The sequence below is a fragment of the Lachnellula hyalina genome (genome assembly GCF_007821495.1).
Source record: "Lachnellula hyalina strain CBS 185.66 chromosome Unknown contig00031, whole genome shotgun sequence".
NCBI classification, from domain to species: Eukaryota; Fungi; Ascomycota; class Leotiomycetes; order Helotiales; family Lachnaceae; genus Lachnellula; species Lachnellula hyalina.
In genome coordinates this window covers 370-137226 of record NW_022157145.1, presented here as the reverse complement: position 1 = coordinate 137226, position 136857 = coordinate 370, and the positions used below count along the sequence as shown (strand labels likewise).

Genomic DNA, 136857 nt, shown 5'->3' with positions numbered 1-136857 from the left:
CCCCAGACTGAACATTGTCCAATGAGAGAGGGGCGCGGGAGGGGATGCTTGCACTTACACCCCTTCCCCGCATAACGAAGCGTGCGGTGAGACTGTGGGTTGTCTGTGCATCGCTCGTGCTTTCGTGGCCTTTGAGACACAAAGCTTGTTTAGAGCGAGCTTGATACATTCGGGCCTTCTTTCGCTTTGTCTCTCCCATCACGTGGCATATTATTGGTCCACCAATATTTTGGCGAGAGATTTTGCATTAGGGAAGGAAGGGCGTTCGCTAGCCTGAGTGCTACGTCCATGGGGTGGTCCCCGTCGGCATTTTGGCGTTTGTCGGCCCGCTACAGTAGGAAAAGAGGGGGAGTTGTGCTCGGTTCTGTGGGCTAAATTCATGTAGGCTTTGGATAATTATCTAAAATATAGGATGATATTAGGATAAGGGCTGTATCCCGATCTTTCCAGTCATGTGATTTGGCGTAGTTTAGTCAGTGAAGAGGTCATCACCTCTTCGCTTCCTACACTCCCACTTTGAATAGACGCGAACGAACATCAACCGATTTTAACCACCTTTTACTAGCTAGTACGAAGTGATTTACCCGGGTATCTTGTGATACCACAGATAATGATATAATGTCAAAGGGAGGTAAAAAAAAGGCCTCTACTATATGCCTCCACGTACACCCTATAGGAACTAGTCTGATATCTCGTGATTTCGTAAAGGTTGCTCACCAACTTCTAACTTCAAAACAAGTGTGTATTTGAAGAGTCTAGATTCAATAGAAGTGACCATCCGCTATTTTAAAGCCGACCTTATCCAATTTCATTTTATTATAAGCCTCTAATCCAAACTTCTATCCCAGCCAAATGTTCTGCAAGTTTTCTATTGTTCTTATTCGAGCTATATTTGCTCAGACTTGAATGTTTTGTTTAGATAGGTATATAAGAGGTGGAATGTAAACCGGACCTTGATATAAGTATTGTATTCAAGTGCATCATAGTACAAGTGGCAAATTCAAAGCGGGGTAAACTTACTATATTTTAGAGTCGCTTAAAAGTACGCGAGGTGATTATTTAGCAAGTGTGTATTATCTCATGCTATAAGGAGATTTGGAATATTTACTCTATACACTTGCATTCATCAAGTTAACTAAATCTTTCAGCTTGTCTGCCTTCTCTAGTACATAGAATACCTGTATACTAGAAGAATATCATTCTCTTTCTTTTCTATTAAGAACATTTATTGCAGGTATATATTTATATCCTTCTTGTAATTTTAGGAGAAAGTACAATTCTGACACTTGCATATAAAAAGTCGGTCTGCACAGTCACTGTATTGTCAGCTGTAACATTTTACAGTTAGACGGTCAATATTTGAAGTAGGTCTAATATTTATATCCAAACCGCAGGTGATACTTAGTTATCAAATTATAAGAGGACAGAAATAAAGGCATCAGTTTCTCAACTTGTGCCTTTTAAAAGCTATAGCAAGGTTGGCATTAATGCGGCTGCTAGATTATATTAATAATGAACCCTTTAGCTGCTATATTCTATTCTTCGTTTTGAAGTTTGATAAAACTATTATACATCTTAGCTTGACCTGGAATGTGAAAGGTCAATCACTCTAGCTTTGATTCCTTGAAAGCAACCATTTGCTAAATTGGGACTGGCAATAAATGAATAGAACAAACAGTCAAACATTACCATTGAAGTCATTCCGGAATTCTATATATCCCCAGCTATCCTAATTCACACAGGTAGTAAGGGCCGCAATGACTTCCAGGAACTCCAATTCACAGCGCTAGCAGCCCTGCTGCTGGTCTTCTTCCACCATCTGTTTATGTGAATTCTAATCCTTGCTATATTTATATCTATAAACGAAAGGTTAGCTGTGATGTTCTTAGATATCAAACTTTATAACAAAACACCACACATTTGGCACAGTCTATTTGAACTTGCACATATAGAACCAATTTTTATCAAATACTTCTAGGACTGGTCCTATCGGTTACATAACATCATTACTTCTACTACAATCGCCGATATAAGACCTTGCTATAGCAGTATGGTCCTTAAACAGACGTTAAGTGGATGGAACTTCGAATCACACAAGAAGGATGCAGTAGAAAAATACCCTAACGAAGACCCCGACAAAGCCCTAGAAAGACACGCCAAAGAAGAAGGTATTGAGGGTATTTTCTTCTTAAACCAAGCTGGAGAGCGTTGCCGTTGGGGACCTGGTAAATAACCCAATATTTCTTGAAACACGTTTGTATCTAACGCTCGACAGTCATCGACACTTCAAAATACACAGGATTTAGTAAGGATTATGTCGATGTGTGTGATAATGATAATCGGACATATCTTGCCAGAGAATATCAGCCTCTCTTAGCTGAGATCGATCGGCCGAAGCACTATAAGATTCGCCAGCTTGTTGCTCATCGCAGCGAAAGAGAATGGAACCATCCTCAGTGCCATCCTCATCACTTGATGAGCTTTCCACCAGGTAAGTCTTATTCTGTATTCTTATCTGCAATTACTAATATCATTGGGGTTCCAGAGATCAGGAACTCGATCTTTGCTATGGCTCTTAAGGTTTTCGCCCCGGCAGTCGTTTTACCCCATGTCATTTCATGCAATTGGAAAAGACAGTGGTCTGTGGTAAACCTTTCTATCGACTGGGGCAATTCAAAAGATGACAAGACCACATCATCAAAGTTTTGGGCAGCCATTGAACGCAGCGACACCAATGGTGCATTCAAAGAGCTGCGTCTCATCCAACAGCGGGCAATTGATGCCTCTTTCTTGCGATCATCGAGCACAATATACAAGGAAGGCCTGGGCATTCTGTACAGCAATACCTTTAGATTCAGGATGACTGATCCGCGATACAATGCCAGTCCCCCATCAATGTTCATGAGAGGGAACAAAATGAGGAAGCACCGACCCAGTGCCCACAAACCCCTCCTCGTTGATGGATGGTTACATAAAGTGCAGAGGGTGATAAACCAGATCCGAGGTCAGATCAAAGTTTACGACCTCCCTGGTTGGGTCTATTTCGACGAGTTCCTCCGATTCACCTATACCATTGGCCCAACAAATGCCGCTTTACTCGAGAAACTTGAGTTTTCTGGAATCGTTCGCCTTCACGAGTGCGAAACAAATATCTGTGGTCATCACTGTCGGGACGATATTGTTCACTCTTTGCGTCTCTACATACCCATCATCATCGCCGTCTGCCCAGGTCTAAAACACCTTACCATATACGCAGACGAGGATGACTTCTTTCACGATGAAGACGCAGAGAACTCATCCAACAGGAGCGAAGACGAGAATGAAGACGATGCGCTGGAGATTTCTAGACCAACACCTACAGAAAGAACATTAAGGCCTCTTCTTGAGAAAGAACTTCGTCAGATAGAGTCTCTGAGGACGCTAGAGGTATTTCGTAGCATCAAAGACCATGATCTCTACGAATGGGTAGTATCAGCCATGCATTGGTTCGATGATAGAACCAAGCAGAGCGCCCGAAAGATCCTTCAAAGCAACGTTGTCGAGGAACTATCCGTGGAAGATACCGGACCTGTTGACCTTCGATGTGGATTCTGTGGGGAAGGACATACCTGGAATAAGTGCTACAATCTGTGTCCTTTTTGTGGTCAACACGGCCATTTTAAGAAGTCTTGCCCTGACCATCTGCGAAAAAAGGCGCTAAAAGCAAAGAAGGAAAAGAAAGGCACGAAGGCAAAAAAAGCGAAGAAAACAAATCATCATAATACTGAGTCGGGGGAAGTATAGCATATACAGTAGTTGTGCCGCTGATGAGTGTGCATACCACCGTATGAGGTTTTGGATTCTATATCTGCTGGGATGTTCTAAAGCGTTAACACTTTAAGTTTCTTGAATAAATACTAAATCTTTAATCGATTATTAATTTACATACATACATCCTTTAAAAAGCACTTGGTACCAGTCTCTGAATAGGGGGACGTAACGGCAACGAAAATCTATATCCAATGTCTGATATACGACGGTCTTAATATAATACGACTTAATTCCACACCAGTATTTAAAAGTCGATGATATAAAGAGTAACAAAGTTGTTTTAAACTAGCTCTCATTGGTCTTTTTCTGGAGAATAGATAGGGAGACTACTTAAGGAACGAGGCTGTTTTTCTTACCAGTTGTGTTGCTTAGGGAATTTTATCCACTGCCCGGTATATTACGTCAATCTATATGATATATGAAGCATAACTTATAAGCACCACTATGTTGTGAATTGCTGGTGGTTGTTCTGGGGACGAATGAATGTTAGCCTATATCGACCGTTTACCGGCTATCATATACTATTTTGCGTCCTACAAACCTTTGTCCCACCTAACTTTCCAGTCAACACTGGACTATCTCTAACAACCACTTAGGACTAGCATTTCGTTCTTCCTTAACAACTGCATATCGGCAATCAAGCACATCACAATGAGTCTTAGGCAGACTCTCCGACCCCTCGAGGATCTGGAACGGCACAGACAGCACGCTTTGGAAGAATACCCTGACCAGACACCATCGCAGGCACTTGAAAAACTACGCGAGGAAAAACAAAATTGTTGGATTGTTCTTTCGTGATGAAGATGGCCATCGCTGCACTTGGGGTGAAGGTGTTTACATATCCTCCATTATTTATACTAGAAGAAGCTAAACATGATTCAGATATCGAGGACACGTATAGGAGGTTCTCTCGAGTAAACTTTCTGAACAAGTGCGTGCTGACGATAGACACTACATTATCAGAACCAAGCCGGAAACCTTACAGCTGATCGATAAACCACGATCAGTGGGATATAAGGCACTTACTGCGCATCCAAGCGAAGATGGATGGAACTTGCCCACAGATGATCGTCACCATTTCAGCAAATTCCCACAGGAAATCCAAGACACTATCTTTGGCTACGCTCTTACGGTTGCGCCTGATATAACGCCGCTTACTGTTAGAACGAACTGGAAAACCAACTTTTGCGAACCGCATTATGAACTGTTGGGTGAATGTAGCCGTTACTATTCTTCGATTGCATGGATTGTAAGTGGACACTTCGACCGGGCTCAAGCTTTTTATGGATCTCTTATTAAATTCAAGCTCTATACAAGAGACGCATGAATGACTTCACTACTTTATATAGCGACGACATGACCAAAACGGCAGATTCTTCGAAATGCGCAAGATCCAGGGGTCCAAAATTGATGCTACACTTCTACGAAGTGGCAAGGAATTTTATAACAACGGGACCGCTCTCTTATATAGAAAGAATACTTTCAAGTTCTCCATGAGCAATATGTCCTACAAAGGGAGTCCATTAACCTTGTTCGGAAACAATATTCAGGTTCGCCCCTGGCCAGGAAAGCCAGTGACTTGGGATAACTGGAACGCCGAGATAGCAGATGGAATGCGTCAAATCCAGCTTCATCGGCCCATCAAAAGGTCTACTTCGACCCATTCTTACGCTTCCTTCACACCATAGAAAAGAAAGCAGCCTTGCTGAAGCACTTGACTTTCGTTGGGCTGAGAGCTAGCAGAGAGGTACCTCGGTAAGCTTGATAGACTTTTGAATCGAATAAAACTTCATTTATAGGCAGAATGAGAAAGAGCATTAGTTTACTAGTAAATGATATGGTCAAAAGATTATATGACGTGACTCAGGCAAGCCAGATCGCGATAGTTCGAGCAGCGAAAAAACCTTCCTACCCTTCCCCAAAATTGACCACTGGAGTGGAGGTCAGGCCTTAATTCTATGGAAGGATAGGAGTGGAAAGTTGAAGATAGTACCGGGCAAGTTAGGATGTGCTATGTATAACTTCAGATCCTTTCCCGATTTGGCTAGTGCAAGTCGACTTAAAGAAGCCTAATAAAAGACATCACTATGACATAAGTCTTTCGCAAAACAACTTTACTATGAATTTATAATCATGCTTTGTCAGCCCCACTAAAATCCGCAAACACGTATAAAGGTAGGTTATTATCCAACCCTTTTTGTAAGATAAAATATATTGAACTTGATTGCAGAATGGCGAAAACAATTGCTGTTCTAGGAGCTACAGGAAACCAAGGCGGTGCTGTAGCATCCTTCTTCAACGCGCAAGGCTGGATTGTCCAAGGCATATCTCGCTCGGCCAGCAGCGCTTCCTCCAAAGCTTTGATCTCGAAGGGGATTTCCGTGATCGAAGCTGATGTAGACGACTTCACGACCCTTGTCTCAGCGTTCAAAGGCGCGCATGTGATCTTCGCTGTAACGGACTTTTGGTATGTGTCATATGGGTGATTTGAAAGTATCGTATTAATATCAATATAACAATAGGGCACCTTTCTTCGAAGCATATCCTGAACTTTCTAAAGTCTCGGACCGAGCAACGGGCGAACATGCGCTTACTATCGAAGTCCGTCGAGGCAAAACCATCGTCGATGCTGCCACGAAAGTGCTGGAAGAAGAAGGTATTCTCGAGAGATTTATATTTAGTACTCTGCCAAGTTTCAAAGAGCAGAGCAGAGGGAAGTATACATATGCGTATCACTTTGATGCCAAAGCCATTGTATCAGAGTATCTGAAGGAACAAAAAGCTCTGTGGGAGAAAAGTAGTTTGTTGAACATGGGATTTTATACAACGAATCTGGTTAAAATGGGCAGTCTTATGGGTGCAAACAAGGTGAGAGACTAGGTTAAAAATGAAATTTCGCTAACTATAGATAGGATACTAACGGAAGTAAAATTATCTGGCGTCGGACTGGGACCAATGAAGCTGTGCATCCTTTTGTCGTCCCTGATGATGCCGGAATCTTTGCAGATCTGTTGGTTAGATCGCCCCCCAAGCAAGACCTTTTGGGCGTGAGTGAAATGGCTAGTTATGCCACATTTATGAATATTTGGAGTGAGGTCACTGGTGTACCAAGTGAGGTTGAGCAAGGCACAGAGGATGAGGCAGACAAAGCTATACCAGGTGGGCTTGGAAGAGAGGCTGCCGAGAGTACTAGCACGAGTGCTGAGTTCGGATGGGGCAAGCATTTGGTTTTGCCTAAGGATGTAAGTACTCCATTTGATCTCTTTGAATTGAGGCTAATGTCATAAAAGCTTGACCCAAAGGTGAAGACGACAAGCTTGAGGAGCTACTTCGAGAACGAGGACTGGAAACCCTTTCTGGAGAATGCTTAAAAAACAAATCGCAATTCATTAAACCATATTAGCATTAGGATGTTTCCTCTTATATTCATAAACTGTGAAATAAATGATATATAAACCCAGTATTTAATGAAGGCGAGTTCTGTTGGGATAATGGGCTGTATCCCGACCTTGGTAATCATGTGATCTAGACTAGTCATCCGCTTAGTCAGCAAAAGACGCGTATTGTCTTTTGCCCACAACACCACGAATACTAAGCATCATCCACCAGAATACCAGTATCATACTAACTACGCGTAGTAGCAACGTGATCACGTATTAACCTGTGATACCAACAAGTTCTCTACGGTTGCAACTAGTATTATAATATATTTAATCATATATTATAATATATATATTGTTGGTATCACAGGATACCGCGGTAAATCACTTCGTACCAGCTAGTGAAAGGTGGCCATAATCGGTTGGTGTTCTTCTAAGTGATTGATGTCTAAAAGTGGAAGTGGGAGCTACGTTAAATCACATGACTAGAGATACAGCGGTGTGTTTTATGGGGCCATCCAACTAATACTAACTAAGCTAAGCTAAATAAACTAGTGATCGTTAGTGACAGCTCTAGGACTGCGCATAGGGGCTTTTACAGCTGAGACGAACACCCTTTCTTTCAGGTCATCTCCATATCGCGAGCAGTAAGTGTTCCATATAAAGTGCTACAGGTACATCTATGTTATTGCTGCATATTGCGTAAAGGGATGTCTCCACCGAAGCAGCCTAGGCGTCGAGCTTCGAAGCCGAAAACCAGAACGGGCTGTAAAACTTGCCGGTAATTGACCTTTGTTCCTTTTTTTACCTTCTTTAAAAAGGAGAATGATCGAGCTAACAAGTATTTAGGACACGCAGAGTCAAATGTGATGAGGGGAGGCCCCATTGTACGAGATGTCTAGGATATGGAGCAGATTGTGAAGGCTATGAATACGCCGTGCGAAAAGCTGCCCCCACTCGATCCAGTCTGAAGGAACTCCTTCCCCAAACAAGTCATCATCAAGCGTTTCTTTTGCCTTCACAAGGAAAAAGTCCTTACACCGCCATCGTTCATGACGATCGAGAATATTCATACTTTCTATATTTTCAAGAGGAAGCAGCGCCTAATATTTCAGGTTCATTCGATCGAGATTTGTGGAATCATGTGATTATCCAGGCTTCCTGGAAAGAGCCATCCTTGAGTGGGCTTGTTGCGTCGCTGGGAGCTTTATACAAGGCTAGGAACTCGACTATGGCTCTCTCCGAGGGAAAGACAGAGCCACACGAGCAATATGCGTTTCAGAATTATGGGCGAGCTCTGAGAGAACTCCAAGCAAGGATTTCCGCTAATCCATATCGAGACACGACGAGGATCGCCTTGATTGCTTCGCTCCTCATATACTGCTTTGAAAATATCTACGGGGAGATTGATTCGGCACTTGGGCACTTGGAAGGCGCGTTTCGTTTGATGCAGAAACAGCTCAAAAATGCTAATCGTCCTTATAAACATTCGGATAATGTGTCTCCTATTTCCTCCTTAGACGACGATCTTGTGGGTGCGTTTTTCCGTCTCGACAGCGGGGTGTTGTCTAGAGATCACATTTGCGAAGCCGAACATATTGGCAGCAGATTGGGTATAAAGTACCTAGAAGACAACTGTGACGTCCCTGAAAGATTCGCTACCATATCGGAAGCAAGAAATTACCTCGAACATATTCAGTTCCCTAATATACCAACTCTTTCTCGCGATTTGCTATCCCGGCTAAATACGCTTCCCTTGTCTAGCATCGATGAAAAGGCTCGATGCATGTATAAAATCATGTGTTTTCATCTGCGTCGATGGGATGTAGCATTTACACCATTATACGAAAAGGCTCTCACACAGAATTCAAAGGAAACTTTCGCAGCCGCAGCTATACTTCGAGTCCGGGCACGCTCAACAGAACTTGCCTCAAAACGAGTTTGTGCACAGGATTTGAGCCCCCCTGATCTCTTCATTGCTGAATCTCGCGAGATTGTAAATCTGAGTAAACTCGTGGCTTCTGACCCAAGTTTTCGGAAATCGTTTGTGTGGGACTGTGGAATTGTTCCTGGTCTGTCTATTGTTGTTGCTGCCTGTCTCGATATGAGCATACAGAAAGAGGCTCTTGAGGTTTTGAAGCAAATTGTGCCGAGGCGAGAAGGCGCCTGGGATTCTTTGACGGCTGTAAAGTTTGGAGAAAGATTTTTGCGAATGGATGGAGGGGACTAGTGGGCGATTAATTTTGTAAGTTGCGTTCAAATCGACTTTGGTAGGAGCGGGAAACTCGACAAAGAGCTGCAGCGAGCCGGCCACTCATCTAATGATGTATATTCGCCATCTCTTTCCACTGTAGATATACAAGTTTGACTTATAACCCTTACAAATTAAGGTTCCATCATTAACTATCTGAAGAATACTAATTTATAATCATTCAGGGCTTGAATAGTGGTCTGGGTTCAACCCTTCTTCGATCGCCTTGATTTGTAAAGCTAAGGGCCTCGAGAAAGTTCGAGACCAAAGAAAACTGCCTGTCATATACCAGAAGCCGGGGGCAGCAGGTGAAGGTCGCCACCACTGATCACAGTTAGTCAGCAAAGAACTTAAGACATCGCAAGAGGTGACACTTACCGCAACTCTCTCATCTTCCTCGTCCAAGGATCCGACTTCGCCAACCTTCGCACTGAATTCTTTACCCATGATCCTTTCAGTCAAGTCAGCGGCAGGATGGAAGCCAGTAGCTAAAACCACAACATCGGCTTCAATTCGGGTTCCATTTCCCAAAACCACAGACTTCTGATCAAAGCCTTTAACCCCCCCTTGAGATTGTTGAACCTTAATCTTGCCATCTGCAATCATCTTACATGCGCCCTGATCGATGTAAAAATGGCCCCCTTTAAGAAGCTGGTGGTGCAAAAGTCCAATACCATCTTCTCCTCTCTTTATAACCATCCCAGCCTTCTCCATTTCAGACAGCAGTGCTGCATCATGTTGTGCCATCTTTTGAGTCACCCCAAGCATTAATGTCAGAGCTATTGCTTGTGGGAAACTAGTGCCAATTAAATCTGCATCTCTGGTGGACAGCATCTTCCAGCCCGCCAAGATGAAGCTGTCCTGTGATTTTGTGCTCAGGACGAAATGAGGACTCCTCTGGATCATCGTCACTACCTTGGCACCGCAGGTGACAAAGTCTTGCGCTATATCGTGAGCACTTGTGCTCGACCCGACTATCACGATTTTCTTCCCTTCGAGGTTTGGAATTTGACTGGCCGACTGGTGACTAGAAGAGTGGTAGATTTGACCATCGAACGAACCTTCATTCTCGAACTCGGGGCGAACAGGGGTGTCGCTCAACAATCCAGTCGCGAGAACTACGTGGCGGGGTGTTACGACGCGTTTGGTTCCATCTTGTGATTCGATTTCCACGGTATAGTGTCGAAGTAAGTTGTCATAATCAATTTTACCAACAGTAACGCCCAATTCTAGGTTGAGACCCATGACCTTTTGGTAGTGATCCATCCAGCTAATGATCTTATCTCGTGCCAAATACTCTGGAAAGTCGGTTGGAAAATCGAGGTATGGGTAGTGATCCGTATACCGAGACGTATGCAATTTCAGGGACTTTCAAAAAATTTCAGCACCAGAAACGATACTTGATTGCAAAAAGAAATACCGACCTTGTATCGATTTTTCCAGGAATCACCTAATTGAAGCTCCTTATCCACTGTCAGTGTTTTGACATCCAGTCCCTTCAACCGGGCTGCAAGAGCTAGTCCCGATTGCCCTGAGCAAGAGTTAGCACATGCGAACTTCCTCCGATAGAATCTATCCGGAATGCATGCCTGCTCCAATGATCAAGACTTGAATATCCTTCGTTTCATGGCCAGTTGATTTCTCTTGAGGCGGCTCTTCTGGAAACCCCTTGAGCTCTTCTAAGGTCGTATGAACAATCCAAGCCTTCCACTGCTTTGGTCCAGTGTTGGATAATCGAAGAATACCTCGACCAGTACCAGCTATCGTTTCAAAAATTAATCCAGATTCGATCCAGACTCCCCCACCGAAATTCGATAATCTAGGTTGTAAGACACCTTCATGAATGACATCGAACTTGCCAAAGCCGCTCTTGGGAGCCTGCGATTGGAGGTATTGACTAATTTTACTCGTCCCACGCTTAGTCGTGATGTTCCAGGAGAGCCCAACGATATCCCTCCACCAGGAATCGTCAATGAAGAGGTCGGAGATATCGTCTAGCTGGCCTTGAGAGATTTTGGTTTGCAAGCTTTCAAGCCAGGTTTTGGCAATCCTTCTAGGGTCTATCTCGTCCCGAGTATCGTGAAGCACGAGCTCGGGAAGTGGTGCTGCTGCTGATTCCATGTCTACTTAGGTGTTGCTACAAATCCGATAATGAGTAATGTGGCAGGAAGTAGAGATAGGCATATACTGAGCAGTATATTGGAACTATATATACATATGCTTTTCTCCTGTCTCCGGAAGTACCGTAGTATCTCACCACCGTGCTATTTTTTACACCATCTCGGTCAAATAGCTGCTGAGGGAGGCATCTGATTAGTCCACATAGAGTGGAGTAAGTCAAATGAGTCTTACACCGTAGCACCCAATCGCCTAGTGCTATAGCCTTAAGCGAGACCATGGCCATGTAAAAAAGTACCATAGTGGTGAAATAGTACGGTATTCTTTCAAGTTATTTGCTGATATACGACAAGCGACTATACGACACTTAGTTCTATCCGTTATTCATTGCAATTTCTATGATATTCGCTAGGAATATTTATGCATAATACTATCTGTCCCTGATGGCTTCTATTCTAGTTATTGGCTACTGAACGGCAAGCGAAGGTAAGCGTATAATATTAGAGGGTCCTCTACGTAGAAGAAAAAGGTGGCGGAATAGAGATTAAACGTACTGAAAAATACACTTAATATCGCGCACATGCTAAAAAATACCGCAAGCTTATTCCGATACGTTTTTCTCCTACGTAGAGGCGTCGGCGTCAGTAGCGAACCGGATAAAGCGGCGGGTGCTAGGGTGCGGGAACTTAACCACAACGCTCAGACTTGTTAGACCTTTCTCCTTTGCCACTAAAAAAAGATATATATATATCTTTAAGGGTTATAACTTGGGAAGTTCGGGATATATTAATCAGACTCTTTAAACATTGATCTCCTGGTATTCAAACCATTCTTTCCCCTTCCAAAACTTCTGGCCCCCTTTAAAGGAATGCTCGATGTTGTCCTTCGCTCTCTTCTCCATTCGAGCTTCGAATTCCCGGATAATCTCTGAGGTGGTTAATCCATACTGGCTAATAGTTTCTACTAAATCCACTGCATTCAAAATTGCAGTATTTCCACCAGCGCCCCCCATGGGACTCATCGCATGAGCCGAATCACCTATAAGAGTGACTTTAGCGTTCTGGCTTGATGAATGGATTTCGATATCTGGTTTGCTAGAAAGGACAGGGATGCAGGCTGAAAGCTCGTAAGAGGCTTCATCAAACACCAATCTGAGAGCTGGATGCCATGCTTTTGTTACTGTCCCTATAAGTTCTTTCCTTTCTTGAGCTGTCTTTGGTAAATGTCGACCTGGTGCTAGACATAAAGCGAAGTATAGATAGTCCTGAGGGTTTGGAAGCATGTTTCCTAACTTCTCCTTTGCACTCTTTGTCCATGTCATAGGCTCAACGACAACTTGGACATTAGCCTCTTTATCAAGCGCCATGAACCATGACAATTGGTCCTCAGTCAATTGTCCACGAAGACGTTCCGTTAGCAGCGTCCTGCCCCACACGATCCAGCGCTCTAGGTCAAGAAGCCTAAGATTTGGTTGAAGTACTCTCCTAACACGGCTCTTGATACCATCCGCGCCTACAAGTAACCGACCCTGTGCCGAAGAGCCATCCGCAAAGGTTACGTGAACGTCATTTTCCGAAACTTCATACGAAGCAAAGTCCTTTTCGTACTCAATCGTATCTTCAATTCCTACCATCATCAAGCGCCGTAGCCTCGTCCGGTCCACGGGCATACTCTGCGGATGTGAGTCCGGCGTTGGTTTCTCAAATTCAAACCCCTTGGCGTCCACATATCGCGGTTGGAATCGTCCTCCCTGAGCGGCAGTAGATGCGAATAGGTCTTTGCATTGGGGTAGAAGGACGCTAGTAAGCGCTGCTACGCTGTCAGAGGAAATGCGCAAGCGGTGGCCTTGGGAGCTGTGGGACTGAGCATGGCGTTCGAAGAGTCGGAATGGGATAGATCGGCGACGAAGCCCTTGGGCGAGGGTGAGTCCAGAGATACCAGCACCTACAATTAAAACGGGACTTGTATAGTGCGCGTATGCTGCCATCCTCAAATGAATCTGAATTGATAGAAGGTAAAGTGCATGATCTGTAGATCTGAGAATGGCTTCCTTATTATAGTAATGGACGCCCTGACTAATATATGACCAATACACGTGACTGACATACCTCTCCTCTTCCTGTTTTTTTGCTATCTTTGTTTACATTTGGATTTCCAGAAACTTTAATGGTTCACTTAATAGTATTCAAGCCTGGGACTCCTAATGGCTGGAGAAGATATAGCACGGGGCTAAACATATAAAACTACAACGAATATTTTCTTAGTCCAGTTCTACTCGAGTAGATGTTCTTAATAAGACTAGATAAATTTAGTAGCGGAATGTATGCAAGGCAGCTTTCATGTATCTACCTACCTACCTAGGTATGCCTTGACTTTGATATCCCCGCTACGTAGATTGGTGATTGATAGAGGCTCTTCGGGGGGCTGTCACTGCCCAACGCCACTAGTAACAGTCTTTGCCATGCTTGTACTCAGCCTTCATTCCAGGTATACACAGAGAAGAACCCGATCTGCGCCCGTGTATAAAAGGTAGATTTGATTAGTTATGAAATAGATTACCTTGATCCCTTGGAGCGAACTCAGAAGATCAGCTTGAGTTTTCGTCACTGTTCGTATCCGTAACTTGGCGATAGTATCCTTGAGAGAAAGACACAGCCACAAGAGAAGAACCCCTGAAGACCAATCAACGTCATTTTCCACAGGGATTACGGCCAATGGGCTGCAAGGCAACATCCATCTTCGACCGCGTACTCCGGATCGGTTCTCAGGCGACTCGAGATAGAGATCAGCCGGTTAATATTACTACGACAGGAGGATATGTAACCTCGTCAGCAAAGCTGAATCGAAGCTCATCCTCCTAAAAACTTGCAAAAAGAAAGAGCTTGAGGGGATTCCATTATGGTAGATATCTGTTTTAGTCAAAAATAGTGGAATTAGTGAAACGAATGCCGCGTAGTGGGGTTGAAAGTGGAGGACAGCCCACTAGAGGCGCAGTAAAAGCCCCCTGTCGATGACTTCGTTTCCCCCCATCATGTTTGCGCCCGACGAGGAAACAACAAGATTGAACTTCCGCGCCATTATTCACCCAAACACATATAATCTTCCAACCTGTTCGCCGCTGACATCTACGCTCCGACTTGAACCGCGAATACAGTCATCATCTTCATAAACTAAGAACAAGACGGCGGGCCTAAAATTCCTGGGTGTTGGAGGAGCAGACAAAAGAAGGTCCAGACACCGCATCACCCTTCCTTCTCTGCCGGAAGACAACGTACAGACAACTTTCGCGACTATGGAGAGCAGCAACAATGGCGCCTTGAGGCGCAAAGATACTACGAAAGGTCCTCCTCTAAGGATCCTTTCTCTAGGTACGTAGAGCTTTCCTGGCTGCTCGAACCCCGCGGCTAATGTCAGACAGACGGAGGTGGCGTGCGAGGCTATTCCATGTTCATAATCATCCAAGAGCTCATGCACAGAACATATGTCGAGATTGAAGGAAAAGCGCCCAAACGAGACCAGATACCAAAGCCATGCGACCACTTTGACCTCATCGTTGGAACGGGAACGGGCGGTTTGATAGCGATCATGTTGGGAAGGCTGCGACTAGATTTGGAAACCTGCAAAGAGGTGTACGTGCGGATGACGAGGAAAGTTTTCGAAACCGATAAAACGATTGCTGGCATACCATACCGATCAACGTTGTTCAAGGCATCGAAGCTAGAGGAGGCCATCAAGGAGTGCGTACGGGAGCATAGCATTTTTGAGAATGAGGGCAATGATGGCGACGAGCCAGAGGGCGCCCGTAACACGCCGGTAAATCCGATGAGCAGAACGCCTCAGCGGCATACCAGCAATGCCAGTGTGACGAGCTTCAGCGCGAGGAGTCCTTCCAGCTACCAGAGTCGGCCTTACATGACAGCGAGATGGGGAAACCCGAACGCTTTGTTATACGATAATAGAGAGACCAGAACCAAGACGTAAGCATACCTCTGATATTGGAAAGCCTCGCAGCTAACAATAGTAGTGCTGTTACTGCGGTCTACAAAGGAACAGCGAAAGGTGGTCAGCCTGCTGTACTACGATCCTACGATTCTCGAAAAGAACCTTCTCCAGAATTTGATTGCAAGATCTGGGAGGCTGGACGTGCGACATCAGCAATTGGATTGGCATTCAAGCCTGTTCAAGTTGGACAATCAGTATTCATCGATGAAGGAGCTGGCAAATTCAATCCTACACCAGTAGCATTGGACGAGGCCTGCGTCAACGAGTGGCCTGGCCGTGATGTCGGTGTGATTGTAAGCATAGGGACTGGTAAACGGCCATCTGGCAACGACCAAAATTCACATCTTTGGTACGAAGGGTTTTTGGGCGACTTTGCAGAGGCCAGGAGACGGTTGATATCTAAGATTGAGGGATGTGAAGAGACACATCAGTACGTCAAGAATGAAATGCTCACCAAACGAGGGGTCAATATCGAAAATTACTACCGCTTCAACGTTGAAATTGGGGTTGGAGAATTCGGAATGAATGAGTGGAACCGACTTGCAGATGTCAGTACGAATACGAGGAGGTATCTCGGGAAAGGGGATATCCAGAACATGACATCGACTGCAGCAGTAAAGATGGCCAAGATACACAGAGCGAAAGCCAGGGCTGAAGGTACCGGGGAGGGCTCGAGTCGGCATGAGGGTGGGAACTACAAAAGTTTACCTGATGTTCCAGAGGCCTATCCAGGAGCAATTGAACTTCCAGCTGAGATGCCCTTCACTCAGCCTCAGAGAAGTCCGCCCCCACGGCCCTCATACGAGTCCGGCCATCACGACACCTTGGCGGTTCCAGGACAGCAGAAAACACCCTCACCTCGCTCCTCCTCGGAAAGCCACGCACGATATCAATCACCCAAAACATCATCGCCCAGACTCTCAGCAGATATGACTGACAAGTTCATGGTGCATAGTCCTACACCTAGCGAGTACATGACTTCGGCAGGTGCCGACAAGATCGCCATCATGAGCGCAGACGAAGCACCAAAACCACCAGTCGTCAAACAACTCCAGAATCAAGGCAGAGTAGAGCCTCCGCCTCTGCCACCGAAGACCCCTATACCGGGAGACTCCGGATTACCAATGGGGAGAAATAGACCGAGTGTTCCGTACCCTTTGGAGGATGGGCCACCGCCTGTGGTCAACATGGCCAGGAAACCCGAATACAAGGGGAGGTAGATAATCATGATAATGAAGTGCATTTGATAGGCGTTGGGATTGGTATGGCTTGCTTACGGGATATGATGAAATGGAGTTGGAGATACCTTGGGATATGATATGCCTGGAATAGGAAATTGGGATACTTCCGTATTTTACTACAGTGGGCAATGAATCTATTTTTTTTCTGGGCTCGCTCGCAGTCGATGTTCGAGCGACTTTCTTGCCATTCATCGTTCTGGCCATCTAAGAAGTTTATCTACCTAGTAATTCTCCTGTGCTTTTATTTGCGTGTATAAAAAGCTTGTCGGCCACCCTTTCGTCACCGCCTTGTCTTTTCTCTTGCACCTTCTCACTTTAAGGGTTACTTGTACGCTTCGTGTTTTCTCAGTACTACTAATTGGGATTCTGACAGCACATATTGAGCTTGAGTTATTTAGTAACTGACATATGGCCGTCAAGTTCAGCACTTGGAGGATTGAAAATGAACATCGACTTGAAGATATAATATACCCTAAAGTTGTGTACGATTCGACCTTTACTTTATTCTCGAAGAGAACTTGCATTTGCTTGACTATCAGGTGACGTATATTCATACTTGCAATGCATGAGCCCCTCCCTCCTTGGCACATATGCCAGATTTTGCTGTAGCAGACTGGAATTTAGCCTAGTCCTAGCTGTCTCGATAAATTGATGAATTTGTTGGTATCACAGGTGTTGATACATAGAACGTGATCACTTCTCTACTACGTAGTATAGACTTGATGCTGGTTGATTGATGCTTAGCATTTAGGTGGTATTAGGCTGCAACATGGCTTTAAATACTGGCGAAGCCAGGATCATATGCTTGGAAGATACGAGGAATCGAATCTCTTTCTTCGACGGACTGGGAGTTGGTGCGTCGGTACCTGAGCCATTTGGCTCTGTTTTCGTGCCATCTGAGGCTCGAGCGACCTGACCAGTAGTGTCATCAGTACGCCCTGCTGTTTGGTTGGCCGCATCGCTTGTGGGTGTTGGTGCTGACGCCGTTTCTAGGGAATCGATGCTTTGCTCTTCAACAGTCGTCAGGATCAATTGCAGGTCCGAATCAGGGTCGAATGAAACGACCTCTGTCTCCATTTTATGGGCCCTACTCTTCTCGCACAATACAATCATCAATCGTACAATTCGTAATTCAGCTCGAGAATCTAGCTGGCCGTCCGCAGATATTGTAGCGATCTGGATACGACGTTCTGTATTGAGACAACTAAAGAGCTAAGGTCCACCGTAGCAGACAGCGCTAGCTACCGGTCACGTGTGATAGTGGTAGGCACTAGGATTACAAAGACACCACCCTTTGGCCTCTGCTGCTCTACCTGATCACGACACGCATCTCTCGGTCTCTTAATATAGCACGACAATCCTTGAATGAAATATGTCCGCGAAAAGGTTCGGTCAACTCTTTCAAGATTCAAACCACTTGAACAGCATTTAATTCCGTCTATCTCCTAGTCAATCGACCATTTAACTCAATGGAATAGAGCTGGCCGCTCCTTGGACGTGAAGTCATGCAGGGCCACAATGATATGGATATACTCAAGCGCAGATTGCGGAGGACTAGATTGCTGCAACAAGAATGGAAAAGCATTTCTCTGTCCATCAGTTAAAATGATTTTCTTGAGACAAGCTCGCGGAGGCCTCGCGACCCAGTCACTTTAAAATAGAGTTAGTCTTCGTCGTATTCCCCGCGCAATGGAAGGGATGAATTACCGTGCTGCCGGCTATAAACGAGTAGCCTTCGCGTGCATCCAGCAAGAATATTCAGTCCCCCGCCCTTCTCCAAAAGTCACTATCATTGTCAATGTCATAAGAGTCATTGTCATCATCATCATAGCCATAATCACGATCCCAGTCATCTGCGTCGTCGCTGAAAGATCTGCCTGCGGGGTCCCACTCCTCGACAAATGTTGCACTAACTGTCCATCCGAGATTTTCCATTTTGCTTTTTATATCTTCGCTTGGGCCGTATTTATACACCTCGACATTAATATCTCGTAGGGACAAAATGGCTCTAAAGCGAGTATTGACGAGCGTTAACGCCTCGGTAGCGATTTTGGGGTCGTCTAGAGCGTCGAGCTTCATTACTGTGTCATTTGTGCTGTATACATGTGTCGTGAGCGTGCTTAAATTGGTGCAGATATTCTGGATGTTCGCAAAGACGCCCATGCTACCCTCCTCGAGGGTGATATTGCCTGATTCTAGATCGCGGAAAATCGGAAAGTCGACATGAATATGTTGGATATAGTTTGCGTTGTTAGAGCCAATCGTCCCGAGGAATGAGGCTACCTGCTCAGGGGTGGCCAGGGTAAAATCGAAGCGATTGTGAGCGTAGAACAACGGGCTGGCTTCGCGGTGGACTGTCTTGTTTACACGGAGGAGCCCAGGTGTAAGCCCCTCTCGTGGACTCCAATGAGAATAAGGATCAATAGGTTCTTGCTCTAATAAACATAGCTGATAAATCCGGTTGCGAAGTTCGCTGGGAAGGTCGCGAAAGTTGGTCATATCTTCCGTGATCGTAAGGGTATTGATACTTTGTTCGCTGTGAAGTTCAGTCAAAGTCTCTTGATAAAACTGTGAACTGCAGACATTTCATTCGGAGGATCGAACAAAATATCTGGATACCTTATGTAAGGGATCCTTGGGAGTTTATGTGTCACTGGGTCATTGGACGATAGTGGGGATTTTCAGTTACACAACATTCCTGCCTATGCCACAATCCGTTTATACAGCCACACAAATTAAATTAATAGTCAGGACCGTCCACTATGCGACTATTAGACTTTTTTATAATAAGTTCCTGTTATGTTCCCTGCGATCAACCCTCTAGCATCGAAGAAACGTTACATTAGCACCTGCGGGACTCTCCCAATCACTAATAGGATACAGAGACCTCTTTAGATGTCTTAGTTCGCTCTGTCCCAACATTTAATAACGAATTTCCTCTACCACCAGCTACTTCATGGGCATACTTGCGGAGACACGAAGGGTGGCGCCGTGGTAGTACGGCGTCAGATAATGCATAAAATAGATACCAAGATGCGGTTTACGCAAAATGCACAGGTGTAGCATAGTGCAGAGAATGATTGCTGCGTGAGATTGGCTTTATCGCGCAACTAAAATCGTACCGCTTCTGAGGATGTCTGAGCAATGCGAGGTTAAAAGCTGGGCAACGAAATTTGGTAGATTAGGCTGGTTTCTGTAAGTCAAGGAGGCAATCAATAATGAACAAGGGGTTGTGTTGCCGCTTTTCGAGGGAGAAATATTAAACTATTATATATTCAACCTCAAAAGAACAGTCCTGTCATTCTTGTAAGACAGAAAGTAGTAGAATAAATAAAAATATGACAAAATTGCTTTCAGTATTTCCAATTTCAAGTACCAGCTAGACGAGGCATATATCTTGCGGCATGTTTGCACTCATGACCAACGTAGTATAAGGCTGATAACTATCTAGGATTTTTGAGGTCATTTCCATCCAACATTCATTTAAGAAACAAGAGCTAAACTTAAAAGGTAAACCAAAAGGACACAAAGCCCAATTCGTAAATGCCATGGACTATGTTGCAAGAACTCAAATGTAGATAAATTAACCACTGTGGAATAGTGGAGTACTCATTTGAATTCCTCTAGAAGGAAGCCACACAGGCTACCACCAATTGCCTTTATCTTGGCATCAATATATTTCTGGACGCCATGATTAGGAGCTGGTCTGTCCTGAACTTTAGTGTAAAGATACAAATCGGAAGTTTTCAGCGGGAATTCGGCGTGGTCGCATAATGAAACTATATTGAGACATTGAGCCTTAGCTTCAACCTCACTCCAAGTAAGGCCGGTATATGGTCTCTTGGGACCAGGCCATAGCCTTTTTGCTGCAGCAGACTTCTGAAGAGATCCTAGTACAGTGCTATCGCAAGCATATTGCTTTTGCTTTATATTAAACTTCCCGGTCACATCGGCCTTGAAATTGGTCGTTGTACATTGGTTTGGAGGCTTTTCATATCTGTAAATAGTCAAGCGAATAAGTTGTATAGCTTTTTCGATTGAGTTCTGCCGCTTTTCCTCAATTTTTTCTATAATAATATTAGCTACGCTGGCAAATTCTGAAAGATCTAGGCGAGATACCGAAGACACGAGTTGGAATTGGGAGATCTGGGAGGTTCCATCGAGGAAAATGTTCACTTTGGAGATTACCAAGGCTTTGCATCTGCGCAATCTTCGTGAGATAATGAAATTCATTCGTCAGACCAAAAATCTAAGGTATGCAAAGCCACCGCGCTAGTTCTGCAGTGAGCTTGTCGGGTAAGGGGGAAGTCCTCAGTTCTTTGGTCCAAATCACTACATACAGAATCACAACATCATGAATCTGGTACTTGTCGACAAGTATAGCTATATTCGTGGCTGCGTAAAGATCAAGCTTCCTGGGAACCCGGTTGACATTATGGTGGATGATGTCAAGAATGATTTGGAATGCAGAAGCGTCATCATCAGGTAATGGTAGTTCGGACATTCCGTTTGCAAGGTCGTGCCCCTCCTTGAAGGTCTCATGCCTTAACATCGCTTTGAACACTGGAGATACAAGTGTCATGGCCTTCGAAGACACAAGCATACATGTCTTTTTGGAAGACTCGTCTCTCGGGGTTGCTCTATTGGTTGTCCTGGAGCTAGAAAGCCTCACCGCAGCGGTTGCTGGGAGAACGAGGATGAGATCTCCATCTACATCAAACTCGACAAGTGTACTTCCGTTGTGCACCAACGAGGGTCTTTTGTTAGGCTCTGATAGCAGCCCGTTTGTTTTGCTTTTTGGTGGCATTTTGTATCAGCTGTCACAGCTCGCAATAAGGAACCAAAGAAAAGTCAAAGGAGGTGGAAGAATGCTAGTAATAAGCTCTTCAATGACGAGGATACTAAACTAAGGAGAGAAGAAGTGAGTAAAAGGCCATCCTGTCTTACACTAACTAATTAATATAGGTAGGGAAGGGATTAGGTGTGAGTCATTACCCCACCTGTATTCACACAGGGTTGGGAGGGTCAGAAGGCATTCACACTTGGAAGTGGGAAATTACCCCACCTATACTCACACAGAAGTGTGAATAACCTCAATGACGTAGGCCAGGTGAATTCAGGAAGTTGAAGGCACGTACTCACGGCACGTGATGCAGCAGCATGTCACTGGCCTGTGCCATCAGCCGCTCTACTTTTTGCAGAGCTAAAGTCTTTAAGCTGTATTGCAGACGTGAACATTGCAGACGTGAACACGAGTTGTCGTCTTGAGGCGGTATACGCTAAACCATATACAGTAGGTGGGATACAAACACTTTAAAAGGCACCATCAAGATCTTCATCAAAGTATCCTATGTATTTTTGACCAGTTTACCTCTCTAGTCTTACTTCTTCCTCAACTATCAATTCTTATCCTTCTGCTCCTTTGAATTGGATGTAGACATTGCCTCAAGGTCTGTAGCTGCTGTTAAAACCGGAAGTATGTTCACAACCGGGGTTGTATAATGTTTCCGTGCAAACAAAAGCCAGTATCCTAATTTGGAAATTAGTCACGCAGACGCCCACCAATATAGTAGAAAGCTAACCAGTTGCAAATAGAAAAAGAACAAAAACAGCAACGACAGCATAGTTCATAGTGTCACCCGTAGGATTCGAGTAAGACGGGAATAGGAATAGTACATTGCTATTATTTCAGATTAGTTCTCTTCTGTCTTGTTTCTGTAAGAAATCAGGGGAGACTTACGTAACAATCAGGAATAGAAAAGAAAAGAGATTTACTACATATCCCCATCTCCCCAAGTCCATCTGTCCCTTAGGAAGGATCTTTCTGCCCCGGAACACAAGCAAGCCAATAGGAATTGCATAGCTGAAGTTCAGACCTACGACGGTGGCACTTACTATAGCATTAAACGCACTATGTGAGATGTTAGCTTCTAGACTAGGTATATGTATATGTATAACAGTCGATATTTACCTTGCAGTGCCTAAGTATACTAATCCGAAGATAATAACCATAGCATTTGTAAGAAACATAGCATTTAAGGGCAAGTCTAACCGGTGGTTGACCCGCGCAAAGCTATGTAAGTTAGTAACACATAGTTCATACGGTTCCGAAAAAGATACTCACGTCTTACCAAAAGGCAGGCCACCCTGCCTGGCAAAGGCAGCTGTCAATCTCGCCGATGCTGTAACAACCTCAGCTGCAGAGAACCAAACAATGGCCAAAATGACGACGGTCATTCCGACAGCTCCCCAATTAGAGCCAGTAGCTTGGTAGAAAATAGTGATGATAGGTCTAATCTCTTCTCAGCACAATATTAATTCGCTATAATGAACGAACATACCCAGAGGTTGCGTTAATAACCGCATCAATATCCTGAATCGAGAATAAAACACATATCACAAATATTAACGCGCTATTTGGTTTGTCAGCCATATTTCCTCATGTCGAGGGGATATGAATTTGCTAAACATACGTTCCGGTACCCATTATAACGGCAAGAATCATTATCCTCGGAGCATCTCTTCTAGGATGAGGCATTTCTTCGACCAAGTGCGCGACTCTAAATACCAATTATATCAGTGCTACGTGACTTTAAGGAATGGGATTCCCTTACGCATCAAAGGCAGTAAGCGAGAAACAGCTCTGAAGTAGGCCAAGCATCCATGCAGTTCCATCAGACCAACCGGTTTCGTTGATAAAGCCAGTGAAAACGAATCTGAAGATGGTCAGTACTAAATGACTTCCATTGGACTTTTACTTCAATCGGATTCTTACTTTGCCGGTTGATGTCTGCCAGAGGTGCATGCTAACAGAGCAATAGAAATCGAAACAAAGCCTGCCATAGACAGATAGACTACAGGCACATCAGCGTTGTGCTTCTGAACGAAAATAGTAGTTAAACGTACAAGCGAGCTTGCTGAGAATGGGGAGAGCGGCCGTTGCACACGCATTGATGAACAGAGCGCAGGCCTCGACGGCCACATATATGAGGAATTCATGCCATCTCTGGAATACGTAGTCGGGGTTGAAGGTCTGGATGAAAGCGACGGTAAGTGTGCCAAAGAGACTTGGCCCAGTAGCTGCAAGAGCCCACCAGGCTGCCATTACAATCCAACCACAAACATAACTGAGATATCTGGCATGATTGGTGGGCGCCAAAACTGCAGTCCACTCATACTGTGCCCCATTCGTAGGATAGACAGAGCATATTTCTGCGAGACTGACAGCTACTGCCAGTGAGCCAACTCCTGACGCGATGAGGCCATATATCACAGCTACTGGCCCGCCAGATGGAAGAGCAATGTTCATTGAGGAGGCCATCGATGTCCAGGTACTAGGCATTATTAGTAGGAGTTTCGGAGTCGTATGATATGGATATGGTGGGACATACGTTAGGATGACGAAAGCAAGACCAAGCATGGACATAAATCCAAACTTCTTCTTCAGCACCTCCTCGTGTCCGAAGGGGTTGTCGATGGTGGCCCGTAATACTGCACTGTTGGAGTCCATAATAGGTGACTGGATTTCTGATGGTTGTATTTCTAGTGACTGCATTTTTATGGTATGCAAGGATGTGCAAAGATGTGCTCAAGACTTAAGAAAAAAGCTGAAAGCAAGATGTCCAATCTCAAATCGGTGGACATCTTCATCACGTTATATGTATACCTGAACGTCAGCGACTTTGCGGGTGACATCGCAGTGGCCTTGCTTTATCTAGGTAGGTCATTAATCAACCAAACTTAGCCGAACCCCTTTTTTCTTATCTGACTCGGCCTGGTTGCTGACTCAGTAGGCCGCTGGCTAGTGCCGTTACAGTCCTATGCAACAAGTTTGAATCCCCCCTACTAAAATCAATCCTGGCACTTAATAGACCTCAAGCTTGATCGGGCTCTTATCTTCATGCTGCTTTTAAAGCTTTTAATACATTTTTCACTACGCCTTTAGCCTTAATAACTACTACTACCCGGTTGGGCACTAATACTAATTGGTTATATTGAATAGACTTATCAATCGCATGATCGGCATCCTTTACTGTCGCAATTAAAGCCTTTAAAGTAGTCTCCGTGTCGTCTGCAAATAAAATAATCATAGAAAAGAGAAATTCTCTTTAAAAGCAGCAATATAACAAGAGCCTCATCAGGCCCAAGTGTCTATTAACCGTCAAAGTTGATTTTAGTAGGTATTAAAATTTGTTGTATAGGACTGTACCCCGTATGACACTACGAACCTTACTGGTGGCAACACCATTCAGGTCTAGGCTGAGACCTCAAGCCGAATCTGGAATGGGTGGCAACCGTAACTCGCATCCGCTACGCCTACAATGTTGGGCCGAGTTTGGGGAAGATGAACAGTCCTTCAAATAATACGCACTTCCTAGATATGGAGTTCAGCTCAAGATACCTAACTATAGAAAATATGTCTTCTTTGATCACTGCTTACTACCCCCCACATACGAATCTTGGCGAGAGTCCTCTGTACAGAGCGCATGATAACACATTACACTACATTGATGTTTTGGGCAAGAAAATCCACATCCTTGAGCTTCATAAACCACATAACCTCCGGACTATTCTGTGCCCAGAGCCGATTTCATTCTTGTGTTTCTCTGAGCCAGGAGGCTATCTCGTGTGCTACTTCCAAGGCATCGCAACGGTCAGCGAGAATGGGGAGTGGAAAGTCCTGAGAGAGATTATTCCTGATGACGAAAAACATCTTGTTCGGCTGAATGATGGAGGAATAGATTCGAGTGGCAGATTATGGTTTGGTTCTATTGATATCAGATCGTGAGTCCCGAATCTATGTTCCAAGTCAAGTACTAACCTCTTAGGGAATTGGAGGAGTTAACTACCATATTTGATCCATCCTCTTACGTTGGATGTCTATATAGTTATAACGCAGACGGAGATTTATCTATCCATGAGCCAGGCGGGATCATTTGCGCCAATGGAATAGGGTGGACAGCCGATGACAAAACAATGTATTTCACAGACTCAGTCCTTAAAGTCAGTATTGGAAAAATCCTAAAATAAGATGTTGCTGACCGTGATACTCCCATAGAGAATCTGGGCCTACGATTTTGATGCAGTCACTGGACATGTTTCTAACAAGCGAACTTTTGTTGATCGCAGCGGAAGGCAAGGAGAGCCTGACGGCCTTCTTGTCGACACATCAGGATGTGTTTACACCTTCTTGTGGGACGGCGCAGGAGTGGCGAAGTACGACTCCACTGGCAAACTGTGTAGGGAGTGGAGAGTAAACGCGTCCAGGGTTACGCATGGGGCTTGGGTGGGTAAGGATCTTGACCAGTTGATCCTGACGAGTGCCCAATCTGACGATGGTTCTTGTCCTTGGGTAGGTGAAGAAGGCGGGGCTCTTTTTTGGATTGATGATGCTGAGGGAATGGGGGTACCTAAGTACAAGTTTCGTGGAAGAGTGACCGCACCATCTGAAATTCATTAGATGCGTAATGGGATATCATTAAAAGACCACGCGTGATCTCACCCCAGGTGTAAAGATTCCACAATAAAAATGACAGTAGTAGATCTGAATTGAGAGAATCTAGCTAGCAAGTAACAGAAAGCTATGATCATATGATTCTGCGAAGTATTGGGAAGGTTAAAAGTCCGTGTTCATTTATGCACAAGGAGGTCTTGCACTTATTTCGGCGTTTTGTTATACCATTTTGATATTGACTACATGCAGAACAAGAAGCAAAGATTTAATGATTATTGAGAAGGACTATGATATACATGGTGTTGATAGTGGTGATGGTGGTGATGATGTATTACATGATGTTTGACGATGATTTGGTACGAAGGTGAGGAGATAGCAGGTGCTAAGGAAGCACTGTGCTCATCAACGTAGGAGAACATGTCCATATTAGGGGAATTGCTGTGTGCATCGTTGGACTGCAAAGAGGCATGAGCCCTGGGTGGGGTGTACATGACCGGTTCCTCAAAGTCATCCATATTTAGTGTTCCGGCTATATGGTCGGGGGGAAGCCAAGAATGATCCGGAGTAAGATGATGTGATTGTGCCGACTGCGTCGAGTCGAGTGGTGCGGGAAATGGTGTCGATATGAAGGGTTTGAGAGGGCTTAGGTGGCTGATGAAGTTTCTTGATGGACTGGGTAAGCAATCATCAATCTGGAAGTCAGCGTCAGTTGGCGAATAATTATAGTTGATATCTGATTCTGTAGAAGCGTCGTCTTGGAGTTGTGTATGACTTCCCGTAGGCCAAGTATGGACTTGAGAAATCACAGGGGGAAGAGACAGCTGAATGGGATTTTGCTGCGTGTAAGTACTCAATGGTGCCGGTGCCGAAATCATTTGCTGTGATTTACGGCCATGGTGCGTGTGGGAGATGCGCAGCTGTGCATTTCTAGGAGCACTGTGGGGCGAGGATGAGCAGGATGATGGAGTTGCTAACATGCAGTCATCTTCATCTAATTCTAATCGAGCGGCTCCAGGGCTCTCGTCGCTAGTTTCGGTGCAAGATGTCAACATCTGATGCAGAGATGTGAAAGGGTATCGGCGAGGAGCCTTGTGGTTTCTCTTCGTTGAAGCAGCTTCTATCGTTCGGGCTTTCTTGCTTATTGCACGCCAACGATTACGGCACGTTAGTGCTGGCCTCCCATTCATCTGGGTTGCAATTGTAGTCCATGATGAGCCCAAAGTGCCAACGAGCGCGGTGAGCTGTGAATCCTCGGAGGCCGACCAGTCTCGTAAGCGATCTTGTGCGAGGGGATCCAAGATCTCGCAGTAACGTTTCGAGCACTGGTCGTCTTTCCTTCCCGGAATCGCGAATGCGATGTCTTTCCATGCCGGGCCCAATTTGTTGTAGTGATACAGCAAGATGGCATCCTCCTCTTTGGTCCAGCGTCCTTTGCGGACGAACGGATCGAGGGAATGAAACCACCTCTTTCGACAATCCTTCTTGGTCCGGCCAGGAATGGCTTTTGAGATTTCATCCCATCGTCCCTGCGGTCCTCGCCTCGCTCCATATCGGGCCACTAATTCTTTCAGGGTGGAATCTTCCCACGACGTCCATCGGCGGGGGATGGCCATTTGAGAGTAGAGTGATATTTAGGGCAGCATAAGTGATGGTGGTGATGGTGGTGATGATGAACAACTGAGATTGGGACTGGGTGGACGTTTGGTTTGGCAGTGGAGAAAACCAGTTGGCCGAAGCGTGACCAGAGTGGAGAGAGTTACAATACGCTTATTTCAGGGGGGTGGGGTGCATTGGTGAGGCCACCAGGGCTTTGATTGTGTCTGACTCGCCTCGCTACCCCACTGATTACCTCCGTACATATTGTTATCTTTGACTCGGCCCTGCACTACCGCCACTGTAGGTAGCTATAGCTAGGCATGTGAGTACGACCTGGTCTTGTTTTGTTCCGCTTCAGGCCCGTGTCCTTCTCAACTCGGTCCATATATCATCGTTTAAACCTACTAGCAAGGCAGGCCCAGTTGACTTTTCACAGCCGCTCTGTATCCCGAAAAAAACTCACCCCATTCGTAAGCTTCTCAGGAATGTCTCTGCTTAGGTATCTGGTACAACAGGTAGTTCCCCGTCGGGAGGGGGGGAGGGGAGGGGGAGGGGGGAGGCATCATTGCCATTTCCCCTAGACTCGACTCGGCTCTACGACTGTATATATAAACCTCTGTATAGATCCAAAACTCACTCCAACCATCTCACCTGTCCAGTCAATTACCACCGCGTTCACAATGGCTATCAAATACACGCACCCCTTAGACCCAGCAACAGCTGGTGAGCTACAGCTTGCTGTAAATATCATCAAGAATGCCTACCAGGACATCACTCTCCACTTCAAAGCCGCGGGCTTAGAGGAGCCACCAAAGAAGCTCATGATAGAGTACCTGGCAGCGGAACATGCTGGCCTCGAGATGCCGACTGTTCCCAGAGCTATCTTCCTGATGTGGTACATCAAACACACACCCCGTCTCTTCGAAGCCATTGTCGATGTCAACACTCAGGCCATCCTTCACCACAAGGAGCTTCCCCGCGATTTCCATGGTCCTTGTGACCGCACAGAGCTAAATCAAGCAGCGGAGGTTGTCCTCGCTGATGAGGGCGTGAAGAAGGAAATTGCTCGCCTCCAAATCGGCAACAACACTGTGGTCTTAGATCCCTGGGACTATGGCGTAGACGGGAAGGAGACACAGGAGAGGCATACCCAGGTCTTCATGTACATGCGAAACCCAAAGAACAACAGCCCGGATTCTAATCATTATTCCTTTCCGCTAGATTTCATGGTTATTGTCGACCTTGTTGCCATGAAAGTCAAGCGTATTGTGCGGCTGCCACTAGGTGCAGACCATTCAACAACCGAAGTTGGTTCTGCCGTGCCGATGCAACAAACCGATCCTGTTGAGCCGGAGTATGACCACAATCTTACAAAAGCTGCTACACGTACTACAACCAAGCCGTACAATGTTGTTCAGCCCGATGGCCCCTCGTTCAAAGTCGAAGGGCATCTAGTCGAGTGGGAGAAACATCGTTTCCGTGTTGGTTTCAACTGGCGAGAGGGTATGTCATACATCCATCCAGTGTTCCGCATTATTAGTAGTCTACTAACAATTTAGGAATGACTTTACATGATCTTTCGTTTGATGGCAAGAGTAATTTCTACCGCTTATCGCTCTCCGAAATGTTCGTCCCCTATGGTGACCCGCGGGACCCCATTCATCGCAAGGGCGCTTTCGACCTTGGAAACGTTGGCGCTGGTGTCACCGCAAATAATCTTCAGCGTAATGGCCCCCGAACTCCCTTAATTTTGGTTTGCTAACGATAAACTTTTGAAGTTGGATGTGACTGCTTGGGCTCGATAAAGTACATAGACGGTTGCGTTATCAGTGCTGATGGAACTCCAGCGTTGCGGCCAAATGCCATCTGTATTCATGAACAGGACAATGGTATTCAATGGAAACATACCAACCATCGCACGGGAAAGGCCGTTGTGGTACGAAAGCGAGAATTGGTTCTGCAACAGATTATTACCGTCGCCAACTACGAGTATATTTTTGCATGGATCTTCGATCAATCCGGCTCTATCACGTTTCAAACTCGAGCCACTGGGATCCTGTCAACTCAGCCCATTGCCAAAGGTGTCAAAGTCCCGTGGGGAACTCTGGTCGCCGATGGAGTTATGGCTCCTTATCATCAACACATTTTCAATTTGCGCATTGATCCTGCCATTGGCGGTCACAAGAACAGTCTCACCATCACGGATTCTGAAGCGATGCCATGGGATGAAGAACTGAACCCCTATGGCACCGGTTATGTTACAAAAGAAGAAATTGTACGACGCGCTGGCTTCTTCGACAACGATGTCTCCAAGAATAGGGCATTTAAGATTGTCAACGAGAATATCGAGAATCCAGTCTCGTTGACGTCGATCGGATATAAACTAGTCCCAATTGCTAGCCAGGTGAGTCCTTCCAATAAATTATACTTCTTTATGCTAAAAAAGACGCAGTTACTCCTAGCTCACCCTGGAACCTTCCACTCTCGCCGCTCAGAATTTGCTGACCATCCTATTTGGGTAACTCCCTATGAAGACAGGCGGTTATTTCCCGCGGGTGATTATACCAACCAGTCCCTTGGTGGCACCGGAATTGCTTCCTGGAAAGGAACCACCTGTCATGCGCCGGTTCGAAACGACGATATAGTCATCTGGCACACATACGGGTTCACTCACAACCCACGCGTGGAGGACTTCCCTATCATGCCAGTTGAGATTGCAGAAGTTCATCTGAAACCGTACAACTTCGCTCTTTTTAATCCAGCTCTCGACGTCCCTCAAAGTACACAAGCAGTAAACAAGAGCACTCTAGTTGTCTCCACTAGTAATAACAATGGGAGTGGGGTTGATGAAGGTGCTATAGTCGGCGGAGAAGGAAAGGTGTGCAATGGTTGCGTAGAATAGCTTAGTGGAAAATAATTCTCACCTCTTTTGAATGCATCCACTTATTTCGATTAACAGTTGATCAGTTGGATAATTCGGATGTTTAGATTTGAAGGGATATTACAAACGAGATGCCAAAGAGATACGTTTATCCTCCATTTGGCGTCAATCTAGGCTTTTTAGATAAACAGTGATTTGAATTTGGCTGTTGTAGTTCTGTAAGATTTTGACGCTGTGGCATTCTCCTATGTTTAAAAGACATGGCAACTTAGACCTTTCTGCTGCCTTTAAAATCAAAGCCTTCTTTTATTATTATGTCATTCACTTAGTTCAAATTGAGGCTCAAGAATATTCTTAAATAGTCAAGACTTTAAATGATGGGTTAAATTTCTCGATCTAAAGTATCCTATGTAATCCAGCACAAGCTTCACTCATGATCACTGACAGCTTTCGCTACCATCCAGGAACCGTTCAAAGTCCGGGCTTTAGCCCCTCCCGGAACAAGACAATTGGAAGAAAGGATGCACTATGAAATTGTAACAAAACGGCCGACGTGAACGTGTTCTGAAACCTAGTGTTGTCAACTGGGGGTTGGTGCATATGTTATGATAATTATAAGATTACCAAAGCTCATTGTGTTTATAATGAGGATAGATATGATCGTTGGCTGCTTAATTTGTTCATAAAGCTGTACAGAGATCAATTACGAAGTTATATAAGATGCGAGAGGCGGTTTCCAATGGTAATTGCTACCTATGGTGCATCAAATGGCGAGGGCTCGTTCTTGCGTTCCGCAAGGAAGCGCTTTCCGCGCTTCTGACTGAGATAGGCCACCGAGTCCGGATCCCCTTTAGTCGGACCGGCCCGGTAGGCTTGATATCAGAATTAAATATCTCGACAGGCAAGAAATTTGACTTTGTTGTTTGTTTACTGGTTCATGATGATACTGTGATGCAGGTTCTTGGTGATTGCTATAGGTTGCAGGACATGATATGCGCTAAGCCGAATCAGGTCCAGCTAGACCTCCTCTGTCTCTGTGATTACTAAGCATAATCTGGACATCACATATACTCGAGTATTCTACTCTGTAGTTTAGTTATTACCTTCTTACTTTAGTTCAATAGCAATAAAATGGATTGCACCTAGAACTACGTCTACTATGCTCTGTACTGGAGCTCCTCCATTCCGCATACCTCTAATAGTATTATTTCAAACTCCGGGGTCGTTGTGCTGGGCTGAAATGCTGGTCCTTCCTTGCTAGTTCAGTTTTATAATTGTATTTTGCTCTACTGCATCTTATTTCAAGACGGCTTTTTGATTGTTTTCTTGTGCGGGATTTGCGCTACCAAAGTCGGGTCTCCAGATATTATATAAACTTTACACAAGTATTTTCGAGGTGATTCCCGTACTTCCATACTGTACTCCAGGTACAAATATACAGAACTTATCCATCACTTAACGCCAATAACCAAAACAACATTCAAGCATCCCATCAAACCACACTCCCCGGTTCCAATGCCGGCTCCCTCGCCTTCCTCCCAACCTTCTCCACCAACCCCTCCCTCCCACGATGCGCCCCACTTCCCTCCAAGCCCCGCAACTGCATCTCCCTCCCATGCCTCCTCTTAATCCTCCCCAGCACCCAAAACTCATACACCCCAAACAGCACCCCCATAATGACCATACACGCGCCCGTCACAGCCGCCGTAACCCTCGCCGTCACACTCCAATCGCCCCCTTGCTGCGAATACACATTGACCAGCGTGCTGATGAACCCTGCGAACGAGTTCAGGCAGCCGGGCAGGAAGATGCGGTTTAGGAGCCAGACGGGGTTGTCTTTATGTGCGAACCATAGGTACAGCATGCCCAGCGCGCCGAGGATGGAGGATGTGGATGCGATGACGAGGAGGGGGATGTGTTTGGTGGATGATAGGATGTGGGAGGCGGTGCTGGAGGTCAGGGCCGGGGAGGTGGGGGAGAGGGTTTGCAGGGAGGTAAATGTCCCGGGGAATATGACGAAGCCTGCTAGGAGGATCCACTGATGTATGCCAGTTAGGTAACAAAGAAATAACAACGTTACTAGGTTAAATCACATGAAGGGAAAGAAGAATGGAATGCAATGCAATGGGATCTGAGACGCACAGTAAAAAACGAAGCAAGGATATTATGAAGCCTCGGTATGGTATCAAGAGCTAGCAGCATAGTCATATACCGTGTCTGCACGCTATTCTGACGATTCGGCAATCCGTTCAACTCTGGGCGAGGAGCATCTGAAGCCCTCGAAGCAGACGTATTGTCATGGACATGGAACGGCATCTCAGACCCATGAACACGATGCGCAGGTTCCGGTTTGCGTACTTGCGACATGACTCTATATCCCAGAGTCCTCTCTTCAGTATGGGTATTGAAAGACGAGGTAGAAGAAAGTGTGCTATAAGGACCCATCATATGCCAGATATATACGGGTATCAAGAAAGAAGGAATAGAAAGAAAGAACCGTGTACGAATGGATAATAATGCAACGCAAATTAATTAACTGCAGGAGAAAGAAAGAAACTTGAAAGGAAGAAAAAATAAGATATTTAGAAGCCAGTCAATCGTAAACTCGCGGCGGATAAATAGCACGACGGATATATTTGCTCGGATGCTCGGAAGTGTTGTTTCGCTGATCTCAAGCGAGGGCCAATGAAGTGCAGTTAGGAGAGAGAGTTGCAGACTCGCTTGTTCGCTTCGGGTTTCAACCCCTGGCGCTTGGAAGCGATGCGCGATGACCTTATCAAGCTCAGAACAAGAACAAAAAAGATTCCTTGTTGGAACAGCCAGCCACCCACAAGAGGAACTGGTACTGGGAAGCCGGGATGCGATGAGTTTCGTGGGGTAGATGTAAGCTTACCGAGTGGGTGTTTGTTGGTTTGGGGAGGAGCCGAGGATCTGGTGCATGTGAGATTGGAAGGAAGCTTCAAACGCTACCTATATACGATAATCCAGCACCTGCGGAGTATGGCTTTGATGAAGACAAGAGCAGATTCTTCATTCCTTGAACACCAATAGTCTAACCTTATTTTTAAAACGCCAACGCTATGCATCTGGTATAACAGTCAACAACTCCCTCTATCCATTATGGCATCCCAGTCATCAACATCTCCAACATCCCACTCGTCTGACACGCCTGCTGTGATCTCTCTACCTCAGTCCGCACTCGCCGATGCAAGATCTTGAAGTTATGTTCCAGCTCTGGAGATCCGCCAACGTGCTCAGAGTAAATGTCCAGCAGTAGTAGAGCTGAATCGACGCAGATTCCAACGTATCGAGGATCCGTAATGTGCTTGACAACCCATTTGAGAATAGGCTGAACGGTGTTCTCGTCCCGGCCTTGAAATGCTACTCTCATAGCACTTCTATGTCGTAGTGCTGTGAGCAAAGTGAGGACTGTAACAGCGGGTAATCCCCGATTCAGAACAGTATCCAGTGCTTGTGCATATTTGCCTTGCCGAAGATCTCTTTCCCAGAACGATTCCGGCTTCCTCTCCTTCCTGTCGTTACCCTCGATGATAACATCCACGCCTTCCCCAACGAAGTCTAACCCCCTGAGCTTCTTCTCAATACCTCTGGTCCGCTTCTTATTCTTGTTCTTCTTGTCGTAGTCGTCCAGTGTGCCTGCAATAAGCGCCTGCATCTCCTTTTCTCTCTCTCGCTCCTTGACCTTCTGCTGTCCGGAAAGCCTTGTTCGAATAGACAAGACACCAGACTGCATGCCAACAACCAAATGCTTGTCCTCGCGATTCGCACCCGCTGAAACAACGTTAACAGCCAACACAGGCGCTGGGTATTTCGATCCAGCAACAACATTCCACCCCGCCGTCTCAAATACCTTCACATGCCCATCCAAGCCCCCACTGACAAGCCTCGTCCCATTTGACGCAAGACACAGCGAAGTAACAGTCTTCTGGTGATTCTTGATCAAATGTAGCGGTTTTCCAGCCACGAGATCCAGCACCGAAATCTGGTTATCAGCCGCAGCAAGCACGGTCGTCCCCGACGGCATGGGTAGCACCGTCTCCACAGGCGCGGCATGCTTGAACACCATCGCAGCCTTACTCGGCACCCTAGGATCCCACAGTCTAACCGTGCCATCGTAACTCCCGCTCACGATCAAATTCGACATGGTGCCGGGCATAAAACTGCCACTGCGTACATAATCCTCATGCCCAACAAACGTCGTTGTGCTTTCCTGGGTCGGCAAATCCCACAACCGCACTGTCCGGTCGTCGCTTGCGCTCATCACGGTAGTGAGCTCCGTGGGCGAGAACTTCGTCGTCCATACCGGCTGCTTGTGTTCTTCCCACGTCTTCAAGATTGCGCGCGAGTTCACATCGAACACCTGTATCTTGCCCGTCTCGTCACCGGCCACCATAACGCGTCCATCTCGTCGAATCTCAGCGCTGTGCGCAATGTCCGAGAAGCGTGTGATTGTCTTGATTAGTTTGCGCGTCCGTATCGAGAAGATCTGCACTCGTGTACCGGTGGTGACGGCGAAGTAGTCATTGGTGGAAGGGAGCAGGGGATTGCTTGGGGGTGGTGGGAAGGAGATGTGCGTTATAGGCGATTGCGAGGGGATATTTTGAGAAGATTTAAAGCCTTTCCAGTATTGTTGTTCGGGCGTCAGAGGTGCAGGGCCAGTGGGCAGCTTCACCTGCTGGAGCTTTGTTATGGGAGCTGCCATCTTCAGAGGCGTATTGGCAGACGTGGATGTCTACTGTGAAGATGGTCGTTGCTGCGATCAAATTCGAGCATAAAAAAAAAGTCGATAACCTTTGAAAGGTTATTTTTCGCGGGGGTGGGGTGGCTAAGCCTGACATGGCTAGTACTGAGTAGCGTAGACTTTCCCATTCCAGCTTTCACCTCACAGGCTCACAGCTACAGCTTCACCTCGAAGTATCGGATTCGATCTGATTTGAATTCATGTGTACCAACAAGCCATAACCTCAATTAAGTAGGTACCTGGTACAAGTAAGTACCGAGAGACAAAACTGATTTTGATTTATTCTCTGCAAAACCTTGGAAATCAGGGTTCACTCCCGCGCATGTGATAACAGGTTTCTACGGAGTAAGATTCAGATCATCCCCTATCCAAGCCCAAGACCAGGACCAAAACCAGGACTACTCAGTCCAGTTCCTTGATTTCGAAATCTGCGAAGTGCAACAGAATCCTCCTACTGTGTTATTTTAGTAAAAATACAAATTATTATATGGAGAACATCAGCCACTTAGTTGCAAATCCTATCCTATCCTAGATATCCCATCCGTTGATAAAAGCCTATAGAGTAGAAGATGGAATTGCTTCCTACCATGTTGGGATAAGGGCTGTATCCCGACCTTTTCTAGTCAGGTGATTTACCGTAGCTTAGTCAGCGAAGAGGCCACTACCTCTACTGTACCTCTTGTCCCCAGCAAGCGAGAAAGACGCTCCTAAATCGAGCGACGGAGCAGTGGATATAGGAATCGTGATGCTATTAACGCAGCATCCCATAGAACATCTTAGGGCGATTCAGATCCACCATTCGAGACAATCTAAGGATGCATTTGTTATTAGTTCCTTGTCAGTTTTTTATTCATTTTAATGCATGCTGATTGGTTGATCCGATCTTTAGCCGCATCGTTACTCTACACATTCATTTTCAGCCGCATCGACACACTTATTTTAGTCACGACTTGTGTCGACAGCGACATATGCACTTGGAAGGCGAGATTATTGCAACGGCAATAGCAGATGAGGAGGATCGTAGATCACAGTGGAAGGTCACGCTATGTTAGATTGGAGGAAGCAATCTAACCTGTGTTGGGGTAAGGGCTGTGTCCCAACCTGTCTACTGAGTAGTCATGTGATTTAGTATAGCTTCGCGTCCCACACTTCCACTTTTAAATATAAATCAATAAAGGACAGCCAAACTAACGAGATCACTTTATACTAGCTAGTACTCACGTAAACCAATCGGTACACCTGTGCTACCAACACATACCTTATTATTATTAGCCCTTGTCTTATTACCGAACCAGAATGTTTAGAGCTGCCCTTGAAATCCCATACCATATATATTGGAACAGCAAATTGTATATCAAAAACATCCTTCTTTGATGGTCTAACGGTCATGATTTCCGCTTGTCATCACAGACAAAGCGCGGGAGATCGGGGTTCGACTGTAAGTTATCTCCACATTCGCTTGGATCAACCAGCAACTAATACATGAATCAGCCCCGTCAGAGAGATCGTCTCATGAGTTCATTACCCTGAGCTAAGCTCAGTTCTTTTTTTTTTTTTTTTTTCTTTTCTTTCTTTCATTAGGTATCTATCGGTGGGGCTTGACTTTTGATCTAGAATCGTAGATAGGAGGAAGTGGCACTTTTTATAATGTGCTACGCAGTGTGGGACATTAAATGATGATGGTAACTGCTGCTTTTTTTCTCATGCTATCTAGCTACTTTGTTCCGCTACTGATAAACATGGTTTTGAAATCTGCATTGCTCTTCACCTTCCCTCCCGCATTGACATTGCCATTAGTCTCTCCTTCCTTTGCCGCACCAGCTGCTTTTGGCGCAAATCCCAGACCCTTTTTTACACCCAAACCGCCCCTTCCACCGGGACCTGGTCTCTTGACCGGTGCACTCGGTTGCATAAAGGTAGGCGGCGCCTTCTTCTTCTCCTTTCCGATCAAGATTCTATCAGTCCTGATCTCATCCGTCTGCGCAAATAGATCCCCCACGCTGCCTGTACGTAACTTGCGCCCAGGAGCTATCTCATGGTTTTCTAGTGCGAGGGATGCTCGGCCGGCCGCTGCCACATCTATGTATTCGATGATGGCACCTTGATGTTCGGGTCGGAGAACGAGCTTGACGATTTCGCCATGTTGCTCAGCAATGGCACGGATACGTGCATCGTTCACAGTGTCCGGGATGTTCATAAGGGTGACAGTTCGATTGCTAATGTCGGCCTTAGATGGGCCGTGTGTGTTGGGGTGGCCCTCCGGTCCAGGAGAAGCAGAAGCAATAGAGTGACCATCTCCGTCAGGAGCAGGAGATGCGGATGATCCCTTGGTAGTTGCAGTTGTTTTGAAGTTGCTGCCTGTTGACATCTCAACTGTCATAATCCTAGACTTCACCTTCGTCTTGTCCAGCTCCAGAGCGGCAGCGGCTTCTTCTTTGTTCTCAAAGGAGACGAAACCTGCTCCTTTACTCTCACCGTTCGTCTTCTTCAAGATCCTGGCTCTTTCGACCTTGCCATACTTGCCAAATACTTCTTTCAGATCATCTTCGCTAAGACTGAAGTCAAGCCCCGTGATATGGACTTCTCTACCCTCAGCCATGGCACCCTCCCGGTCCTTTTTGTTCGATGGATCTGAGTACTTGGCAAGCAATTTATAGACACCACCCAACGAGTGGCCATCCATCTGGGTAGCTGCAGCAGCCGCTTGTCGTGTCCGGAAAGAAATGTAGCAAAATCGGCGGGTTGTATTGTATTTCAAACTAGGCCATCGAATGCTAAAAATCTCCCCACAGTCCTTGAACAGCTTTCGCAAATAGTTGTCGTCAGCGGTAGGTGGGAAGTTCGTGACATAGAGCGTCAAACCAGCACCAGCCTCCACATGAATCTGTTTATCAACAAAGTATTTGCCATCCCGCAACAAAGCAGACTGTACATCTTCTGGAGACCGGAACTCAATCATCGCTGTGGACGAAAGCTTGTCAACTTCAGTTCTCAGTGTAATCTGATTGATGTGACCGTAGTCCTTGAAGTATTGCCGTAGTTTCGTCTGCGTGAGCTCTGCTGGAAGACCTGTGACGATGACGGTGGTATTCTCCCGATCCCGCTTCAGGCTTTGTTCTCGCAGTGCCTCACTCTCTTCGGCACTTTTGGCCTTCTTTTTGGCATTGCCCTCTCCATCCCCTGGTGTTTCTTCGCGCTTTCGCTTCGATGCACCAGATGGTGATTCCTCGACTGCGGATTGTTCCACCTGTGGTTGGGCATACAGAGTTGCTGCCTCTTGTGCTTCTCTTGCCCGCCGCTTTGCTACACCCTTGGAGAACCGATATACAATAGCCCTTGCCTTCACCAGAGTATCGACATCTTCGTGGAGGTTGCAATGGCGAATGTACATTTCCATTATTTTTTCAGGCCAGTCCAAGTTATGGCGGTGTATAGCCTGGACAAGAACCCTGGTAGCTTGTTCGGGGGCTGCCGAAGTCGGATCTTGGGTTGTCATTTCCCACATGTAATAAGATTGCCAGAACTCATAGTTGTCACCGTGGGTCGGAACTAGGCGTCTCCAGTACCCGCGAGCTTCTTCGTGGGATCCACGCTGGGTTAGATACTGTATAAATATTCTCTCGATGCGAAACAGTGGGTCACCCTTCCATTCAGCAGCGCCATATCGTCTTTGGCCCCACTCTTGGATACTTTCTAACGCAGTAGGTAGGCCCATTTCGGCGACATCAATGTCCTCTTCAGCAACGTTTGTACCCATTGTCCGTCGCTTTAGATACCCAGCCCACGCAACATAGAATTCGATCACTCCTTCCATACCATCACGATCGATTTCTCGGGTATTCGTAGCGGCGTGCTTAATCCGTTCCATATCTTCAAATGAAAGATTGGCCAATTCAGCGGTAAGAATGTACCGTGCCCAAAGGTTTCCTGACCAAGAACAATGTGCCACGGCGCGCTGAACTACCGACAAAGCAGAGGGTAACGAAGCGGCCTGGTCGGAATCAGCGCCTGATAGAAACGTGAGATAATCTTCCCAAGTAGCAGCATCCAGGCCTAGAGGCGTAGAACATAGCGCTCGCTCAAATAAGGCCACGCAGAGGATCAGTGGAGACCCTGGTTGGCCCTTTTTTGGCTTCTTATATGTCTGGTTGATCTCCCAATCCAAGTAAGTTCTCATAGCCGCAACCAAGTTCTCACTGTCGCCCACTTGTCGAAGCTTCGTTTCGTGATCTTCCCGTTTACTATACAAGTCCTTGGCCTTCTGTGCCAGCTTCACAACCTGCACCATAATGGACTCCCAAGCTGGCTCATCGTACTTTGTAATGAACATTGAAAATGCCGAAGAGGTTTCCTCCCACGTAGTATGCGGTACCTGCAGACGGTCCAAGAAAAGCTTTCGAATACGCTCAATCCTCTCTGGGGTCTTGGAAATCGCAAGTTGTTCCTGCTCAACCGAGATCCATCTGTTCCAGAGTTCATGGCTGTCATTCAGGCGGTATTGTGTAGCTTGGGCTCCTTCTTGCCATATATCCAACGCCGTCTCGAGTGAAAAGGCCTCTTGTCCAAAAAGTTGCTCTTCTTCCGGCCAGCCTGCATCGCCGTTCTGGCAATCCGTATGAAGCGACCATACCCATTCGCAGTAGGCCAACCACAGTTTATTCGACCACGGCTCAGCAGAAATCGCGCGTTTGTAAAGCTCTACAACTTCGACCCGCTGTACTAGATCTCCCGCAGTTCGAGAGGCCTCATCCACCAAGGCCAGCCAGGCGTCTTCGCCGACCGGATCTGCCATCATTGTTCGGAGGCTTTACGTGGTAGAAAGGGCTTCTGGGGATTCCTGAGACAATATGTTCCGGATGACCATCTCAAAGCTAGTAGGCCTCAAAAGATGTGTAGATTTGTTCGTGGTATAATAGTTGGAAATTGTCAGGAACAATTCCATGGGAGCGGAGCCTTGAACAGCTTTTGGTCCCGAGTTCACAGCCTTACAGCCTGACACGTGACTGGGTCCAAAATTACTCTATTCTCGCGTCCATCGACCTCGATATTATCTCTTCTGAACAACAAAACCAACCACAATGAGTCTACATCTACCATCGCGGCGGGCGCTCAGGTCCGGTATGTAGCAAGCTGCAAGCTTCAAAGCAATTGTCACTTTGTCGAGAATGATCAAGCTAATTATTCACACCAGCCGCCTCTCTGACCTCGTCCTCCTTCCTCATCCCACGCACTCACCACCGAACCCTCTTTAACAACTTCAACGTCAAGGGCTGGGGAACCGGCAAAAGGGACGTCCAAGACGCCAGCGCGAAGCCCAGCAACCCATTAACCGAAGACTACCTGAAGCGAAAGCCCAAGCCGCAAAACTCGCTCCTGCGAGGAGGACTCTCTTCGTCCTCCATCCTGGAAGACGAAGAAGTAGCAGGACCGAAGCCAGCAGCTGGGAGAGCTGCGGATCAACAACCTTTGAGTAGGGATCCAGATACTATGGCCGCAGCTACAGATCCGGATCCCAACTCGAGGAAACGCTGGGAGAGGAAGATGGTTATCAGGGATATACATAAACGGGGACGGTTGACGCGGACTCAATTGTTGAAGAAGCAAGAACGGGTGCTGTTGAGCAAGAGTCATGATTTCAAAACCTCGGTAAAGAAGTTGAATCCGCTTGCGAGACAGATAGTAGGGAAGACCGTCGAGGATGCTATTATTCAGATGCGATTCTCAGTGAAGAAGGCAGCGAAAGACGTGAAGGAGCATTTGGAGCATGCGAAGAACGAGGCGATTGTGAGGAGGGGGATGGGGTTGGGAAAGGCCAAGGGGGAGGATTTCACGCCGGTGAAGATTGCGACGAAGGTTAAGAAGAGTGTAAGAGTTGATGATCCAACGAGGTTATATGTTGACCAGGCATGGGTTGGCAAGGGGTTGTATGGAAAAAGTTTGGATTCGAGGGCGAGAGGCAGGGTTTACATTCTGAAAAATCCTACAACGAGTAAGTTCCTACCTTGCATCGGGCCACGCAATTTATCTTTCTAACCAAGAGTAGGCTTGACATTGGTTTTGAAGGAAGAGAAGACTCGGATTCGCCTGCACGAGGAGAAGCAGGAGAAGCTCAGGAGACGCAAGGTGTGGACGCAGCTGCCCAACAGACCTATAACTGCTCAGAGACAGTATTATTCATGGTAGAAGTTGGCGCAGAGCATGTGGACGAGAACTTGTATATTTAAACTGTCTGTAAAATGTAGATTCCCTCCAACCATACTTTACTTGAGACTTGACTACCGAGCCCTCCACTCTCACAATACGTCGTACACTATTCAACAATCGTTATAAAATTGTGGCTTGGCGCACCCACCAATTTCTGATCTACACGCATAATTCAGTGCGATCTGGAATAATATAGGGGCAGATTCTATTTTCAGATTGTATTTACCAGTATGGTCCTAAATTACTGGGTGAATGCAACATCTTGGAACACTCTGGCAGCGGGTGAAGCAAAGAATGTCCGCTACAATATATTATTACCATAATAAGTTATGCGCACTTGTCTTTTAGCTATCCATGAAGTTTATTCTCACACATCTCTATGTTGACAGACAGCCGTGCGGATTTGGTACTTGACTACCATGGAAGATAAATTGTGAGAACGACAAGTCACGGCATACAACAATCACTTAAAGAGAGCAATGATCTCCAGGAAATCAATCATTCATTTCGTATCCTAGACAGCCCAATTCGTCATACCCAACCCTCTAGGCACTCGAATCCAATATCCCAAACTCCCTGCCCCAACGCCTAATACCAGACTTATTCACGACTCCTTCCTACTACCTCACTCAAATTTTCCACCCCCAAATAACCCACCCACGACCTTCCTCCTCCCCTCCGCGCCCTTAACCCTCTTCTGTTGCCTCCTCTTCTCAGTCTTAACAACATTAGCCCTCCTCTCCGTCTCCCGTGCAAAATAATTCACCCCGCTAGTCCGCCCACCACCCCTCTTTACCCCTTCACTCCCAGCACCACCAGCCATGCGCTCTGTAGCGCTCATCCCACCGCTAACACTCGACGTTGTGGAAGAAGCAATGCTACTATTGGTGGTAGCGCGTCTAAGCAAGGGCGGGACTTTGAACTGAGCTACAGAAGAAGAGGTTGCGAATGCGAGGCGTGTGTTGGTTGAGATGCTGCTGGAGGAGGCGCGTTTCAGTGATATGCGGTCGATGACTGCCACTTTGCCTCTTCGAAGCGCAAATGGATCTCTATTTTCTTTTTGGGCTTGGATTTTAGGCTCTCCTTCAATTTCTAGCTCGTCTTCCGACTCGGAGCCCGAATCGGCAGGTGCGATAATGGCGTTTGGTTCCTCAATCAGACTCGAGAGTGATTCTCGGATTTCCGTGAGGTTTGAAGGCTTCTTTCCATTCTTTGTACGGCGGAGGTTTGGTGGAGGTCTGTTCTCCGCTTCTGTGGAGTCCTCAGAATATTTCCGCTTGGGAGGTCCCATTGAAGTTGGTTGACTGTCGGGAACCACTTGTTGAGATTGAGAATCTCCTGCTTGAGATTGGGACTGAGAGTCGGTTCCTTCCCCTTGTTCGGCGAAGTCTTCAAGGAAGTCCATCTCATCCTCACTACCGCGGTCCTCAAGTGCGCGGAGGAAAGCTTGTCGCTTTGGATTCTCGGCAATCTTTCCAATACGCTCATCAGCCAGAAGAGCTTTCCGCATCTTGGCGAAATCTGCCCGCTTCCGGCGTCTCTTTGCTTCGCCCCCATCATCGGAATCCGAGAGGTCGTAGTCTGCACCTCGTTTGCGACGGAGCATGCCGTTCGTGATGTCCTTGTAAAGTTTCTCAACTTGCTTCTCGTCGCTTGCTCTTTCACGGTCACTATATCATATTAGTCAAGCAGTTAAATCGTTGTTAGAAGAACTTACGCAAAGAATGCAGCCAGCTTTCTCTCATCCACTTTCTCCCCTCCTTCATCATCAACCATTGCCTTGATCAAGGCATCCTCTTCTCCACCACTCTCGTCATCACTTGCACCACCCAGTCCGGCGTATTCATCCTCAGATTCCTCAGCTTGCTCATTCACCATCTCTTTGGCTTTACTGTTCTTCTTGTCGAACTCATCAACAACGATAGGCTTCTTCTTGGAGGCTTTACGCATAACATCAAACGCATCAGCTGTAATCTCAAAATCCTCGTCCTCAACGACCTTCTCCTGCGGTTCAACGAGGTCCTCTTCATCTGAAAACGCAACAGCTGGAGCTCTTCGGCGAAGCTTGCCTTTCTTCTTGGCGATAGGTGTTTCATCCATGGTTTCTGGTACGGCTGTGGGGTCCAGGATAACAGTTTCCACAGTAGAAGGGGGTGCATCAACGAATCGACCTCGGATGGGTGTCATGTGTTGAAATCCGACATCTTGGGTGGCGGGAAAAGGAGACATTTGAGTGCTCTCTGCTAGAGTGCCAAAGTCATGCAGTTGTGACTGTGAGAACTGCAATTGAATCTGCTGTGACTCGAGATCCATTGCTTGAGATTCAGGTAGAATGGGTTGACTGTCCATGATCACACCTTGGTCCTGTGTCTGTGTGTCCTCTGACATTGTGGGTACAAAAGGTGGCAATTCTGGGGCGTTAAATCTCTTCAAAAAGGCCATGGAGTCATCCTGGGTCTCCATCTGTTGTGAATCTCCATTGGGTTCTGTAAAGGGTGGTTCCTGGCTCTCATCCATGGTGCCGGCGAAAATTTGCGTCAAACCCAAGCCAACTGGTCCAGTGACGGTCAGTCCCGGAATGAATGTCTTTGTAGCGGAGCGTAGTACTGAATTTGGTGCAGCTGGAGACTTTTTCTGTTGCATGGGCGAATCGGTTTGAGGAGCCGCGAGTGTAATATTCTTGGTATCTCCATCTTCAGATTCGTCATCAGAAATGACATTGGTGTTTCTGTTGCGCCGGCGCTTCTGCTTGACAGGTAATTGCTGCTCCTCGTCTTCATCGATGTCACCATCTTCAGCCATTTCCTCGTCAATAAATGGATCCGGATCTGCTTCGTCGTCCTCCGTGTCAGAAGCTTCATTGTCAAATAACGGGTTTGAAATTTTGCTTTCTGATGCCTCGTCCCCATCCAAATCCATTTCATCCTCCTCTTCACCACTAGCGTCTCCCTCCTCACTTCCAGAAAATTCGATTTCCTCCCCATCAGAGCCAGAATCAGAACCAACTTTGCCTGTCTTGCCCTTCTCCTCTTCCCAGTCCTCGTCATCACTACTATCATCGCCAAGAGGATCAACCTCACCCTTTTCCTTTCGCTCTTTCTTCGCAGCTGCCTTCTCTCTCTTCTGGATCTCCTCCCCTTCCTGTCGAGCTCTCTCAACAAGATCCTCGACCTCGGCATTTTCCTTCTCTCGTTCTTCAGCTGTCTGAACAATAACACCTTTGTCTCTAAGGGCTTGCAAACGTTCTTCGCGCTCACGCGTTGCCTGTTGTCTAGCACGTTGTTGAAGTGAGACTTGGAGTTCAGAAGTTGTCATTCCTGGCTTCCTATTCTTGCCAAAATTCTTCTTCCCAGGCGACGTTAGATGTGCTAACATGCGTAAGGCGTGAAGGGAATGCGATTCCTTTGCTTGTTTCTCGGGAATGCGGTTGAATATAGAATCAAGCTTCTTGTTTCTCGCATTAGGTGTCTTCACACTGACAATCTCAAGATCGCTGTCCGAGTCGCCCGCCATAATTGATTGCTTGCCGGCCATTTTCGGTTGCCGAATCTTCGGCTGGGTAAACATAAACTTCTTTTGCTGGGTTTTGGATTCCTGTGTTGGCTCCTCGACAGCTCTTCCTTTGCCTTTGTCTAATTTCACTGGGGGTGATGAGGGTAACCGGGTCAAGGCATCTTCCAGAGTAGGTAAATCATCGTCATTTTCCTCGGCTTCGATAATAGCAGGAGGGAGAGAAGCAATCCTTATAGGCTTTTCCAAATTAGGAGACGATGGAGAAGTCGGTGGCGTATCTTTCATCTCAACATCCGAGTGGGGTGCAGCAGAGCTAGAGCTCGTGGGTCGAGCGGTCTCAGCATCGGCCTTGCCATCCTGCCTGTAGTTCATTCGTGCAAAGAAATCCTTCTTGGAGAACTTCTTTTTCGTTGTTGCATTGTGAGCTAATTGTTGATTTCGACTCATCCGTTGTGTCTCTCTTCGAATTTCCTCCTGGGCCTTCTTACCCGCCTTCCGAATTGGTTGCGTGAGACGCCGTCTTCCATCCTCATCACTGAGCTCAAGTTCATCCTCCTCAAGAATTTGGGCGTGCCTCTTTCGTTCAGCCAACTTCTTGGCCTTCTCAGCTGCAGCCTCTTTCTGCTTTTCTTGAAGCTCCTTGCGTTTCCTTTCCACGAGCGCCTTGAATTTATCATCGCCGAGGGCTGGTAGCTCATCAGAATCGGATGCGTTGCTTCCTGGGCCGGCAGACTTCGGTCGTGAAGGCGAGACAAAAAGACCCGGAGAAGCAGCAGCTTTCGGTTTGCTGGACTTTGGCGTTTCTTGACGCGTTGTTCGAATCTTGCGTTTCCGAGATACCACAGGGACATCGCTCTCGGCACTTCCATCGCTGCCTTCATTGTTGGTAGAAGGCTTTGGCGATTTGCTCTTTGCCAGGAGCAACGTCTTGACTCGTTCTCGCGCGTTCTCGGGTTGTACCTCCTCTTCTGAACTCTCTCCAGCAACCTGCATACGAGCAGCCATTCGTCCTTTAGGTCGCACAATTTCTTCTTCGTCTTCCTCATCCTCACTATCCTTCTCGGGCTCTGCAGAGTCTTTGTTGCTGGCCGACTTCGTTGGTGATTCGACGCGTTGAGGACCTGGTGATTTCGAAGTACCACGCTTCGTGAACTTGGATATTAGATTTGCTCTCGCAGAGCTGCTAACGCTTTCATCTTCCGAATCGTCGTCCAAAGCTGCCAGCATGGCCTTGACCTTCGAATTCGGCGTCAATTGAGTTGGTGAGCTTGGGTTAGAGCTCCTCGCTGGGGAGGATTCTCGTGAGGAAGCCATTGTAATTGTCAAACAATGATATATTTGAAAGACCTATTCCTAATATAACAGACTTTCGTAATTATGTGGGTGAACAATGCATGTTGTTGAATCTCTGGTGTTGAGGAGGAAGATAAGGAGTAAAGAGGTTGGTATTGATTAAAACGCGTGAAGCTCTACGCGTAAAACTACGCGACAGTAAGAAGTGCCCGTGCGCACCCCACCCCACCTACAGTACTACGGACACCTCCTGAAGATCTTATCAAATCTAAAGTTGCGCATCCATCTCATCCCATGACCCCGCCACATGTACATGTAAAACATTCTCACCTGTTCCCTTATCCTTCTCTCATTATTTCAAAACTGTTACAGTTGCTAACCAGATCGCAACATCTCTGAAATCAGATCGAATGGCCCTCCCAATCACAACTACACTTTGCTTAGAAAACTATTGATAGATCGGATACTATTTCCTCGACATTCATCACCGATCCTACTGTCAGAGTCTTAGGGACTAGAAAAATCAGCTATCATGTTCACCAATATCCGTCGATTGCACATCAACAATGTCAACACCTTTCGAAGCTCTCCCCTGGCTGAGATCTCGGGCTCCTTGGGTGACCTGGGAACTCTCCTCCCACTGATGATAGCTCTCGCAGTTAACAACTCCATTTCCCTATCCACAACTCTCGTATTTTCCGGGCTGTGGAACATACTCACGGGAGTAGCCTTTGGGATTCCTCTCCCTGTCCAGCCTATGAAGGTACACGCTTCTCCTCCGACCACTTATACCACGTGATTTGACTCTTCATAGGCAATCGCAGCAGTAGCAATAGCAAGAAAGTTCACTATTGAAGAAACAGTCTCTGCAGGCTTCACCACCGCAGGCATTGTTTTCATCTTCAGCATCACGGGTCTCCTCCGTTGGTTCACGCACGTGATTCCCACTCCAGTTGTAAAAGGGATACAAGTCGGAGCTGGACTCTCTCTGGTCATCTCTGCAGGAACTTCCCTGTTGCAGCCACTGGGATGGATAACGCCAAATGCAGGCGACAATCTCATATGGGCCATCTTCGCATTCCTCGCCCTTCTGGCAACACAAAAACTCCCTAAAGTCCCTTATGCACTCCTCATATTCGTTCTGGGCCTCGTTATTTCAGCTATACTCGCAGGGTCGCGGAACGCTCCTTCATTTGCCGTATGGCATCCACGCACCTTCATCCCCTCCTGGGTAGACTTCCGGACCGGTGCTTTGGACGCAGGACTGGGTCAGATTCCTTTGACAACACTCAACTCCATCATAGCAGTCTCCTATCTGGCCGCCGATCTGCTTCCACACCTTCCCACTCCAGGTGTCACACAGATAGGTATCAGTGTTGCGCTTATGAACTTAATTGGAGGTTGGTTTGGCGCCATGCCCGTATGTCACGGCTCTGGGGGACTTGCTGCACAATACCGCTTCGGCGCTCGCAGCGGAGCCAGCATCATTCTCCTTGGCCTATGCAAGATTATTCTGGGTCTTGTCTTTGGTGAAACGCTTGTGGGACTTCTCAAAGAGTATCCCAAGTCCCTTCTCGGCATCATGGTCCTTGCGGCAGGCTTGGAACTCGCGAAAGTAGGTGAGAGCTTGAATTACGGCGCAAGGGATTTGTGGGAGGCTTCTGAATCCACCGAGGCTTCACCTGCTGGAGAGACGCCAAAGCGACAACGGCAACTCTCAGATGATGAGAGAAGGGAGAGGTGGACTGTGATGTTCATGACTATTGGCGGTTTGCTCGCGTTCAAGAACGATGGCGTAGGGTTCCTGGCTGGCATGTTATGTCATTTGGCGTATCGATCTCCCGATCTATGGGAGGCTAGGAGTGGGTTACCATTTATGAAGAAGAGCAATAGCAGAAGGCGACGAGCCACCACAGTGGAGGAGGAAGAGGAGCAGTTACTTTTGGACACAGAGCATCGAACGTAGGAATCATAGTGTAGTCCGGACACATCCAGTCATTGAGAATTATAATATCTGAATCTTTGCAAGGTTTTGCAGCAATACTATCAGGTTTGATTCGACCAATATCGTTTATCTTCCGTTTCCTAGTACCACAAGTACGCATATACAACAATTGCTCAAAGCTCATACCCACTCAGAGTTGAGAGGACGCTTATGCGTGGTAAAAGGATCTAAAAATCTATTACTAATTTCCAGCTAAATATAGATCCGCCATATGATTTACATGATGTTAGCAACATGCCGTCTATCTAGCCATAAACCATAGACAAGACACCGACCCAAATAGTTAATCTCCCAATCCCAGACAGACTCCAACACCAGCCTAAAAAGCAAAAGCAAATCAAAACTATCACGCCTACCACGTAAACATCATCAAATTCTGGATTAAGTGCAATCGGCACAACAAAATGCGAAACCACAATCGCAGCCAAGGGGTAAATAGCCTGAAAAGTCCCAATCTCCCAATTCCACGGGAAGGCGAACTTCCCAGCGATCATGAGCGCGGAACAGGCGATGGAAAATATAAACGTGAACTTAAAGCGCTTAAGTAGCCGCGGCACTTCTTCGAAGAATGATGTGTTTTCCGCCTCTTTGGCCGTCGCTTCCCAGCTCATCTCGATTTCAAAGAAGTGGGACAGGAGCGCTTGCGATAAATGGAGAGAAATACCACCTAGGAAAACGCTAAGGAGGGGCACCCATTTGAAGTTTTCCCACACTGAACTTTCTGTCAGTAACTTAAAATGGTGAGGAAACAGGTTACTAACAAGCTCCTAGCAAAATTTTCTCTGAAAGCCTATATCGAAGAACTGCCAATGCGACGTTTCCCAGCCCACTAAAGACGAGGATCAGGGAGAAGTAGACCCTGAAAGAATCAAGGAGGTAATGATCTAGGTTTCCGTTGAACCAGCCAATTAGGAAGTAGTTGAACAAAGTGAGGATCCAAGCCGCACCAATAGCGTAGTAGGTTCCGATGTACGACATGATAGTGATTTTAGACGTCAGAGGGATGTTCGAAGTCAATAATTTCCGGAATAGAGGCGTAAATGGCCCACGAGTTACCCATAATCTAAAGGGGTGAAACAGAAGCTCATTACACCTAAAGTTGGTGTTAGCACAATGTTCAATGCCCAGAGGGACACCACAAATCAAGTTTGGGGGGACCCAAAGTCATGAGATAAGGAAAGATACCTTACCCAAAAGCATATTTCTCCCATCGGGCTATTTCATCATATACCGTGAGCGAGACACCCTCTTTGAAGCCATCCCCAGTATATGCTGCTAAGCGAATAATATAACCAGAAATCTGCAAGCGAAGTGACATGTCGAAGTCTTCAGAGACGTGGGACTCTGACCAGAACTTATCATATCCGTCCTCATCTTCATACGAGACGCTTGGAGAGCAGACCAGCGAATGATAGCATTGTGACTAACAAAAGGGGACACATCACCGTTCGCAACACCGTATCGAATAGCCGTGTAAATGAGATTCGTGAAAAAAGTGACCCTATGAATTTTTTCAGTATCATTATTCTTTCGGGGCTGTTTTGGTTACTTACCCATTCTCAAAGAAATTGTTAGTAACTTGCATGACACCTGAAGAGTATTGCAAGATTCCGATTTCGGGAGATTTCTCCATCTCACTTCCGGCGTCCAGTAAGCAATCGGCTGGGACTCGAGTGTCGGAATTTATCAACAAGATGTAGTCTCCAACGCGGATGTTGCCATCAGCCCAAGCGCGGCCGTCTTCTTCGTGTAGAGCCTCTGCTAGACACCTTTCGTACGCAGCGTATTCATGATCTTGAGTCCAACCTTGAAAGCGCTCCAAGAGCAGGAGCTTATCCTCAACCTTGTTGCTAATCATCAAAGCATAATTCATGTTTGATGCCTTCTTGAACTTTCCTCTCCTTACGAAAGCATTATCGTCGCCTTCTGGCTTGGGGTTGTGTTTAGGTCTCGCTACCCATCCAATATTATGTTCCTCATAGAAATCCCGGCGTTGCTGGGCCTCATCTTGAGAAAGAAGCTGTAATCCGTCGTCGTTGACAAAGATGTTAGCTGTCCCTCCCTGCAGCTCGTAAGTTGAAATTGCCGCTTTGAGAGACATTATAGTTGGCTTGATGACTGCGGTCAAACGCTCCTTGTAGACAGGCATCTGGATTGTGACGTGAGGAAGGAGTGTCAAGTTGCGATCGAGCCGAAGAGGGCCCTTGCCAGAGTAGAATCTGGAATTACAGGTCAATTGAGAGATAGGGCCAAATATTTGAGCCAGGCTACCAATAATGACCCCTGGAAAAAAAAGAGCGAGGCGAATATTTGGCACGGAGTGACAACGAGTAGTGCCAAATGGGTGTAATTTCCATCAATCGCAATTTGTTGTGCCAACTTCCTCCACCCTAAACCCAGAGCAGTCATCAGTAAAGCTAAAGTAAGGCCAACCGTTATGGGAGTAATGAGCACAGTAGGACGGTCTACTGCTGTCAGAGCTTCCTCTAGCTGACTTGGGATTATCTTTACGTTTGATAGCTCCGTTGTTGAGACCTGAATACTTGTTTTCTTTTCGTCATATACGTGATTCGAACCTTCCCAAATCATATGTATGAGCGAGTTTTCAATCTTCTCCGCTCGGTTGAAGATATTCTGAGGTTCGTCATCCCAGACAACAAGTATCTTTTGGTCGGCGATAAAGGCCCCAAAATGATGTTTCTGACATCGGTGAAGATGTTCCGCTGAAGGTAGTACCTGAAGACGAAGTCTATCACCAAGTGGTACGTAATTCTCGGTGTTTTTTGAAAGGAAGATTCTGATGATCCGTGTGTTGACTGTCATAGCACACTGTCCAAACTCTGTTAATACATATCAGAATCGAAGCAGAATTTGTGCTTACCTGGACATTCATAGCTACAACTTGATCCAAGAAGGATGAAACACTTCTCAAATTTTTGGGCGCGCACGTGAAGTCATTTCGTCCCTTTTTCAATACGACTCCTTCTCCCGGACTCCCTGTGGACCATAGCATTTCATGTTGTATTTGTTCCTTTGACCATAACATCCGCTTTCATATCAAGAATGCTGTGTCTTGGTGTATTTCGAAAGTCGCCGTAGGAAAATTTCGCGGAGGGTCGAGATGCAAAAGAGCTGCTTCCGGGGCTTGAACCACCTGATTTGGAAGGGGTGAAAGTCATTTCGACTGGAGCAGTAGGATTCTCGACATTTCCTTTTTTCGAAACAGTTGAAGGGTTTCTGACTTTGGGTTTAGTATTCTTCGAGACAGGCTGGAAATATTCCTCTGAAGCGTTCATCTTGACGATATTTTATTGAAAAGCTTGAGAGGACAGAGGATATGTTCGTCAGACAAGAGAAGAGGGGTAGAAAAAGAACGTAATCCCTAACAAGGAGGAGAGGTAAGCAAAACAAAAGTAAATAAAGGATAGCGCAGAGCGTGAATAGATCTAGCGGAAAGAGCGGCCCTGCTAGGTTATACAAACAAGTTTTCTACACCACGCATGAACTGCTTGGGAAGAACCACCCACGATTCCTACCATCAAGATACCAATTACTACAGTACCGCGCGAAACGAATGTATGCACTACTATAGCACCAGCACTTCAATCAGGTAGGACTTTCCAGTCAACTCCAACTCCCCATTTCTCGCCCTCGAGCAGCACCTCCCAAACCGGTCCTTTAACTCCAATCGTCTTTCCCATCTCAACTATACTCCCCCTCTGTAACCCCACCATTGTCCCCTCACCAGCAAGAATTACCTTCATCTCTGTCTCATGCTCAATCATCCCATCCTCAGCCTTCAATTGCCTCCCCCTAATCATCGTCATCCCAGTCCTCGCGCCCCCACTGACCTCATCAACTACAATCTTCACAAGCCAAGGATCCTCTCTATTTATATTCGAAGGAAGCGTAGACTCCATGTTGACTAACCAGCCTTGTAGCTCTGCTGCCAGTCCGCCGGGGATATATTTCCGCCCCCCTTTCTGGGGTGAGAAATGGTCAGGCAGGGGATCCTTTTGTGAAGCCGCCTGCTCGGATGGATCGGGGGGTCTGAAAGGAGGTGGTTTTCGGAACGTTGATTGGGTAAGATTAGATGCTGCGGGAGTGGACGGCGGTGCTGGTATTAGGAACCTCGATGCTGCGGTAGTGATCGCGTGTCGGGGAGCCGGTGGTGATGATAGTATTTGCAGAGAGGAGTTCGATAGTTGTGGCTCATGGTCGCTGTGGTCTTCTTCCCTTAGCTGAAAAGGAGATGATGAGAGTCGCCGCCGCTTTGGACCAGGCTCTTCCAACGCGTAATCGTCTTCATCAGATAGATAATCTAATTCATGATCCTGCTCTTCCGCCTCAACTGAATCCTGGATGTCCCTCGTTGGACCATCAGAGGATAAAATGTCAATCGCCTCGTGCTCCTTTTGTGCACTCTTTCCCGGCGTCAAATATCGCGACGAAGAGGGTGTAGCAGAGGCATAACTCTGCGTCGCAGTAGGTCGCGGGGTCGAAGAGACTGTGAACCGCGGGGTGGTGTTGAATTGACTAGGTCGAGGCTTGTATTCTTGTGCTAGAGGGGTCTTTCGAGCAGGGGCATCTTTCTTGATTACGAATCGGTGCGGCGATGGGGTCTGCGGTTCTCAAGATTAGAAGAGAACGATAAGAAGCCAGGATGATCGTGCTCACCACCGGTTGAGGGGGAGGCATGTTGGAAGTTTCATTTCTGAAAATCGAAGTGCCGAGGTTGGAGCTTCTCGGAGATTGCGGGCGATACGCATGTATGTATATGTATTGTACGGAAAGTATTCCCTTCAGACAATCTTCCTCGACAACCCTCAATCAACATCCGCAACGACTTCCATAAATCATATCAATAGTTGAATGCGATTCATGATATACTGGAGGGGTGTTTAAATGACTCGGTCTCGGTGGTGAGTAGGCGGGGGGCGGGGTGGTAGTACTTGTAAGATCTTACGCTACGAGTAGTAGCCTGGGTATATGCCGAATGACGATGTCTGGCTCGATGATCCCCCACAATCCTACAGTAACCAAGGCAGGGGGGGGCCAAGGTCCAGGTGAAGTCTCCAAGTCTTTCACCCCTTCACGCATCTCTTTCGCTATATACCCTTCTTGAAACCTAGGTACACTTCACGTTCTCTACAACTTTGTCAAGTTGTTGAGTTATTTCACCTTCAAGATGCCTAATCCACCACCTACAGCAGGAAGCTCTTCGCTCTTCCCACTCATCTCCAAGAAACATGAGATTGTGCTCTTTTCCAGTACGGCAATTGCTCTCTATGGATACGATCAAGGTATTTCCAATCCAAAATACAAATGTATCAAGTCTTTTAACCCAAATTCAGGAATGATGTCCCTGATCAACACGAATTCTTCCTACCTTCAAACAATGCAAATATCCAAAGAGTCTCCAATTGTCGGTATAATAGTCTCCGTATATTATTTGGGTTGTGCCGTTGGAGCCATTATTGCATCATGGCTGGCAGACAGGGAAGGACGAAAGCCTTCAATATTCACCTGCCTCGCAACGACGGCTTTTGGGAATATTCTCATGTTTATATCTGGCCTGTCAATGAACGGCACAAGTCCTTGGAAGGGCGGAGCATTGGCTTGTATGCTGACAGGTCGGGTCGTTATGGGACTTGGAGTTGGCGGCATTGATGCCGTGATTCCCATTTACAGCAGTGAACTTGCATCGGATAAATCCCGCGGCAAAGCTCTGGCGCAGGAGTTTCAAATGAACATCTTTGGGCTTCTCATGGCATACTCGATTAACCTTGGGGTCACCATCGGTCTTGGGAAACAGAATCAGTGGGCATGGCGTATTCCTATCATCGTTATGCAGATCTTCCCCCTTGTCCTCATGTCTGTCATCAGCCAACTCCCGGAGACTCCCCGCTGGTACATCAGCAAAGAGAGGAAAGATGATGCAAGGAAAGCATTGATACACGTCCATGGCAAGGAAAAGGCAGAAAGATTACTAGAAAGTATCCAAAAAGCACAAGATGAAGAAAGTAATGAGAAGGTGGGCTACAAAGATATGTTGATCCCGGGAGGATCTCAGTACCATCCAAGCATGGTCACAGTCATGGGTCAAATAAACCAAGCCCTCACCGGCTACGGAGCAGTCTCAGTTTACGGTCCCCAAATCTTCGAACTCCTCGGCTTTCAGACCGAAAAAGCAGAATATTTAACACTAGGAAACTACATCTCCTACTTCCTAATGATGACTTTCGCCTGGCTCTCAATCGACGTCTTCGGCCGCCGCAAACTCATGATCTGGGGCTCAATCGGCCTCTCTTCCTCCTTCGCTCTCCTCACCATTTTCGGCGGCCTCGCGCAAAGCGTCCCAGGCGTCCCGGTCCTCGCTGTCGAAATCCCAGGCAGCATTGTGCTTTTCGTCGCCACGGCAATCTTTGGCATCGGCTGGCTGGCTACCGTCTGGCTGATACCCACAGAGATATATCCTAGCACGGCAAGGGCACAGGGAAGTGCTATCTCTGTGATTGTGTGGGGATTTGCGAATTTCACTATCACTCTGCTGACGCCTGTGGGATTTAACAATCTAAAGTATTGGCTGTTCTTGATTTTCGCTGCTACAAATGCGTTTGCTGGCTGGTGGACTTGGAGGTATAGTCCTGAGAGTGGAGGAAGGAGTTTTGAGGAGAACCAAGAGTTCTTTGATAGTGCGAGGAATGATGGTAGCTGGGTTGTTAGGGAGGTTGATGGGGGGAAGTTTGTGACGATGCCGAGGAAGAAGAAGAGTGATAGCGAAAGTGGAGCGGATAGTGAGAGTGCACCATTGTTGCGGAATAGACGATGAGGGCTATCAAAGCACTTGACTAGAAATCAGGCTCTTAGAATGTTCTGTTCACCTGGTGGTATAACAAAGGAGGTGTTACTATTTTAAGATATCCATAGAATCATTTTCATTTTTATATTAGCTAGAGTTTGATTTATTTCTATATTACCTAAAGTTTTAAACGTCTTAAGTCTAGAAATTATCAAAACATATATGACTATACTCTATTTTCCTGTTTCATATCCCTACTTTCCGAACTGTACACAGGCAGAATTAATGCTCCGAGGCAAGGGACTCTGGGATGATGTTGTGGCCGCTCCCTTGTTAAAGGTTAGGGAGACTGTTTGATGTAGAAGAAGTAGGCGATGAGAAGTGATCCACTGTTACCTTCGATTCGGGGTTGCTTGCTATGATTCCCTTTTGATTGAAGCTGTCCTAGCCCTAGGCCTGTTGGTGGTACCAACACTCTGCCGCCAACCCCCAGGCTTGAGCCTCATCCTTCAGTTTCACTTCAAGTCAGTTGGTAAACATTATCATAGAAACCAACCCCCAGCCACGCTCATCATCCTGAGGACAGGTGTATGTTCGAAACAACTGTTGGTTGCATCTACTATAAAGCTGCTATTCTGTTTCCACTCTTCTGTTACTCGAGTAAGAATCCACTCCTTTATTCTTCCGAGTCATCTATTCATCCACCCATTCCTTCAAAACCACTACCTCAAGTCTCTCTTTACCAAAATCATGGAGTTCTTATCAACGTTATTGTTTCTCCTTACTTATGTGCTAGGTTGCTATGCATGCGACGAGCATACGACTTCTTTCGACAGCACTACCACAACCACTACTACTCTTACAACCACCACGACCACCACAGTCCTTCCACCAGTTAGTACGCCGCTGACTAAGCGCGCCGGCTCTCTTGTTTTCAGACCATAGGGGGATCAACGAAGGCTGTGTATGTCCTGCAGGGACCACACAGGCGATGGATGGTTGTGAGTGTTCTGTTTCTGGTAAAGTCGTTTGGCTAACTTGGTGTAGGTGATACCGATACAGTTGACGCAAAGTATGGGGCAAAGCCATTGACCTTGCTGTCCGAGGGAAATGGGTGTCTCGACATCAGTCTCTGGGCCGACCCAGGTCCTCCTATACCGATCTCGACACCAAAGCCTGGCAAAGGATGAAGAGAAGGAGACAAATTGCAGAGTCTGTAAGGTTGATAGCAGTGTACCTTTCAAAGGAGAGAATTGTATATATGTTGCTTATGCTTGTGCTGGCATTTTAAACATTTTCACTTAAGCCCTTCTACCTAAAGTTGAGGTATCAAAGTGAAACATCTGAGAGAGAGAAAAACCCCAACGGGGTTTGACAGTGACCTTGAGATCGTTTGTACTGACCGTACAAGACTGCTCGTTCAGCTAGTGGATTAAAAGGATCAAAGTAAAGCCACAGCGACCAGTAGTATAACAGGACCAAAGACCTTAGAATATGCGTCTTGTTCAACGGCACGTTGTAGTTAGAGGAATGTATGATGCAAGTAGAAGTATTACTCTTCGCAAACGCTTCTGAGGGAATATTGCTATGTCTAAACGGAGACACCGCGCCTTCCTAGTAGGTTGCATTATTACCTAAAAGCATAAACCATGAAATAGAGTTGCTCGACTCTCAATATGTCCTTGAGATGCTACCTGCCTCATCAGAATGAGATCCGATGTAGGTACAAAGAACTCGATTCCGTTGTATGGCAAACCGCGAATAACACGATGTATTGTGCAGCGAGATGCATGGTAGTATCAGGCAGATTTTTCTGATACATAGTAGCCAGGCCCCGAAGCCTAATACGAAATACGCCGTAGCCGTTGCAGGATCACGCCACATTTGTAGGTATTTGCTACTGTAGCAGGGCTTGTTTTGCTCCGGTTCCGGCCTTTGAATCTCCAAGAAACATTGACGAACCTTCGAGTCGGCCAGGCTCTCGGGACTAAAAGTGCACGGTGCCCGGAACCTAGACCGAAGATGTGACAGATTGTCAGATCTTAGCATGGCCTTCTAGCTGCAGGTCCAAATGGGAGGTTGGTGTTACACGGGTGTGAACAACGCTGACTCATGATACGGTACGATTCTTTCCAATAAAGGGACAGCGTTTATATCGGGTACTATGCTCCTGTCTTAGAATGTGATTCATTGCCATACTGCAGGGTGCATAACCAGGGATCCCTGGGAGTTCGTGTTAATCCTTGGTAGGAAGAAGCAATCATAGAAACGGCACAATTTAGATTTGGAGGGAATGTACTACAGACTTAGTTGATGATGCTTTAGATCCGAATGTCTAACTTCACCATAAATGGCAATGTATCATTTGATCTGCCGTAGCAGTGTATATAAATATCATGCTCTATTACAGAACGACTCAGCCGCCTCATAATACTATGGCTATGGAAACTCCTTTTAAAACTAAGGTATTGCTGTTCCCAGGGGTGTTTCCGCCTGTATAATTTATGAGCCTGGTCGTTTGGAGGCGAACAAAACCCCTCGAGGCTAAAGTGCCGTCTTGGGACTTATCAAAGATCCAGTCACTTCCCAACTTCGATATTACAGTAATTACACCGCACCCATAGACCATTGAAAGCAGGAAAATACAATATGGCCATGGGAGTACGCAAAATGCCTCAACATGATTGCCAAATTCTTGACAGAATGAACCTGCAAGAGCAAGAACTGAGAAGACACCTCCTTCGAACTGGCCGCGAAGGGGGAATGCAATGCTTCCCTTGTACAGAAAAAGGCCTGCGAAGAAGCCTTTGAATGTATCGTCAACTTCCTCATAATGCGTTTACCCCCCACACTTAAAGCTCGCAAAGAACAACCCGGATTTCATACACAACGGAATAACTGACCGGACTTTCAAGGCGAGCAGCATGCACTCGGAGTGGCTGCGCAAGTACTCTGTAGTGATGAAAGACATTAATGTGCTTCTTCAAGGAGTGGGACGCGAGAAGCGGGACTACTGTCTGCGAGTACCCCGCAATTGTCGTCAGAACCGAACTGATGGGATTCTTTAGCGGGGCAAGTTTCTCCATGTCGCCAGCTGGGTGTTACATTCAAGAGAGGATAGATGGCCGGTACATGGGCCCGTTCAAATGCATACAGAACTGAGAAAAGCTATGCAAAAGTATGCCGCGACAAAGTTGGAGAAATACTTCTGACTATCTGCACTAGATTCTTCCATGGCTTGATAATATAGAACCCTGTGGAGCGAGTGAAACAATGATTTTATGCAGACTGATAAGACAATATTCCAACAAGCCCTTTGCAGATTTGCTTCCCTATCCACCGAAGATTGAGGACATCCATATTAGACAGGAGAGGCAACTATTCCGAGACTTCCGCGGAGTGAAGCGATCATTCTCATGGTTCGGGAACTTATCTGACGCCAAGGAATGCTTTGCAAGAAGAAAAAGAAAGTGTGTTTGCACTGCGAGAAGCCGTAAATGCCTGGCCACCCGAGACGGCACGATACGAGGGCCGATATGCGTGAAAGGGCGCGTTCGCATTGACAAAGTGTTAAATGACTGCGTCCCTAAAGACGACGTTGAAGGAGTAGCAGTACTTAGAGGAACGAACGAGAAACAAAGTTGAGGTAGAACCGTAGTCTAAGGAGGAAGCAATTTTGAAAAGGGAGTCAAGATGAGGTTGGCTCGTTGGGTTGGTTGGTCTGGCTGAAGCTTGTCTAAGCGAAAGCGTCACGTAGCGACAAGGAGAATTGGCTTGTACAGTAATCTTAAAGCTTGTTCTCTTATGTATTCCAACAATCAGTTGCAATTAGACAACACCTATCAGTTGGAACTGTGCGAAATGTCGCTTACATATTCCCAACTAAGAGGCTGCCAATACCGTATTCTGGTTCCGGCACCAAGGTTCTTTGCCAGCCCCCAACGCCTGCTGCAAGAGGAAGTCCGAGGGACGGCCAATTGGGCCGAGTGAAGCCATGTCCATGTCAGCGTTTATGCACCAGATCGCAAAAGCTACTTATCACCTTGAGATTCCCACCCCCCTGTCTGCGTCTCTACGAATCTGAATCTCTTCCTGGAGAGGGACATCCCGCGGGGTTAACATTTTCTCTCGCACGTTATTTTCCTTTTACACTTCGCATCTCTCTTTTGCTTGAAAACACACATCGTATAGTTCCTTACCTCTCGTCCTTCTCTCCTAATTAATAGCGTGATGCCTACTTCCTCTAATGCATCTTCTGCCGCAATGGCCTTGGTCAACGACTCTCAAATCGCAAAGAAACCTGCTAAGAGGTCCCATACCGGGTGCAAAACTTGTCGTCGAAGAAAGAAAAAATGCGATGGTATGTGTCCCAAAAGCAAATTCGATTACTTTTACCCTAATGCTCACACCGAGGCCGAATATGACGAGGATTTGAAAGATGCGGATAAGAGCCTCAGAGTGCTAATTACCCCAACAGAACAGAGACCAGAATGCGGGAACTGTGAAAAGGCAAATGTCGTCTGTGAAGGATATGATCAGAAACTGCTTTTTGAAACCAGGGAGCAGGCCAGGAAGGCCAGAAAGGCCAGGGGAATATATTCAGAGCTGAGACCGGCGATTAGCAGCCCTATGAGCTCTACCGGAAACATTTCAAACATCTTCCAACCTCAGACTTTGGCGTTCTCCCATGATACTCCGTCGACGTATTATGGACTAGAATATTGTCCCAATGCCTTGGACTTTGGAATTGGCTCATTTGAAATCCCATCAGCTCCTTCGAACTTTGATATTCGTCCACTTGGCAGCTACGAGGACGGGCCCCGATACAACACACACTCCTTAATCCCAGCAAAGGAAGCATGTACGCTACAAGAGGCGGACTTGATCCAGAATGTCGCACAGGAGAATGTCTTACCTCCGGACCTACCGTATTTGATCAGAGGCCTAGAAACAGAGCTTCACAGATGTCTCTTCTACCACTTCACTCAGACCATGTCACGGTTGTTAACAATCTCCAACAGGGACGATAACCCTATGAACGTTGAAGTCATCCCTCTGGCAATGCGTGACAGAAATGTTATGGAAATGGTCCTCTGCCTGGCTGCTTCCCACCGTTTGAAGTCTCAACAGACCGGAATTGAGGAACTTTGCCGCGAGAGAAATCGGCTACATAAAGACATTTGTGATCTGCAATCTCATCGTGTTCGAGATTTCGACAAAAAGCTGAGAATAACAGAAACAATTCCTCTCTCGGTTCCAGACCAAGATATTGTAGTCGCTACGTCTCTACTTCTATGCCTGTACGAACTCTGCGAAGGCGCTAGCAATATGACTTGGAGAACGCATCTCGACAGTGCACGTCAGGCTCTAACGATGGGACCACGAAGTCCAGAATCAGATATAGATGACTGCGAATCGGGTATCATTATCACAGAGGTCAATCCCTTCCTCCTCGAATATTTTGTCTATCACGATTCTATCGCGACGGTGACATTACCATCGCCCTCTTCAAAACCTCATTTCCGGGGTTCCTCAAAATGCTCTTCTCATAATGCCTCACTGATAGGCGTAACTGATGGTCTTTGCAAATTCGTCACTCGCATATCAGCCATTCGTGCTCTGGCTGATGCTAGTCCACGCCAGCCAGACGGCAATGTAGTTGCACAAGCTGTGGCCATATGGCACGATCTAGATGACTGGAAGTCAAGAGCCACGCTGTCGAGTAAATTCGGGATGATTGCACAATTTTATCAGTGGGCTTTATGGATCTGGCTTTATTCGATCGTGTACCCTGACGGGAAAGCAGACGCTGCTGTACAAAATGCGGTCCGGCTGATGGCTACTGGCATGAATCAGATCAAGTGCGGAGATGGAGCGATGGCCTGCCTACTTTTCCCGCTCTTCATCACCGGCTCCGCAGCAATCAAGGATGAGGACAGGACCACTATTGAGGCGCACTTCCGGCGGCTTAAGGAATGGAGTTCGCTCGGCAACATTGACGTTGCGCAAGCTGTGGTGAAGAAGATGTGGGCGAACCATGACATGGGCCTGCCGAATTCTTGGGCCTGGGTGAAGCAGCTGGAGAGTAATGGCATGAGCATTCTCGTCACCTAGTCCCATTCAATACGGCACATCATTCCCCTTGCGGCGCCTCTCCCACCTAAGCCGGTGCTTGTGCAGGCGCCCTTAGCGGTGGTTATCAACAGCCATCTAGCTTATCAAGGGATGAGCTCTGGGGATGCATCTTTTAACAAGTTGTATTTCATGCAAGGAGCTATTTTGATATGTTTGGGACCTACTTGCATGTTGCTTCAGTCTATTTACATCTGGCGATGGACTGCAGGCAGCATGGGTACATGCCCTACCTTGAATCACGCCAAAATCTAATTTTCTGCTCGTTTTCATTTCACCATATCTTGTTTTTATTCACAGCTCTATTTTGCGTCTGTTAATTTCGTTCTTTAACTGTCGGGGTCGTCAAATCTAGGAGGGGTAGAGGTGGGGGCGGGGGCCGTACTCAAAGGACATTTTCCGTCCTTAAAAGATCTCATATGGACGGCAATTGTTATTCCATTATTTTCTGTGCTGGTATCGTTCTAATTTGGATTTAATTTGTGTGTTTCAAACAGATGGCAGATATCCTCTCGATGGCAAGAGGAGATCTATCTAAAGTTCGTGCTTTGCTTTTCTCAGCAAAGGATAGCTAGCTAATTAGGATATTTCAGTACGTTTCACCCAGCCTTGAATCACTCATTTATACATGCATAGTGCATGCATTTCTCTCTTTCCCACAACGCTACGATCGATCCGTGGGCATGTACACACTTCCTAGGTTTCCAGAAACAAAAGCCCGGCCCCAAGATTCCTCAAGTCAGAGTCAGCATCGAACAAAACACGTCCCCTTTTCCCCGTCACATCGTCGGGAAAAAAGAATGACACACCCCCTTCAAATTCCCCATCAAACAAGCGGCATGCTCTTTCTTACCCTAAAATCATAAAAATAAACAACACAGTAAAGTCGAATCATACATAATGTCATTCTTTTGAACCCTAACATCGACTATGCTACCTACATTTACATTTACACTCATTGCTCACACATCCACCCCTCCTCCACCATTCCGCGAAATACAATACCTCACAATTTAAGGAGTTTGTACAGGAGTACCGAGCATACTCCTCACTAAAATTTCAAGACCGGCATAATTAATGGAGCACGGATATTCATCAAATGATCCTTCCTTCCTTCCATCCCTTTCTTCAATCCCCAAACAACTACATTCAAACAACCCAAGTCCACATACCCTATCCCTATCCCATCCCCATCCCGTCTTCTCTTCCCAACACGCGCCGCGAACTCGTCGTACATCGTAAAGCTATGGATTTTCATTTTCTGGATCGAGGGAGTTTGCGAACAGAGGGGCTTGTGGGAGGTGTGGTGTGTCTGGCAAGAAGTAGGGCGGGGCATCGGATTCGGTATCCGGGTGTGGAAGTTCATGCTTGGGATTAGGATTAGGATTAGTATCAGGTTTCTTCTCAGGATGGATGGATTAATGCTAGCGATCGATTACATATATCTTGCCGGTGGGTGATATTCTAACTTACAGTTTATGAACGGAGTGCTAATGCCAGATCTTATTACATATAAACTATGCTCTATGTAGTATGTACCTACCCATCTAAAACAAATCATAATCTCTAACCAAAATATCCCTATCGACATCCTCGAGTGTGCGTAGGCCAGCGAGATGCATACCCATGACAATCTCGCCACACAACGCCCTCAGAACATGTCTCACTCCCTCCTCCCCACCCAAAGCAAGGCCATAGATATACGGCCTGCCAACCAGAACGCACTTCGCGCCTAGCGCAACGGCTTTAATGACATCCGCACCACACCGAACGCCACTATCAAACAGCACGTCTATCTTCTCTCCAACAGCATCCACGATCTTCGGCAGCACCGCCAGACTCGGCACCCCGCCATCCTGCTGTCTGCCCCCATGGTTACTCACCACAATCCCTTGCACGCCAGCTTCCACGGCTTTCTGCGCGTCCGCTACACTTTGAATACCTTTCAACACGATGGGACCGTCCCAGTGTTCTTGCAGGAACTTGATGTCGTTCCAGCTCTTCGAGTGCCCTGGAAATACAACTTTGGTCCATTCTTGGGCCGCTTTGCTGAGCGAGCCGCCTTCGGTGTCGATAGGGTGAGTCTTGGCATCTTCGTCAATGTCATACCCATGTTCTTCCTTGAACTTGGCGCGGAAAATGGGATCTGTGAATCCGATTTCCACGCCGATGCGGTCAGCGTGCAGAAAGGGGTTGTAGCCATTGCTGTGGGAATTGTTAGTTGTGTTGAGGAAGTGAAAGAGAGGCGAAACTGACTCCATATCCGACGGTCTCCAGCCAAGGACAAAGGTATCCAGCGTGACGAATAACGCCGTGTAGCCTGCCTTCTTCGCACGGTTGAGCATGGAGATTGTGATATCGTCGTGCTCACGTGCAGGCCAGTAAAGCTGGTACCACCTCTGTCCCCCCTCTCCACTGGCCTTCGCTACATCTTCAATACTCGTCGAGCTGGCCGTGCTCAGAATATACGGCACCCCTATACTAGCCGCCGCTCTACTCGCCGCCGACTCACCAGCGGAGTTGAAGATTTTCTGCACGCCGACAGGGGCACACGCAATCGGGAAATTGAGTTTCTCTCCGAGTACTGTACTTGAGGCATTGCTGAAAAGCTCGTTTCCTTGCGCGTCTTTAAGACTTGGGACGAGACGGCGGGGGACGATTGAGTATTTGGAGAATGAGGCGAGGTTTTTGGTGTATGTTGATCCGGCGCCTGCGTTGCCGTGGATGTAACCCCATGCTGAGCCGGAGAGGACGGGCTTGGCTAGCTTTTCCCACTCAGAGGTCTGGAAGGTAAATGGTGGGCGGTTGGAGTGTAGACCGGAGGTGTATACTTGCTGTTCGTACTTGATAGGGTCTGCACTGGTGGAAGACATACTGTGAGACCTTTCTGAATGTTGGTGGTAGTAGAGACGCCGTTAATTCTAAAAGAAGCGATTGCCAAGAGTAATAACTATGTGTACTTGTATATTGAAATAACAGGGAGAGAAAGTCCGATGTGGACGCAGGTACTAAACAAATGACGTAGGATGAAAATAGGTAGCAAGAAATTCAAGTCCAGGAATTCCATGGCAGTCACAACATACTTTGACTGCTACATGTGAGTTTCAAAGAGCAAACTGAACTTTAGTCTGAGGTGACTTTCTCCTCGAATATCTCAAGAATTGACTGGCTGGTACGAAGATATGAGCAAAGCTGTTTGTTTGTGCCATACTCAAGAGCTGAAGATAAGCCTTCCAAACCCTTTTTCCTACCCAAGCCTTTGGACTGAAGTCTCAAAACCGAGTGTCATGCAGGTATGAATCCCAGAAGTTTTCATATATGTATATATTCTGCTTGAGATCAGGTGACTAGAATTATCACGCATCCCTCTCAAGGGATAAAGCTGAAACCTAGAGAAACATACATAGTATGTTACCTGCGAACTGTTTGTGTCATCCGGCATCAAACTCTCGCTGGTCCCGATACAGATACTTTGCTGGTGGAAGTAATATCACGTGCTTGATATAGCATATTATACAAACGTATATCTGTGACCTTGCACTTTGCACCATCACATATTTGTCTTGTAGCATGAGTCGTAGGTGGCGAGAGATCTAAATATATATGTAGTGTACTACGTAGGACAGATAATCAGAGTCAGTGCCAGAACCCGCGTTTCGGTCCATCCATCCGAACCTACACTTTGTTCCTGGATTTGCCTCCGGATCGGTTGCCAGGACTATAGCAGTATCTGAAATTGAGGTTGGACCCTTGAACTGCGGGGTGGTGTGTAACGTGTAACATTGTCGGGATACTTTTCAGGATGGCTGGAAATACCTACCGGTAGGTGGAAGTAACGCCCGTCAGGCTTTCTCGTCGTACATAGTAGGCTCGATCAGCCCACTATCTCTTCTTGGGATATAATATAGTCCTGTGATCAATTTGGTGGCTGACAGAGATGCTGACTCTTGTTGAATACGGGTAGGAGTAGAAGACCGACTCGTGTGATCCTGGATCTGATAGGGTGCAGTTGAAGAGACCCCTCATGTCCCTGACCCCTCTCTCTCACACACACCCTCACCCTCACCCTTACCCCCACCCCGTCGTGCCAGCCATCCACTCACCCACCCAGATGTACCAGCCACCAAGGACGGAGGCTTATGCAGGTCAAAGTCGGAAAGGCAGGTTGTCATGAATCAGCCCTGAATGCGGTGTTCACCAGCAGCAGCGAACGCGCTGGCTGATACATTATTAGATATTTTATAGTAGCGGTCAGGACTAAAAGGGAAGAACGTAAGGTAAAGTAGCACAGCACAAGACAGGTGAGAAATAATAGTGTGAAATATTGGATTACTTGGTGAATTGCATTTCTTTGTTCAAATCCCGAGTATAAAACTCTGAATTGTTTAAAAGTGAGACACCGACATTCTTACCTCATTTCTCTCAATTTTCCCCACTACTTTGAAAATTCCTTATCGATTAGACTATCTGCTCCCACTTGCCTAACTCCGAAGAGATTGACGTCTCTTAAGGGTCCTTACCCTCTCATTCTTTTATTTGACGAAAGGAAAGTAGAAGAGGAAACCTCCCGCACTCCTATGATTCTTTCTTTGTTATTGCTTTTTTCTAAGCATCAATTCCACCTAAATTGCAATCGAATCCTTCCGCATACCATTTCTATCGTTACTTGATACCGTTACTGTACGCCTGTTACAGTACCCCCACAATCCGCCATCCTTGGTACCCCAAGTATTCAAAATTCGCAAGACATCCACATCAAATTGACTATACAAGAACACCACACTGCAATCGGGATTCCATCTGCAACCGTATCACCGTGTACTATCATAGAATGAGCTTGCCACTGAGAGAAAAAGCAATCAACGACATCGACCCCCTCAGCTCCGCTGCCATCTACTACGGTGTCGACGGTCAGAAACTCAACCATTCTTTCCGAGCGAGAACCTACTCTTCAGTGAGAGCCCCAACGACCCTTCCCAATGCTTCAAGCTGACAGAAGTGTCCGCAGAACCAGAGCGAGCTTCCATCTACTCTATTTCAGCAGAGAAAACCTCACCGCCGCGGCAGTCATGGTGAGTACTCGGAGAACAATGCTATAACGATCTGATGGCTTACTTGTTATATAGACGAAGTCTCGTTGCGGCCCGCCAAGTTCATCGTTAATGTCGATTCGACCTTGAAGCACCTAGCAGAACAAGAGGATACAGATGGCAATTGGCAGATCACTATTGAGGATCAGGGACCGAAGGTGAGCTGTTTTGAATTCTTTCTCTTGTATTCACTCCTAACATATTCTCTCAGGTTCTCTCCCTGGGAACCCTTGCTTCGAACGGGTTCAAACGAGCAGATATCCGAGGTACCTACATGTTGTCGAATCTCTTACAGGAACTACACTTAGCCAAGGAATATGGACATGCGTCGGTTGTGCTGGATGCGGCTCGATTGAGCGAGAATCCTGTTATGCGTCTGGCTAGACTGATTAAAGATACGTTCTGGGATGGGCTCACAAGAGTGATTGACGGGTCTGTCATTGAGGTGGCAGGCAGAGACCCTAAAGACTGGACATCAGACCCGCGACCGCGCATCTACGTACCCCGCGGAGCTCCTGAACAATTCGAATACTACACAAAGGTCGCCAATGATAGACCAGATGTCCGCTTGGATGTCTGTTGGTTGCCGGAGAAGATCACAACGGATTCTGTTCGAGATATGAATGCCAAACCTGGCCTTCTGGCTATAGAGATGCAGAAAGTCAAGGATCCGGCTACAGGTGAGATGACATTGAAAGGTCTTCCATTCGTCGTTCCAGGCGGCCGTTTCAACGAGCTTTACGGCTGGGACAGCTATATGGAGTCCCTTGGACTGATTGCCAACGGCAGAGTCGAACTCGCAAAGTCCATGGTGCAACACTTCTGTTTCTGCATCAAGCATTACGGGAAGATTCTCAATGCTACGCGGTCTTACTATCTCACGCGGTCTCAACCTCCATTTCTTACAGACATGGCTATCCGAGTCTACGAGAAGATCGACAGCGAGCCAGGGGCGAAGGAGTTTCTTCGGATTGCAATTCTTGCGGCAATCAAGGAGTATCATAGTGTCTGGACGGCTCAGCCCCGCTTTGATCCAGCTACAGGTCTATCACGATATCGTCCCGAGGGATTTGGAGTACCACCAGAGACTGAGGCTACACATTTCACCCACATTCTCGAACCCTACGCGAAAAAGAACAACATGACATTCGAGGAGTTTGTCCATGCCTACAACTATCGCAAAGTCTCCGAACCTGAACTTGACGAATACTTCCTTCACGATCGAGCGGTCCGCGAGTCTGGGCACGATACCTCTTATCGATTGGAAAAGGTCTGTGCCAACCTCGCAACGATCGACTTAAACTCCTTGCTGTACAAGTACGAGAAGGACATTGCAAAATGCATCAAAAACTACTTTGGCGACAACTTGAAGATTCCCGCCGAATTTTGCGTTGGTGATATGGAGCCCGGCCATACCGAGACATCCTCCATGTGGGACAGACGAGCGAGGCGCCGCAAGCTCGCGATGGACAAGTACCTATGGAACGAACAGAAGGGTATGTACTTCGACTACGATACTGTCAAGAAGGAGCAATGTACCTATGAATCGTGCACGACATTCTGGGGCATGTGGTGCGGTGCTGCCACTCCTCAGCAAGCTGCACGTCTCGTCGCCACGGCGCTCCCCAAGTTCGAGGCAGCGGGTGGCCTTGTATCTGGTACTGAGGAATCCAGGGGCGCTGTTAGTCTCACTCGACCGAATCGACAATGGGACTATCCTTATGGTTGGGCGCCTCAGCAGATGCTGGCATGGGGTGCGTTGGAGCGATATGGCTACCATGAAGAAGTCCAAAGGCTGTCCTACAAGTGGCTGTTCATGATGACCAAGGCATTCGTCGATTATAATGGTGTCGTGGTTGAGAAGTATGATGTTACCAGACTTGTTGACCCTCACCGCGTGGATGCAGAGTATGGAAATCAGGGGTTGGACTTCAAGGGCGTTGCCAAGGAAGGGTAAGTCTAATTCAGAGTTTCGTGCATTTGGTATCCAACTAACATTCTCCAGCTTCGGATGGGTCAATGCCAGTTATGTCTATGGACTTGGCTTCACGAATGCCCACATGCAGCGTGCCATCGGAACACTCACCCCATGGGATCAGTATGCTAGAGCTACCGAGATCGGAGGCCCGAGTGCAGAGCTTTGAGCTGGGCTGGGCTGGGCTGTGCGTACGAACATAATGATCTCATGAACTGACGGAGTATAATGAAATGAGGGTTTTGGTGTACATTCCCAATTGTGTAGCTCATAGAGGCGTTTAGAACGACGACGCGCACTCGATCAGCAAGCAAAACTGGCTTGTGCTGTCTGTCCCTGGTACACCGTAGAAAATTAATACAAAAATGCTTATAGCAAGCAAAGCAAATACTTGATGCAGCACATGCATGCAATAAGCCAGCTATTCGTGAAAGCTTCTGTTGGTGATGTGATATACCGACCGTACTGTACTTATACTTGTGCACGCAATATACTCCCTGCAAAAGGTAGAACGAAAAGAAGCCGGACTCGGGATTCGACTCGGAGAATATCGCATGCTGACTCGCCTCGCTTACGGAGTAGTGTGGGCAAATCGTAAACGTGCCTCGGCAACTCTCAAGCTTGCCTTCCGCACCGGCGGCAGGCAAAGGCAAGCAACTGCATGGCATCATGATGGATGATCATGCAAGGTCCAGCTCGGTGGGAGGGCTTTGGACTTCACATGCAAAGAAAGCCATGCTCTCTGTTTCTGTTTCAGTAGCTTCAAGATAGATGTCTTCACATGTTTGTATTGCATGTCGTATTCCACATGTCAGTCAAGAGCGGATTTGAAGTTTTAGAACGTTGGTGATGTGATTGGTAGAGAGGATATAGTAGAGTCGACGGTGGGTAGGTATGAGATGGAATGTTGGAGGGGTATTAGTATATTGTAATATATTCCGTATATTAGTATCCTATGATGAGATGAAAATGGAAATCTGGAGATTGTGGGGTCGTGTGTGTAGGGTGACCAATCACGGCAATACAAGAGTGCTGTCCCTTTGCCCCGGTTTCTCATGAGCGCGCTAGTGCATCGAGACCTACACCTTGAGCACCTTGGGCACGCAGGCCGTACCGTACGGTTAACTGTACCTATGGATGTCATGTTCCGAGGATGAATGAGCCAGCTGTTGCCGTTGCGTCCAATGAGAGGAATGCCCGCTAGTCCGACCTGCTCCGGTTTGCTTTGGGTTTGTGTACAAGTAAGAGCTGCTTTGCCTTTGAGGTGGGGTTTCGAGTCATATTCTTTTTTACTACTACATACAGTATTCCCATTTTGAATCTGCCTTTTCACTTTCATCTGAATTCATTGTTATTTTACTCCGGTTGTTCTTGTGGCAGAATAGTACACAAGTGAAGGAAGAAACAAGCAAAGAAGAGCACAAAGACCAGTGTCATAGCAAACTCGACCTTTCGTACCACATACATCATGGCGAAATACCCTATGAATAACCCGGGTGTCAACCCAGAGACCGAAGAGAAGATTTTCGTGGAAGAAGTGGCGGCTGTGAAGCAGTGGTGGAATGATTCGAGATGGAGATATACGAAGAGGCCGTTTACGGCTGAGCAGATTGTGGCCAAGAGGGGGAATCTCAAGATCGAGTATCCGAGCAATGTTCAATCGAAGAAGTTGTGGAATATCCTGGAGGAGAGATTCAAGGTATGTTATTTGCAAAAACTGGAAAGGTTGTGATGATGGCATGCTAATTTCTATGTAGAATGGAGATGCGAGTTACACTTATGGATGTCTCGAGCCTACCATGTTGACTCAGATGGCGAAATACCTCGATACCGTCTATGTTTCCGGCTGGCAATCATCCTCTACTGCCTCTGCTTCAGATGAACCTGGTCCAGATTTGGCAGATTATCCATACGTAAGCTCCTCCCTTCCTTGGTCCCTCAATACCAACACCAATAAGCCAACCAACTAACCTTCCTTCCCCTCCAGACCACCGTCCCAAATAAAGTCAACCACCTCTTCATGGCGCAACTCTTCCACGACCGCAAGCAGCGAGAAGAGCGCGTCATGACCAAGTCCAAAGCCGAGCGCGCCAAGCTAGCCAACATCGATTACCTGCGCCCCATCATCGCAGACGCGGATACGGGCCACGGCGGCTTGACTGCGGTTATGAAGCTCACGAAGCTGTTTATCGAAAAGGGGGCTGCGGGTATCCATATCGAGGACCAGGCACCGGGGACGAAGAAGTGTGGACATATGGCTGGGAAGGTCTTGGTGCCTATCTCGGAGCATATCAATCGTTTGGTTGCTATTCGTGCACAGGCTGATATCATGGGTACTTTTCCCTTTCCTTCCCTTCCCTTTCCTTTCTGCCTTTCTCTCTTTCTATCTCTCCCCCCATACATATACCACCCCAGAAGCATACTAACAACCCACAGGAACCGACCTCCTAGCAATCGCCCGCACCGACGCCGAAGCCGCAACCCTCATCACCACAACCATCGACCCGCGCGACCACGCCTACATCCTCGGCTCCACGAACCCCAGACTAGCCCCGCTAAACGACCTCATGATAGCCGGCGAGCGTGCCTCCAAGACCGGGCCAGAACTGCAAGCCATCGAAGACGCCTGGACCGCCCAAGCCGGGCTAAGACTCTTCAACGACGCCGTGCTCGACGCCATCGCCGCCAGCTCCGTGCACGCCAACAAGAAAGAAATCTCGGCCAAGTTTTTGGAAGCCGTCAAGGGCAAGAGCAATACGGAAGCTAGAGCTATCGCGAGGGGGATCTTGGGTAGCGATATCCATTGGGATTGGGATAGTCCGCGCACGAGAGAGGGGTACTATAGGCTGCAGGGCGGGTGCCAGTGTGCGATTAACCGCGCCGTGGCGTATGGGCCTTATGCGGATGCGATCTGGATGGAGAGTAAGCTGCCGGATTTCAAGCAGGCGGAGCAGTTTGCTAAGGGTGTGCATGCCGTGTGGCCGGATCAGAAGTATGTTTTCCTTTCCCTTGCCCTCGCTTGTCAACCCCTTTTCCTTCTTACCCCTCTCCCAACCCCTGTTCCCTCTTTTTCACTTTTCACTCTTCACTTCACGCTTCACACTTCTACACCCCCCACAATCCCAAACCCCTCACTAACCACCCCCTCCCCTCCAGACTAGCCTACAACCTATCCCCCTCCTTCAACTGGAAATCCGCCATGCCGCGCGCGGAGCAAGAAACGTACATTGCGCGCCTCTCTTCCCTCGGCTACTGCTGGCAATTCATCACCCTGGCCGGTCTCCACACCACGGCGCTCATCTCGGACCAGTTCGCCAAAGCGTACAGCAAACAGGGAATGCGCGCGTACGGCGAGTTGGTGCAGGAGCCGGAGATGGAGGGAGGCGTCGATGTGGTCAAGCATCAGAAGTGGAGTGGGGCGAACTATGTGGATGAGCTGTTGAAGATGGTGCAGGGGGGTGTTAGCAGTACGAGTGCGATGGGGAAGGGGGTTACGGAGGATCAGTTTCATTAGATTGGTGGGAGAAGAGGGGGGGAATGAAAGGCATATTGTTCGGTTTTTTGGATAACAAGTTTTCGGATTTTTGAAACCTGGTTCGACGTGAATTTAGAGAGCTCTCCCTCCTTTGCATGGCGCTTGTGTCCTTAGCTTTTTCACTATTGACGTGCCCTCCCCATGCCCATCTATATAGCTGCCATTTATTCCCTTTATAATCCTGACTACCTTAACATTCCATCCTCGTATCCCTTTTCTCAGTATCACACACAACTCCAATCCTTCTTTTCCTCACCTCCTCACCTCCGCAACCCCGCCATCCGACTACGCCCCCTTCTCTTTTCCCTTCTTTCTCATCTAGGGAACGAACAATAGACAAGACCATTTACCCCAACCCCCAAGTACTCATCGACCTTGAATAAGCCAGCCCATTACATCATAGCTCAATGACCCAGCAAAGACCGCGCTTGGTTGAGAGGCAAGCTTATTAGAAACGGGTCTTACTCACTATATTCAGCATGGCATGTAGCAGGTACAATGAAGGGTGAATCCCTCTTCGTCATTGCGCGGTTGAAAAGACGACTGAACAAAACTACATCTTGTAATTCACACGTGAAAGATATTCTAAAGGAGATGGTGTTGGAGTGAAAGTGTTACGGAAACAGGTTTCAATTCAAATGTTGTGTATAGGGGCTATGCAGTGTAACACTTCCTGGCATCCACGGACCACGGAGAAGGATGCATTTATATCAGGCTGAAACGGAAGTCGTTAGTTGGTTCGACTTATCGCGTGTAGTACTTTGCTACCGGGATTATTGTACGCGCACATGCAGTTAAAAGTATAATAATTGTCTTTCGTTTGCTTTAGCGTTGATTCGATCTGCAGCCTCAGCCGTGAAGAGAAAACGGTAGGAAGGGCGTTGGGAGCTGGAAGGCATTTATACGCAAATATAAGTTTGAACGTGGCTTTGTTGAGGGAACAGAGCGAAATGGGATGGTAAGATTTTTGGTTGCTATATCAGAAGCAGCTGCTAAGACCGAATCGCAGCAGCCACTCACTACTCACAGTCTTTTTGCATGCATCGATACCCCGCAAGTCTCTCACGACCTGTTTAGCTTCCCCACACTCCTCAACTCTGCCATCCTTCCCTTCTCCACAGCCTTGGTAAACGCCCTTACATCCTCCACCAACACCTCTGGGCGTTCTACAGCAGGGAAATGCCCACCCTTCGCATGCTCTTTCCAGAAAACAATTTTTTTACCTAGACAAGCTTCGGCCCAGAAGCGGGGGACGTTGGATACTTCTTTCGGGAAAATCGAGACGCCAAAGTCAACGTTTGAGGGGATCTTTTTGCTGAGCAGGTAGGTGTGAAGCTCTGATTGCTTTTCACCTTTGAAGTTGGTGTAGATATGTGCGTGGGCAGAGTTTTGGGGGATTATATAGAGCTGAGTCGAGGTTAGATGTGTGTTTTGGGGAGAAAGGAAAAGAGGGCGGGGGTGGGTTGCACCATTGCCCATGTGATGGCAGTCTCATCATCAAAGGTGAAATCGTCGTCTATCAAATGTTCCAATTTATCTCTGATCCATGCCAACATTCCGAATGGTGAGTCGGCAAGGGCGTAGGAGATAGTTTGAGGTTTTGTGCCTTGAATCTCCATGTAGCCTTCGTATTGGTAAGCCTCTCGTTACAAGATTACAGTACATGCAGTAAAGGAAATGGAGATGGAAAAGAAAAAACATACCGCCCTCTTTTTTCATCCACCACATTGCCCTTCCCAACATTCCATTCTCATTCCCAGCAGTCCAAGTAGCCCAAGTTAGAAATTGCAACCAACTCAAAGGCTGCTTATACCACTAGATCACGGGGAGTCAGTTATTTCTTATTCAAGACAATTTCAGGAGTAGAAGTAGCTTATGTTTCCACTTTGAGGAATTTATAGGAGGATGTAGAGCACATGAGACGAAACATAACAGAAGGGGGTAGGGTAAAATCAAAGAGCCAGCTATCCTTACGACCGGAGGCGAAGCAAGAAGCATGTTGACATGAATAGCTATACAGCTCTCCGGATAATCATTGACCATGACACGAGCAATCATGGAACCCCAATCACCTCCTTGGACCATATACTTAAAGTAGCCAAGGGAGTGCATGAGGTTGTTGTTTATAGATGCCATATTCTTGAGATTGAAACCGGGTGATTTGGGAGCAGAAGAGAAGGTGAAGCCTGGGATGGATGGGGCTACCACATGGTATGCTTGAGCCGTTGGGTCCGAGGGTGTGGTAAGCAGATCGATAATTTTGTCGACCTGTTTAGTTGTAGCAAAGCTCTCTCATATGGAACCATTGGTGGATTTAGTAAAACCAACCTCGAGAAAACTACCCGGCCATCCATGTTGAAAAAGCAAGGGAATGGCACCCTCTCTTTCCGACCTATGATGCACAAAATGCATCTCAATCTCATCACTCCCTTCCTTGATGGGTAACGTGAACATGGTCAAATGGCCATTGATTCGCGCTTCTACTGCACGCCAATCGTACGTATTCGTCCAGTATTCTTTCAGATGGGCCATGACTGATGGAGGTGGCCCGTAGGCCCATTCTTCGCCTGGAAGATGGTCGAAGCCGGAGGGGATCCGAGCAGTTGATACACGATGGCTTATGAATGAGAGAAGAGATTCAGAGATGTTGATTTTGAAGGGCATTGGCGTTGGGAGAGACATTTTGGAGGGGTTAGATGGAAACAGAGATAGAGATAGAGTGTAAGAGCACAAGGGAATAGCTTCATGTAACAAACAGGAAGGAAGGGTGGATGGAAGAAGGAAAGGGGGAAGGACGGAAACAATAGATGCAAGGAGCAACTATATATACCTACATTCACCTTCTATAGCTTTGTGATGCTACACAGAAACGGCAGTTTCTTTGTCGTCCCACATTATTGGGTACAATATCGGGTACAAGATATTCGGACCAATTTATCATGAGATCGGAGGCGGAGCAATTCTTTGGCTCGTATAGCAAAATATAAGGGTATATTATTGGAGGCGGAGTAAATGGGCAAATATGGAGCTGGTGAAGTAAGCAAAAAATTACAATACAACAGAATACGTTAGCTGAATACTTTATATAGGACCCGCTTTTATATCAAGGTGTACTATTTGGCTATACAGATTGAAAGTTATTGAAACGTAATGAATCAGACTTATACTCTATGCTTAAGTCGTGTCTAACAGCACCAATCTCTAAAACAGACATAAAATACGATAGAAGCATCAAATACAGTACATCCAATATGAGGCATATAAATCCATAAATACTGTAAGTTATCATGTCGCACCTCAAAACCAGCACATCAATTCATCCATCCAATCAGCACTCGTCATGCACGTTTCACCCCGCTTTAGTGGGGTACGGCACTCAATCACGCCCCACGCCCTACGCCCACGCCTCCTTCCCATCATTCGAGTACTTGTATAACTTCTGTATCTGTACAAGTATATCATTGCACACATTCGCTCTCTTCACTTCCACTTCTCGCGCTGCACTGCAGCTTAGAATCTAATGGGACACTTCGCGAATACCCTTCGGTTACTTTTACTTTCTGACTTTGATTATTGGCCATTGTGTTTCGATCATGGTCGTCTTTGTCGATCTGGACGATGAGACCGAGCCGCCAGAGGTAGGTGGTCATTGGGATGTTAAGCGTTTTGGCCTTGGGAATGTTGTGAGCGAGAAGGAGAAAGATAAGGAGGAGGTGGTGGAAAATGCGAATGAGGAGAAGAGGGACAATCCGAATAGGAATGCTTCTACGGAAGCATTGGGATGCTATCCGTAAGTCTATTAATCACAGAATAGATCTGGCGTTCGAATCCTATTATGTACACTGGACTTATATATGCTTCCTACAGAGTCGTCATTTCAATAGCATCCCACCTCGACCTCAACACCCTCGATGCCCTCTCCCTCACCTGCCGCCAAGTTCGCGCCAACCTCCTCCAATTCCGCACGCAGCTCCTCAACACAACCCTTCGATGCTCAAATGAGCGCATACAATCAGATCCCGAGCGCACTCTTCGATACCGTGCCAGGTCTTCAGATTGGTACTTCGTCGAAGAAGGAAGAAACCGTGCTGGGACAGGCAAGGTTGGACAATGTGCTCGGGATCTAGTGGGGGGTTGCAGAAGGTGTGGGGAAGTTATTTGTCGAGTACGCTACGCATACATCATATATTTTGATACATGAAAATATCAATGAATACTAACAGTTGTGCAATAGAACTGCACGATCAAACCCCAGCCCCTGTTCTCCTCCGCTATCGTCACCGCCGCATCTGCACAGCATGCTCTCGAGTTCCACTGGGTTACCTCGTCGAGCAATCATCCGAACATGAGCACACTTCTTCGGCAACCGCACCACTAAGTGGCGACAACCTCCACCGCACCGTCTGCGGATGTGCTACGGACGTCGTCTGGCTCTGCCAACCCTGCGGCCGAAGCTTGCGAAGCGTCGACTCAGAATACGAAAGCATCTGGAAATGGCGTACGCGCTACCTACCTTCACTCGGAGGTCTCGGCGTTGGCATTGGGGAAGGAGACCGAGGTGTTCCATGCGGTCGTGGAGGTGACTGTGTTGCTGCTCGTGAAGTAGAGCAAGAAATCGACTGCGATGCTGCGGACGCCAGGGAAATCGATAGCAATAGTCGAGCTGCGAGTCCATCGTCAAGTCCAGGCAGTTCGATGGGACCTGGGTATGCTAGACATGAGATTGAGGGAATTGGAGGCGTGGTGAAGAAAAAGTTGGTTAGGATGGTGAAGGTGGGAGCTTGTGTGCCGGAGTTAGGGGATGAGAAAGCACAGGGGAAGTTTTTGGTAAGGGAGGTTGAAGGCAGGGCGAGGAGTTGGTGTGGGTGGTGTTGGAGGGTCATTCCGGGCGTTAAGGATGTTGTTTGATGAGTTATGATCGTTATGAGAGATTTGGGATGCATTGGGAGGCAATAACGCATATCGATAAGCAAAGGTTGGTGAGGCATGATTTGATTAGTACATATTGCAGGAAACTCAAGCAGTGAAACAATTTCTCAGAAGATGCTTGTTTTGCATGCCGCGATACTGGTTGGGATGGAAATGTCATGATTTCTTGTCTTTGATCTTTCCACGTTCCTGAGTAGGACATTTGTCTTTTCTAGGTATGCCTTTTTAAGAACGTCTAAAGAGATACCCTCAGCTCAAATCCCTTTTACGGCTTGTACAATATCACGGAGGACAATGCCTCCACATGTTACCTACCTACCTTCCTAAACAATCTCACCGGAATGCATACTTAACTGGTAACGAAGCGCCTCTGAAGTTTGAAAGCAGCTTGTACTATACTGGACTGTAAAACACAACATTCGGCAATGACTCACTCGGCCGCAGTACATACAGTATCAAGCCATGCATCACAAAAATATCACTAAATTCTTCCTGCTTCAGCTGAACTCCAAGCCAATTTAATTCAATTTTATACACACCAACTCTTGATTAAGCGACAAGTAGATAACGTAAATAAATAAATAAAGCAAGTGTTTCTTTCGCTATCTCTTATCACATCATAACAAAATATATACATATACTTGCCCCAATAACTTAATCCTCATCAACCCATCAAAACCAATCACCCCCACTCCTATTCTCACAACACAAAATCAATACAACAATGCCACCGTCCTCTTCTATCTCCCTGCACCTCGCAACCCAACCCCACGACCCGCTCATCCTGTCCCGTCTCGAAAACCACGTTTTCCAGGACGACGCATTCAGCGCCCTGGCATATGGTCCACGCCGTGGTTCTGAAGAGAGTATTTTGGCGCGAGCTAGGGGTTTTGAAAAGGGGATGGATGGGGAGGAGGATGTGGGCAAAAGGAGATGGAGGTATGTTAAGGCTGTTAGTAAGGAGGAAGTGGTGGGGTTTGCAGCCTGGGGGGTCAGTAGAGTAGAGGGGGGAAGGATCTGGGGATGGGAATCAGAAGGGTGGTGAGGATGTGGATGTTGAAGTGGAGGGGAATGCCGAGGAGAAGAATAGCTGGGGAATCGGAGCTAATGTGAGGTTTTGCGAGGATACGCTGGTGTGGGCTGATGAGGAGATGCTGAAGAGTTGTGCAGGGAGGGATTATGCTAGTAAATCTTCCTTTCTTCACTTCCATGTCCAATTCCAATCCCAAGTCTCATCAACCCATCCCAAACAGAACAACAAAAGCGCCCCCATACACGCGAAGCGTAGAAACCAAATCTGACAAACCCAGAACTCTACGTCCTCGTCATCTCACCAGCCCACCAGCGCCGCGGTATCGGTAGCTTGCTCCTCACAGAAGGACTAAAGGAAGTCGATGCCTTGGGCCTGCAGTGCGTGCTAGGTGCTTCGCCGGAGGGGGAGGAGCTGTATAAGAGGTTTGGATTTGAGGAGGTTGCTGCCAAGGATTTGAAGTTGGAAGAGTATGAGGGGGGTGAGGGGATGAGCGTTGCGAGGCATTGTGAGTTTTATTTGATATTACTTTTACGTTTTTTGAGATTTGGTTTGCTTTGACGCGGAGATGGAGATCTTGCTGATTGAGTGATTGAGTAGCGGTAATGCATAGGCCTGCGAGGAAAAGTGGCTAATATGAGTGTTTAATAACGCTACTATTGAAAGATTCTATCAACGAATACTTGCTTACAAGTCCTCGCTCCTCGCTCCGTGCTCTAACTTCCAGCTTTGATCCCAGCAACGAGTATAGTATTTGCCCACAACAACCACGCCCACTTCCTTACAGTCTGAACTACATCATCGTATTCTAGCGGAGTACCCTCTGAGGTCCACGTTTCAAGTCCTTTTCGCAAAAGACCATGAGCTTGACTACCGGCATCTTCTTGCCTTTCGTCGCCTTTACTGCTTTCTTCAATGCGTATATGAGTCTGCCAACCTGCAGCGCTCTTCTTCTATACCGTCGATAGAGCAGCTTCGTCCCCACCAGCCCGAGGTGAAAGATCTCCAGTTCTACTGTAATCCGTCAAAAAGTTCCTTCATCTTATCGCGAACTGGGTATGAATCCCAGTCCCCACGAGGCACGATGGTCCTTGTCCGGGTGGTTGTCTTTGCTCTTCCAACCACAATAATGAGTTCATCGAGATTGAGGAACTCGATAATATCCCGCTGCTGATTTGAAGAGTGTAGTAAATGCTCTGATATAGCTAACCTGCTGAAAGACTGACCACTCAGTAACGAGAGACAGTTCTGTCTGTCTGGCCAAGACCCAGGCATACCTCCGGCGCACAAGGTGTCTCGGCGGGGATTGACCATTATAGTACCCTCCTGATACAAGCTACAACCAACTGGCCCTGTAGAAATTCGACTGGAAGCACAGAAAGTTCTGTAATCTTTCTTCATTCCGTACGGGATTCCCAATTCACCCTATCAAGGATCGTCGAAGGACCAGATATGTTTTTTTGGTACCAGCCTGCGTGAGGTAAGGTGTTGTACTTAGTTTCAGAAGTAATCAAAATCCTAGTGAAAGGCAAGTAGTCAGCACAAAGCTTGTTCATGATGCTTCGCTCATCTTGAAATTGTGAAAACTGGCAGTGCTTGATCTGTCCCGCGCGAGGACGCATAGCTTTCGACTTTTCTTAGTCAGAGGTAAATTGCAAACCAGGATACATACATTCGTGGACGCTCAGCTAATCTCCAGATCATGCACCGAATCTCTGGGGGTAATATCGGAAAAAACTTGAACGTCTGATCTTGGTCGATGAGTGGGGGTGGTGCTTCCGGCGTAGGGTTTGATCTGAGATTCTGGAGCGAGTATCATAATTAGCTACTTTGCAAATGAGGAAAACCTCTCCAGGACTGCTTACCATGCCATGTACGCTTTTCCTTTTGGGAATAATTTCTGCCGTAAGGACATCGCGGCTTGCTGCCGAAAATGAAGGCATTCTTGAAGGTTGTACTTCCGATAATCACTTAAGCTCTATGTTCTAGAACAATTCAAAAGGTCAGCCGCTGAAGGTTCCTCGCGATTCGATAAAGGGTAGTTACCATGCTCAGTGTACAAGTACAGTTTTCGACAGACGATGACTAGTGGAAGGTGAATTGATGTGAGGCTTGCACTCAGTGTGGGGATGGGTAGATATGTTTGATATGGATTATTGGTAATGTGATCTTGTGTGAAGAAGGAGAAGAGTCGGAAGATGGTGTCGAGGATTTTGCGGAGAAAGCCTAGCTAAGCGAGGTTGTTCAGGGGAAGAGCGACCAAGGGACTTAGACATGCTATAAGGTAGGTTTGGAAATGGAATTAAAATATGATGTCACTAAAATTCAAAGTGAAATCTGAATTTTCGAGGAATGTTTATTTTCATTGTACTATTTAAGGCTGCAGTGTGATACTTCATCGTTGTTCAATTATCCTTCCCCCTAAACTCATTCCACATGGCCAGTCTGTGTTGATTCGCCAATAGAATTGCCCACTTCAAAAGAACCAAGCAACCATGATACTACGGTAGAACCTCACTAGGCATCATCTTAGCTTCTACCTATTTACTCTCGAGGGAGTACCATGACCTTCATGACTGGCACTCTTCCTTCGTGGTCCTCTTCGGCAACAATCTTCATCTCTTTGACTAGATTTTCAAGTTCGCTGGTCATCTCTTGCTTCTCAGAATATGTGCCCGGTCCCCATGAGGTACTACCAATGCGGATATTGCCAGCCGTAATTTATTTTCTCACGCTGTGTACGTCCCTTCCCTAATACCAAGACAAGTTCGTCCATGGTCAAGAAAATATCAGCCTGCTCCTTTAGCAGGGTTCCATCCGGATAAATCATGTCCAAATCAATTAGCAGCTTCTAGCCCTTTTGACCATCTGCTCGCAAGGAAGCGATGAGGTTACACCATGACTGCATACATAACCTGCAAAATCTATTATCTGGGACGTAGATTGTATCAACTTCCCCGCTGGAAGCCAAAGGACTAGCCATATACTTCGTCTTCTTAAGCAAAGCGTAAGTGCTTTCGGTCTCGTATCTAGACTCTTGATTGACAGAGTTGAGTATGAGAGGTGGTTGCCGTGATATGACGCGGTTGATCCCCCCAAAAGACGGGAGATGGTTCGGCAATTGTATATCATAAGAGAGAGATGGTCAATCAGGGACTGGTCCTCGTGGCCATTTCAGGACCTTGGATAATTCATTTATAGATGGTCTCTCGACTGAAATCTGAACTGTTTGCACACAGAAACTTCTGCTTTCTCAACTAGTGAGTCACTTGATCAAAATAAGATAGAGAGCAAACACAAAGCAACAGAGAAATTGAGCAAGACTGCTTGCAGCTTCGACTTGGGCAAACTTGCTGGTTTTACTCAAGTTAACCAATCTACCACGGTTTGTGAAATCAGCTTGAATGCGGGGTGTCTTTTTAAATACATAGTCCTACACATATCTCCAACGCCTCCGCCTATATGCAATATACCCCTGTCCACAAATCAAAGGCAATCATTGTGGATTTGTTTTGTACAATCAACCTCCGGCTTTCTCCAATACATCTCCTCATCTACAACATCCAATTCCAGCTTCCAACTTGCAGGTATTCCACATGACCGCAGAGCTCAGCCACAGCCTATCCGCAGCAGACAGGCCCAGGTCCCCTACTCATCCCTCAAGGCAATCTCCATCCTCCTCAACTTGTCCTCGTGAGCCTTCCTCCGTCTCGGCCCCCAGCTGTCCATCATACCAGCCAGCCTCGCCTTCTCCGCCTCCCTGGTCACTGTGTCATCATACCCGCATTGGCTGAGACAAATACTAATGAACATCGACGAGCAATTGAACTTTCTCGACAGTCTCAGATTATTCCACTTTTCCGGCTCGTCCCTCTTCAGTCTTTGAATCTCGGCAATATCGGCATCACTCAAATGATGATGTGGTATCTTAGGTTTGCGGCTTACTGGAGGTGGTAGTCGTGATGGCGTGGGATTGAGCTTTCCTGCAGTGACTGCGAGGAGTTGCCGTCGCTTGTCTTCTTTTGGAAGGAATTTGAGAGGTGTGTGGAGAACAGAAGGAGATGCTGAGGGAGGATTGAAGATTATATGGTCTTGTTTGGGCGAATCATTCGAGATGAGGAAAGAGGAGTCCGGTTTGATGTTCAGGTGCTGCTTCGTGCGGCGGAAGGAGGACTGGTGCCGTTGGGAGGAGGCATTCAAAGAGATCAGGCATTGACCTCGGCCTGATAAGAGGTCAATTACTGGTCTCCTGACTAGCCTGGCATCCATTGTTGGTTATGAGTGAGGTTGTATAATTATGATTTCTCGCGTCGATGTTAAGCTCTCAAGCTCGAGCCTAAGGTACCGTAAGATAACTTTTTGCATATTTCGGCCTCACTAGTAAGGCATGACAACCAAGGGTGTGGGTGTTCAGGGGTGTCTGACTCGGTCGCGGCCGCGGCTTCCATCGTCGTCGAATTCCCGGTCTCATGACCGTCGCCGAACCTCGATCAATGCCTTTGAATCCTACAGTTATATTATTCACGGATTATCCCTCTGCGCCACCACTTCGTTGCACGCGATGCCTTCAATTGCCATGGATCTGTAGGGGGCCCTCGTTCTTTTAATTACCTTCCTCCTGTTTGGAAATACGGAAGTACATCAGCTGAACGCGTAAGTACTCCCTAAAGTAGTGCTCTAGATTAAGTTGCATACCTACAGCCTGCCAGCTGGGACCAAGCCTAGTAAGGCCTGCATCCTATAACAGACATCCTCATATAGCCTCAACCAAAGAACACATTGAGGATTCCACAGCACGTCTGACTCGTTGTACATAGCATATCCCGTCGTGCGCTCTCTAAAGTACATTCATCATCTATTCTCCTGCCCCAACAGTCATCGGTAGTCCGGAATCGTCAAAATTTCAAAATGAGTGCTTCAGAAGCAAGCACTTTGCAGCCCAATACTCCAGTTCCGGCAGCTCAAATAGCGAATACCTCCAGAGTGCCTCTACTCGGCGAAGGGTTCCAAGAGACGAAGCGCACCCCGAAGTCCACATCTACAGACAGTAGTGACATTGAACCTGATACGGGTGAAACCACGGTAAAATCTGGGAAGCGAAGATTATTTGGCTTTGGCAAGAAGAAGGAAGAGAAAGGAAAGAAGAAGGCCGAAAGTGCTCCAAATACGAACACTGAAAATTCAAAGACTCCAATTGCAGCTCCCGTGGCCCGGAGAGTTCCATTTCAGAGCACATCCCCTTCCCGATCAAGCCAACATTATCCAGCGCCTGGTTCACCGCAGAGAAACCTGTATTCTTCTTCCTCGCGAGTAGGCTCACCTGCTGGATCGCAAATATTCGAACGCGATGTACAAGAGAGCGCTCTGCCCGCCCCCAATTCCCCCGCGATCCCATCGCACATACAAACCGAAAACCATATACCTCCAGTATTAGATGCCTCCTCGGAGGCCATTACAAACCACAAACTTGACCCAGACACTGTCGAAATCGTTATGCACTCGTCTCACCAGCCAGCAGCGGTCACTGTGACTGGAGTAGGCAGCAGCGAAGCGACCGGTGGAACCTGGGCAGATGACTTGATTGCACATCCAGATAAAGACGATGCGGCGTCTAACTATGGTGCTCTTGATAGCACCGACGTCCGCCGCTTGAGTTTCATCTCATTTTCGGACATTGTCCAGTCTGAGCATGCGGAACACGCGGGTAGCAGAGATTCAATCTATGTTGCAGGGCTGAGCTCTCTGTCGTCTGGGGCAGTCAACAGATCCCCATCGCCTATTAGATCCCCCGTCTCATCGCAAGGGTTTGGCACCTCGCCTCCAACGAGCAATTCAGCGTCCATGAAAGGGGTTGAAATGTCGCCGAGGTTGAAAGGCTTTGCTAGCCCAGTTTCTACACATGCGCCTGTGCCTGCGAATGGTGGCGAGCTGACGATAGAAACGATGAGGCAGGCTTTGCGAAGAACAGGGAGTGGTGATCTCAGTGGTGTTCGAAGTCCCATCAGCCCAGCGAGTCCTGATGGGTTATCCGATACTTCTTTCCAGTAAAGCGGCTTAGCGTATGCAGGGGAACTGGGATTGATTTTACTTGTTGAAATGCTCTATATCCAGGGTGCTTTTGGATTCGTTTCAATTGGGATTGGAGTTTATGGACTGCCTGGTTTTGTGGGACTCAATTTGAACCTTGGGTGGCTATGAGCGTTGGCTGGGATGTTTTGCTTTTTCGTCTCCTTCAGCTTCATAGCGAATGTCTCGGTGATTGATGAGCAGTTGAAATTTTCAGACAGAAGGATACAAATAATGCTGCTTCTGGTGGACGTTCGACTTCCATGCAACCTCCCTTGTCCTCTACGAAAAACATTATTGAAGGGCCGCTAAATTCCTAATATCGCTTCTCTTTCTGCTCACCCCATCCATCCTTCTTAACAAGCGCGATAAGTGCAAGCATACCAACCAATGTCCGGCTATTTCATGATCGTAGCTGGTGTTTAACAGTAGATTACTTTTGATGACGACCAGACTAATCCCGAGAAGGACATTTAGACTTCGGAGTTACTTGTATCTGTTCACCACTGCGGGCCACAGTGGGCCGTAGACACGTGAAAACTCTAACTCTCTGGGGAATTCTCCGGATTATTTTACTGATTAGGTTCGCTCATATACGGAATTACGGAGTACTTCGTATTAAACAATTGCAGCTATTATAATTGGAGCCCACTCCCACTACTGGAAGTTGGATCAGCCTGTCAGAAGTGTATTCGATGCACAATTGATTTAGAGCGCCTCAAGCGCCAGCGCCAGCGCCAGTCCAGGAAAGTCCGTGCAGTTTAAGCCGTCCCAAAATCTTTAGTAACGGACGGGACCTTCCACTTCACTACATCATAATATCACGAGCTGAACCCGCGCTGTCGATCCAAACCTCCAAAGCTTTGGACGAACCAGATTTGATCCCTAATGTTTGCATCTTTCGAATTCGAATGGACCTCATCCTTATCATCCGTTGCAGACCGGCGCATGGCCAGTTATAATGAAGAAGCATCGAGATTCGAGACTGGCATTGGGAACACTTAAGGCGTATTGGTCGCGGATTTGCTTATAGGAAAGCAAACATTACCGCTCCGTTGAGAGAGCGACGATATACCGTACTGTGGTCTGCCGCATACAAGCTCAAGGACGTTCGGAATCTCCCTAGCAGATAACATTCGTAGGCAGCCACGATTGGGAGAAATTGGGCCACATCAAGAGCCAGTTCACTGCAGATGCCATTGTCCGAGAAAATCTGCGCAACGACCCCCTCTATTTTTGCGACCGAGTCTTGGATACTGGCTTGCATACGAACCTGCCCACTTCGACAGATATAAATGGGTAGACATGAGAAATAGATGAACAGGAATCGCCGTATGAGTATCCTGCCCGCAGGGATGGATAGCAGATCTTACAATAGTAGCACAATTGGAAAGGACGGAGCTCTGCAGGACTGGCAACGAAATGCCACGGAAACACTGGCTAGAAGATTGGAAAGACCCTACGAGTCGCATACAATGCAAATGCGACGGCCTAGCATGCCCAATACATTACGCACGGTGACCCCTGATATGCCAGAGGGTAGTGACGAGTTCCACCACCCGAACAGCCCAGCTTCTCCGCGCTCAATACCAGGAGGAGAGAAACCTAGAGAGCGCCGTGCAGGGCTGGTATTCCAAGACTCATATAGCACGGACTCACTTGAGTCTGGACGACATGGACCGCCTTTAAGTTTTCAGTCGAGGTCGAGGACGCGCACGATGGTGGATCATACTAGGACGAGGTCTGCTTCTACAAACGTCTCTAGAAGTAGACATAGAATCGGCTCCGTGCATTCGACAAATGCACCATTGTTCCACACGGTGGAACCTCGACCTGCTCTAGATGGATCTAATTCGCTGGGATATCCATCGGTGGCCAAGCGACCTACCCCTCCACCACAACTACAGAAGTCGAATTCTGTGAAGGGCCGACGTCTTGTCAAACGGTCCTCTCGACCTTCCTCGCCGTTGTCAACGATGAGTGATGTTCCATCCGTCGATTCACTTCCCTTCCCCGTCGCTACAAGCGACGCTAATAAAATCTTAATGTTAATGAAGACTTTGTGTGGCCGTATGAGGGGAGAAGTTGAGTACCAGACTGTGGAAAGGGGACCTTGGTACCCGGGAACTTGTTACATCGATGATGTGAAAGGCTCTTTGATGTATGAGGGTGACGATAGAGGTCCTTTTCATCTGACCGTCGTTCCTGATCTCAGGGGATGTCGAGTGCAACCTATTATCTCCAAGGAGAGGCAATTGCAATGTCTTGAGATATCAAACCGCTCCTTAGGCGTTGAGCTTCACTTGCTACCTATGGTTAAAGCAGAATTTGATCTCTGGCTAGCAGCTCTTTTATGCTGGCAGCAGATCCGAACTGGAACGCTGCCCGCTAGTCCTGTGGCCCACGGAGAGCGCAGGTCGCGGCGGAATTCTCTAAACAGTAATGTTAATTCTACTGCAAGCTCTAAAGATGCGAATATCATCAAGGTTGCCAAAGTCCTTCTCTGGGATAAAGGGGCACCATCATCCCCCAGAGCTATAATAAGACGGCCATCTACCCGGGATCTAAGATCTCCGGTACACGCATGGCGCCGAGTATCCTGTATCCTGCAAGATAACGGAGAATTCAAGCTTTTTACAGAGAATGATGTGACACTCCTGTCTGTCATACAATTGTCTCAATTATCACGATGTGCCATCCAGCGCCTTGACAAATCTGTTTTAGGGCAGGAACACTGCCTTGCCATTTTCCCGCAATATACATCAACTTCGACCCAGCTATCTATATTTCGACCCGTGTATATTGCACTGGAGTCGCGCCTTTTATATGAAGTATGGTTCTGCCTATTAATTGCTTTCTCCATCCCCGAAATATACGGCCCACAGCTTTCGGATGAGGGCAGCGATTACGATGTACCAACGATGCCACAAGGTCACGCAACCAACGACTTGTTCCGCATCGAGAAGTCCGTAAATTTACGCATTGTGGAAGCTAAGATGCGAAGAATGAACATTGATACAGACCTGGGACCAACCGTGAGGCACTCTGTGAAGCCCGAGCAGGACTCTTCTATTGGAGAGTATTTTGCTGAAGTGTTCCTTGATGGTGATGTCCGGGCACGAACCAGGACTAGGACGGAGACTAAGAATCCATTCTGGTAAGTTTACTCGGGACTTTATTAAGTGTTGTTTGCCCCAGAGCTTTAGGAAGCAGTCTTGATCCCCAGTTTGGGGACTTTTTTTTCCCGGGCCGCTGAAAATTCTATTCCAAGAACATGTCGTAACTCCTAAGGTTCTGAAACAAGTTAAGCTAACCACCGGCACTTCTGCAGGCGTGAAGATTACGTGTTTCTTGATCTCCCTTTCCATACACCCAAGCTGTCTATTGTCGTCAAACGGCTCGACCATATAGTTGCGCACCATGGATTTCTCTCTTCGTCAAGCGTTCATAGCCAAGGTCCCGGTGAAGAGACAATTGCTGGTACTGTTGATGTTCCCATCGACAAGCTTGAGCGGGGCAAGGCCAGCGAACATTGGTGGCCAATTCTAGATGACCAGCAAGAGCAGATTGGAGAAATCTTCCTGAAGCTTCGTCATGATGAACTTGTCGTGCTTCTTTCCAAGGATTATGAACCGATATCCTTACTTCTCCATAGCTTCAGCAGCGGCTTGACCGAACAAATAGCCCAGGTCATTTCGACAGATCTACGTTCGTTGTCTGAAGTATTGATGAACATATTTCAAGTATCTGGGCATGCTGGAGATTGGCTTATGGCATTGGTTGAGGATGAGATTGATGGCGTTGGAAAGGAGACTCCGGTTCGCCGGCTTCGATGGAGCAGGAGGGTCGGCTCGAATGAATCATTTAACTCTGTGGGTGATCGAGAACAGACGGTGCGAGACCTAGGAAAGTCGCTACAAGGAGAAGCGAATCTTCTGTTCCGTGGAAATTCTCTCTTTACACAGGCGATGGACTTTCACATGCGACGACTTGGCAAGGAGTATTTGGAAGACGTCTTGTCCGAAAAGATTATGCAGATCAACGTCCTCAATCCTGATTGCGAAGTCGACCCATCCCGATTAACCCACGGCGATGATGCTAGCAAGAACTGGACACTCTTGATCTCCTTGACCACCGAAGTCTGGGATGGTATCGCTACTTCAGCGTCCCGTTGTCCTGGAGAACTTCGTCAAATCTTGAAATATATTCGAGCAGTAGCTGATGACCGATATGGTGATTTTCTACGCACTGTCTCTTACACCAGTGTCTCCGGCTTCTTGTTCCTACGATTTCTCTGTCCAGCTCTACTCAATCCAAAGCTCTTCGGTCTATTACCAGACCACCCACAACCCAAAGCCCAACGTACCCTCACCCTGATCGCAAAGAGTCTTCAAGCCCTCGCCAACCTCACTACGTTCGGCTCCAAGGAACAATGGATGGAGCCCATGAACCGCTTCCTCTCATCTCGCCGCCAGAGCTGCAAAGACTTCATCGACTCCATCTGCTCCATCCCCTCAGAACGAAACACCTTCGCCCTGCCAGCCTCCTACTCGACCCCCATCACAATCCTCGCCCGCCTCCCGCAAACATCCCGCGAAGGCTTCCCCTCCCTTCCCTACCTTATCGACCATGCGCGTAACTTCGCCGCACTGGTCAAGCTGTGGCTCAATCACACACAGCGCTACATCGTGCCGTACAACCTGGAAGGCGATCTCGCAGAATTCAATAATCTCTGTCTAGACCTCCAGCGCCGCACCGATGAATGTCTCTCTAAAGCCCAGGGGGATCGAACAGCAGATCGGCTGAGTCTGCAATGGGAAGATATTGTGGAGGGGTTGGAAAATAGTTCTTTCCCGGATGACCTGGACATGCCTCCACCGTCCCAGTCACGCAATAACAGCGTTACCAACATAATGGCGGATGACCCATTCCTGCCCCCCTCACATTCCCACAGCAACAGCATAAACTTCCACTCCAACGCCACCCCGGGCCTCGAGCCACCTTTCGCTCCCTCCACCGTCACACACACCAAAGCCCCAAGCTCCGCCGGTAGCGAACCGCGCGACCGCGAGAAAAGAGAGAGGCAGAGTTTCTGGGAATCAGCGTTCAGACCGAGCGGCAAAGGTGGTGCAGGTGGAGGCGCAGGCGGAGGTGGAGGTGGAGGTGGATATGATGTGTCTGAGTTGATCGAAGCTAGTCCGCCCAGTAGGGGACAGAGTCGCAATGGGAAGCAGAATAGGAGTTTCCTGAGTGGCTTAAGGCGCAAGGGGAAGGGCGAGAGTGCGAATACGAGTGCGGTGGGCAGTTTGGAGGATGAGAGGGAAAAGGGGGAAAGTGGTAGTAAGGTTACTGCTGCGAATATTGGGAGTGCAGGCGGTGTGAATTTTTGAGTTTACGTTTTGCATTAGATAGAGGTTGGGAAAAAAGGCGGGAAGGTGGGTTGCTTTTGATTGCGACCTTGACATGATTTAGTGTGCGATGTGGTGTAGGGGTTGTTTATTGGGCGGGTGAGCAAAGCATTGGAGGTGGTTCATGAGGCTATATGATGAATATGGGACTAGGACCGAGACGGAAGTGTGCATGTACGGTTTATTTGTTCATTCCTTTTGTATTTTGTTTTTGGGGGGTTGCGAGCTATTAAATACCACTTTGCAAATTGACGCATCTAGCGTTAAAATGGCGCTGCAATCAACAACTCCTATCAATCCTGAATACCAAGAAAGAAAGCAAACAAAACGCCTCTGTTTATGCCCGTTGTTAACTTTCCTCTCGAAAATTCTACGTCTCTTCATCTCTGAGTAAATTTCATACCATCATGACCACATCTGTGAGAAAGTTTCCCTATAACCACCGTCCTCATGAAAAGAACTTGCTATACGCCGCCTTCTCCTTCTTCGCCCGGTCTGCGGCGACCTTCTTCACCTTTGCCAATTCCTGCTGGACAGCCTTGTCTTGAGGAACCAAAGCAGCTGCAACCTCCAGATCAGCTTGCGCAGAATCATCATCCTTCAACCCAATATTAGCCGTAGCGCGTCTGAACAACGCCTTAGCCTTCTCCGCAGCCGTGAGCCCAGTAACCTCCAATGCATTATCAGCCGAGCGCAACGCCTCGTGGAAATCCTTCAGCTTGTTCGCAACCAGCGCAGAATTGGAGTTTAGCGAGTAGCGCAGTGCTTCGAGAGCTTTCTTTGTCTCAGGCGTCTCGTTATCCAGATTGGGATCTTCATTCAGGTACCTGATTCCCTTCTGGTACTTCTCCAGGCCCAAGCTCAACTTCTTCAGCTCTGTGAAGGCTTTGTTTCCGTAGTTCTTCAGGTCTGTGGCGATCTTGACGATGTCAGAGGCTGTGAATTCTTTGCCAGCGTCTTCGGGAAAGTCTTCGTACTCGTCGCCGGTTTCGTCGGGGGTTTTCTGGTCAGCGATGGAGGCTTCGTCGCCGGTGAGCTCGCCGCAGTCCACAATTGTGATGTCTTGTTGGGGCTTGTCATTTTCTTGGGTGGGCAGGTTTTCGACCTTGCGGACGATGGATTTGCCGGAGAGGACTTCGCCGAAGACGACGTGCTTGCCATCTAGGTGGGGCGTTGGGACTGTGGTGATGAAGAATTGGGAGCCGTTGGTGCCTGTGCGATAGAGTTGTCAGCTTTGCGCCTCTTGCAAAAGCGAGATAGTAAGTTTTGACTCACCAGGTCCAGCATTGGCCATAGAAAGCAAGAAAGGCTTTGTGTGCTTGAGATCAAAATTCTCATCTTCAAACTTGGTGCCATAAATGCTCTCCCCGCCTGTTCCATTGCCAGCAGTGAAATCACCACCCTGGATCATGAATTGCTTGATGATACGGTGGAAACCACTACCCTTATAGCTGAGTGGTTTGCCAGCCTTGCCTACACCCTTCTCGCCGGTGCAGAGGGCACGGAAGTTGTCTGCGGTCTTGGGGACTACATCGTCGTATAGCTCGAAGGTGATGCGACCTTCCTTCTTCTTGCCGATTGTGATGTCGAAGTAGACACGGGTGCGCTTCTTTTCCTCTGCCATGGTGGAATTGGGAGATTATGATGTTGGAGAGGAGTGAAGAGTTGCACTTGTAGTCGTGGTGAAAGGGGAAAGAAAGGAAGGGATTGAGAAATTCAGCCTTGCTCTAGAAACTTCCAAGCTGGCGCGGGGCAATCGGAGGTGTTGTGATTTTGCCGATGTTCACCGCTACTAGTATAGAAAGACAGGTGACAGACACAGAATACAAGTACTATTTGGTGAAGGTAATAAAAGAAATTGGGTTTAAAGAGCCAAATTGTGTCTTTCCTTTCTCATTCCACCTGTTCAATTTATGAATTCAGTACTTCGGGTCATTGTTCTGAAAGTAGGTCGATGCAAACCGATCATACTCTTTCCGGGCCGATATCAATCATGATATCCCGAAAGAAGACTTTGATATCGTAATATTTTAAACTGACCTATAGTCTCTCTAGATTCTTCAGAATTAGCCTTGATTGCAATATGTTGGGCGAGCTAAAGTTCCAAACAATCTCAGCGGTCGTCGGTTTGCATCACGTGCAGACCCTCGAGCTTCTTTTAATACGAAGGCAAATGACAGTTTCCGCTTCTTGAAGTTCTTTGCTGGTAGTTAGATCTATGTGTACAGGTCATATCTCAAAGTTTCGTGCTTGAAGGTATCTTATTTCTATGCGCTTGGCCCTGCCGACATTTCTAATGTAATCTATCTTTGTTAGTCACTCCAGTATATTTCATATTGGGGAGGCACGTACTGGGCCATCGTTGACCAGAGCTACCTCCTTTTTGAGCAGACGCGTTAGCTATGCAATAAGATTGGAATTATAGGGCGCAGTGAGTACCATCATAGCTTGAAAAACACCATCCTTAACTCTCTCCGCCGCATAACCCTGCTGGATCTTCGAAACGAATAACTGGTACAACTCCTTGGCTTGATCTCCACCCAATGCTCCATGGAAGTCTGGCTTTGATCCTTTCTTGGTCGACGCAAGCAAGGTGAATTGTGAGACTAGCAAAGTATGAGTCTCCCGAAACAAGCATTCGGTGCATTACACACCGCAAAGAACCTCCCCGTTGATATCTTGAACATTTTGTTTCCACTGCCAAAAGTTTAGATACCGTTCAATGAGCAAGTATATACTACTACTTACCCGGCCACCTGCCTCATCGTCCCATAACCGCATCTTCAGTACTTTTGAAGCTAGCGTTTCTACATCCTTTTCTGTGTCGCCGGGCGCCACGGCTGCGAAGACGAGAATGCCCTTGCCAATTGAAGAAATCAGCTGCTTGTCGACCGTGACCTATTATCAGAATCTCGGAGTCAGCCTTGCCTAAAATTGTAGAGCTTGGGAGTTGACAATGTCAATGTCTCAATGTCTCATAAGTGGAGTGTAAACCACTCCGCTGCTGTCCGAAACATTCCTCTGAGATCACATACAGATGCAGATAACACTCGTTGGAGAATAGCTGAAAGTAATTAGTAAACAATACACAATATCTACTAAAATTTAAAGGCCAAACAACCTGTTCAAGTTGAAGTAGAATTTCGATGCACTCATGAACCACATTCGGCATACAAACCCACCCCCCCGGCAGGGCATAACAATAGCGTTATGAGATTGAGGTAAACAAGAAATCTAAAATTGACAAACCTTTCATTCTGATCTTTGAAAGAATTGGCTTTTGCACAGCGAAAAGATGTGTTGAAGGTGGTGACGATGACGGAAAATGTATCTTTTTACGAGCCCATAATACAGTAATACGTTGATTATAAGATTAATAAATCTGTACTTTAAAAGTCATCAATAGAAAAAGGGTGAAAGACAGTAGTTGCTCTCCTTCTTGAGAGCCAACATAAAATTATATAGGAAAACCCATAAGTCAAGCTGATGCATCTTCTGCTGTAAAGTGGAGGGGAGGTTCGATCTTTTCCCCACAATTTAGCTGTACGCCAAGCCTCCTCAAGCGATGTGCTGCATACTACCGTGCTGTACTCCACTGTACTGTCGCGATCAACGCAACCTCCAACTTCAGATTTAAGCCTCGTGAGCTCAGCTAACACATCTACCCCCGAGACCTCAGCCTTCCGCCTTGTACAAACGTGTGCCAAAGACATAGCTACGAATGGGAAGCTATCCTGCACAAACACAGCTAGATCCCTGAACACGACAAACAGCAGCAGAAACCAGCACCAAACCACCAGTTCTTACCGCGACCTCCACAATGGCCGCTCGGAAGCTCCAGCAGGAAGTCGACAAGTGCTTCAAAAAGGTCGACGAAGGCGTGGAGGAGTTTACATCGATCTACGCAAAGCTGCACGAGTCCACAAACCCCGCCCAGAAGGAGAAATTGGAAGACAACCTAAAACGAGAGATCAAGAAGCTGCAAAGGCTTCGCGATCAAATCAAGACATGGGCGGCTAGCAATGATGTCAAGGATAAGGGGCCGTTGATGGACAAGCGGAAATTGATTGAGACTGTAGGCGTGGTTGCGGCTTCGTTGTGATCCATGGCTAACGAGGTACAGCAAATGGAGAAGTTCAAGGCTGTGGAGAAAGCTATGAAGACGAAAGCATACTCGAAAGAAGGTCTATCGGCAACAACAAAACTCGATCCCAAAGAGCGTGCAAAGATAGAATGCTGCGAATTCTTAAGAACCCAAGTCGACGAGCTAGAAACCCAAATAGAGACACTCGAGGCTGAGGGCGAAGGGATACAGGCCACCATGAAGAAAGGCAAAAACCAATCGTCAAAAGCAGATCGAATGGCCGAGATCGAGCGCATTACCGAACGACATAAATGGCATCAAGGGAAACTCGAGCTGATCAAACGTTCGTTGGAAAATGGCGGGGTGGAAACAGAACAGATCAATTCCATCAAGGACGACATTAAGTTCTACGTCTCTGATGGCATGCAAGTGGATTTTATGGAGGACGAAGAGCTCTATGACGAGCTCAATCTTCAAGAAGAGGAGGACGCCTACGGTATGAATAATGATGACCGAGTATCTTCCCAAGATACACAATCAGTACAAGAAGAAACACCCGATCCAGATGTTCGATCGAATAGTCTGTCAAATGGAAAATCAAAAACCGTGGCCACCGCTGAAGGTGCCACCTCTGCACGACGACCGTCCACCCAATTGAAGAGCCCTCAACCAACTATGGCAACCTTACATACGCCATTAAATAGTATTACCAACGCTGCAGTGAGCCAGATGAAGCCTGCCCCAGTACCGACAAGAGCACCTGGGGAAACTCTTAAGTCCTTCTCTGCTGCAGCGGCGGCGGCGGCGAGTGATAAAAATACTCACGGAATTGCTCCTTTACCCCCGCCTCCGGAAAGTGTCCCCCCTCCAAATACGTCAATAAGTCACCCCCCATTACCTGCATATACTGGGCGAAAAGCAAGCTCTACTGCTTCGCCAATTGCTGTCCATGCTCAACCTGTCGCTACTCCTCAGACATCTGCATCAAGCCGGCCGTACCAAGTTCTGCCAGTGTCTCCGAAACTCCTGTCACTAGCCAGACAAAATCTCCAACATTGGGTCAATCGAGTGTGCCCAAGTCCAAGAGCACCGAGATTGCCGATTCTACCAGGGCGGGTCCCTCGCGAGTTGCGTCTAGTAGAATTTCATCTGCAGCAGATGTAGGGGAAGGCCCGAGAGGTGTGTTCTATCCCTTCATTCTATATTCATATACTAACAGTTGGAAGCTGGCCCGTCACAATCAAACGGTATTACAAATGGCAACAATGATAGTGTTGCTCAGGAACACGATGAATCCATATATCACCTACCCTCTGGGCTCCAGGATCTCATGCAATCTCTCGAGTCCACAGAGAAGCGCGTCACATCGCCGAACTCGCCTGCAACTCAAAGGATGTTTGCATCGTCACTAGCCAACATCCCAGATATGGGTGACGTTGGCGCACCTAAGAACTACAAGCAGGACGATCGGATCACTACGCCTTCGTACTACCCTCAAGAATTGGATCCGGTCTTCGATGATCCTCGACTGTATTCCCGCATAGATCCAGATACGCTTTTCTACGTCTTTTACTATAAACAAGGGACTTATCAACAGTACCTGGCAGCCAAGGCACTCAAGGATCAAAGTTGGAGATTCCATAAGCAATATCAAACCTGGTTCCAGAGGCATGAGGAGCCGAAAACAATCACGGAGGAGTTCGAGCAAGGAACATATCGTTTCTTTGATTACGAGAGCACATGGTAAGTTCCTCATTTTTCTAGCGATTCATCACACTATGAATTTCTTCCGCAATATCCATAGAAAACCCACTAATATCCTTCTTTTAGGATGAACCGAAGAAAGGCGGATTTCAAGTTCGCATACAAATTCTTGGAGGACGATGTATAAGTTATTGATAAGGCGTCTATGGAACAATGTTCGTGTTCGAACAGGATGGCGCATGGCATGGCATGTCTCTCGGACGGGGTCTAGCGCTGAGATAAATGACATTAGCACGTCTTAATTAGCAAACAAGTCGGCTCATCTGGGCCCGATGACCTTACTTTTTTGACATATCAGATACCCTGCGACTCTCCTGTGATACCAAGCAAAGGTCTTCTGGATATGCCAAATTGAGGCTATAGTCTCAAATTCGTCTCGTTCTATCGTCGGTCGCCCCTCTTCAGCGGCAGGATCATGAGTAGCGCAAAATTAGTGATAACAAATCCAACGAAGAGGCAGAAGACGAAAAAGTCAATTGATAACTGATATATCTAGACTCCGGCTATATCCACGCACACTGTAGCACGTTAGATTCCGAGACCGATATCCAGTAGATTGGTAGTGGTGAGGAATGCGACAGCTGGAGACGACAACACATATTCAGGGCTGAAATTCCAAAGGACCAGATGTCGAATTATATGAATCGCTTGGAAGATGCAGCCCTCATCTGGGTGGCGGTTGTCTGTATCTCTGCCCAACAGTGCCTAACATTCTGTTTCCATGTACGGTTCGCCAACATTAAGGGGTACAAGGCAAAGTATAAGACTATGGCCTTTCCTGGTTCTTTGCATAGGATGCAGTCCTTGTCTACAAGTTTCACCGTTTGTCTTGGTCAAGCTGAGCAAGCGTACCTATAACAGGCACGTTACTGTCACATAGGCACTTCTCAATGCAATCGTTGAAGCCTGAGAGAGAAGCTGCTCCACTTAAAAAACGCAAGCAACTACTATATTCGTTCTTTCCTCAATTAACAGTTTCTGCTATCAGAGCGACTACCCTTTTAAAGATCTTCCTGTTCCGCTACTTGAAGTTTCAACGAGTATTAAAGCTGATTGTTCTACAATAGTGCTATTTACCCATCCATAAACAATCCCACGATGGAACTTTGATCTCACCACGCCAAGCTCCTTTGACCCGAAAATCCCACTCAGCCTTCACCACCCTCCACATGCGCCATATAAATCCATCTGAGGTGACACTCTCGATGGCTTTCGTATGGAGCTCCGTGCGGCAGGATTCCTCCTCGAAGATTTCCTTACTCTAGTGTTCACTTGTTCACTTGACAGCCCCGTCTTTAAAAACAGCAAGTTTTGCCCTTCAAAGCGGCGACGAGGCTCGACAAGGCAAAATCAGGGCGAACTACATCAACGGCTGCCTAATACTTTGCACCTTTGAGAATGGACACTCGTTATCACCTTCTTCGTCCTATTACTTACCCCTCAACACCATGCGCTGGCCCTGGCCCTTCTATTCTTGCATCAACAAGACGTGGCAGCAAGAGTTGGGCATCAATAAAATATTCCCCCTCTTTCGCAAATCCAAACCGAGATCTTCTATCTATTACGACCCAACAGAAACAGCACACCGTCGCCCTGTTTTACCAATTGCTGTGACCGAGAATTTGAGATGAGGGGTTCAGTTGCCCGGATGGTTCGCGCCCAAGGCTAAGTCGTTGCCTTCGTGCCGCTGTTTGGTTGAAGCTCATTCCATCGATCGAGCTTTCACTGCACGGAGAAAAGGCCTTCAAATATGCCTCGCCACGTTAACGATCAGTAGAAGCTTCCGCAAGCCCCAGTAAGGCTGTGGATGCCGTGCCTTTGACCAGTCTTTGAGGCTTTTCCCCCTTCCCGCTGGTTACACAGGAAGAAGGCTCTAAGGCAGCATTTTCGAACCTACCCTGATCCCTTGAGCTTCGCCGATTTCCTCCAAGAATACATATCGACTCGACGACTCACAGAGCTTCGCTTCTAGGGTCCATATATACCTTTCCGTCGGTGAGCGTATGAGGAAAGCTGTGGTATTTTATTTCCATTACAGATCTGCATATGGGGCTAAGGGGAAACCCTTCTCCTAACGAATCCTTCAACTCAAGGCTCGCACCTTTCTCGAATTCAGATGCATGGAAGCAACGTGTTCTTCTCTTGTGGTCCCACTCATTGTACGCCTTATTAAACTACAAATTCAACGTGCTCTTTGCGTCTACCTTGCACGTGGAATTATAAACATGCACAGGTGACTGGCTGCATCGTTAGAGAGCCTCATCAACAGAGGCCTCCCATTTAACAAGATATGCCCCAAACAATAATCACCATTCTCGTCAATTACCTTCTATCTACAAGATCACAATTTATACATTCATTCAGACCGATTAATCTCTTTTGTATTACTTGTTGACGGGTAAGCAGTTTTGGTTTTGTTATTCCAGTAACCCCAAACACTTAGCCAAGTGTTTCCGAGTACATAGTTCGCTCGGTCCATTTGGACTAATCTTCTTCAAAGGGTATCACAGAACCTTCAAAGGACAACAGCAGTTGTCTAATTATCATCATCGTGCTCGAAGCCGAGAGATCTCAAAAGTCAATCATGCGACGCGATTCAGCACAAAGTGCGGCACATTTCGAAGGATATGAAAATGTCCCAATGATAAATAGTCACTCCCACCAATCGTCTGATTCGTCCAACAGCTACAACTCTAATGAGACTGTGTACTCTATCTCTCCATCTCTTATTATGGGATCCCCTGGAGGGTTCGATAACACAGCTATTACATCTGACTACTACGATCAAAGTTACAATTCTGACTTTTCACTTGAAACAACCTCGCCCAACAACGTGTCTGGCTATCCAACAGAAAGTTATTCCCAACAGAGTCAAATTGTGAGTCCAACAAATGTGCGACCTACGCCCACCAGTCTTGGATGGGAAGGAAACTGGGAGATTAGAAATTACTATGACCTAGAACTACCAACAAAAGAGTCTAAATCAAAAGAGCCTTACCTCGTTTTACGCGAGGACTTTCCCGAAACCTCATACACTCCTAGAATCGTGTATCTAGACAGAGAACCGTACGTTATATGCCCCGCTACTATTTCAACGTCATCATTGACCATCTACTAACAAGCACTTCTATCTCTAGTAATCCCCAGAAAAACCGCCACCCATGTCAGTTCCCTGGAAAGGCCTGCTGGGAAAAGAAAGGTGGTACTCGGCCCGTTTTCGCTCGTTGGGCCGACCTCATCAGACACTACACCCGCATCCATGCTCGAGAGAAAGAATCCATACCCTGCGACTACCAGAACTGCACGCGCGCAAAGGATCCCTTTGGTCGCAAAGACCACTACCGCGACCACCTTCGCGACTTCCACAAAGAGGATATGAGTCGGCCCAGCGTCAGCAAGAAGGGCGTCGACAAGGAAGCCTGGCGTCGTGAACGCCGTGTCAACGAACGTTGGTGGCGCTGCTCAAAATGCCTCATACGCATCAACGTTAGCAAGAATGGGTGGAAGTGCTCAACTTGCAAAGTGGAATGCGATGAGGAGCGTAGAGTTGCGCGCACGAAGGGGTTGGAGGGCAACGAGGAGGCCAAGTATGAGGATAAGGTGGAGGTCGAGGCTCCAACGCAACCGTATTCAGAATGTAGGGTCTGCGATGGGAACGGGTATGTTGATCTTGGAAATGGATGGAAGGAGTGTCTCTATTGCACAAGCACTTCGGTGCCGTCTTATGGCAGTTCCAGCTCTTATGTGGCGGCGAGTGTGAGCTTCTCCTCGAGGAATGATAAGGCGGGGTCTGAGTGGGATTCCCAATCCTCGAGCTGGCAGTAGCGGCTAGCGGCTACAAAATCAAGGTACGACGCAACGGCAGACAAAAATCACGACGAAACGGCATGGGTATCATTTATGGGTGGCAAGAGAGCATGGTCGGCGTCCGGCGTTGGGAGAGGATTTATTATGGGATTGGCGTTAAGATTGAACGGTGTTCACAGATGGGCTGCTGCGAAAAGTTTCATTCGTTTCTTGCCCACCCACCATATCCCAGTAGGGGTTGGGCATAGTTTTGTTTCCCTATTTTTATGGGAAGTCGCTACCTTGAAGGACATGGTTTTGGTCTCTTTGTTCCTCTCTCTTCGTTTCTTCTGCTCATTTTTCAAGTTCCGCTCTTCTATAATCTTCACTCGGAGTTTGGGTCTCATTTTACGGCACTTCAGGAATGATTTCAATAACCTTTCCTCGAAAGTTTCAGGCTCATGTTTTTTGTACACTGTTATGGGGCGTTTGGTTCGGCGGCGTTTCATTACCAGGCGCACTGGCTTATTATATGGAGAAGTTTATTCACACCATCTTCACGGCTCGTGCAACATCATAGTCCTCATCGATGTTCCTTATAACGGTCTTCTGGTCTCATCAAAATAAGCATCATCTATTTTCTTATTCGACACTTATGGCTGTCACGGCTGTCTTCTTATTCATATCCTTGTTTTATTACTTTGGCTCAAGGTATGATAGATTGTTGGGTGGCTTTGATTTTCGGGCATTTTCAGCAGGGGTGGGATGGAATGGGATGGGATGGAAAGAAGAATATGGTCTTTCTTGGCTGTTTCAACAGATATTTTTATTATTGTTATCTGACGAAATAGATGCTACATCCATTATCACACTGGAAAAGTGGCCAAGATCCGTAAAAGCTCTGGAAGAGAATCCCGCTTCCGTAGGTCTACTTTTTATGTTCTTAACACAGTGTACAGACTAACAAACTTACATTGTGAGAAACAAGTGAGATGATGACGAATAAAAGCCCCTTCGGGATGGAAGATATGTTTGGAACTTTGGATGAATATATAAAAATAATTAATTCATATATACCTACTGTATTACCTAGGTAATTGAGGATATAGATAACAATAAAGATCTCCGTTGTCGGATAGGCCCACTGCGGGGCTTTACAGAAATCGCTCTAATTTCGGGCGATCCTGGAATTCTGCGAATTTGGCGGGGACAGGGAATTTAAGTATGGGAGCTTAAAAAGAAAACTTCGAAAATGGCGTCCACCTTCCTTTTACATGCAACCATTGACTTGTCGGCTGAATTGAGCGTCGTCCTGCAATCTTCGAGCCACCCACGAGCTCTGCCACCCTCCTTCTGCTTCTGTGCCCCCGGTTTTTCCCCAGCTAACGGACGGCTGCTCGCGGATCTCCACATATCAACACCCTCGGTCGTACGAGTAGAATCAGTCCTATACCGGAAAACCAGCAACTTGCCTATCAACGGTATCGGGTTCTGCGCGCGGCAGTCCTATTCACTCCGAGATCATGAACGCCCAACGCTTCTCGTCCTCCCTGGCTCGAACACTCCTCCACCCCTCCCCCTCTCTATCCTTCGCAGCGAGAAACACTGCCAGCTTTACACAAGTCAGACGCACCATGGCCAGCTTCCAGAAAATCAAGGTCAAGAACCCGGTGGTCGAACTCGATGGCGACGAGATGACGAGGATCATCTGGAAGGATATCAAGGACAAATTCATCCACCCGTACCTGGATATCGACCTAAAGTACTACGATTTGGGACTCGAATACAGAGACGAGACCAACGATCAGGTCACAATTGATTCTGCCGAGGCCATTAAAAAATACAGCGTTGGTGTCAAGTGCGCGACTATTACGCCTGATGAGGCGCGAGTAGAGGAGTTCAAGCTCAAGCAGAGTTCGTCTCTCCCTCCCTTGGAATATGCGGGGTAAAACAAATTGCTAATATTTGCGAATAGTGTGGTTATCTCCAAACGGCACAATCAGAAATGCTCTTGGAGGCACAGTCTTCAGAGAACCCATCGTTATTCCCCGAATCCCACGTCTCGTACCCGGCTGGAAGAAGCCCATCATCATCGGACGCCACGCATTCGGAGATCAATACCGCGCGAAAGACAAAGTGATTACGGGAAATGGCAAGCTCTCCATGGTCTTCACGCCCGAGGGAGGCAAGCCTGAGGAAATTGAGGTTTACCAGTTCAAGAACGGTGGCGGCGTTGCGCAGACTCAATACAATACAGATGAGAGTATCACTGGGTTCGCACATGCTAGTTTCAAGCTCGCCATAAGCAAGAGCCTGCCGCTGTATATGAGCACCAAGAACACGATTCTGAAGAAGTATGATGGGCGGTTCAAGGATATTTTCCAGGAGGTGTATGAGAAGGATTATAAGAGCGAGTTTGAGAGCAAGAAGATCTGGTATGAGCATCGTCTTATTGATGATATGGTTGCGCAGATGATGAAGAGCTCTGGGGGTTACATTATGGCTTTGAAGAGTATGCCCCTCTTTTCCCAACCCTATTTCTATCCTGCAGTAAGGGAACAATGCTAATCAGGATACAGACTACGACGGAGACGTGCAATCCGACATCGTAGCTCAAGGTTTCGGCTCCCTCGGCCTCATGACATCCGTCCTCATCACACCTGATGGCAAGACTTTCGAATCCGAAGCCGCCCACGGCACCGTCACGCGCCACTACCGCGAGCACCAAAAAGGCAACGAGACATCCACCAACCCCATCGCCTCCATCTTCGCCTGGACCCGTGGGCTCGTACAACGAGGCACCCTTGACGAGACGCCTGATGTCGTAGCATTCGCCGAGAGTCTAGAGAAGGCGTGTATAGATACTGTTGATGAGGATGGCATTATGACCAAGGACTTGGCGCTCGCGTGTGGGAAGACCGGACGCGAGGATTATGTTACTACAACTGAGTACTTGAATGCTGTGGAGAGGAGGATGAAGACTTTGTTGAAGCAGAAGCTTTAGGTGGATATTTAGGCTGGTCCAAGGATAAAATGACTTGATAGGTTTTGCCATATTGACGTTATGTTTGCTCGCATATTGGTCGCGTTGAATTCTGCATATAGATGCATCAGACAGGTAGCATTGGCAATAGACCGTCCTGGCGTTGCATTGCATCAGCTCTTTCAATGAGAACTAAATCTACATAAACTGTGTTCAGCGCAGCAGTTGACTTCAAGTGATCGCAGTAGTCCCAAGTCCTAAGTCTTTCTGCAAATAAACTCCTAATCCACAATCCGCTCTAGAGAATATTACATCAATAAGCAAGAAACTTATTAGTCACATTTCATGCTTCTCGTTGTTGCAATGCTTGATTATCAGATCCATCCAAGTGGATCGGAAGCGGATTGATTTTGGGATTGTTTAACGCTGCTTCACTCTTAGCTTCATATCATAGCATGGCAAGGCAAGACGAGGTCCCTTTGTGCTATCTTAGATTAGACATGTCCACGCGATAAGCAGGATGCCCTTCTCCAAGCAGAAATGACTCCGAAGCGGTTCTAAGCAGAGGAGTACTCCATAAGGAGGGACCATGTCAAGGGTCTCGATCAGGTGACCCATTTTGTGAATTGCACATTCCAAAAATATGTACTTTCCTCACCTGGGATCAATTTATTTACCCCGCAATTGTCCTTGAACTTCCCCTTTTCCTCACACTTCCCCAATATACGGAGCTTGTATTGAGGGGAAGAATTATTCCATGAGGCTAACGCAGGTGCAGGCCGGAAGCAAATGTCATAACCAATGATTTGGTATTCTTTTGTCCGTATAACAATAAAGCTGCGCACCAGTTCTCCCTTTGCCTTCATTTTGCATTTCAAACCTCTCTCTTCCAAATTGAACATCAAAAATGGGACTACTAACTGCCGCTTTAAGAAATACACATGGGAAGGAAATGAGATGGCAAAGCCGACCTTATCGAGCATTCTTAAGACTAGTAGAGGAAAGCTGAGGTGAGTAGAAGGGATATGTAGTGTTATTTGTGTTATTGGCCATTAATGGAGATAGAGCCAGAGGGTGTAGCCACCTATCCGAGATGTCTTCTAGGTCCCTGTCCACTGTTACGTTGGCTAGACAAAATACCCAAGTCGCCAACCCGTTCAAGTAGTAGGCATCAGTTTTATTTGGTATGTAAGTTGCGGCTGCCTTAGAAGATGCACAGCTCATAGGAATACGGCTTGAGGCCATCGAGACGCCAATATTGATGGGTGTAAAGTTGGAGTGTCTGGCAGGTTACCGGAAACAAAACTTCAGTCAGTAGTATTGACCAATCATAATTTCCCATTTTGGGTGCGTACTGTAATGGGCGAGATGTGTAGAACATACGACTATTAGACAGCCATTTATGCTGGGTGGATCCAATCATGCAAAGGTTAGTTTGTGGGGGTCGTTTTACGGGCTCGGACCGGCTGGTCAAAGCGCGCATGGAGACTCTAGTCCCGATCGACCATCAAATCGTATATTCTGCTATATCCTTTACAAGTCCCGTACAGAAAGCATGCACATAAGGATTAATGAGAGAAAACCGATTCAAACCCAAACAGAACCTATCCTTTAAGCCGCGTGGCGATTGCCTCGGAAATATTACAGCTGGCACGCATTTAATGATAAGACAAGCACGCCATATTATAAGGATGCAACCCAAATATTGGACACCCAGTGGAGATCAGAAGCGCTACACCCTTACATCTGCCTCGCCTCGGCATCCCATGGGCTTCGATTGCTATATATCCGCTATTAGCAAATCATCCTACTGTTGTTCTACTGTTCAATTCAATCATCAATCGACTTGACGCTAGGTATCTCATTTCCTATGCCGAAAGAAAGGCGTGCAAGAGGGAGAAAGACTACTGTAGAAGGTGTTACAGCGATAAACAATAACCAGGTGTGATAGATCGCGATATACTTGCGGACTTTTGCTAAAGTGTTCATTTTATAGCTCGACAACACCTCTAACGCTTATCAACGCCCACGAACAAGAGCTTGGGTAAAGCAAGAGGATGAAAGCAGGAGGAAAGAAACAGTCGGACAACCGGTCAACACGACTCATCAACGTCCGTCACACCAGCGGGGGCTTCAGCCCGGAGAGCTCAGCAATCGACTGCCTCAACTACAGCAAGATCACCCTCAAGTATCAACAAGGGCTATACCACGAAATCGGAGGCCGTCGATAAAAAAGGCACCGCCAGCAAAACGAGTTGCCAATAAAACAGCAAAAGCACCGGTCAAGAGAAGGAAGTCGTCAAGAAAGGGTCGAGAAGACCAAAACAAGATAACAACTAGACAAACAAGTGAAACAGAACAACAGCAAGTAAGAGCTCCACTTAGATCTAGATATAGTCTAGACATACAGTTTGATCAGCCTCTAAAGCGAATAGGACCCTGTGTTGGCTAATTGGCTAAGTCGGGTCGAACCCGTCTCTCCCGAAGTCTTGCGTCAAGAGCCAGCGTCGTGTACAGACCCTATCCTGGATATTGAAGATAGCTCAGAGGTCAATATGGATTCAAGCTCAACATCAAGAGAAGACGGATCTACGACGCAAAAAGGGAGAAGGTCCGGAAGCATCAAAGTTTCATTAGAGAAACTTCGAGTACGTCGAATTTTAAGGGATCCTAAACCAGATAGCAGAATCCAGCACCTGAATTCGATTCTCACCACAGAGCTTCCAGAACGGCAGTTGAAAGACATTGAAGGCTTACGATCCGTCGCCGCTCATTTCCTCCAACAGATAGCCGACCATCCGGATGATAGCTGTTATATGTACATCGACGACTTTTCTTTTGCTTTTGATAAGGGAAAATCAAAGATCAGTTACCCGATTGTGAACCGTCGCTATTTCGATGCAGATTTAAGGCGATGCTTGGCGAGGAACGAAGCCGTCCTCCAAAGGACTATTATGATACACATTATCAATCAATATTGGCTGGACCACATTTTCGATTGGAACACCGAAGGGCAATGGTCCCAGCCAAAAGACACACGTCTGCCATCCCGTGAAGATGACGACATCTCACAACCTAAGCCAGACCTTGCCATCAGCTTTACACTAAGTTCTTTCACTGTCGCAGAAGATGAATCGGATCCAATTCCGCCAGATCTCACAAAGTGCTTATCCCCAGACGGCGGTAATCGATGTTTCCCATTCATTTTCTTTGAGGTTAAAAAGGCTGGAGCAGATCTTCAGGATGCCTATACTGCCAATCTGCATAGTGCCAGCCAAGCTTTATACAACATTTACAACTGGATGGTACGTTCTAACAAAGAAGATACATTTCTGGAAAAGGTTCGGGTATTTTCGGTAGTTTTTAACGCCCAAGATCTTGGTGTTCGTGTACATCGTGCTGCTAAGCTACCTACTGGAGGAGGAGCTCTCTGCTTTCAATTTGACGAGTTTAGGCCTTTGGACCGATATACTAAAGATCAAGCATGCCTGCTTATCAAAGCCATCATGACCGACTATGCAGCAAAAGAACTTCATCCTATTCTTAAATCTACATTCGCCGAAATTGTTACCCAAGAAGATGATCGGATTACAAGCAAGCGTAAGGTCGCCCCAGCAGGTGCTTCTTCTTCAAAACGGACTCGAAGAGACAAGAATGATGGACCACATACGGGCCAGTCATTTGGGATGAGCAATTTAAGTACGTGAGGTGATATTTCTGGGGGCTTTTCTTCAGCAATCTCGGATATGCAAAGACTTTAGTAGTTGAACTAGGACGGACTTTTGAACGGGCTGTTATTCCTAGTTCAGCCCTTACATCTGCAGTCTCGCGCTCATTTTAGAACTGCAGACTATTCAATTGATTCTCATCCTATGGGTAGTCCGGAATGAATCAAGCATAGACTGAAAGGTAGAGAACCTCGGTACCATTGTCCTAGCTTCCTACCCCCCCACCCCTCCCCCACTAGTCACCATGTCCTATCTCACCTATAATAACTGGCGGATCGAATAGCTTCAGTATACTTATGTATATAATTTAATTTTATAAACTAGAGGTTCTATTGCATTAAAAATCAGGGCAAAAAATATTATAATAACAGGATTAATCAGATAGAACTAAAAGCCTTTGTTTTTATAAAGTAGAGCTTAGAACCTATTAAAACTATATGCCTTCTAGAAGCATTACGTCTAGAAGAACATACAGGCTACAGAGGAATATAAGGTAGGGAGTATTTGAAAGAGGAAAGCTACTATCTAAAGGAAGACGAAGATATTATATCCTTGTATATGAGCCCTAGCGGCCGCGTCACCCCACACTGCAAAGGCTGTATTTCCAACAATTATTACAATAGCTCTAGAGCTCTTTTGATTTAAGGATGCGCCTTTAATCTTATTTAGCTACGCCTATAGCTTCGCGGATAACTTCCTAAGGGATGCGAATATTTGTGATTTGGCTAATATCTTTAGCTGTCAAGACGCTAGCGCGATGTAGGGTATTGCATTTCTTTCTCTCCTCCTTATAAAGACTAGGAGAAGGGGTCTAAATGCGCGCATAAGACCTACGAGGCTTACGACTGCCAGTTCTAGTCATAATAAGAAGTAAGGAATGTAATAATATGATATTTTAATGTAGAAGCGCGCTGGATGGAAAAACGACAGGTAAACAAGGCTAAATTTGGGTGGTGGCCCGTGTACCAAATTCGGCCGATTATTTCCCACAAGAGACTGTCTCCGCTAATGCCGCTGCGGGCATTGATTTTGGGATTAAGGTGTCTCGGGTGTTTAACGCTGCTTCACTCTTAGCTTTATATCATAGCAAGGCAAGGCAAGACGAGGCCCCTTTATACCATCTCTAGATTAGACATGTCCACGCGACAAGCAACTCAGGCATGCTTGCCATGCAGGTACATATGCCTGCAAATTAAAGCCCCCAATCCAATGAGAGCAAAATATAATTAATATTTACGCAGGAAACTGAAACGGAAATGTACAAAAGAACTACCTATATGTTCCTTGGCAAGTCTAATGCAAATGCAAGAAATAAAGTCTTCCAAACCTAACTACTATACCAAATAGTGTACTCGATTAGGCAAACCATGTACATATTCCAGCCCGCCAAAACCCTCCTCCAATCGTGCGGAAAAGGACTCACCTGAATCCCTTTCACAGAGAGTTGAATTACTGGAACAATTGCTCAAGAACCAAACACAGACACAATCAAGCAGTAGCAATGGCAATGGCAATGTTGGGGTGAATTTCAAACCACAGGCAGGGTTCTTGATACCCGTTGCGGGATTACCGTCAAATGCTTCTCGCTCGCATACTTTGTTTCCAACGACCTTTTTTCTGGATTCAAAAGCGCATCGTCCTATAAGTGCGGATCAGCTGCTTCCTGATTTGCCGGTTCCGGTGGGGATTATGGATGTGCTGATCTCTAGTTCGCCTTTGCAATCTTTGTGTAGCACTTATTGGTCGCGCACCCATACCTGGCTACCAATTCTCAGCCGAAAGAGGGTATCAGAGAAAGTAGATAAGTTCAACGCAGCTACAGACGCGGGACTAGCGATTTTGCTCCTCTGCATGAAGCTTGTCTCTCAGCTTCCATCTGAGCTCGAACACCCTGCACTTTCAGCGCTGTATTGTTTGGCGAAGGGGTCTCTTTCCCGGCTGGAACATGCTGGCCTGATATCGCTCCAGCTGCTTCAATCTGCTATTCTGATAGCTGTCTATGAGATTGGGCACGCGATATATCCTGCTTCGTATTTGAGCATTAGTCATGCTGCCAGGCTGGGGATCATGATGGGTTTCCATTGCAAGTACGCAGCACAGCTTTTCATGGACCCTGAGACTTGGACTTATCGTGAAGAGGAGAGGAGGGCTTGGTGGGCTATTGTTATCCTTGACCGGTATGTCTATCCAAGTTCCTGAATATACAAATACTAAAGCATTCCTCACGTATAGATACGCAAACCTAGGCGTCCACGGCCTCCCGCTTAACGTTTCGGAACCTCTCAAAGGCACCCTTCTCCCGTGCACGGAATCCATCTGGAACAGTGGTGAAATCGGCACAAATCAACCACTCTTCGCATCCTCCTTCACCTGCACAATTGAAGTGGGGTCCTTTGCAAGTGCTTGCCAAGCATCACACGTCCTAGGTCTTGTGCTGCGGCACCGCGATGATCCTAACAAAGCGACCACAGACCCTCACTTTAGACTTTCCGAAGCACGTCAGTTACATCAAACCCTCTTAGCGCTGTCTACATATGTCGATCATGAGGCACAGGATGGCAGCATGGTGGTCGCAATAGCGCTTTGCTATTCTGCGCGTCTTGTGCTTTATGATATGTATGCATGCAATAATCAATTTTCTGCACTGGGGATCAGAATGTCGGAGGAAGAAGATATGCAAAAGGCTTCGATTGATGGGTATAGAAATGTTACGAGGGAAGTATTCAACTTTCTAGATGATGATGGGGGCCTTGTGGAGAATCCGTTTCTGTGTCACTGTTTGTATCAGGCTTCGGCTGTGTTTGCGTGGTTTATTAGGGAGAAGGGTAATGTTGAAGAGGTGGCGGGCTTGAGGGCTGTTGTGGGGAGGTTGAGAGGCATTGAAAGGACTTGGAGGGTTGCTGGTAAGTGCTTTTTCTACTTTGTCGAGCATTGATATTCAGCTAATATATTGAAGGGGAGTATATTCGGCATCTGGAGGCTGATGGGTCGCTGAAATCACTAGAAGAATAATATATATCCATCTTAAACTTCAAAGGCCGCGTCTCAAGGCTACTACTACCTAAGTAAAGTACCCACTTCAAAATAAATCCCCCTTTTCAACGCACGCCTTCCCCCAAGTCTTTCCTCACAATACACTACGCTACTCACCATCTACGCCAAATCACTCACTGCCGTTCTAAACAAATCCCTCTCAAGAATCTCCTCCTTCGCCGCAATCAACTCATCCACATCCCAATTAACCCACACAAACCTGCCCGCCAGAAACCCCGCCTCCTCGCTCGCAACCCAAACCACAAACTCCGCCGTCAACCTTGCATCCGTAAACGGGAAGTCCTCGGACGCCACAATCCCGCTCCTCGCCGCCATCTCCGTGTGCACCCCGCCCGGATGCAGCGACACGAAGCGCGCCACGCTCGCCGGCACATCATCCTGCAACGTCTCGCACAATCGCAGCAAGGCTGCTTTGCTAGCCATGTAGGACGAGAGGCCTGACGCCCGGAAGGGCTGCGAGTACGCGCCCTGCGTGTTAATCGTGATGACTACCGCTGGAGCAAGTGCAAGAGCAGGAGTCGCACTATCGCTCAAGCCCTGGCGATGCTTCAAGAACGACTGCGTAACCAGCGCGGTCCCGAATACGTTTATCTCAAACGCCTTCCACCACTCCCCCAGCTCCGCATCCCCGAACTTGTCGACCTTGGACATGTACCCGGCGTTGTTCACGAGCACATCTGGGCTTGTTTCCAGGGACGCGAAGAGCGCTGCGACGTCGGTTTTGGAGGAGATGTCCACGGTGAAGGTGCTGACTTTGAGGTTTGGGAATGTGCTTGTGAGTGAGGAGGCTGTGGTGCTGAGTTTGGATGAGGTGCGTCCGGCAAGGATGAGGTGGGAGGCGCCGGCGGTTGCGAATGAGGTGGCGATGCTGGCGCCTATGCCGTACCCACCGCCTGTGATGAGGATGGTTTTCCCGACGAATTCGGACTTGAGGTGGGTTGGGTCTAGGCGGGGGTAAGGGGTGAGGTGCTTGGCTTGGATGGGCATGATGAGATGATTTTGATGAAGTGCTGTTTGATATGCAAGAGCTTGGGAGTGAAGTAGAGTCAAGTGAAATAAAGTGATATCTTAATCAAAACTGTTTGTAGATAATGAAAGAAAAATCCTAACGAGTATCGAGGAAAAGCCCTACTTATAGAAATTTGGAACAGACTTAGTATGGAGGCATTATCAAGCAACCCCTAAAGAGGCACGCCACATACCCCATCTCGCAGCATCTGTAACAAATAATTGGATATCAAATGGCCGTACAAGGGGTAATGGTTGTGGGAGTTCTGAAGTGGAGAACATCGGAGCGGGCGGGAGCGGAGAGCGGGTGCGCTGCCGCTCTGATGTGATGTTGGATAGGGGCTGTAAGCGGAAGCGAGGCCCCTATCCGTGCGGGCCAGGGGTGGACGTGATGTGGGGGAAAGGAAGCGGATTCTTGTGTGTGCTGAGGGAGTCTGATGTTAGTATACATGTTGTTGTAATCTTTCAGTAGTTGTATGACCATATTCATAATGTTTCATCTTAGATACGCCGAACTAGAGATAAACACTATGATAAGTTATATGGATAAGTAGAACAGTAAAATTGCAGCCTTTGAAATGTTATACCCCAAGAACTATAGAGACAAGTAAACTACGGCACTTGAGCAGTTTTAAACTGAGTTAATGCTCGCTTCTGTTGCCTTCGTCTATTTAAGAACGCTTTAGTCGCTATCAAATTGAAAATGAAAAACCATGAGAATAGTAATACCTTCACAAACACAACAATTACTAGTAACACTAGTGAGGAGACTGCAAACCCATATGATGCCTGTTGAAACCTTTTGTCCTGTTGTAGTTTTGTTGTTCCAAGGCCAACTTGCATCGCGGAAAGAATAACAGTCGTATACAATAAGATAATTACCACCCATCCAAAATTGCGTTCAAAGAAAACGGTATAGCGGTTATACCCCTGCATGTAACCTAGCATGAATCGTCTTGGCTCGAGGATATGGAGGAGTCGATATATGGTGTTCAGCCTGCTCCATCGTAGCTCCCCATAATGATAGCGCTTACTGACGGTATCCAAAGCTTCGTGGTCGATATTTGAGAGGAACGTGTCAACAAAAAGAGTCCATTCCTCCCAGTTGATCTTTGAGGAAATCAGCCCAAGTTCCAAAGCGATTTTGAGGTCGCTGGGGTGACGTAAAAGCCAGACGTATGATAGTAAGAAGCCGCAGGAGCTAGCATGCAAGGCAGCATCGTTGCAAATCGTGCTTTTCCAAACATCATAGTCGAAGATATAATCTGGCAGAGGCTTTAGAAAGATTCGTGACTCGTGCCATACCATATGTAAGTCGGCCTGTTCGGTAATAAAGATTTGGCGCTCTATCATCTTTTGTCGGTGCAAAGGTCGAGCGGCTGTTGGCCTTCCCGCAAGCCACAAGTACTGTTGGATTTCATTGAGTCTCGGAACATCCATATCCATCTTCAAGAAAGGTGCAGGGTCGCTGCCACAGCGTACGAGGTTGCCGTGTCGATCATGGTATACCGTTGGTGCGGGCCGTCTGAATTTGACGAATTTGGTATCTGCAGGGAAAGGGGGAACCATCTATACGATGTTCATTACTCAGGGTGAACAAACCAAGGAAATATACCTAGGTAGGCTACAACTGACCTGTCTTGCCATCTTGAGTAGTACTGAGAGCTGGACCAAGCGACCAAGGCGGCAGAGAAGCGAGAAAACAAGCTAGTACGAGTAAGGGAGTGCGGCAGTGTGTTCTATATCTGTTGTCGCCGCGAATTAAGGTAAAATCGCATCTCAGAATAGCCTCGTTTCTGCCACAACAGGTCTGTTCTGTTTATTCCGCCTGGCTGCTCTTTAATTTCAAATAGATTGGCACCTCAGCGACAGATCTTCAGCGTAGCAAACGTGGGAACTTGTAATCAACTGGAGAGAAAATGGCACTAAAGCCAGGAGGAGAATTACAACATGACAAGAAACATGTTCGTCCAATTTGGCATCTGCATATCTTGCCAATCATATATGTACCTATATTAGGTAAGCAGCAGTTGGTTGTGTGGTAGTGCAGCAGGCTGAATAGGTGGATGGGGCATGCATTCGATGTGACTCTGTGAGGCTGAGCGCAATTGCGCAACTGAACGTCGTCCTCAGCGCAACGCTTTGGATATTACCTACAAACCTCATCTTGTCGTGGCCATTCCTTTCACTTTTAAGTCCAACGAACACAGAAGACCAGACGCGTGGCAATGGCCTGCACTAAAGATACTGTCAAATTCAGCGGCCTGAACATCTGGTCAGAAGAGGCTGGACCCGCACCAGAAGTTGAGTATGCTTAGCTAGCTACCTTACTACTCGAATACGGCTAATCTCAAGTAGTATCATCGCAGTTCAGGGGCTAGGATCTCACCCGTATTACACATGGGTCAAGAAGGCGCCAGCATCGTCAGGCAACGAATCAAAGAGATTGAGAGATAAAGCGCGATTCTGGAGAAGCAGAAAACCAAACGAATCTCTGCAAGGCAATATCCAAGAAGATATCTCGACGGAATGTATGTGGCTCCGGGACTTAGTGGTGCCTGAATTCAAGAAAGCACGGGTCGCTACATATAGCTATAAATCGGACTGGAGGGATCGAGACGTCAAGACCAGCCTCCGCCAATGTGCTGAGCAGTTCTTGAACATCTTATCCCAACATCGGCAGCAGGAAATTGTGAGTGGTATGATAAGTTGTTTACCCGGTACGAATACTAATAGATGTGTATAGGAACGCCGGAGACCACTTGTGCTAATCGGCCATAGTCTCGGGAGTCTTGTCATTCAACAGGTCTGTTCTCAGAACTCCATGAATGGATATTTCATTGGCTTATTAATTTAGGCACTGGTCATTGCCTTCCACCAAAAAGATTTTACAGACCTACGCCTTTCTGTAACCGGTATCATCTTCCTTGGTGCACCTTTTCAGGGAAGCGATGTAGCGTCTCTCGGAACATGGCTGGCTCGGATGTCAAAAACTGATACTACGTTATTAAAGTTATTAACAAAGAATAGTCCAAGCCTAAATGCACTCTCGCGAGACTTCTGGGGGAGTCATCGCGACTGGGATCTAGTTTGTTTCTACGAGAGCAAAGGAGCTCAATATGGACCAATAAAGAAACAGGTTGATCGCATATGTCCCTCTCCGCAACCCCCCTAGTCTGACATATTTTCCAGATAGTTAGTTCACAGTCAGCTACTTTGCTCGGGAAGCGAATGATGTTCCTTGGCACAGATCATTCGGGTCTCAATAAATTTAGTGGAGTAGATGACGAGAACTTCGCGCTGGTTCTACCCGAGCTTCGAAGAATGGCTCAGGGCGGAGCCTCAATTGTAGCTGACCGTCATTGTGCAAGAGGCGAGTAGATGAAGCTATGTTTCAAACCGATATAGCTAATGCTCTGCTTTAGATAATGGTGCTACGCATGGCAATGTACACTGGATGGTACCCCGTGCTATTAACAATCTATTTACCGGACGTACCAAGTTAATACGCCAGGTACAAGAATCTCTGCGCAATAACCAAGCCATCGATTCTGGCAAACAAAGACGTTTTGTCATTACGGGATTAGGAGGACAAGGAAAGAGTGAGATTTGTCTGAAGGTAGCGAGTTTGATGCGGGAAGAGTATGTTTCAGGCGCTGCTGCTATATAACATATGTCGTCGTATACTTCTCTAGCTAACTATAATAGGTTCTGGGGCGTATTCTGGGTGAATGTTGATAACCCTTCTACGGCCGAAAGTGACTTTATTGCCATTGCAAAAGCCCTTGGGCGCTCGGCCGAGACTCTCGTGGAAGCTCTTCAGGTCCTCGCAACTACAAAACAAAACTGGCTCCTCATCCTTGACAATGCAGACGATACAGACTTTGACTACCAAGTCTACCTGCCTTCTAGCACTCATGGCGCTCTTCTTATGACGTCCCGTGTTGCCGAATGCAGGCGATATAGCCCCAACGCATTTGAAGCACTAGAGGGCCTTGAGGACCAAGATTGCAAGGATCTCTTACTTAAGGCCTCCGAATTTCCTCAGGAGTCGTGGCCATCTTACGAAAGTCAAGCTATGGAGGTGGTCCGGCTTTTAGGGTCGCATACTCTCGCGCTGATCCAAGCCGGGGCGTATGTTGCGAGAGGTCACTGTCACTTGCATCAATATCCCGAGGTGTTTCAACGACAACGAAAGCGACTCCTCGAGTACCGGCCGAACCAGGCGCAGTCGCGCTATTGCGATATCTATGCAACTTTCGAGGCATCAGCAGATGTTTTGAAGCGATCCCACAGCGAGTGTAGCGAGGATGCTCTAAAATTGCTCGATATTCTTTCAATGCTAGCTTCTAGCGTTCTTCCACTTGACCTATTTCAAGAAGCAAGGTCTTATGCCACCCGAATTAAGGATTCTAGTAGGATTGATGGCATGTCTCGAAGTCATGTTTCGAAACTACCCAATTTTATGATCGCTGATGCCGAAACATGGGATCCTTACCGTCTCAAAGAGGCTGTTTCTCTACTTTTATCTCTTTCTTTAGTCACTGGGCATGACCTGGAGGGCGCAGGCGGACTATCAATGCACCCACTGACATACGCCTGGGCTAAGGATCGCCAGGGCCCAGAACAACAACAAAAATCTTGGATTACTGCTGGATGTGTTCTCGCATTTTCTAGATCTAGTGGTTCTGTATGGCACACACAAGGAAGAATATTTCTGCCACACATACAGTCTTACTTGGACATGGAGGTTCGGAATGCGCTTTGGTCCGGGTCTAAAGCTATTATTACCCCAGTTCTTATAAATTGCATCTGGATTCTAGATTCTATACGGCAAGACTCCAGAGCTGAACTCCTCTTGAGAGAGATGTTTATTGAACTTAGACAGAACCCCGCGAAGCCATCGATGGAATATTTACTGCTATATGATTTTCAAGCAAAAAACTTACGTCTTCGAGGGAAGAGCAGGGAGGCCGTGGCGCTGGGGGAGCAGATGATTAAAATCTGCGAGACACTAGCAGAGGATCATCCAAATCGGCTAACCTCGCAGCATGCACTTGGGAGTGCTTATATAGAAAATGGGCAAGTGGAAGAGGCTATAGCGCTACTAGAGCAGGTGGTTAAGACCGAGATAACGCTAGCAGAGGATGATCCAATCGGCTAGCCTCGCAGCATATACTTGGGCGTGCTTATATAAGAAATGGGCAAGTGGAAGAGGCTATAGCGCTACTAGAGCAGGTGGTTAAGATCCGCGAGATAACGCTAGCAGAGGATGATCCAAATTGGTTAGCCTCGCAGCATGAACTTGGGAGTGCTTATATGGAAAATGGGCAGGTGGAAGAGGCGAGAGAGCTCTTGGAGCATGTAGTGGAGATAGACCGGACTAAACACCCGGAAGGTCATCCGGGACGAATGGTGTCGGAGCAGTTACTTGCGTCCTGGTCTTGACTGATACGCGCTTGGAAGAAAATATTGGTACGCCATGATCCTCCAATAACAAGTACCGTCTAACTGCTTCCAGACACGACACAAAGTATGGGCACGGAAGAGATTGGATAGGATGGACGTTAAGGAATTGGAGAGGTTCTAGTAGGCGGCTTTATATCTTGTCTTGATCTGATGTGGCTTTGAATCGGTATCGCACTTCATGGTGATACTGAGAGGGATAAGCGATTGTGAATAACTCTACTTGAGCACTTCAGCAGGAAAGTAGAGCATATTTCAAATTTCACTTGCACTGTCTTTATAACGTCTTTGTTTGCTAGCACTGAGGAAAAGCATAATGTACTTTTTTCAGTACTCTGATGAAAGTGTTTTCAAATATTAACAACTTGGCAAAGAGTAAGCGGGATGCAGCACATATTAGGCCCAGAGAACGGAAAAGTTGATCCTGTAACTGTTTCCAGATTTGGTAGATCTGAAAGTCTCAATCATTATGGTGAATTCTCATAGCTTAAATAGTAACAGTGAATGTTTTTATCAAGAAATGACTCCTCTCCACAATAGAAACATCTCCACTATTGAAGGACAATATGATTTTCAACTCCACCTCCTGTTATTATTGATGTCTAGCCGACAACCAACGATGCAACATCAATATCGGAGCTCATATGAAACGGGGTCTGGGAGCACTACCAGACCGGTATTCCCTACTTGAGTCCCCAAGAAACCAATTTACTTGTTCTAACTTCATCCATCCTTCCAAGCACTCAACTTGGGAAGCCTGCCTCAACTTACACTTCGGCAAAGCTCAAACTAGTAGTGCCATTTCACGAACAACATAAATTCAAATCCAGGTCCTTCTATAGCACTCGCAGAAGCTCAAGCAATGGACATCGACATTCAGATCGAAAGAGAACAGCTCGGTAAACACCATTATACACACCCCTCCTAACATCCGAAACTGACAAGACCAACTAAAGTCCAAACCGATCTGAGCGATCCTACGGCAGCCAATCAGGGACTAAAGCCAGCTTTTGGCACCGACAAACATACACAGGAAAAGTCTCAACGAAATGGTCTGACGAGTGAACGAGGCACGAAACGAGAAAGATTAATCACTCCACCTTCTCCCTCACCCCGCAAATTCACAAACAAACATAACCCATACGACCTATATCCATACACTCCCAAAACACCCAAAACCCCTCATACCACGCACCTATCACCACACAAACTCCTCACCCCAAACTCGAACCCGAGAGCCATCAATCCAAACTTAGATATTTACGCAAACCAATCCATACGCTCCCCTTTAACGAAGAAAAACCTAGCAGCTTTCGAAGACTCGCTGCGTCGCTCGAATGCCAGGCCCGCTGCTGTTCAAGATCCGTGGGGAGGTTTTGGGATCGCGAGTGGGATGAAAAGAGATCGTAGTAGGGTTTCTGGGGGATTTGGTCCGGTTCTGCGGGATGCTCGTGCCCGTGCTCAAATGGGGGGTGGGAGGTAAGTTGGTTTTGAGAATGTCCTTTGAGTTCTGGAACGATGCTAATGTTTTGCTATGGAATAGTGGCTATGTTTCGTATCCTGGATATGAAGGTCGAGGTGGAGGAGATGCTGGGCTACCTGGAACGAGAAAGTCGTACGGTCAACTTGCTTTCGTTGAGTACGGGAAGATCGAGGGCCCTGAACTTGCGCATAAACCCTCTTCTTCCACTTTCACATCCAAGCTCAGAAAGAAAGTACAACAGCAAAACAAGTTCGGTAGACCCAGTCCAGCTGGCTTCTGGATTTCGGATGATGGAGTTGAAATGCAGTTACCACCGGCGGACTTGATGGGTGGAGGTGAAGAAGCTCATGTTGGTTCGGTGAGATTTCAAACGACGTATTTTGAACATGCTGTGATACTGACTATGGTGACAGGAGAGGCCCCGGATTATGGTGGATGCGAGATCTGGTATGATGCTGAAGGTGATGTCGTTGAGGAACGGGGAATGGGTTGGAATGATAAGATGTGAATTCGCAGCAGTTGGAGAAAGGTGCAGAGGATTTATTTGATGGTGACATTTATGAACGGCAAGGCCACGGGATAGTGGGTGAGGCCAGAATTGTTATTTCGGCGTTGGTTTTATTTATTCGACGTCCAGGAAAGCATTACTTAACGCGAGCCAGACTGTAACTTGCAGAACTTCCCTCTTGTGATTGAATGTGACTTGAACTAATTGAGTATGAGCATCTTTTGTACAATCAGAAAAGTTTGCTTCAACTTTCGAACCGACGACATGACTACCTATGTTGGATCAACATATGAAATAAATAGACAAACTACGGAACCTCGCACACTAGCAAGTAGGAAACCTTGGGCAACCAACGCCTAAAACGGCTTGTGGGTAAGGAGATGACTACGAAGAAAATAACTGCTGGGGGATTTGAGCCTCAACTGCTGACTGGACAGTTGTATTGACAAGGTTAAAATGCCAATTTTGCCCTCACCTTGGAAGTTTGTAATATTGCTTGTGATTTCAGCACCTATTATACATATCGTGCTTTTCCCGATTCGTTCTCAATCCGTGAGCCCATCCTCGCTGGTAAAGAATAGTGAAGAAACGCCAATCCCTCAACGCCAACCCGTGATACTGTACACCCTGATTTTAGGAGTTTCTAAGCAGGCGCAAGCTCAGAAGGCTCTTCAGGAATACCTGAGCTGGAGGCCCTTGCCTTTTTACTCTTCCTCGATCCCTTAGGATTCGGTACTTCATCAGACCCTTCACTCTTCTTCTTTCTCGCCTGTCTCGGCTTCTTGACTTTCGCACCCGATTCATCAACCCTTCCACTCTTCGGATGATACGCCCCATCATCACCATCTTCCCTTTTACGCTTGCCCTTGCCTCCTGTGCCAGGCCCCGCTAACGAAGCATCATACCCCATCCCATCCTCCTCCACGAATTCTAGCGCATCGGGCTTACTTGGTACTGGAAGACTCGCTCTTTTTCCTGCGCCACGCAACGCGCCTGGCTTCCCGTGTGCTTTCTCGCTACCTTCGCCATCTTGAAGGAAGCAGTCCGGTCTGTGTTTGCGCAACCAATTATACGCGCTATTCGGGTTTCGGAGCTGAACATCCGGCTGGTCCTTCTTGCGTGGCACAGGTGGTCCATTCCCGATCTGAGCATCGATTTCTTCTATATATTCATCAAGTTGGTCGGGTGTAAGGTAGGAGAACGGCGCTTCATGACCTTCGGGGGTTTCGAGGGAGGATAGGAGGTCGGAAGAGACGTTCGGGCTGGCAGTTGTGAGGTGGGGAACTGTGGCCATGAGATGGGAGAGGGGTCTTGGTGGTTTGAGGCCGCTTTGTATGGAATGCCGTTTCGCAGTTTCTTTATCTTTGACCATGACCTGGATTTCCTCCGCGAGTCGTTGGCCCTTGGGGGATTGGAGTATTGAGAGTGCGGCGAGGTCATCGTCGCTAACTAAGGGTGGAACGGCTGAGAGAGCTGGTGTGCTGGCGCTGAGGTCGAAGCGTTTGTCAGCGGCGATTTGTGCTGAGTCGTTGATATCGAGTAGCAGATCTAGGAGTCGACTGGAACACAGCGTCAGCTCAGTTCTTCGTGAAGGGGGAAATGTTCCTACTCATTATCTTGTGCGAGCTTTTTAGCCTTCACTTCAGCTTGATGCTCCCGCATGTATAACGAATTGCTGTGATGCATCTTCTCATCGAAAACGTGCATCATCTTGCGGAACTTCTTCCTGTTTGACGGCATGTCAGAGGTGTTCTCTTGGTTCCTTGTAGTTGGGAGAGCTGAGAAAGGTTGAGGATTGCGCTGATACAGCAGCTTTCTCCAATTTGCGCGTACCTGAATGATTTGTATTTTGGCTTCGCATCTTGTATCTTCTCTTGATCTATAATTCCATCGTCACCCATAATCGTGTCGCGCGCCAGGGGGCTTTCGGTGTCCGCCATGGTGGTGGTTGCAATGTTACTTTTGATATATGACTTCGGATATCAAGACCAAATCGAGGGGGCTTAGTACTTGAATACAAAAACGGCATTGACTGACAGATATTCAACTCATCGCAACATCCAGGAGCCGCGTCGCGGCACACTCTCAGGCGGGACCGATACCGAATTCGGTTAGACCCGGCACATAGTATTTCCTTCCCCGTCGCTATCAGTAAAAAATAATTATTTTTGACTTGGAAATATTCAAGATAAAAATCCAGATCGACTACGTCCAACAGTAGCTATCTTTTGCCTGCCATCACCAGCATACCACTGACTTCTGTCAAGACATATCCAAAAAAAACCATTTCAAGATCGTCGCGTCTCCTTCGATATATTGGGGCGGTAGAATTAACTCTCTAAAGCTTTTGGTTCTGCTTTTACCCCACGGAAAGAGACTCTACCCAAGCTACTTTTTGATACCTGATTGGAGATTTACCTCAATATTTTTGCCAAGTGCAGTCTCACGCAGCTTTAAATATCACCGGAACACATTGAGAGGAACTTCAGATCACGTGTTGCTATGGCCCCCTCCACCGAGGTTGCTCCTGCCAGCATTGAGCCCGCTTTGATCAAGCCAAAGAAGGAGAAGAAGGAGAAAAGGGTTAAGACCGAAAAGAAGGAAAAATCAAGCAAAAAGAGGAAAGCAGAGTCGCTACAGGAGCCGGTGATCCCAGAAGTTGAGGCGTCCCCAGAAATATCAGATGACGAGGCCCCTCCATCAAGTCCAGATGCCGACGAGACCTCCGAGAAGCCATCCAAGAAAAGAAAGACTGTCCCCGCCGCCGACGAAATCGAAGTAGATATCACCGCCCCGGAACCACCGTCCAAAAAAGCCCTCCGAGCTCTCAAAAAGGGAAAGCCCCTCCCACCTTCTAAATCAGGTGCCGATTCGTCAGAACCAAAGGCCAAGAAGGAAAAGCCAGAAGTGGAGAAGAGATCTGAGCATGGAGTCTGGATTGGGAATTTGCCGTTCTTCGTGTCAAAAGATGATCTCCGGACATTCCTTGTGGAGAAGTCGGATCTCACAGAGGCGTTGATCACGAGGATTCATATGCCTGGACCGAATGACAAGAAATCCGCGAATAAAGTCGAAGAGAAGAGATTCGGCAAGGTCCAGCATAATATAGGCTTTTCGTATGTCGATTTCTCGACTGCGGAAGCTGTTGAAGAGGCCATGGAGTTGTCTGAACAGTTACTGGGTGGACGACGGGTCCTGATCAAGAACAACAAGTCATTCGAAGGCAGACCTGAGAAGACGAAAGAGCAGACTAGGATGGAGGGCAAGCCGCCAAGTAAGAGAGCTTTTGTTGGAAATCTGGCGTTTGATGTCACGGAGGACAGCATCAAGGAGTTTTTCGAGAAGTGTGGGGCTATCGAGAGCGTGAAGCTGGCAACATTTGAGGATAGCGGAAAGTGTAAAGGATATGGCTGGATTGTGTTTGAGGAGTTGGAGGCTGCACAGAACGCCGTTCGAGGTTTCATCATGGTCGAAGAAGAGGAATCTGATGCGTCGGAGTCTGAGGAGGATAGTGATTCCGGCAGCGAAAATTCTGATGAGGAGAAGGAAATCAAGCCTAAGAAGGCGAAGAAGACGAAGAAGAGAAAGGTCTGGGTTAACAGGATCAAGGGTCGGCCTTTGAGGATGGAATTTGCGGAAGATGCGCAGGTCAGGTACAAGAAGCGATACGGCAAAGATGGCACTAAGCGGACTGCTGCTGCTGATGGTGGTGCTGCTCACGATGCTGGAGATGACAAGGCCAAGGCATTTGTGCCCAAGGTTGTGGAGTATCGCGAAGCTTACGCTCCTCGGTTGACTGGTGGTATCGTGGAGAGTAAGGGTAAAAAGGTCACGTTTTAGATTGGCGCAATACTGTCATCAAAATAGCACCCAATCTTGAGCATTTCAGCACATTCTGTTCTATTTCTTCCCTAGCCAAGTACTTTCATTCAAAAGAGTTTGACTAGCTCATTGATCGTTGATCGTCACATTCCGAGGAGGCTGATGGAGACAAACCCGATGGAACTACGCATACCTAACCCTCACAGCATCATCAGTGCCAGCGCCTGATTTGCTTAGAAATGGAACGGCTGTTGAGGAAAGCGTAGGTGGCTTGGAATTTGGTTTAGGGAGGTCTAGGATTGATTTGCTATATCTACTATTAGCGTTGAACTATAGATTTCTTTCGCACACTTTTGCGTGCTGGTCCACCGGTGGTAATCAAAGCTCTTCGTCCCACCTGATTTAAAGAGCACCACTACAAGATTGTAAGAGAGATTATTCTTCAAGTAAAGTGCTCTGCGAGCTGATTTTCCTAAAATTGGGAAAAGGCGAAATCCCTGATATGTCAAGGGGGTGAAACAGCCATAACGGTATCAATACCTTATCAAGTGACGGGCTATTAATTTTTTTTTTTTTCGAAAGTCGTATGTCGATGTCAGGTTCTCATTGCAAGAGAAAAGGTGTGCAGTTGCTAGCATTGTTGACATCTAGATGTCCTAAGTTGCATTTCATCTCTAAAGTCTCATGAAAGAACTCGATCCGAAGACATTAATAGCTTCGACCAGTAATACCTCGATTGACAGTGTAAGGAGTTTTCCTCTCCTCTTGGCATACCAAAAAAGCAGCATGCATATCCTTGATTTTCCTTCTCTAGTACTTCTAAGACAGGTAATCGCCAGTTGCAGTCCATGTCTCCTTCGCCTTGTAAATCTCCCATCCTTCGCCTCTTCCTTCAATATCTTCATGGTCAATCTCGGTGCCGTCCTTGTGCTCAATACCAAACACCCTGTCCAGCTCAGTACTGAACTTGCCGAAACGTGGACCAGTTTTGCCCATAAGTCCCGCCGGCTGCTCATTGTTAATATGGAGTCTAGTCACGGCACCGGCGACCTTGAAATCGCGCAAATCCTCGAACTGGAAAGACTTGATTCGCGCATCGCGGATGACGGTACTGAGGCCGCGGAAGAACATCTCGCGGTCGTACTCGAATATCATGAAGCTCTGTGCCCTACCCTCGCGACTGGCATCCTGAAACCGAATGGTTATGTTGTTGAGAAGGGGTAGGAGCACACACGCAGAGTTAGGCTTTACGGGAGCGTCTTTACTGTCTTGAGTATGATAAGCCACTGGTGACTTGTACAATGAACTTTCGAGAGCTATCCCGAGCATCTGCATTCTTTGCCACATGTCGACCGGCCATTCTAAAAGGAAGCCCGATTCCAAGTGCGTTTGGCCGATACTGTGGGAGGAGGTTAGTATTTAACCTGTCTACAAAAGTGCATTCCCACTATTTACTTACTCAAGACCGTATGTGACTGAACGAACAGACCTTCTCACTTGCCAAGAGACCACATTAACTCGTGGCCACACGACCAAACCATTACCAGGGCTATGCCTTGAATCGGAGATAACCCTGGGTCTCAGTATCAAGGTAGATTCTTCAATTCTCGTAGTGATAAATTCGTCATGCAGCTTCGTATCGGCGAACAGCGCCACTTCCAGGCCAGGCAAAAGTCTGTCATATTGTCCAGCATACACTTTTTCGTTCTGACCTGGCAAGGTATGAAAGCCATTAGGTGTGTCGGGGCTGAGGAACGGTGTGCCCCGTTTATCGACTTCGCAGATGATACCCTGTCGTTCAGGGAATTCCTGGAAGAAGAGAGTGAGAATGGCTTTGAATAACTCCTTTCTGATCTCGGGTGGGAACCGATACAAGGTGCATTTTGGGGAGACACGGATCTTAGTGCTTGGCGCCTCTACCATAGTGGTAAGAGTTGGTGTGGGAGTGGGAGTCTTTGCTGTAGTGGCAACAGCTGCTTTCATCTTTTCGGATGTTTGAAGCTTCTGACGCTCCACGTTTGGAGGATTACGAGCAATCGTAGGGCCGGTTAAAAGAGTAGCCCTTGCGACTGACAAAGATGACGATAAATGGCTATAAAGCTAGCATAGGAGTGATGGGCATATATTATATATATTCTAGGCAGACGAGCTGATTAAGATGGCAAGTTTTATCCAACAGACGCTGATGTAAGCAGATGAGTCCAACAGATCTTCTCGGTTTCACCATTGTAAAGGTGGCTCTGTTGGTGTCATCTAATTGGAAGGGAAAGAGTTGACGAGTGTTAAGGATACACCTCAAGGAGACGAACGTGAGCACTCGAGACGCGGCAGCCCACGCGGAGAAAAATATGCTGCAATTGTATAGCAAGTTGCTATATTAATTTCATACACACTCTAAGTATTCACATATTACACATATATGTAAGACACATATTGCTTATCTAAGAGAAAGATCCATTCCATCCATAGCAATCCCAAACTAACTATCCTTAGCCGAAAACGCAAGCACGAGCGCACCCAATCTTCTCCATTAACCCCACAAACCAAGTGACGACTCCTCCCTTTCGGGGTAGGATTATCCATAGAGCCGGCCAGCATAGCAGAGGTTTCAAATAGCAAAGCTGAAACCGAATCCAGCAAAGAACAAAAAACAATAGGAAAACATAACCCCGTGCTCCTTCCATCCTTATCCAGAGGTTATGTCACTTGTGTGTGATGTATCAATCTTGCGCCTTCCACTCCATTCTTCCCTTATAGATCATAATTTCCTACTTTCGAATAGCCTTCTCCTGCTCAGCGAGATATTCCTCATCGCTAGCATCAAGAATATCATACTCCTCATCGGTCAAGAAGCCATCCTCTGTCTCATCATCTCCAAGTGTCTCCTCAACAAAGTCCTCGAACTCGTCCTCATCTTCGGTTTCTGGGACAGCGGAAGAAGCTTCCTCGTGCATGCTGGTAGCCGGGGATTCATTCTCAAGCTTAGGGAAGATCATTTGGCTACCTGAAGCCTCGGAAACTTCTTCCTTAGGCTCTTGCTTGACGACTGGGTCCTTGACGGTGACGTCGCACCACAGTCTGTGGCCGAACTTGCCACCGTCTGGGCCGGTGAGGCGCCAGTATGAGATAAAGTTGCCATCACGGTTGGGGGTTCGCATCAAAACGGTGAAACCGGCCTCTTGGCCTGGAGCAACCTCGGTATAGCAGGTAGTGCTTTCAGCAGCTGAAACAAGCTCGTGAACGCTGGCTGGGTGGGCAGGATCAACTGCACACATGTTGTCACCACCGACGAACTTGACGCTGCATCCAGCAGGCCATGAAGTGTTACCACCGTTGCGGAGATACCAAGTCTGCTCAAAGACGGAATTGGGTGGGAGGATGGTACCGTCAGCGATGACATCGCGGACAAAGTGAGCAACCAAGTCCTCCTCAGCCACACCAGCTGATAGTTCCTTAACCTCCTCGGTCTTGACCTCAACTGGCTTCTCAGCCTCAAACTCATGGAACTCCTTGGGCTTGACAGGCTCGGTGGGCTGGAGATCAGCAACAGTCTGGACTTGAGTAGCAGCATTAGCAGATTGAGCCGGAGTGGTTTCGGTGGCCTTGGATAGGCGAGGACGACGATCGCCCATAATCGGCATTGGCTTACCATCCTCATGATCACCCAGAGTAGTAACGCTGACATTGCGGACTGGTGTCTTGAACTTGATCAGAGGGTGAGTTCGGTTGTGGCCGTTTGATGGGCTGGCCTCACAGTTGGCACAGAAGTCGGTGTCATGGCAGACGGCACACTTGTATCGATCACCTCTAATGAAAGTCTGGTGGCCATTGCTGCCGTTGCAAAGAGGACCATCGCAGTAGATACCGTGGTGGCGAGGTTTGCTGTTGTATGATTTGGCCAAAGCAAGGGGGTTGGAGAGGGATTCGTAAATTGGAACGAATCGATGGTTGGGGTGGATAAAGTTGGCATTTGGCACGCAGGTAGAGCAGAAGTCCCAGTCTGGGCAGTCAAGGCACTTGTGACGAACACCATAGATGTACTATAGTTTGTTAGCATCCAAATCTCGAGGTCCTCAAGTTTACATACCTTGTCACATCCATCACAGACAGCATCATGACCAACATTGCGGCCAGGAGCAAGCAGCTTCTGAGCAATTGTAGCCAGGTGAGAATCCTCAACAGCAGGAGCAAAAGCATGCTTGGGGTGGTGACCATGCTCCAGGCCGACATGGCAAGAAAGGCAGAGATCAAAGTCATCACAAGAAGTGCAAGTGACAAAGTTCTCGACAGACAATTCTAATCTTATTAGCAAATTGCTAGTACAACGGGATGTTTCAACATACCTTGAATGCAAGAGTTGCAAGTACGAGTAGGGGTAATCTTGGTCTCCTCAGGGACAAGAGTGGTTTTGGACTCAGAGAAAGCAGGAACCTTTGGCTTAGGTGCAATGGTTTCAGTAGTGCTGTTGATAACCTTTCCATTCTTCACAAAACGCTTGATCATCCAGTGTCCATCACCTCCGCAGAGAACTCCGTCAGCAACACAGTTCTGGCAAAGATCAAAGTCGCCATCGTCGCAAGTGCTGCAGTGATAATGCTCGTCGGGGATAGCATCGTTGCAGTGGTTGCAGTAGACAGAAAAGATGCTGGCGCTGGAAGCAGTCGGTGCACTAGCATGGGTGCGGATAGCGTTCTGGCGCTCTTTGGACACACCAGCGAGCTCAGCAAACCACTTGTCACGAGCAGCAGCTCCGCGGGTAATGGGGATCTCGGTGTTGGATGTGGCAGACATCTTGGGTCTCTCCTGGTGTACGGGGAACATTGGGCAGCAGGCAGAGCTGACAACAGGTGCAGGGGCCTTGGGTGTGAAACGAGGGTGGTTGAGAAGCAGGTCTTCGAAGCGGTTCTGAATCTCCGCGACGGAGGGTTGGCGGGTGCTCTCGTCTGCGTACTGGACTGCAGAATAATCGGTCGATGGTAGGACTGGAGTTGGTGTAACCTCGGCTTGTTGAGTGGAAGCCTTCTCCTCGACTGGACTGACCGGGCTGGGCTCCTCGTCCTCGACGGTAGCTTGCTTGGGTGCAGGGGCTGGATGGTCGATGATGGTGACCTTGAGACGAAGCTTGAGCTTGGCCTTGGCTGCACGATAGAGCTGCTTGTAGACCGAGGCGTTTGTCGGGTCTAGTACGACAAAGGAGGCGGCACTGTCGGAGTAACGCTCGAAGATAGCCGTGGAGGAGGGAGCGACAGCAAGTAGGAATCGAAGCTACATTGAACCATATCCGTTAGCATTGCACATAATCAAATATGAATTGACTGTGCCATCGTGAATCAAGCATCGGGTCAGGCTGAGATAAAATGGGGTGGGAGCCTGGTAAGCAGGCACAGGGCGTCACATACCTTATCGGGCAGGGTGCTGGCACCGAGATCACGAAGAGGGAGCTTGAACCGACGGTTGGTACCCTCGACATTGACCTTCAAGGTAACGAGGGTATCGGGATTCGTTGCTGGAGACGACGCCATGACTGCTGTGTATTTGGTCAGCTAGATAGCTCCTGGAGGCGGTGACGTGCTAGAATGGTTTCAGGAGGAGCAGACGTACTGTACTGTAGAGAGCAGTCTTCGATAGGTGTTAGTAGGATGTGCGACCAAGAACTGATCGAGATTTCTAATCCTTAAGTAGGTGAGAGGAAGAAGGCGATGTTGATGGAGGAAGAGGAGGAAGAGGATGATGGGTTGTATGTCGTCGAGAAGAGGGGAGGCACCTGCCTGGAATCCGCTTATCGAGCTCCACTAGCGTATCGCTTGGAGTCGCTCGTCGTTTGACAGTCAGTCAGTCGTACGCAACGACGCCTAAACGACAAATCAACTGCTTGGATTGTGCAAGAAGATCTTGGAATCCAAGAGGCAAATCAAGCATCAGCTAGACTTTATGTCCGAGATGTTCTGAAAAGTAATGGTGGAAGGCAAATGTAGGCAAATGTAGGTACGTACCAGAGGTGGACCTACCCTATTTAGGTAGAAGTTAGGGAATGGATGGCTTGAATAGAGTCATGAGGTCGCGGATAAGCAGGGGTGCAAAGTCCGAGCCGAGCACGGGATAGGATAGGATAGGATAGGATAGGACAAAGAGGCGAATTGCTTCAATGCGATTAACTATCGGAATTCATTAATTATTTGTATTTGTATGCAATTGGCTAGAGTACTATACTACTCTGTTGTCACAACTAAAACATGAATACAAACATAACCCTCAACCTCCTCACCTCCACCTCTCACGCAAACCAACAAGTCTTCCTTCCACTAGCATAGTCCCTCCCCCTCCCCGTCTCTCTACTCGGCATAAAACTTATAACCCAACCTAACCCGACACCAACCAACCAACCAATACACCCATCTCAGATACATCTACATCAACATCCATCCACAATTCATTCCAATACCTCCCCTCCTAAGGGCCCAAGGCTCTCGGATTCCTCATCTAGCACATTTCCTTCCTTCCTTCCACAAAGCTAAGCCAAGCCAAGCCCAAGTTCCAACCCCAACCCCAACCCCATACCCATGCCATATCTGATCTCGTACTCCGTATAAAACACGCAAGCATAGCTGCCTCTACCTACAGAGGAGAGGTATTAGTCACCATCATTCCGCATCATTTTCACATCACATCGCATCCAGCATAAGCATAAAGGTTATTCTTTTCTCGGGGGCAAAATATCGTATTAACCAATACCACCACCGTCCAGTCATTCCTTTTAAATATTTAAACCCTCCTTTCCATTCATAACCACTAGTCTACTTCCTCCACCCTACCTCACTTTCACTTCGCCACTGCCCACTTGCTCGCTCGCTCTTTCGAAAACCTGACAGACGCTATTCAGAGGAATCTTTCATATGACAACCAACGACAATGACGAAGAAGAAGCGAGATCCATATCAGTACCATGCAACCCCGGATCAGAGGATACTAAAATGATATGATGCCATGTGATAGGAATGAATGCAAGACAGCAGAAAAGCATGTAGCTGCTTTGAAATCCGTCCACCTAAGTTCCTCTCCCCATTGAATATCCCAAACAACCATACGACTGAGGAAGGAGCCGAGGATCACAATAGTCGATGCGAATCGACAACGACCAAGATATATTTTTGCATCACAAGTGTAACCGCAGATGAAGAGAACAGTAAACCAAGTAGTAGGCAACGCTTCCGAGACAAACAATGAACGAAAACCCATCAAGGCCAACAAGATTCGCTGAGAGCATTAATAAAAAATATAACAAAGTTTCGGTTTTGCAAACACTCAAACAACATCTACTGAGGGTAGTAGACGACTCCTTGAGGTTGCTGCGGGTAATAAAATCCGTCGGGGCTGGGAGTCATCATGCCACCGATTCCTACAACTCCGCCAACTTGCTGCATCGGGAAGGATTGGGGAGGTGGTTGATACGCGGGGAACGTCGCTACAGCTGGAATCTGAGTAGCATCGTAATAGTACACCATTCCATTAACCTCCTGCGCCACCAGATTCTGTGGTGCTTGAGAAGCAACATCAGCCTGTGGCGGTGGTGGCTGAGAGAATGCTTGCTGTTGTTGCGGTTGTTGTGCCGGAACAAACGGAGGTGCACCACCCGAGGGGGCCATTCCTGGATTGTATCCTTGCTGTGGGGGATAGTAGTATCCTTGCGGAGGAGGCATGACTTGGTAAGGTTGTTGTGGATAATAGTTTTGCGATTGCTGTTGCTGTTGCTGATAAGGATTCGGTTGGAAAGGTTGAGCATGAATAGCACGTTCGGGTATTTGTGACAATGGTGTACCAGTGGAAGCCTGACTTGGGTATGAAGGGTTTCGAGAGTGCATCATCGTGTCGTTGGGGTAGCTGTTTCCGTTGACTTGGAGAGGGACCTGCTGGTGGAATGGTTGTTGATGCTGTTGTGGAGGGTTAAATTGTAATGTTGCAGGGGAATCGATATCAGCAACAGATATCGTTTTCTGAGGTCGGGGTTGGTGCATGGGAATAGGATTTGGTCGATTCTCGCGGAATGTAGGCTTTTGAGGAAGAGGATATGTCTGTGGTTGAGGCATGTCGTTGAGGGATGCAATTGCATTTCCGTTTTGAAGTTCGCCTTCCGACACTGGCATATGTTGTTGACCCAGTGCTGGTGGGAGCTTCACAACTGGTCTTGACGGGTCCATTTGCATCTGTGTCCGGGACATGACAGAGCCATTTGGAGAAATAATACTCTCCCTGTTGATCTCACGAGCAAGTGATGACCGTCGGCTCATAGCAACACTAGGAGTGTACTGGCTACCGTATACACTGCCACCAAAAACACTAGTACGTCTTGAATAGCCACCAATAGATCCAAATGCAGATCTCGCTCCCCTACCTCGTCCACCAAAGCCTTGTTGGTTTGGGCGCATAGCTCGCGGAATGAAGATGAACGACCTGTCAACCGCAGGAAAGATATATCTAGGCGTGTGGTCTGGAATCGAGATTCGAACCGGCTTGTCTCGGCGCATAGGAGGTCGGTGATCTGGCAGCCGTGTATATTGCTTCCAAGGGATAGCAGGGAACACAATAGGCTTGTCCATGTTTTCCATGAAGACCCTGATTTGCACATTACCAACATGTTTCGTTGTTGAAAGGGATCGATTTGGAGGTGCTGCTGATGAGGCGCTGATGGGGACTCGTGTGTGTAGATGTGAGGGTCCGTTTGAGTAGTTTGGTTGAGGATAGTGTCGAGGTGCCGGCTCAGTAATTACTTCATGCATATCATGAGCCCAGGGAGCATCCGTAGGCTCCCAGGGTTGCTGCATTTGACTACCACTTGTTAGAACATTGAAAGCAGCTTTGCATGTCGAGACAGAAACATACCTTGAAGGTGCATATGGGCCTCCAAAGCCAGGTCTACCTCGTCCTCGGCCTCTGCCAAAGGGCCGGAATCCGTTTGCTGCAGGACCAGAATGACGATGATCATGCATAAAAAACGCTCCTCTATTTGGCACAAACGCTGGGTCCGCATCTCGTTTTTTCTTGTATTCTTCATGTTCCCTCCTCCTACGTTCATGTGGTAACTCTGGAGGTTGGTCCATCTGTGCTGTAGACTTTACAACCGGTAGTGACGGCTCCCTCTCTTGAATGTCAGCATCCTCCCTTAGATCCTCGTAGTTGACCTCCTCCGCCATTCCATTCTGATCTGATAGCTGGAGCCCATTGAGCATCAAGTCCATATCGCTGGTGCCATTCGTCGTAGGCGGCTTTTTGATTCCGTTGGTCGAAGCTGCCCTCCCATCCTTGGCATGTCTGCCTCCAGCTCCATTGACTTGGGTCAGCTCGGGCGAGCCAGCAGAGGCCGTTTCAGCATTCACAATCTCGTCTCCCTCAGGTGCTTCATCCTCGCCGGTGATTATAGACCCCTCACTCAACGAATCATCATCCAAGTCTCCCGCATCCAGGACTCCCTCTTCGTCGCCCTCGTCCTCAACCCGTCTCCGGCTCGCAGCCAAATCCTTCCTGTGCCGATGAACCATATCGAAGAAGTGTGTGGGCTGTCGGACGAGCGTTGGGTATCAGAGTCCCAAGTGGAGGAGACGAGTCGAAGGGGCAAGTATTTGGGTGACAGATCATGCAGTAGTGGCGCTCGCTGTTGAACAGGATATGTACCGCCCGCGGCAATTAAATGTTATAGTCGACAGTTTCTTAATCTGTTGATGATGAACAGTCTGAGTGGGTGACACCTGCACGCCGATGAGCAAGGTCGAGAAGAAGAAGGTATGAAGTTGCTCGTGATTTTTGGTTCGCTTTGGAGGCTGAACATGAAAGCCTTGGGAGTCGCGCTTCCGGCATCCTTGCAACTTCCTCGCCGATAGACGCTAACCGTTCTCAGAAACCTGGGGAGGGAAGGAAAGAATCGCATTCAGATGAGAACTTTGTTTATTAAATTTACCAGGTAATTATGTATATGCTGATGTGTCTATTGCAATTAAATCCGCTGCAACATGATAATACATGGGGCAGCTTCATTTTGTTTGTACCTAAACTAGCAAATAATCTAGTTTCTCATCAACGCTCCAATGCACCGGGTAAACACCGACAGCCGTGAACTTCAGCAGACTATCACATCTCATACTTCACAGTTAGGCAGGAAATTGATCTCAGTTCTCTCGACGACAGATACATCTAGTACTATACGCAATAACCGACTCATAGAAGTTCGAGCACCACCATGTGTTAACTGATTTCATTTAACTACTACCATCTTATGTTGCCTTTTGCCATGGGTGATGTACCATCATACCCAAACAGCAAGATAACCCCTATTCCTAACGCCGTCATATGAGCAAAGCCAAACCCACCCGACCCATTCCCATACGCCGGAAGTTCTTGTCTTCAAGTATGTACAATATTCCAGTTCCAAAAGCCAAAGAAAGTAACCCAATGCGAAAGCGAAAGAACGGTAGGGGGAAAATTTTAATCTACAATTGGTGTATAAGTGCCCAGTGCCAATAGCCGGAACGCCAGTAGCCAGTCCCTAGTAGCATGTGTTGAAGACCCAGGCAAGCTGAACGTCGAAGCCGGTGACAACGAGGTCGACGGCAGAAAATGTGACGGTGCTTGTAAAACTATTTCATGTGTTGGGACCAAAAATGGAACACGGGATGAATTTTAATCGTGATGCTCGTGATGACCCAACCGGTACTCCTGTCATTTCCGATTTCCTTTTGATTCCCTGAGAACTTTTGCTGTCTGAATAAAGCCGAACCCGTATTGTACACGAAGACAAAAGGGTTATGAGAATCGTCGCTCAGGCTGCATGCCCGGACCTGGACCCATGACCGGAGGACCGCCCATGCCAGCCATGCCGTAAGGGTTCATCTGTTGACTACCATAGCCTTCGATGAACTGTTGCATGCCCATACCGCCAATGCCTTGTTGTTGAGACACCGGACAATCTTTGTGGGCCATAAGAATGGTCTTCAAATTGACGACCTCTTCTCGAAGACCTGAGATTTGCTGACTCAGTTGATCATTCTCTTGACTAAAGAGTTCGACCTTGGATTGCAAATTTGCGAGCCATTGCTTCTTACGTTGTCGACACTTCAATGCCGCAACCCTATATCAGAGTTAGTACGTCATAGGTAACAACGATAAGAATGACGACTTACCTATTTCGTTCGAGGAAATTCTTTCGTTTTTCGTCATCGGTCATCTTCTTGCCATTGGCATTGTACTCATCTTTGCTCATATCGGGTTCTTCCTCCGACTGAGGCTCCGACATCATGGCGTTTCCATTGTTGCCTTTAGCTTTCTTATTTGCTGGACCCTTTGCTGGAGTCTCATTCAATTTTCTTCGTCCATTAGTTTGATTGTTTGCAGTAGAGCCTTTCTTGTTCTTTCCACGTGTAGTGGGACCCTTTTGGTCGCCTTCATCGCTCATCTCGCTAGCGCCACGTCCTGAAGTAGTGCTAATTGATCCATTGTTCCTCATGTGAGGCGAGGGATCCGAAGACTGGCCACCCATGTGGCCATTTGGTTGAGGGTGAGCGTGTACATTCATTTGAGGAGCCATTGCGTAATGATTTGGTGGCTGAGGAGCACTGTTGCGGTTATTCGATTGACGAGCCAAGAGGTAAAGGCCGTTGGCAGCGTCGGCAGCGTCGTGCTGATCAAATTGGCCAGGTGCTGTGGGCTTTTCCATTCCGTTAGATACCTCTTGTGGTTGTGAGGTAATATTCTGTTGTGGCTGGTTTTGCTTCTGAGCGTTGGCGGCGGTTATAGCAGTACGGTGGAAGTCAAGAGTGGTGGGGGTTGCACCACCACTTGCAAGTTGACTGAATAGCGCTTGAGTATTGGGACTGGGCTCAGGGAACATAGATCCACCGCCGCCAGGTGTGAGACCAGATCGAAGACCTGATTCGTTGGGAGTAGGGAAGCCGCCGCGAAGATGATGCCCGTCACCAAAGTAATCTTCTTTCTGTGGTCCCGACAGCATAGCAGGGCTTAAAGGTCCTGCACGCAGACTTCCCCAGAAATTAGGGGTTGTTCCAGTGCCACCTAAGATACCAGCTGGTGATGTCAATGCAGCAACAGAAGGAAGTTTTGTCCCGCCAGGTGTCTGAATTGTTCCACCATTCGAACCGAAAGCAAAGGAAGCTTCGAAGGGGTTTGCTTCGGTGGATATGTGACCGTGAGCTACAGAGAAGTAGTCAGGGGTCTCTGGCGGTGGTTGTGTAGAGGCAGCTCCAGGTCTAGGTGGAGGGCCGAGAGGACCTGCATTAGATATTTCGTTCTTTACCGGTGTTTCCTGCTTCAAATCTGATGCTGTACAGAAAGATCAGTTAGCTGCTCGTGCATCAATTAATTGTACTTGAAAAGATATTCTGATACGATGCGACCCGGAGTCTCTAGACGATGATGAGAGGAGACCTTGCGTCGCTCATCCATTGGGGTTTGGGAAGCAGCATGAATGGGTGTTGATGCTATTCTCTCTTTCCCTTTCTCATTGCGATGCGCCGACACCAAGAGGGAGATTTGGGTTTGGCGGAATGACGACAATGACGTTCATGGAGAGATTGTTTACAGTCGCGAAAGAGTAGAATGAGTGGCTGCAACGCAATGCAATGATTATCAACAACAATAAGAAATGGAGAGCGTACTTGATTGCTTGGGAGGGGCTGCTGCATTGGATGAGACTGGTGGTGACTTGGAATCGTCGGCTTTCTTTTCCACGTCTGGCGGGGATTTGGCCATTGTGAGAAGAAGTCGCGTGTGAGTGAGGGGAGGGGGGGGGGGGGTTGTAGCAACGACCCTTGGCTTGGCTGTCTGTGGCTTGACAGGACCGACGACGATGACAATAATGACGATATCGCTGGATTCGGGGAAGATGAGCCACTTTTCACCGACAATCAAAGGGTCTGCCTGGGGAAGAGATTAAGGTTGTGGTGCGGTGATGCGGTGATGCGGTCGGTGTTCGTGTTGGGGAATACTCGTAGATTCGAGGGTATACGTCAGAGTTCGAGGCCGAATTGACTTGGAAAGTGACGAGTGGAGACGTCACAGTACAGGGCAGGTGCGCCTTCTACTGTAAGACCTCGTTAACTCCCAACCACCAAGTTTCTCTCCTCTACATACATACCTCAAGACTCATGCGACGCCTTATTATTCTGGCAGAGAAGACTGAGAGAAGACTGAGAAAAAGACTGAAGAGTCTCTCCTTCTGCAAGCGACTCCTCGACGATCAAATTTGCTTCCGCTTGGGTTTGCAAGGTATAATGGCGGCTGGGAATGGCGTGAGAAGGGGAAGGGGCAACGTAGGTAGGTCGAACCGGTGCTGGTCCAAATGGTGGCAAGTCAAGCAAGCAGCCCCTGACAAATTCAATTTCCTCCCCAGCGGCTCTGGGAACAACAAGAGTGTACGGTAGGGTACGGTATGGAAGCAAATGGAATAACAAGTATCCAAGTCTGGCGAGCGCAGGTATTATCCGTTTTTCGAGCTCCAAAGACAATAACAGTGACGTATGCCAGCTGTTCTGCGACCGGTGGGCGGTGGTGCGAGCGAAATGCAGCAGTGTCTGAAAGGCGTTCTTTTCTCTACTGTACCACAATTTCAATACAACCAACGGCTGCACCCCTTCTCATCTCTAGTATAGTACAGTATAGTACAAATACAGACAAACGTGTCTTAATGCTGCACGAGGTCGATGCGGCTCTGCCTATTCGAAAAGCCGTTGTTGATGCGAGATGGGAGAAATGCGAAAAAGAAGACAGAGAATGACGCAGCGGTGACGCACGCTGAGAGGGAGGGGGGCTTGAGAGATTCTTTAAATACGACGGGTTCACGCACCATGCAGAGAAGGGGAAGGTAGCGAAGAAAGGAGGCCGTGTGTCCAGCCAATCAAAGCACGGGAAGCCGTGTGTCCAGCCAATCAAAGCACGGGAAGCCTGCGAAAAACCGGGCCCTTTGACCGTTTTGGGCCGTCGTAGCTTCTTGACGATCCCGATTAGAAATACACCTTTCAGTAGTTCACCTTTAAACGTTGACAGTATAAGAGTATAGAATTATATTCTGACAGTCGAATCCAGAAGGTCTATCTCTCACATTATTTCAACTACTGTAATCGATTCAAGCTCTTACCCATAGAAATCATCCCCTTTCTCGCTTTTGCAGGCCAATAAGAGTGTGTAAATGCAGTATCGCACCCAAACCACAAGTACCAATTATGGCGGTGAGAAGACTGGAGAAACAGCGCATAGCAAAGACGTGGAAGATCCTCTACGCTAGGGCGGACGGCGGGGAGAATTGCACATGATGGATGCGACAGTTCTCAAGAGCAGTGCAAGTACCGCTATGCTATATTCCCTCTTTCTATTTCGTATGCTTTAAACAAAGACTATCAGATAAGTTCCTTTATCTTTCGATATTTTGACTTCCTAGACAGACTATGGCCATTTGATACAGTAATCTTTCACTGTACTCTTCCAACTAACCACTCCCCTTCCACTCACCAAAAATCGATGACGAAATCCTTTCTTTCCTTCTTCCCCCCGCTCTACCCTTTTCATTCCTACAGTGCAGATACGATACTGTACATAATTTCAATGACGAAATCAAGATGACTGGATTTCGTCCAAAGCGGTCTAACCCACCTGTCAAGCTTTAGAGTTAAGCTTCTTCCCGGAATTGGCTGGCTGTTCTGGACCCACCTTATTTGCTTTCTTCTTCCCCCATATGGAAATGTGGAATGGAACAGATAGTAACTTGAGCTAGGATTTGTATTGGATAGCATAGCATCCAGTCTCTGAATCCGTAGGCAGTGCGGATTGGAACGGATTAGAATTTTGCACGTAAGACAAATGCCTCGACCTTGACCCCTTGGTTATATGCTAAAGCATCTCTCTGGCTTGCAATCAATCGCAGCTTTCAGGACATGCTAGTATACGATCTCTTGTCCTGTTTCCACCGACCGCCCCATCGCAGGGCGTAAGGGTTGTCGTTGGGAAGTAAATAGCGAGCAAAGTAAAGAAATAGATAGCCAAATGTGGAAATTCCTTCGTTGACGCCTACTCTCATACCTGCTCTCTATTACGCGTTTTAGTTTCCCTTTTGTGATATGCATAAGAATAACTCTATACGGCAAAGGCAGAGGCAAAGGCAAATTTATAAAAATGAAAGCAGAACTAGATACTTGTTGTAGAATTATCACATATAACGAAATAGTAGTTCAAAACGTATATTCTAACTAATAGATGCTAAGAATTCCGTCCTTAAATGGAACAGAGAGGAACGTGTACATTTCTTTGCGGCTCATATAAAAGTAATCGGAAACACAAACGTTGAAAGTATAGGAAATAAGTAATGCTATTCTTTTCCTATAAAAGGGGAAGCACGTGGGTACCTATGTCATATTGAAACTTGATAAACGTTTACTAGGAGGACTTGACTTGGTTTTTACCCCTTCAGGAGAAGCCGCTGAAGAAAGTTGATAGAAAGTATATTTGAAACCCTCACTTGAGATCCATTAAGAGAAATAGCGATGATCTCAAATATAAAAAGTCATGGTGAGCCACCAGAGCAAAAAGCCCCTGATCAGTCATCACACATGGAGCCGAGCCGAGGCTCGCATTCTGGGGTAGCTTGAAGTCCACATATAACAAGCTTCATACTCGACTACTTCTTTCTTGCCTTTCTTCT

The 136857-nt window shown here is 47.2% G+C and overlaps 39 protein-coding genes across 39 annotated transcripts; 21 read left to right on the top strand and 18 right to left on the bottom strand.

Annotated features, from left to right (window-relative positions):
- Positions 1-6041: 6041 nt before the first annotated feature.
- Positions 6042-7181, top strand: NMRAL1_11 (NmrA-like family domain-containing protein; the record flags this gene model as incomplete). Its single annotated transcript, XM_031147807.1, has 4 exons — positions 6042-6277; positions 6333-6678; positions 6723-7052; positions 7101-7181. 4 exons carry the CDS (start codon positions 6042-6044, stop codon positions 7179-7181), a joined length of 993 nt encoding a protein of 330 aa, XP_031007240.1.
- A 684-nt stretch (positions 7182-7865) lies between these two features.
- Positions 7866-9420, top strand: LHYA1_G002832 (uncharacterized protein; the record flags this gene model as incomplete). The annotated part of the gene is made up of 2 exons (XM_031147806.1): positions 7866-7971; positions 8033-9420. Coding segments are annotated over 2 exons (1494 nt in total), but the record flags the coding sequence as incomplete, so codon positions are not given.
- Positions 9421-12358: 2938 nt separating this feature from the next.
- On the bottom strand, positions 12359-13546 carry LHYA1_G002831 (putative FAD-dependent monooxygenase; the record flags this gene model as incomplete). Its single annotated transcript, XM_031147805.1, has 1 exon — positions 12359-13546. One exon carries the CDS (start codon positions 13544-13546, stop codon positions 12359-12361), a length of 1188 nt encoding a protein of 395 aa, XP_031007242.1.
- A 1305-nt stretch (positions 13547-14851) lies between these two features.
- PNPLA8_1 (Calcium-independent phospholipase A2-gamma) lies at positions 14852-16781 on the top strand (the record flags this gene model as incomplete). The annotated part of the gene is made up of 3 exons (XM_031147804.1): positions 14852-14927; positions 14978-15536; positions 15581-16781. 3 exons carry the CDS (start codon positions 14852-14854, stop codon positions 16779-16781), a joined length of 1836 nt encoding a protein of 611 aa, XP_031007206.1.
- A 1779-nt stretch (positions 16782-18560) lies between these two features.
- On the bottom strand, positions 18561-19301 carry LHYA1_G002829 (uncharacterized protein; the record flags this gene model as incomplete). Its single annotated transcript, XM_031147803.1, has 1 exon — positions 18561-19301. One exon carries the CDS (start codon positions 19299-19301, stop codon positions 18561-18563), a length of 741 nt encoding a protein of 246 aa, XP_031007205.1.
- A 9231-nt stretch (positions 19302-28532) lies between these two features.
- On the top strand, positions 28533-30754 carry AO-I_4 (Copper amine oxidase; the record flags this gene model as incomplete). Its single annotated transcript, XM_031147802.1, has 4 exons — positions 28533-29355; positions 29412-29576; positions 29631-30256; positions 30305-30754. The coding sequence occupies 4 exons, from the start codon at positions 28533-28535 to the stop codon at positions 30752-30754; spliced, it is 2064 nt and encodes a 687-aa protein (XP_031007204.1).
- A 1471-nt stretch (positions 30755-32225) lies between these two features.
- On the bottom strand, positions 32226-33100 carry LHYA1_G002827 (uncharacterized protein; the record flags this gene model as incomplete). The annotated part of the gene is made up of 2 exons (XM_031147801.1): positions 32226-32771; positions 32876-33100. 2 exons carry the CDS (start codon positions 33098-33100, stop codon positions 32226-32228), a joined length of 771 nt encoding a protein of 256 aa, XP_031007214.1.
- A 751-nt stretch (positions 33101-33851) lies between these two features.
- utp15 (U3 small nucleolar RNA-associated protein) lies at positions 33852-35456 on the bottom strand (the record flags this gene model as incomplete). The annotated part of the gene is made up of 1 exon (XM_031147800.1): positions 33852-35456. One exon carries the CDS (start codon positions 35454-35456, stop codon positions 33852-33854), a length of 1605 nt encoding a protein of 534 aa, XP_031007213.1.
- Positions 35457-37209: 1753 nt separating this feature from the next.
- LHYA1_G002825 (putative RNA-binding protein) lies at positions 37210-40287 on the bottom strand (the record flags this gene model as incomplete). The annotated part of the gene is made up of 1 exon (XM_031147799.1): positions 37210-40287. The coding sequence occupies one exon, from the start codon at positions 40285-40287 to the stop codon at positions 37210-37212; it is 3078 nt and encodes a 1025-aa protein (XP_031007212.1).
- Positions 40288-40573: 286 nt separating this feature from the next.
- mrpl22 (54S ribosomal protein, mitochondrial) lies at positions 40574-41678 on the top strand (the record flags this gene model as incomplete). The annotated part of the gene is made up of 3 exons (XM_031147798.1): positions 40574-40613; positions 40687-41484; positions 41539-41678. The coding sequence occupies 3 exons, from the start codon at positions 40574-40576 to the stop codon at positions 41676-41678; spliced, it is 978 nt and encodes a 325-aa protein (XP_031007211.1).
- Positions 41679-42324: 646 nt separating this feature from the next.
- On the bottom strand, positions 42325-46526 carry mrc1 (Mediator of replication checkpoint protein; the record flags this gene model as incomplete). The annotated part of the gene is made up of 2 exons (XM_031147797.1): positions 42325-43369; positions 43417-46526. The coding sequence occupies 2 exons, from the start codon at positions 46524-46526 to the stop codon at positions 42325-42327; spliced, it is 4155 nt and encodes a 1384-aa protein (XP_031007210.1).
- Positions 46527-47025: 499 nt separating this feature from the next.
- On the top strand, positions 47026-48471 carry MOT1 (Molybdate transporter; the record flags this gene model as incomplete). Its single annotated transcript, XM_031147796.1, has 2 exons — positions 47026-47268; positions 47320-48471. Coding segments are annotated over 2 exons (1395 nt in total), but the record flags the coding sequence as incomplete, so codon positions are not given.
- Positions 48472-48630: 159 nt separating this feature from the next.
- LHYA1_G002821 (uncharacterized protein) lies at positions 48631-51806 on the bottom strand (the record flags this gene model as incomplete). Its single annotated transcript, XM_031147795.1, has 8 exons — positions 48631-48702; positions 48867-49222; positions 49272-49603; positions 49701-49898; positions 49949-50011; positions 50064-50729; positions 50828-51339; positions 51549-51806. The coding sequence occupies 8 exons, from the start codon at positions 51804-51806 to the stop codon at positions 48631-48633; spliced, it is 2457 nt and encodes an 818-aa protein (XP_031007208.1).
- A 306-nt stretch (positions 51807-52112) lies between these two features.
- LHYA1_G002820 (uncharacterized protein) lies at positions 52113-53208 on the bottom strand (the record flags this gene model as incomplete). Its single annotated transcript, XM_031147794.1, has 2 exons — positions 52113-53132; positions 53188-53208. 2 exons carry the CDS (start codon positions 53206-53208, stop codon positions 52113-52115), a joined length of 1041 nt encoding a protein of 346 aa, XP_031007207.1.
- Positions 53209-53698: 490 nt separating this feature from the next.
- On the top strand, positions 53699-55342 carry yncC (putative metabolite transport protein; the record flags this gene model as incomplete). The annotated part of the gene is made up of 2 exons (XM_031147793.1): positions 53699-53813; positions 53865-55342. The coding sequence occupies 2 exons, from the start codon at positions 53699-53701 to the stop codon at positions 55340-55342; spliced, it is 1593 nt and encodes a 530-aa protein (XP_031007232.1).
- A 2619-nt stretch (positions 55343-57961) lies between these two features.
- LHYA1_G002818 (uncharacterized protein) lies at positions 57962-58380 on the top strand (the record flags this gene model as incomplete). The annotated part of the gene is made up of 3 exons (XM_031147792.1): positions 57962-57973; positions 58015-58125; positions 58171-58380. 3 exons carry the CDS (start codon positions 57962-57964, stop codon positions 58378-58380), a joined length of 333 nt encoding a protein of 110 aa, XP_031007233.1.
- A 53-nt stretch (positions 58381-58433) lies between these two features.
- Positions 58434-58957, top strand: LHYA1_G002817 (uncharacterized protein; the record flags this gene model as incomplete). Its single annotated transcript, XM_031147791.1, has 2 exons — positions 58434-58490; positions 58538-58957. 2 exons carry the CDS (start codon positions 58434-58436, stop codon positions 58955-58957), a joined length of 477 nt encoding a protein of 158 aa, XP_031007230.1.
- A 618-nt stretch (positions 58958-59575) lies between these two features.
- LHYA1_G002816 (uncharacterized protein) lies at positions 59576-61426 on the top strand (the record flags this gene model as incomplete). Its single annotated transcript, XM_031147790.1, has 1 exon — positions 59576-61426. One exon carries the CDS (start codon positions 59576-59578, stop codon positions 61424-61426), a length of 1851 nt encoding a protein of 616 aa, XP_031007231.1.
- Positions 61427-62991: 1565 nt separating this feature from the next.
- Positions 62992-64317, bottom strand: LHYA1_G002815 (putative lactate 2-monooxygenase; the record flags this gene model as incomplete). Its single annotated transcript, XM_031147789.1, has 2 exons — positions 62992-63649; positions 63701-64317. The coding sequence occupies 2 exons, from the start codon at positions 64315-64317 to the stop codon at positions 62992-62994; spliced, it is 1275 nt and encodes a 424-aa protein (XP_031007228.1).
- A 1958-nt stretch (positions 64318-66275) lies between these two features.
- treB (Neutral trehalase) lies at positions 66276-68678 on the top strand (the record flags this gene model as incomplete). The annotated part of the gene is made up of 5 exons (XM_031147788.1): positions 66276-66398; positions 66441-66516; positions 66571-66692; positions 66746-68487; positions 68540-68678. The coding sequence occupies 5 exons, from the start codon at positions 66276-66278 to the stop codon at positions 68676-68678; spliced, it is 2202 nt and encodes a 733-aa protein (XP_031007229.1).
- A 1299-nt stretch (positions 68679-69977) lies between these two features.
- On the top strand, positions 69978-72023 carry ICL1 (Isocitrate lyase; the record flags this gene model as incomplete). Its single annotated transcript, XM_031147787.1, has 5 exons — positions 69978-70208; positions 70267-70422; positions 70497-70842; positions 70946-71501; positions 71666-72023. 5 exons carry the CDS (start codon positions 69978-69980, stop codon positions 72021-72023), a joined length of 1647 nt encoding a protein of 548 aa, XP_031007226.1.
- Positions 72024-73106: 1083 nt separating this feature from the next.
- On the bottom strand, positions 73107-74726 carry LHYA1_G002812 (putative epoxide hydrolase; the record flags this gene model as incomplete). The annotated part of the gene is made up of 5 exons (XM_031147786.1): positions 73107-73451; positions 73514-73668; positions 73748-73859; positions 74019-74312; positions 74373-74726. The coding sequence occupies 5 exons, from the start codon at positions 74724-74726 to the stop codon at positions 73107-73109; spliced, it is 1260 nt and encodes a 419-aa protein (XP_031007227.1).
- Positions 74727-75637: 911 nt separating this feature from the next.
- Positions 75638-76952, top strand: LHYA1_G002811 (uncharacterized protein; the record flags this gene model as incomplete). Its single annotated transcript, XM_031147785.1, has 3 exons — positions 75638-75834; positions 75912-76187; positions 76268-76952. 3 exons carry the CDS (start codon positions 75638-75640, stop codon positions 76950-76952), a joined length of 1158 nt encoding a protein of 385 aa, XP_031007224.1.
- Positions 76953-77697: 745 nt separating this feature from the next.
- LHYA1_G002810 (uncharacterized protein) lies at positions 77698-78510 on the top strand (the record flags this gene model as incomplete). Its single annotated transcript, XM_031147784.1, has 3 exons — positions 77698-77964; positions 78008-78158; positions 78284-78510. Coding segments are annotated over 3 exons (645 nt in total), but the record flags the coding sequence as incomplete, so codon positions are not given.
- Positions 78511-81651: 3141 nt separating this feature from the next.
- On the bottom strand, positions 81652-82272 carry mrpl20 (54S ribosomal protein, mitochondrial; the record flags this gene model as incomplete). Its single annotated transcript, XM_031147783.1, has 1 exon — positions 81652-82272. The coding sequence occupies one exon, from the start codon at positions 82270-82272 to the stop codon at positions 81652-81654; it is 621 nt and encodes a 206-aa protein (XP_031007203.1).
- A 639-nt stretch (positions 82273-82911) lies between these two features.
- On the top strand, positions 82912-84051 carry LHYA1_G002808 (uncharacterized protein; the record flags this gene model as incomplete). Its single annotated transcript, XM_031147782.1, has 1 exon — positions 82912-84051. One exon carries the CDS (start codon positions 82912-82914, stop codon positions 84049-84051), a length of 1140 nt encoding a protein of 379 aa, XP_031007202.1.
- Positions 84052-85385: 1334 nt separating this feature from the next.
- BUD2 (Inhibitory regulator protein) lies at positions 85386-89459 on the top strand (the record flags this gene model as incomplete). Its single annotated transcript, XM_031147781.1, has 2 exons — positions 85386-87226; positions 87401-89459. The coding sequence occupies 2 exons, from the start codon at positions 85386-85388 to the stop codon at positions 89457-89459; spliced, it is 3900 nt and encodes a 1299-aa protein (XP_031007199.1).
- Positions 89460-89925: 466 nt separating this feature from the next.
- cyp41 (41 kDa peptidyl-prolyl cis-trans isomerase) lies at positions 89926-91101 on the bottom strand (the record flags this gene model as incomplete). Its single annotated transcript, XM_031147780.1, has 2 exons — positions 89926-90689; positions 90753-91101. The coding sequence occupies 2 exons, from the start codon at positions 91099-91101 to the stop codon at positions 89926-89928; spliced, it is 1113 nt and encodes a 370-aa protein (XP_031007198.1).
- Positions 91102-91706: 605 nt separating this feature from the next.
- DTD1 (D-aminoacyl-tRNA deacylase) lies at positions 91707-92573 on the bottom strand (the record flags this gene model as incomplete). The annotated part of the gene is made up of 6 exons (XM_031147779.1): positions 91707-91784; positions 91830-91856; positions 91917-92083; positions 92132-92174; positions 92226-92317; positions 92513-92573. Coding segments are annotated over 6 exons (468 nt in total), but the record flags the coding sequence as incomplete, so codon positions are not given.
- Positions 92574-93297: 724 nt separating this feature from the next.
- Positions 93298-95452, top strand: not3 (General negative regulator of transcription subunit; the record flags this gene model as incomplete). The annotated part of the gene is given in 5 exon segments (XM_031147778.1): positions 93298-93552; positions 93601-94629; positions 94641-94740; positions 94788-95304; positions 95392-95452. The coding sequence occupies 5 exon segments, from the start codon at positions 93298-93300 to the stop codon at positions 95450-95452; spliced, it is 1962 nt and encodes a 653-aa protein (XP_031007200.1).
- Positions 95453-100634: 5182 nt separating this feature from the next.
- On the top strand, positions 100635-102115 carry icdA (Isocitrate dehydrogenase [NADP], mitochondrial; the record flags this gene model as incomplete). The annotated part of the gene is made up of 3 exons (XM_031147777.1): positions 100635-101025; positions 101087-101623; positions 101691-102115. The coding sequence occupies 3 exons, from the start codon at positions 100635-100637 to the stop codon at positions 102113-102115; spliced, it is 1353 nt and encodes a 450-aa protein (XP_031007195.1).
- Positions 102116-106982: 4867 nt separating this feature from the next.
- Positions 106983-108834, top strand: LHYA1_G002802 (uncharacterized protein; the record flags this gene model as incomplete). Its single annotated transcript, XM_031147776.1, has 4 exons — positions 106983-106997; positions 107170-107999; positions 108055-108725; positions 108779-108834. The coding sequence occupies 4 exons, from the start codon at positions 106983-106985 to the stop codon at positions 108832-108834; spliced, it is 1572 nt and encodes a 523-aa protein (XP_031007194.1).
- Positions 108835-108920: 86 nt separating this feature from the next.
- On the bottom strand, positions 108921-109863 carry citE_0 (Short chain dehydrogenase; the record flags this gene model as incomplete). The annotated part of the gene is made up of 2 exons (XM_031147775.1): positions 108921-108959; positions 108994-109863. 2 exons carry the CDS (start codon positions 109861-109863, stop codon positions 108921-108923), a joined length of 909 nt encoding a protein of 302 aa, XP_031007197.1.
- Positions 109864-112112: 2249 nt separating this feature from the next.
- On the top strand, positions 112113-115332 carry Serac1 (the record flags this gene model as incomplete). The annotated part of the gene is made up of 8 exons (XM_031147774.1): positions 112113-112192; positions 112243-112576; positions 112631-112690; positions 112742-113023; positions 113077-113242; positions 113310-113526; positions 113593-115000; positions 115057-115332. The coding sequence occupies 8 exons, from the start codon at positions 112113-112115 to the stop codon at positions 115330-115332; spliced, it is 2823 nt and encodes a 940-aa protein (XP_031007196.1).
- A 2652-nt stretch (positions 115333-117984) lies between these two features.
- On the bottom strand, positions 117985-119281 carry LHYA1_G002799 (uncharacterized protein; the record flags this gene model as incomplete). The annotated part of the gene is made up of 3 exons (XM_031147773.1): positions 117985-118900; positions 118951-119103; positions 119175-119281. The coding sequence occupies 3 exons, from the start codon at positions 119279-119281 to the stop codon at positions 117985-117987; spliced, it is 1176 nt and encodes a 391-aa protein (XP_031007245.1).
- Positions 119282-119843: 562 nt separating this feature from the next.
- Positions 119844-121181, top strand: NOP13 (Nucleolar protein; the record flags this gene model as incomplete). Its single annotated transcript, XM_031147772.1, has 1 exon — positions 119844-121181. The coding sequence occupies one exon, from the start codon at positions 119844-119846 to the stop codon at positions 121179-121181; it is 1338 nt and encodes a 445-aa protein (XP_031007244.1).
- Positions 121182-123931: 2750 nt separating this feature from the next.
- On the bottom strand, positions 123932-126685 carry NBR1 (Next to BRCA1 gene 1 protein; the record flags this gene model as incomplete). Its single annotated transcript, XM_031147771.1, has 4 exons — positions 123932-125203; positions 125251-125459; positions 125507-126428; positions 126563-126685. 4 exons carry the CDS (start codon positions 126683-126685, stop codon positions 123932-123934), a joined length of 2526 nt encoding a protein of 841 aa, XP_031007248.1.
- Positions 126686-128476: 1791 nt separating this feature from the next.
- Positions 128477-130696, bottom strand: LHYA1_G002796 (uncharacterized protein; the record flags this gene model as incomplete). Its single annotated transcript, XM_031147770.1, has 2 exons — positions 128477-129986; positions 130041-130696. The coding sequence occupies 2 exons, from the start codon at positions 130694-130696 to the stop codon at positions 128477-128479; spliced, it is 2166 nt and encodes a 721-aa protein (XP_031007246.1).
- A 1258-nt stretch (positions 130697-131954) lies between these two features.
- Positions 131955-133916, bottom strand: atf1 (Transcription factor; the record flags this gene model as incomplete). Its single annotated transcript, XM_031147769.1, has 3 exons — positions 131955-132279; positions 132332-133487; positions 133823-133916. The coding sequence occupies 3 exons, from the start codon at positions 133914-133916 to the stop codon at positions 131955-131957; spliced, it is 1575 nt and encodes a 524-aa protein (XP_031007247.1).
- Between the last annotated feature and the right edge of the window lie 2941 nt (positions 133917-136857).